General features: G+C 36.8%; 4 protein-coding genes across 5 annotated transcripts; 3 read left to right on the forward strand and 1 right to left on the reverse strand.

The window, feature by feature from the left end:
* Positions 1–12,064: 12,064 nt before the first annotated feature.
* Positions 12,065–47,551, reverse strand: LOC139136765 (uncharacterized). The gene is made up of 26 exons (XM_070704594.1): positions 47,462–47,551; positions 45,353–45,530; positions 44,546–44,648; positions 43,795–43,858; positions 43,060–43,170; positions 42,139–42,252; positions 40,296–40,424; positions 39,119–39,328; positions 38,659–38,748; positions 38,000–38,126; positions 36,730–36,809; positions 36,214–36,272; positions 35,390–35,571; positions 34,619–34,695; positions 34,230–34,279; positions 33,095–33,290; positions 32,596–32,706; positions 28,164–28,263; positions 27,604–27,724; positions 27,118–27,271; positions 26,428–26,547; positions 25,587–25,882; positions 25,161–25,238; positions 22,164–22,327; positions 19,869–19,985; positions 12,065–14,661 (listed from the first exon to the last, which is right to left on the reverse strand). Exons 2-26 carry the CDS (start codon positions 45,480–45,482, stop codon positions 14,372–14,374), a joined length of 3,273 nt encoding a protein of 1,090 aa, XP_070560695.1. The 5' UTR covers positions 45,483–45,530; positions 47,462–47,551; the 3' UTR covers positions 12,065–14,371.
* A 216-nt stretch (positions 47,552–47,767) lies between these two features.
* Positions 47,768–56,518, forward strand: LOC139136775 (immunoglobulin A1 protease autotransporter-like). Of its 2 annotated transcripts, none has more exons than XM_070704614.1 (7): positions 47,768–47,875; positions 49,092–49,314; positions 50,074–50,222; positions 51,332–51,406; positions 52,502–52,907; positions 53,656–53,804; positions 55,486–56,518. In XM_070704614.1, the coding sequence occupies exons 2-7, from the start codon at positions 49,191–49,193 to the stop codon at positions 55,552–55,554; spliced, it is 972 nt and encodes a 323-aa protein (XP_070560715.1). In that variant the 5' UTR covers positions 47,768–47,875; positions 49,092–49,190; the 3' UTR covers positions 55,555–56,518. The 2 variants fall into 2 exon arrangements, with proteins under 2 accessions (XP_070560715.1, XP_070560706.1); XM_070704605.1 differs by having other exon boundaries at positions 49,169–49,314.
* A 2,020-nt stretch (positions 56,519–58,538) lies between these two features.
* LOC139144742 (uncharacterized) lies at positions 58,539–72,333 on the forward strand. The gene is made up of 8 exons (XM_070715473.1): positions 58,539–58,693; positions 59,961–61,650; positions 62,079–62,546; positions 63,822–63,952; positions 64,120–64,168; positions 66,838–67,095; positions 71,131–71,646; positions 72,320–72,333. Exons 1-8 carry the CDS (start codon positions 58,691–58,693, stop codon positions 72,331–72,333), a joined length of 3,129 nt encoding a protein of 1,042 aa, XP_070571574.1. The 5' UTR covers positions 58,539–58,690.
* Positions 72,334–73,383: 1,050 nt separating this feature from the next.
* Positions 73,384–78,656, forward strand: LOC139136786 (E3 ubiquitin-protein ligase TRIM71-like). Its single transcript, XM_070704625.1, has 3 exons — positions 73,384–73,885; positions 74,374–74,811; positions 76,356–78,656. Exons 1-3 carry the CDS (start codon positions 73,621–73,623, stop codon positions 77,174–77,176), a joined length of 1,524 nt encoding a protein of 507 aa, XP_070560726.1. The 5' UTR covers positions 73,384–73,620; the 3' UTR covers positions 77,177–78,656.
* The last annotated feature ends 65,523 nt before the right edge of the window (positions 78,657–144,179 follow it).

Genomic DNA, 144,179 nt, shown 5'->3' on the forward strand with positions numbered 1-144,179 from the left:
CATGTTACTCATCGGGGGCTTGCCCCCTCGTCGGTAATTGCTCTGATTGACACGATTTCGAGTAACTTGCAGTGAAAACCATTGATTGACACATGTCAAATCCCAGTCGTAAGGGCGCGAAGCGCGGTACTAGCCAATACCTTACCACTTTCTTGAATGCAGCTTAGCTGATTATTATTGCCCTCAAAGTATGACTCATCAGCTATGCCTTAATAAGGTAAAATAGGCGTAGATAATCAAGAAAACAAAGGCTAACGACGTGGCGGGAAAATCGCATATGTTGTAAACAAATGCTCATGAATAGTATCACATGACATCTCAAAGCTGCGCCTATTGGTTCAGAGGCTAGACATAATAAGGTCATGCATAATGAGCTGTCGTGTATTACTCACTCGTGCGTGCTCATGCACAAAACTTGCACAATACAGAATAACTCGTCGGCGTATGAGCACATTTTCTGTATTAATGTAATGTAGTAGAGGTTGCTAATTACAACCGCATTCAGAGGTAAACTTGTGGTAGCCCGTATTTGTTGAAAAAATCCCAACAACTAAAATTTCTGTCGATCTCACAACTGGTCTGCGATCGCAGGCAGTGTTGCAAGTGTTCGATCAAAGGGTCATACTGCTGCCCGTCACTGCCCTACAGGCAATTTACCTTCCAATATCTGTAATCAGTCGATATATCTGTACCTGAGCCCATTACACTCTGTAAAACCAAACAAAATAATAGTCCCAGCCGTCGTTTTTCCAGCGAGTGTCAACGATCATCTGTGGTATGTCCATGCAACGATGATCGTATCCGGTATTCACACACTCAGTGACACTGCCCGTCAGGAAATTATGGATGTCAGTTTTGAGACAGGATTCAGTAATTGTGAGTAAAAACAGACGCATATTTTGTAGCTTTCTATAAATGTGGTAGTACTCTTTAGGGGCTGGTACACATCAGCAGGGCTAAACAGCAGCTCTTTGGTGTTTTAGACATCGAATCTTGACAGTACGGCAGTCGACGGGTAGTTGGACCGGTCGGGATGTTCATGTGATCGCTACATTTAGACCTTTCAATGTAGGTTCGTTCCAACAAAGCCATTTTTGTACGGTTTGTACCTATCTTTATTTCTACTCTAGAAACATCATTAGCGTTAAATTTGATCCGTAACTTAAGAACCATGTGAGTTCTTGTTCTAATGTTTTGATGTTGTAGCATCGACAGCGGTCAACTCCTCGTCGAAGTGTCAACCATTTATGCGGAGGGTGGGAAATTTAACTCTCATAGAACACGTGCATACTGAGGTTGTCAACGTCTTCAAATCATCAACGAAATAATTATTTTAATTGAATGTATTACAAACAATATCAAATTATTGTAAAATATCTTCATATGATAACAAATATTAATTGTTATTTATACCTTAGCGATTGAACCCACCATTAAAGAAAATGGTTTCTAACATAATGTCACACATGCCAATCACCCTGCAATACCCAATCAAATCGCTGGTACCGGCCACACCTCAAAAGCCGGGTTATCGTGCAGACTGTTCAAGACGCGGTAAGTATCAGTTTTTGTCAGGTACGTTCAGCTCGGCTAGTGTTGTTATTGGCAAGCCGGTTCAGAAATACCCAGCGGGAGCCCAAGCAGCGGCGAGGTGCGACTGCCTTTGGAAGAATAAGGGACCATCTCAGATTGTCGCATAAGTTCAAAAAGCGAAATTCATTCGTTTAGGGGGGAGGGGGTTTGACCTCCATTCAATTAGTGAACTTCAATTTCGCACTTTTATTTTGTGATCACAAGTTTTCGTGTGTTTATTTTAAATTAAAGAAAAAAATGCACACTCGTGCCAACAACTTTGTAACTGTTTCCATCTCGTTCATTCCCAAACACAATTTACCGATAGTAACATTGTATCCTAAACCTTTCATTCATCAAATTATTCAAAGACAAAAAGTATCATTTTTTAAAATGTGCTATTTATAAGCGTCTGCTCTAAACTAGATGTCTTTATTCTCACTTGTCATGCACCTGGTCATAGTCGTTTTAATATATGATTGAACCACGGTCCCTCCGCAAAATTGAACATGCCTGGGCCCCCATGTCGAAGTTTCTCGCCGGAGTGACTCTAGCTATATGTCTACCTGGTGAGGAAAAACCACCATGCATGTAAACAGACTGATATAACCGAAGCCCAAATTCGCTGTAAGGAATCAAAGGAAGTGTCTGCGACAAAGCAATCAAACAGTCAATGCATACTGGAACAGCCAGAGCTGGACAGGGTTTCTAACAAGTGAGGGATATCCATATATGGGTAAATCGCCTGAACCGTATGACGATTACTTGGATGTTACTGCATTTGGAAGTGCATTATGGCATTGCAGACCAGCCTCGGTTGTCTAATGTTGTAATGTGGCAAGGGGAATACGTCTTTAGTAGCTATAGCAAAATGCAACATTGTACTCTCAGGCAGACATAAACATTTCGCACTTTTGAAGTTTCGTTTAGGGGGAGGGGGGGAGGGGGTTTTGATCTAAACGAAGAAATTTCGTTTCTTGAACTTCTGCGACAATCTGAGACGGTCCCTAAGTGTCAGAGACAGATGTTTAAAAGACTTGTACAGACTTAAAAAGTTTTACTCCGCTGGTACATGCATGGTGTGCTGCCTATATATCTGTGGATTAGTTGTAAAATCTTTCATGTACCGAAAATTTCACCTTTTTTCGTTTTTTGGGGAATAAAATCGGAATTTGAGTTTGCTCTCTATATTTGATCAAATTTTCATGTTTACTCTGTATCAAGAAGAACACTCCAGTAGAGCACATAGCATGATATATGGAGTACAAGGCAACACTACAATGGTGCTTTTTGCAAGGGTCGGGCATTCAATCACGTGACAAAACTCCCATCCCACACCAAGGCTCACGTGTTCGCAAAAAGTGCGTAGTCAGGTTTCTCAGATTTCGCCACACGTGTCCGATATCTGCACATTAATCACCTCATCTAGACATATCACTGCGGATCACTTGTTTTGAGGTTCTGTGGGAAATACATGTAAGCAGGATTCGCCTCGGGGAAAGATGTACTGCTAACAAAATTTCCCTTGTAGGAGAATCTTCTATCGATAAAACAAAAATTCAAAAAACTTCTTTATTTTAAGGAGGGACTGGAGTATAATGCTGATACCTTTTCATTAATGTCGTTATTTCAAGCTTTTGCCACTCTATAATATACATCGTAATATTTTAGATGTTTTCTTTCTTCGCAAGTGTGTCAATTGTTTGGCCGAATGTCCCGATATCAGGAAAAGGCTTAAAGCTGATAAGCTGAGTGTTAAATGTATTTCATATTTGTCGGTCTGTTTTTTGATATGCGGCATGTTTCTTTTTATGTCCTGTCCTGTATTTCACTTTGTTCTATACATTTTTATTGACTGCATTCAGTCATTTGGTGTCACCTGTTGGGTGTATAAATAAACAATCAATCAATAAATCAATATTGGACCCTCAAATTTTTCTCAATATAATTCTGGTCTACCACTTATTGTTTCATAATAGAGTAAACACAGAAATGGCGACCATTTTGAATTTCAAATATCGGTAAAGTTGAAAGTTCAAGTCTTTCAATGCCATTATTACCTGACTCACATAAAACAATTAAGGTAGTATGCGCTTCGAAGGTGAAAGACTTAAACTTTTCCTCAAACTTTCCTCAATGAAACTTTCGAGCATTCTCTTACCAAAGCAAGAATAAAAATCAGGGGTCACCGTGCAAAATTTGATACAAGAGAGACAAATTACCTAAGATTTCCCGATATTTGAAATTCAAAATGGCCGCCATCCCTGTGTTAACTCTATGGGAAAAAATAAAATTTTCGATTTTCGAAAAACTATGACTGTAAACTTTTCTTTCATCAAGAGCTTTAAAATGAACCCCCACAAGTGGTAGATTAGAAGAGAATTGATAAAATTTGAAAGCCCGAATTTCTGTCCCCAAAGCGCATTCTACCTTAAAGAGGCACTCCTACTTGGTAATTACATTTTTAAAACACATTTTTTTTAATGCCAACGGTCGATATTTGACGTGGCGACTGCGCGCGGATCGCGAGATATCGATAAAAACATGTCATTTCCCGAGCGTATTTTTCACATCCCGAAGTTTTACGATCGTTTCTGATTATGACCCGAAATCCCCCGAAGGTTTGTTGTTGTGCTGATTGACGATATTCTAGGGAGTCCATAATAAGTTCGAACGACGCAATTTTACCTCCCACTGTGAAGACTTTATATACAGCATTATGCCTTCACTTCAGGTAAGTTTTTTTTTTAACTTCTCCTTAGTTTTTGTCGTTTTTATTATTCTCAGTCAGTTCTATTATATTTTTAACCAATACCACATAGATATCAGTTTTTACGTGTAAAATATTAGCCGCCTCTGATGACTACATTTTGTCGTCTGCCAAACAGTTACGCGTGGTTCGATACATAGCGGCTGCCGGTGTTATGCGTGCACACCACGCGGCCGCCGCTATATCAATCGCACGTATCTGTGCTAGTCACCTATGCGAATTCTGGTGGAATCAGCAAACGTTGTTTTCCGTTTTTTTCTCAGAGTCAGTAAGACTCGGCTTTCCCCAAAGGTGCATGACCGATCACCGACGCGAGTGTAGTACTGTGGCGTACAGCAGCGTTACTAGACTCGTACTCCATAGCTTAGTTAGCAATGGCCCCAGTGCCGAACGTTCGATGTTCGTAAGCTGAATTTAGGTGGGCCACCGGAATTCAAACTTTTACTTTTTCGAGGACATGTTTTTATCGATATCTCGTGATCCGGCGCAGTCGGCACGTCAAATATCGACCGTTGGCATTAAAAAAATGTGTTTTAAAATGTTACCAAGTGGGAGTGCCTCTTTAAACCATAGAGAGTAGACCCCAAGCACTACTGTCTATGTTTAAATCGTATTTAGGCTGTCAGGGGGATTGCCACTCAATGACACAGCTACCCAACATGATCTACGAAGCAATGCGACTAGTCTAACACAACTACGGATTTTTTCCTTGCAAGTTCTTGAAACCTCAGTCTGCGAAAAGCGATAAGCAAGAAACTGAACAAGAAGAACATATAGATCAACCAGAAACTGATGGCGGCGGAAATGATGTCCTAGTTCTCGCATCGTCTTCGCGAATTCGACGGAAAGTACCAGCGAAGAGAATCAGAATACTATAAAGGGTTTCTCCTCACCCTTCAAAGATAGAAAACTCACTAACGAAATGATAGAATTCACATAGCCCGAAACCACCTTTATTTGGCTAGAACAACATTCTAAACTGTGATATGTACGTAAGATCTTTTCTCGTAATTTCGGAGGCAGAAGATACCCATGGGTATAGATACACGCATTTCAATACGTGATTATTTTGTGTGCTAACTTGTGCGCTACTGTGGGTTACGCTGTTCCCACTCCTGGGAACAGAGTGTTCGCTTCGTGTTTTCCTAATTATGAATCGTAAATTATATTAAGTTATTTTCACAAGTCTTTTGATTAGGACAGTGGGACTTTCAGCAATTTATTCTTTTCAGCAATTTATTCTTTCTACGCTGTCATCAATTGTAAAGAAGCATTGATTTTGCTGGTTTGATATGCAAGACGGGTAAACTTACAATTATGGCTGTTGAATTGCAAAGGATTATGTCAGTCGCAACCTCCTCTTGCACTATTGAGGAATGCAGTACAAAGCAAATCAGTCTTCCATATCACCCATTGTTCGTCAGTCTACCTTAATCGCATAGCAAGACAAACACCATGGGTGTAATATTGCATTTGGAACCCTCCTTTTACCCTGTCCTTTTGAAGAATCGATAATCAGGGCAGACTGATCCTTGGTATGTCTGCAAGCACACAACCACACACACGTAATTTTGTTCCCGTTGGACACCCGCCATCAGCTGCTGTTTGGCCCTATGGAACCATCGTTTACGTTGAGTGTGTAGTACCTTGGTCATCAGGCTTATTTCCATTAAGGCCTTCTATCATCCTGAATGAGTGGAAATTGACAGATTTTTTTAAGTTTTGTTTATTGCTCTGAGTTTAAATACTAAAGTTTTGTTTCCACTAAGTAGAAGTAATACATGCAATCTAGGATAACCAAGGGCCAATACTTATGGTATACGTAATTTATAGCGAAAAAACAAAACACCACACAGACAAACAAAAATAACACAAAAAACACACGTACTAAGTTATTAAGAATATCTCAGAGTGACATGTTATCCTGTGTGGTTGCCGATAGCAACCATTCGACGCTTCGAATAATTATCTGTCCATAAAATTTATTTTTGTATAATGAGAAACTGCCATTTGCGACATATGGAAGTGTTTTTGTACTAAATAGTTAATGATGGATTTACCTGTTAATAACATTCTTCAAACATATCTCTCTCTTCTATGAAGCACTTAATAAGTTAGACATGTGGCCAACACAGTTTTATGTCTACCGTAGTTAATACTAACTTCTAAGGCTGCAATTGTTTGTCACGCCAGAAGAAGCTTTCGGAAGAAAAAGTCCCCTTCCTTGAGGTTCGACTGGTTGTTTCGTAAAAATGTCATAATCATGTTTTTTCCCCCAGAAGTTAACAAAGATCTAGTCTATTGTCCGTCAAGTGAACCTCGCAGGTACTCAAGCGTGTTCGGTCCTTCGTGTCATGTCTGGTGAGGTGAGGTGATATTAGGTGCAAACGGCAAAATACACCTACGGCGACATCCGAGACACCTGACAACGCACTTTTGCGAAAACGTGAACCTTGGTGTGGGGTGTTAAAGTGTTCGGTAATATGTTGTCCTGCGACATTTCACAAGGTCAGACTGCCGACCCTTGCGAAAAGAGCCGATGTAATTCTACCCATTGCATCATCTGTCATGTTCCCTGTTCTTCCAAAGGGCCACCTTGTTCCAGTCAGAGTAAAAAAGAAAATCGTGCAAGGAATGCTAAGGGAGAAAAAATCGAAACAGGCAAGGCTCAACAGCAAGGATGTGAAAAATTGAAGCGATTGCTCGTCAAGATTAATGTCATAGTTCCCCACGTGACTAATCTAGGTTGAGAGCAGGTTCCTCTATCCATTTAACATGCTTCGAATATTTGTGGCATATTCTCAAAGTCAAGTACCTAGAGCATACGAGAATGCTGACAAATTGAGGCGATTGCTCGTTATCTTCACCGTAAAGGTGATGTGAGATTCCCGAACAATTCATGTCGTGGTTTCCGCATCTATTGACTATGCTTCAACTATTTGTTGCAAATCCTCAAAGATGGTATAACAAACAAACCTGCTGATTTTTATTTATCGATCGCTCATGTTGATGTTTATGTGCAGTAATTCTGTTGTTTCTCTGATTCCGAGGTAGGAAGATATTTTGACTCAAACATTTTTACGATACCTTGCGTGTCTGATGTTCACGCGTTGATTCAAGAAATTGAGTAAATAAAATTGTAATCTCTTGCTTTTGGAGATCCGCTTCTCCCTAGAGTTATGACAGGATGAAGTGGGTAATTCTTATTTCAAGTGTCGATAAAGTTTTGGTTGTTTTTTCTCCGATTTTGAATGGTGACCAAATGTTGTCTTGTTTATGAGACAGTACATTTTATGGTCTCCTTGATGAAAGCACTGCAGGCGCTCGAGTCATTTTATTGCTAAGTCCACGGACTTAATGTAACGTACCGTCCAATTTTTTAAGTATTCAACAAAGATGAAAATGGAAATTGTCAAAGTCATTTTAAGGGAGAAATAAAGGAATGGAAGAAGCAGGAACAGCTTTGCTGTGCCGAGTATCCGTATGTTCTGTGACCCAAGTCATGCTCGGCCCCTCTGTTCGCTCACTAACCAATACACACTTACTATAAGCGAGCCGAGCTACTTTAAGCTGTGACTATAGTACACCTGTCATGTATAGCCTACTAGTCCCAGCATAAAGCAATGAGCCGAGCGCCTGTCTTGAACAAAAGTGTAAATCTATCTGTTTCGAGGTGTGTATTACCTTAAGACAAGACCCTCGATTTCGAAGCAATCATATCTGTGCAGACGCCGAGTACAAACTCTGGAATTATTTCATAATTTACCTTGTTAAGAAAGGCAGACACATGCAGCAAAACAGACAGGTTTTAAGAGATTTCACCTAGACTTAGATGTTTGGACGTGTTCATATGCTACTGTGACGTAAGCTTACTTGAAGAAAAAATTAAATTTTGAAAGGAAAATTTAAAAACTGTTTGCAACCGCTTTGCTGCGATGACTTGAAACTTTTCCTTCTCCCACAAAGAAACCAAGCAGGTCCTCTCTCCATAGTCCACACCAAAAGGAACTTTCTAGTGTAACATTTGGCCCACTGCTTTTCCTGTTTTGCTTTTATCATCCCCATTGGCACTCCCCTAGAAAATCCTGACGCAAACTGAACAAGTCATTGTAAATGACACAGTCCCCACCTGGACTGTAGGTGATTTGATTAGATGCAACTGAAGCCAAATAATACACCAACAAGAATGGGTGACTGGTTAGCATAGGTATATATAGTCATAGCCATACTTCACAGCACGTCGTCTTTGTGCCACGTTTATTAAATGAAATTGGTCTTGGCAGGTCTGAGAAGTGGCTCCTGCCATTAAAACAAAATTTAAAACTAAATGGTTGCTACACGGCCATATTGGATCAGATAACATAAATCAGTTGATGTGCACCTGTACTTCATGGTGGTGCACCCTTTTCCCCAGTTTTATTAAAATCAGTTCTGGACAAAATAGTCCCCAGATGGCCATATCAGATCTATCACAATGCAAACTGACAAGCATCTGTATGTCTTGGCAAGAGGGTAGAACGAGAACTGAGACCTTGAATATCATGACACTTCCATCTTTTTATAAAGACATAAAGTGGTGCTTACAACCAACAACTTGTCAGTCAGCTTCCGCAACTGAAAGCATTGCAATCCAGACTGATACCTCAACTCGCATTTCCCCATTGTACAAGCATGGCAAACCACTGAAATCTGTCAAGGCATGTCTTGACACTGGCTTGAGACAACAAAAATTAGTAAAAAATGCCACCAGGCATACTGATTGTATTGAGAAACATACTGACATTATGTCATAGTGCTATGTTCTTGTGCCAAGTTTGAATGAATCGCTCCAGCCAAGTCTGAGTAATGGCTCTGAAAGGCCAAACATTTTTTTTTAAATGAAATGGCTGCCAGGCTGCCAAATTAAATTGTATCATATAGTAAGATAAAGAGATATGCATCAGGATGTCATGGTACTACTGTATCTGTCCTTTTGCCAAGTTTGATTGAAATTGGCCAAGTCATGTCAGAATACTGGCTACAGAGCTACAAAAACCAAAACCAAATGGCCATCAATCACCTATACCAGACCACAAAGTAAAAGGGCTATATAAGTCACAGTGTACTGTCTTTAAGCCAATTTTACACGAAATCCATTGGGGAGTTTGTAAATGATAGCTCTTTCCATAAAATGTTGACCTTGGGGGCATACAAGATCACGGGACATGCATATAATTGCCAAGTTTGAGACAAATTGGTAAAGTTGTATTTGAGAAATGGTCCAGGACGGCTTGACAGACAGAACTCAGTGTATGTCCTTGTTCAAAACTTAGGGACTGGTCAATTTCTTCGGCCTGGGGGGGGGGTGGATTATTTTTTGCCGACGTCAAAAAGTGGCTGACCCCCCCCCTATTCCAAATTTTGAAAACAAGGTGACCCCCCCCTATCCCAAATTTCGAAAACAGGGTGACCCCCCACACGCGACAACTGTAAAACAAAAGGTGGACATAAAATATACATACATATATATATATATATATATATATATATATATATATTATATATATATATATTATATATAATATATATATATTTAATATTAATATATTTTATATTTTACATACATTTATATTTTAACAGTCAACCTGTGTTTTGATGAAATTGTTGACATGTCAGTTGTAAGATAGGAATTTCAAAGTGTCAATCTTGAAGTTTGAATACAGTACATTTTGAATGAGTTGTGAATGTATTTCACATTTTCTATGCTTAACCAGATGTCCTGAACAGAAATGGATGTCAATCATTAATATCAAAGAGGAAAAAGCAGTAAATCAAAAATTTTGATGGGTGTTAAGACTTGCCAGCCATCCAATTAAATCTCCTGAGGAGCCATAGAGAGGCATTTTAGCTAAATCTGATGTGTGCAGTGTCTGAGATGACCTTTTCTTGTAACATTGAAACCATAAAAGCACAGCTAATGACAAAAACTGCCTTTTTAACTGTTATTTTGGTCATAAAAAAGCATTCTACAGAAAACCTGAGACACAAAGGAAAATAGTTGCATCAATGACAATGAAAGATATCTTGTCATTTTTCTATCTCTAAAATAAGTCACTTTATCAAACATATATTGTGAAATATTTGTGCATGTTGCTTTCTCATACTGAATTCTCATACAGAGAACAGAAAAGTATCAGGAATTTGTCATGCTTTTCATATGAAATGCAGATTTCATAACAGTACACTTTCACTTAGCAAACATCAAGATATCTCTGGCATATATCTCTGATTTATTAAAGTATGGCGCCCGAAGGGCGCGGAGAAAAAACATCCTGATACCTCTGATATATATTTCTTGTTTATTAAAGTCATGCACAGGAAGGGCGTGCTGAAAAATGTCTGATATATTAAAGTAATGTGCTCGAAGAGCACGCTGAAAAATATTGAACATACAGATATCTCTGATATATGTATGCCTGATATGTTAAAGTTGGGCGTGCTGAAAATACCGGTATGTCTGATTATTACAGTTACGCGCCCGAAGGGCGCGCCGAAAAATGCAACTGAATGATGAAATTTGTGGCTGACACGATGCATTTTAGGCAATGATGAGCCGGTGTCGAAATTCAAAAACACACTATTGGGCATTTCAAAAACATGGTGACCCCCCCATCACCAAAGTCAAAAACAGGGTGACCCCCCCATGAATCCACCGGCCCCCCCCAGGCCGAAGAAACTGACCAGTCCCTTAGTCTGGCTGGGACTAATAAAACTGCCCCCTTGCTGATGGGAACAAAATGCATGCCTGCCAACTTGAGAAATCACTAAAAGAAATCTCTCTGTTGCTGATGCAAATAAATGTTTAAGACAAATGGGTTACTTTGACTCCTACCCAGCTGTCAGATTTGTGTCCATTTGTGTAAGTAATTGATAGAGAAGATTGTTCTGATGTGCATCTGGTTGAAAATACATGGAGCTAGGTTCTTGGTACGCTTGTTGTTTTCAGTAGAAATGAACTGTGAAATCAACACGACATCATTGTGATGGGGGCGGCCTTTGTTTACTTTGCTATACCTAAACGCCCACACATAAGTTCCTGTGCAATGATCCTTCACTATAACCTGGGGTTAATACTGTTCCACCTTGGATTAAAGGCCATGAACCTTGGGTCAAAGGCCATGGCACGCTGTGACACAACAACATATTTCATTCTACCATGGCACCTGAAGAAGGAGCATGAGTCTAGGTAGTGTGATAGAAGGATTACTGCTAAATTTTTTTGATGACTTTCTGTGAATTCATGTTCAGATGACAAAATATTGCTAATTTACAGGGAACAATTTTTATGAATACAACAGAAATAAGGCCTTGATATCTTGACGATTTTTATGTACCAAATGAAATCAATTTTAATTATTCGATTAAATTTGATATCAGATCTGTTAGTCTTGAAGGAGTTCACATTAAGGAACTCATTCAGGAATAGACAGCCTACACTGTCTGTGGTTCAGGGTACATATGCTTTACCTAGAAATAAATATATTTCCGTAGTGAGGTTGGGAAACTTTAGAGATGTTCAAAAACGATAACTCACTTTCATGACCCCTGAATGACCTCCGCCATATACTTCTGATTGTTGCCGTTTGTATGGGTCAGCCTATCTGTCAATAACTATTTCCACCTATGACATAGATTGAAACATCTTTCTGGGAAGTATGTTAACAGATGAAACAACTCTCATCATCAACTGAAAATAACATCTTTATTTTACAGATTTTCAGTGCAATAAACATTGCTGAAATTGACAAAAAAGTGCTCTACACAAATACAAAGCATCATATATCAAAACTTTGGTAGTTTAAAAATGTTTTCTGTAAATTTTTTCATGGTTTAGACTGTGTAAAATATCACTTGTCTAAAGCAGCATGCTTTCAAACTACAGCTTTGTTTTTACATACATTTTAACAACAAGCAAGATCTACCCTTTGAAGTCTTTTTCCTATGTGACCTTTGACCTGCAGATATTATCCTCTGTAAAGGTTGAAAATAGTCAACAAAATACTGTTTTTCATGCATTCAAAAGAAGCATTATCTTTTGGATACAAATGAACAATCTATCCTTTGAATTCTGACCACTTGATCTTTAATACATGATTTCCTCCTGAACAGGTTGAAAAGGACTGGCAAAATATCATTGTTCATGCATTCAAAATAAAGCTTTGTTTTTCCATACCTTTGAACAGCAAGAAGGTTCTAACCTTTAAACTCTGACCCCTTGATGACCTTTGGCATGTGGGGATTTCCCCTGCACAGCTTGGAAAAGATTAACAGAACGTTGTTGTTCAAAAATGAAGGGATGATAATATCCTTTTATGTCCATAAATGCACTTAAGATGATGCAGATATTTAGCTAGGATGTACATCTTGGCTGAACACTGGTCTTGTACATTTTTTTTATGACTGTGTGGGGAACATCTCATCAGTATGTGGTAAGAATTGACTCATTCAGGATCTTTAAGTTTTAGAAATCTGAAGGATGCAATAAAACAACCATGAGTCTAGCATGACTATGTCAAAACAGGTAAAAGAAATCAGCAATAAGTATATTAATGTAAAAAGTAAATACAACTTGGACGGATGAAATTTCATATTCTCAAAAATAGGCATTTAAGATTGAAAATGTGTACAGGCTCAACATTTAAATAAATTAAATGAAATTACTAAGTTACAAATTTTACATGGCTCAGCTTAGCTTATATTCGCCCCCTTGTTGAATGGTAAACAATCATGTATTACATTTCTACAACAATGTTTCAATTATCATGCATATTCATATTTCTGATAAAAGCAAGGGCCATTGGGCACTAGTCAAGACTTCAGGAATTTCACTTCTGAGAGACAAATCTTGACTTTGCATTTACATTATACAAGCAGTTTTAAGGGCCAAAATAAAATATATGGAAAAAGTATGTATATTTGGTATTGATTTGCAAGGATATAATTGCTAAAGAAAAATGACATTTTCAGTTATATAACTTGGTACCAAGCATTACAAACTGTTATTTCTGTGAAAATTGGGAAGGTTTACAAATAATTCTGTACATATATGATAATACTGTGGCATTTTCAAGCTACAAAGCTCTGCAAGAACTGATAGCTATATCCGATAAAAATCTCATACATAAATTCATCACACTATTCTTCAGGAAATCTGGTGTAAAAACTTCATGCTTTTCCATGGTGTAAGAACAAGGAACATTTTGGTCTATTGTTAGCTACATTTTGGCTTATTATTGCTACATTTTGGCCTTTTGTTTGCAACAATTTGTCCTATTGTTTGCAACATTTTGGCCTATTATTTGCTACATCGTAGTCCATTATTTGCTAAACTATTGAGGAATAAAACAAAGTTTTCCATACATTCAAAGCACAAGCAAGGATCCACAATTACCTTACTTCAACATGTCAATGCAAAGTGATATCTCTGACTGTAGGTCAATATAATAAGCCTCATAGAATGATAAGAGTAAAGTAACAGTCTATTTGGCCCTATTGGTTGTGTGTGCAGTACATATTGTCGCTGTGGAAAGCTATGGAATCAGGGAAGGTTATGGGATCATACATTTCCCTTCACTGCAATCATTCAACAAACACTGCCTATATCATCTAGTGTTTTGTGCATTGATGAATCAAAATTGATGGAGTTTGATTTTGGCGCAGAAAATATATATATGAACAAAACTTTGTCACTTCAAGGGATAAGAGTGTTCACATCTTAAATTGTACAAACACTGTGACAGCAATTGCATATTTCCCATAATTCATTGATGGGGTCAAAGGGCGTGAAGCCCAGAGGCCTTTCCAACAGGGCAGGACGCACAGCACTCTGCCTTTTCCATCTCTCAATATTCAGCCTCAGTACATACGAAATCCTTTGCACGGATGTAGTGGAAGTTTGGATATGGGAAGTGCTAACATACCACATCAGATCACAGCACACATGGAACTGAGATTATGGTTGGTGGAAAACATGATTGGGGTATTAGGGATTCACGTCAGAAATCCGGAAGATCTGAGCGGAGGAAGGAAGAGGCCACTGCTGCCTCTTCCGGGAATATGGGACAATGACGGACTGACCGGCGCTAACATCCTACTCGGACTGTGCAAGGAACTGCGGGACTGCATCAGGTATAGTGTCTGTGGTTGTGGACTTCCCAGCATGGTAGATGGCATGGAGTGTGTTGACTGTTGAAAGTTGATGTTGAATCTTGTCTGTTGGGTGTTCTTGACTTTCTTGGTAATGGCACGGACCAGGTCTCTAGCGTGCTTCAAACTGTACGCTGCAAATACAGACAGAACTTGTAATTTACTGGTCAGTCACTGGCTGGAAACATTTCAACTATTTTGCCACTACATGGTCAAAAATTATTAAACTTAAACTATAAATCCTTCATTGTAATTTTCTTACACTATTGTTACTTTTTCCATAATGTAGGACTAATCATTTTTTTTGTGCTAATCTCACTGCATTGAGTTCTGAAAGAATGATCGAATCTGTCATGTTTGATTAAATATGAAAATATTGAAAATTTTTTAACCGAAGATACAGTTCTTTTTTTACACTGCTAGCTTGCAATCATAGCTTGCAGTTTCAACACTGGGTATTTTTTAAGCTTTATAATTAAAATTGACGTCATTATCAATGACTCCAATCATAGACCCTCGAGAAAAACGGGACAGGCAACTGCTATAGAGAACAAAGGGTCTATGGGATTAGCAGCGTGCGATCCTACTTCGAATAATTAAGAGGTGTTAATGGACCCAATCGACTGCACAACGTCCAGTTCATGGACACGTGCATGCGGGTATACAGTAATAATGTTTTCGGATTACAAGTTATTTCGGATTACCCGCAAGTCCATTTTTAGAAAGAAAAGTGTTACAACATTTTTACAACTTGAAAATGGTTTTAAAGTACATTTTACATATTGGTAGCGAGATTCGATGCAACTAGAAGTCTGCAGGGAGTTAGTATGTTGCTGAAAAGTGACAAAGTTTCGAATAGAAATCCGAAACACATATCGCTGCAGTTCCATACTTGACAGCAGTTGACATCACAGAGTTGTTTACATTCCGCAATTGTCCGTGTATCTCCGAATTTTCCCTCGTTTTTGCAGTTTTTCAACCCTTGGAATATTTTCTGTGCAAGGAGTGCTCCATGATTCGGTAAAGTATGTATGTTAACTACTGAAATATTGTTGTTTGAAAACTGTGAACTGCCAAATTTACGAGGACAGCGTTCAGCTTTGTGTAAATGCATGTCTATCTTATCGCTTCTGACTCCACCATCCGTTGGAGAATCCCGATTTATCGCAAAGTTTCTCCTGATAGCGAAAGTCAGTGTTACAATGTATTTTCTAGTACTTTGCGGATGTAGACATGTGTAGCTTATCCGAACTTTGGTGTTTCTTTAGGCTAAAACAGTACCAAAATGTTAGAGGTTGTGTATTTGAGCTCCGATGGAGTAGTCATTTTTTGTGTACCCTGATTTTCGTCAAATGTTGCGTGACAGATGAAATAAAGGTCAGATTTTTGTTTCGCAGGACTGGGGAAGTGTAGACCTGTCTAACTTGTAAATGTTTGTTGTTATCGGAGATTTTTATGGTAGGGAATGTAAACTTATATTGTCGATACCTAGCAAGAGTTTTCTGTAGCGTCTATGGCTAAATGTACACTGTTTTTATCGTCTGTTTTTTCCCGTTGGCTTCGGCTAGAATCCAAAATGTGATCTTCATCGTTACCAGAACATTCACCATGACTGGTATCAAAAAATAGCGTCAATGATATGACACTGTGCTCCTCAGTGCATTTAGCGGTAGGGATGCAAGGAGAGGGGTGTGGGGAACGTTGCTGAGAAAGATGCAAAGAAAGGGTTGAAATGTGAAACTGTAATAAAACCTATTGTTTTTTTAGCAGTGAGCGTCCAGCTTGGTAAACATGCCATCTTGTACATGAAGGCAAAAAACATAATTTTCACATGTCCACCAAACTTGGAATTTGCATAGATCAACATAGATCATCCAAATTGATTTATCTGCAAGATTTTGTATGTTCCTTGCTACAAAATTCTGACCCAATTGAATTATAACAGGAAAATAAGCACGCATGATTGGACAGTGTGGACTGTGAAATGCATGCACTACTGCATCTGCCGTGATGGTGGATTGCCAGACGACCACACTGCATCAAAGAACTGTAGTTTAAAACGAAAATATAATTCTAAACAAACTTTCTTCGTGTCATTGATAGCATTGATTTTCTTTGGATATTGAATGGACACATTTATTAAAGACGTCACTTTAGCTTGTCATTGATGGTGAAATGATTTTTTGCAGAAACTTGATCGGTCCAGCCAAGTACACATGCTTACTCATAACAGCTAGCTGGACTGCGATGATCACAACATTGTTTTTTGATATTCCGATACAAAATTAAAATAATTTTATTAATCTGTCGCATTGACTATAAAGTTACAAATGTTTCCTTGGGTGTTGAAACATGTTAGCATAGTGTGTTACAAATCAACACACCAAACAGCAATGTTCATGTAAGAACAACCTGCTTGATTTCCATTGACTTTCTGGTAAATTCTTAGTAAAATTTCAAATTCAGTCTCAAAAGTTTTGAGTAAATTTCAAAATTGACTGTATTAAATTGTCAGTTATCAACAAATTCCTTTTGTATGCCAATATAGCTCATCTCAGAACCGGACATACTTATATACACACAAGATTTGGCAACACCCTGACAATTAAATAATCTTCAACAGCACTGATTTACATTTACAAATTATTCTATATGAAGTAATTCTTCAATTGCAGATACTATGATAGAAGAGTTCAGCACTGCCAAGATATGAGTATAGCACACTGAATTTTGAACCAGAGTTATGAAAATGACTGAACTGATGTGTCACAATAAGTTTCTTTTATTAAATCAATCGTTTCATTTTTTCTAAGATTGTAGAGACTAAAGGTTAAGGATATTAGTAACTTTAAACCAGGAAAAAATACCAATAAATGGAAAGGATCAAAAGAAATCAACTTATTTATTTCTTTACATGAACAAAACCAGAAAGTGACACATAATTCTAATTTAAGTGATTTAAGGCTAGTTTTACAAGCTTACTTGTCAATGTTTGATGATGAAAAGAAACAAAAAAACCACGAATAAACCTCAAAAGCAACAAAATTCCAAGCATAACATTACACGATGGTTCAGAATGTTCATTTACAAAGTTCACTCAAAATGTACTTTGAAAACGATAGTATTTTGAGTGTCAAAATTTGACAGCTGTACCGCGGCTACTTACTAAAAGTCTGTTGAAAAAGAGAAGAGTACTAAATATCGTTGTTTTTCAGGTCAACAAGTGATTGAATCAGAAACATGTGTCATGAAACAGTAAAACAACAACTGATAAATAAGTAACTTTTCTCAAGAGTAACTTGCAAACGCCTCGCCTGAAAGAAAATTTCATCCCGTTTCACAGAAACTGACTGCGTATTCGAGCGCCACAGCAATGAACGGTCGGGGATTGTTCACTTTTTAGCTGCATGATTCAGCTTGCCAAAATATTTTTATTTTGTAGATAAATAATTGAATTTCTTACTTTTTTATTTCGTTTGTTAATGAAAAGTCATTTTAATATTTTTAGATGCTTTAAAAATTTCAAAACCCGCTAAAAAGCGACTATTTGGCCAAAATTCAAACGAAAAACAGGAAAACCAAGCTCGAATCATGGGCTATTTCTCTATGAATACTCTCAGTCTCTGTAAGCTTACGCATGTTACTCTCGCCGATGCACGATTTTTGCATCGAAATTTTTCACTCATTTTCGTTGGTATGACTTTGAAACTCAAGGAAGCGATTGAGAAGAAAGGGTTACCTGAATTATTGAGTTTTTTGCTGATAATTTGCCAAATTAAATGAGAAAAAACACTACGCAAATTTCCACACGCCTTTCATGTTCGTGTGGTACAACATGTGATCATGGAGGTAGTAGGAGACTGAGGTTTCTTGCACGGTCGCGCCGATGAAATGGGAAGCTGAAATTTTCGCTCGTAATTTTACAAACGAAATCGTAAATCCACTCAAAACTTCGTATTTTTTTGACATATTTGAAACCCATGAGGAACGTAATTCATTCTCCCCTGCACAGTAAAAAGGAGATCGAAACGACATGCATGTCAGGACCAAACGCACGCATGATGTCCGTCAACATCCATCAATCTCGTAATTTACACTGACAGAACAAAAACAATATGATCGAGCATGGACGTTCTAACGTAAATGCATCATCGTCTATCGCATTTTCATGTAAGCCAATACACTCACACGTACGCTAAAGTTCAATTGTAATGTCAATTCAACACGATCTGGTATTTTCGCTGATAGTGAGCGTGCAACGTGAATGGTATGCCATGGAGGTATGTTCTGGTCGTTAAATAACACTGATCACGTGGTGTGACAAAATAGTTTTACGGAAGTTGTTGACGGAAATGACGTCAATTTTGCCTCTCCCAACTCTATAAGCTTCCTCAGTTACGTAACTTCGTCGCTAAAAACCATACAAATTCTCTGTGTCTTACTCGGAACGTGCCGTCCAAGAGAAAAGTGTACATATTCAGAACGTCAGTTTGATCGTTAATGAGATTCAGTGTTAAGTACGAAGTATTGTTGTCGGGGACCGCTTGGCAAATTAACTTTAATATATTCCACGATAGATCGCACAAAGAAACCTCAGCAGTTGCCTGTCCCGTTTTCTCGAGGGTCTATGCTCCAATCTGTGATATGATGGCCAGACTTAACATTTTGAATTGTGTAATTTTCTGTCAAGTATAAAGTGACCTTTCAATTGCTGATGTCCGAAACATGTTTAATATTTGGCTTCTGGAACAAGTCTTTGATGTTGCCTGCAGATCTGGAGTGTCATTGTCATTATATAATCTGGTGTTTCAGTATGGCTTGCCTCAATCTGATTAAAATCAAATGTAGAGAAGTTGACCTTTTTGCCTTTGCTTTTACTGTGCAGTTCTCATAAGGTCGCCTCACCACACCTGATCCGCTGTCATAAAGAGACCGCAGTCGAATCTAGGTGGCGTTTTAAAATGCAATGCTGCAGTCCATGACAGCTGGCAGATGCAAACTTCTTTCTGACTGATCAGGTGTCCTGGCCGATGAATGAGAGTTGAACACAATCTCTTATGATAGTAGCCATCAGATCTAGTGAGGCAACTATCCGCTAACTATAACAGCAAAGAACAGGCAAAGGTGGAATAATGGCAGGTCACCACATCTGATTTATCAGTTAGGCTAGACTATACCCATCATACTACAAACTGTAGAATCATGTAAACAACTTCAACCTTGAAATAAGAAATACTTAAAGAATTTAGAAAGTGGAGGACATTGTTTGCTTCAAGAAATATTTTGATTACTGCAAGATTTGACAAGACGGTTGTATTGTTCAAACACCACAAGTACATACCTTTGAGCCTTGCTTTCATTTCATCACTGAAGTATGGACACTCGATCCACTCATCAAAATCTAGGATGCAGTCAAATGCCGTCAGACCTTGGATGTTCTTATGTCTTACATTAGATCCTAGTGGTCAGAGAAATGCAACAGTTAGCAATATAAATGGATAGGAAAAGAAAAAAATTTCTCATTCAAAATTATTTTATTTACTTCAAAGGTAAAATATTATTTGTAAAGAAAAGGAAGCACTCACTGGACCTATACACAAACACACATACACACACACAAAACTTTATTCTTGCTACCATAAATAGCTTTTGCCTTGTGGTAGGCAGGCAAACTACATGATATCTAAATACTTTGTGGGTAAAAAGTTGACCTCTTACCACAGCATATCTCATAAATACTTTTAACATAAATGTAATCACTGTTATGGTATAAAAAGTTCTGTTTGTTCATGAAACTAGGTAAACTCATTCATCTTTTCATCTTTTCAGGCGTTTTTGCCATTACATATAAATTCGTGAACAACCTGAAATTCTACTTTAGCTTCTGTAGTCTTGTGTGTTTTACCAGAAGAAATCCAATATATTGAAAATATGGTTGACCCCCTGACATTTTTATGACTCACTTAGGTGGCAAACTCATATTTGAAGAACCCAGAATTGTAGAGTAAGAAGTCAATGAAAATGAACAGTGCTTTCAAGAGTTTTAGGGTAAATTTCATCGTGCAGTTTGGTGTAAAAGAGATAATTTTCCATATAATTCAAATTGCCAACAAAGGGAACTTTTCTGATTTATCTTAGCTAGTTCAACCTTATTTTGCTGTGCAGAGGTCTACAAATAACTGGGAAAAAAGAGGCCTTACCAAAGTTGTGTTGAAAAGATTGATATCATGTAGTCATGCGATTACTTGCATGTTATGAGAATACCTTATTGAACATTTTATTTTCTTTGCATTTTCAGCATTTTTAATGAGATAATTTTAGTCTTCTTTTTACCAAATATCGTTTGAACCAGAAATACACTTATGACCAATGGTGAATTATTTATTACAACATGTCAACACCAATTCCCTGAGACACAGGAATGAAAACACTTCAAACTCCTGTTATGAAGGTACAGCTGATAGAGTACAAGGAAGCAGCCAAGTTTTAAAAATTTCTAGTGTAAAATATCCACTTCCACTGTGGGACAAATAATAAGTCCAAGCAGCAAGACAAAGACCATAAAGTTGTACAAGTACAATTAAAAGAATTTTAGTCTAAAGTTTTTCACATTCTTAGCATTTTCATTCTGTGTTTAACTGCTTAGTTTCTACGCGCAATCTGTAAGGCGTGTTTCAACACTCTGTATTTGAAAGACTGGGGTGCGTGGCTATGTGTCGTATGCATTGTACATTGTTGACAAAAGGGAGTTCAGGTCAGGACATGAATTCAATTGTCCACAACAACAAGGCACGCCGTACATACCACAACCCTAGAGATCATCACAATCCCAGGTATTTCAATACAGAAAAAGGAAGTAGACCCAAAATTTAAAGGTGACATACTGGTTATGTGCAGAAGCTTGCGGAACTTTTTCAAATATTATGGTACACTTTTTGAGGGGGTTTACAAAAATCATGAAATCTCCATAGTTGAACCGTCATTTTATAGAAAAGGGACACACAACGAAAGTCTTATCACACTCCTCATGTGCGTTTTATTACTCTATAAATCACTTTTACTTCTACTGTGCAGTTGGGGTAGATTTATTGATTGCTCACTTGAAATGATGTAAAAGAACCGTGAACAAAGCATGTAAGTGTACCGTAAGCTCCTTTACAGACCAGACACAGCAATAAAAAGAATTCCTTGCATCTACTTGAAATTTTCCGGTAAATGTTAAATCACCGTATGACTGTCCTTGGCCTACAGTGCAGTTCAGTTGGGCTTGACTTCAGCCACACAACAAATTGATATTAATTTGCTCACCCCTATTCTCTAGTAAACAGGTCCACTCTCACCATTGATAACAATGGGTTTGGGCCAAACCATGGTGGTGAAAGGGTTCACAAGATTAATGTCATGGTTATATTTACGATATGTAATTTTTTATAACATACAATCATTTGAGGTTAGTCTTGCCAACGTAACATAATTCAGATTAACAAATTGAAACTCACATTGTCAAAACATTGTACAGCAATAAAGAGCATCATTCTTAAAACAAAAGCCATTAGTTGATTGAGCTGCCTATTATTTGCCATCACACAAAACACACCAAAACTCACTGTAATTTTTGGCAGTTTCACAGCCTTACCGTTATCAATGAGCACACTGGCCGAGTACATATTATTGGCTTGCATGGCAAAGAACAACGGTGTACACTGGTCGTCATTGAGTGCATCCACATCAGCTCCATAAGCCAGCAATATCTCTAGGATGTCTGTAGGACCAGTCATGCCGGCTGAGTAGTGTAAGGGCCTGTGTGAAAAAAAGTTAATGGATCAAAAGTGAAAAAATTCTAAACTTATCAATATCAATGGAAGTGCAGTTTAAACTTAGAATGTGGCTCAGGGACCAATATTCCCACTCTCAAATGTGTTTCTGATCTCGTGCCACTTGCTGGGGACTCATTTTAAAGTTCTTGAAGAGACACAAATTGTCACTGTGTTAGTTTTTCAAAAATTGAAAATTTTATTTTTCCCCGTAGATTTCACACAGGGCTGGCAGCCATTTTGAATTTCAAATATTGGTAAATGTTAGTAGATTATTTCTCTACTAACAAACTTTGCACAGTGACCCCTGATTTTGGTTCTCAATCTGATGCGAGATCAGTTAAAAGTTTCACTGAGGGAAGTTTGAGCAAAAGCTTAAGTCTTTCACTTTTTGAGGTGCGTACTTCCTTAAAGATGAGCCACAATAGGGCATAGACCTCACTGGTTAAAATAGCCTAGAGTGATGAATTGTAACTGTATGAATGTACGCTCTGTGTACACATTGTGAAACTACCCTAATTTTTTTATGTGGTTGCTTTTCACTATACAGAATACCATGAATCCATACAGCAGCCTTAAGTTTCTGGAAGTCCCCCTACACCCCCACCCAATAGTCAACATTTCATGCCTTTTTGAATTTCCAACGTCCCATTGTTCAGGAACACAAATACACAGCATGGAATCAGAAAACAAATTCTAAATAAATACTTTGTAAGAACTGGTGCTTCGATGAATCATGAATTGACTAACTCCTGATACTTATTTGTTCATTCATTTTCTATCTTCATGCCTACATGTTTATTTAGTTCCTCCTATATATATTGACGGAAAATTAATGATTTGAATTCCCACGACTGAAAATTCAGTCTTGAAAAGAATGTCATCATCTAGAGACACACCGTAGTATAGTTGCTAAAAAATCATTGCTATTTTGAGTTAGATGTCTCAGCAAGGCCTATTATCTTTGTTGCTTGTCCCCATGCTGAAAACACTTTCACAATGGGGAGGGGGACTTTGTGAAAATAAGAGGGGAATCCCCATCACAGTACTTGCCAGCCTGTCTGCTTGACACTAATTCTAACACCTGGGAATACCTGGGGAAGAAAACAATACATGCATTGATTTTTGGCACACCCTGATGTGATAGTGAAAGAGACTGACCTTTGACCCCAAACATAAATGCTGGGATCACCATTTTTTGTACTGCCAAAATAGACCACGATATGGACTAGGAGAAAATGTGGAGGATTGGAAAGTCTGCTTTTGTACTTTTTCAAGTGCCTTGATCAGGTTAAGAATGGCGATGTCATGCAAAAGTACAGCTTTTGTATGTATGACTCATTTATATTGATTTATATATTTCGTCTGGGGGACTGTTCATGGCACAGCTGGTACAAAGGCATGCGTATGCACAGATCCATCCCCATGTATCAATAATGGTCTAGTCTCCGCAGTGGTAAACAATTAGACCAGACCAAATTTTTGAATAAAAAGGGGATTAGGAACACACTGACAGATGGGTAACAGGAAATGAAAATTTAGGAGGCAATGAGGAAACAGGAGGAAGTTATTGATCCTAACACAGGTTCTTTTGTTTTGAAACTTTAGAAATAACATGCTGACATTTAAAATCATTCACAGCAATATGGCATTGTCAAACAAATATGGCGAGATTTTGAACCATATTCAGAATACAGCTAGTGCATGTACCAGTATGTGTACTCTGTGACGACAGGTAATTTGAAAATCTCCATGTAGGACGTACAGTCCATTCACTCACTGGTCTATTTTGACATGGGTCTCTCTCAAATTGAGAGAACTGATGTCAGATTTCTTCAGAAATGTGCACGGCTCACAAATTATGGGGTAAACAAGGGAAAGAAAGGGGGTGGTTGAGAGAGACAAACAAATGAATCGCAGATATACCCCAATATCTACAGTGCACAGTGACTGCTATTTAAGTAAAGCATTGCCAAATACTGTTCCAGGTCACTGCATTTCCATTAACGGCTTGCTTAGTGTTTGCAACCATTGTTCATATGATGGATGAACATCGACTGCGGTGAATGGAAAAACCATTCACCTGGTATAATGGCAAGCTATTAAAAGAAAATGAATTCCAGGAAAAGAAAACCTGTAAGGGGAAAGTGGTCACAGGAGGGAAAATTGGATAGCTGACATGGAGAAAATGCTTGCATTGATTGTGTGTGGAATGAGGAACAAAATTCCACAAAAATGGCTCAATCACTTTGTTTGGCTGAAAATCTGGCAAACACATGTTAGATGCCACGTGAGGCCACTGATCAGCACTCTGACTTTTAACGATGGCAGCATTGAAAAAGAGAGACATTGCAACACTTGGGTTTTCCCATACGTATTTCACTTGTTATGCCAGCAATTAAAGTTGTAAGCTTGTTTTGTCCAGAGCTCTGACACAACAATCACACTCATTTTCAGTCTAAGTACTGGTGTATGAATAAGAAAAAACCCATATTATCTGAGGCAAAATGTATGAAGTTTCCTTTTGATATGTAATGAACAATTTTCTGAACATTCACTTTCCCTTGAGATATAAGGCAAAACTTGCAGACTTTCGCTTGCTATAAAAGCAAAACTTGTGACCTTTCACTCACTGGCAGAAGCAAAATTTTATGAACACTTACTTTCTCTTGCAATGTTAAGTAAAATTTTAAAACTTTCAATTGGTATCTAAAGCAAAAGTTAAGCATTTTCAAGTGGCAAATTTCAAAGAACTTTCACTTGACATTTAAGGCAAAATGTTGAGAACTTTCAGTTTGCAGCTGTATGTCATAACTTACGTGTTTCCACCAGCATATCTCTGATTCATGTCAGCTCCATTGTCCAACAGAAACTTCAGAACGTCCACTCTCTTCTTGCTAATATCAGAGAGAAATGGAAAAGAAAGAGATGAATTCAACATTCTGAGAACATACAATCCTATCAAAGTAAAATCATTGAGAACCTATGTCCTGCACCAGTTGATAGTAACAAGTCCAGTGACCTGGGAATGGTAGAAGGGGTCATTTTGATACCCTTAATAGAAAAAAGTGTGATCTTTCTTAAATTGTGTTTTGAAAATCAACAATTTCTTTTCCAGCACTAACTTCTTTCCAAGAATTTCAAAATATATTGATAAAATATAACGTGCTGACTGTGTGTGAACCCTTACTACTCTCAACATTACCAGAACAACATTAGATTTCAAGAATTTAAAGAGCCCTTACACTTTAATTTGTTCAGTTAGAACCCTGTGCATCAAGACATCTTGTTCATTTAGTTTGAAACCGTATCCCTGCTCAACCAGCCATGTGGCACAGTCCAGGAAGTCGTTGGCAATGGCCAGATGGGGCAGACTGGGAGGTGAACGCACGTCTTCTTTGTCCAGGGCGTCGGGAATTTCACTGTTGACGTCGTGGTTCAGCAGCAAGGCGAGGGCGTCGATCCTTCCCTGCATGGCGCAGCAGTGGATGGCTAGCAACTCCTTGCAGTTACGGTGAGTCAGGGAAATGTTGCTTTCAAGCTGGATAGCAGGTGAAAATAAAATAAAAAGCATTAGACACAATATCTTACAATAATTTTATGGGAATAAAATACAATCTCTATAAAACTTGAAATGAAAAAAATGTTGTCATGCAATGTACCGGTATTTCAGTTGACCGCACTTTACTTTTCATTGTGAAATATGACAACAGATATGATAGGATTTTACATTCTGAACAAATGACTTGATATTCTTATCAAATGATTCAGTAAATATGATTTCATCAATTTGCTGGCAATGCACAGCATAGCTTTTGATCATATTTTATGTTGAATCTTTTTTTTTTAATCCGCCCAGTTTTTAGGGGCAAGTTGAACTTAGTAAGTACTGTATAGCATAATTCAAGAGGTAAATGAAAGGCTACATCCCTCATGAAGGGCGCCCCCATAGTCAAATAAAGGAGGGCACCTGTGTGAATAAAACTATTTTTGTTCAAGTTGAAATAATTGAGAAAAGCAAGAGAAATAGTCATGTAAACATGAATAAGGACATAATAGGTGTGTGAAAGAATAATAGCAACTTACAAGCAACTGAATGCATTCTGTCTGGGTTGGTTTACCAGATTCACCGTAGCATTTCACGTGCAATGCAGTGTTCCCTTCACTGTCCTCAGCATTGATGTATCCACCATTGTCAAGCAACACCTTAGAATGAGAAAATAGACAAAGATTTCAATTATATTCCCATATTTTTATGGATAAAACACATACAGTATTTACATAATAAAATGTACTTTCACAGAAAATCACCAAACAACATACCCCATCACCCTATCTGTATATTGTGTATAGTGACTGTGAAACAACAGATTGCATTTTCTGCTACACATGTCTAGTTCACCAGTCTAGCCACCAATTTTAGAAGGTATATGCCTTGAAGAAAAATTTCAAATTTTGACACGATGGAGAAGATAAACTTTTGACTTTCACAAAATCAAGAATGAAAAAAATACCATCTGTGTGTTTTGTTTAGACTTGAAAAGACTAGAAAAGTATTGTAAAATTTGGAAGTCTCAAAAAATCTGTCCCTGCGGCGCATTCTTTCAAACAATGAATTTGTTTGCTAGCTTTGTGGAGTATGTGTGACACTCGTGTTAAAGAATTGAGAAAGCATGACGCTGTTTCCAGAAGCACACAGTACGCCATACAACAGATCGAAAAGCGCTTACAGTGTACAACAATACACACAGAACCAACTTATGTCAAATGACTGACCTGTATGGTGGCGGCGTCTTTGGCTCTGTGTAACGCAGTAGCACCTTTGTAATCAACAAGATTAACATCAACTCTTTCCTTGAGAAGTTCTTTTATCACTGATATGCAGCCAAAATAAGCAGCGGTGTGGATCAAAGTACTACCATTTATACACCTACAAAAAATCACAAAACGGGAAAATTATCAGAAGTTGCAAATTCCTGTTTTTCCAGTAAGTACATTTCCTCTGTGTACAGTTTTGCCATTACAGCCATCCAAATGTATCTTAATTTTGATACTGCAATTTTATCTCCAAAAAAAGTGAGTGGTTTTGCAAAAAGTGTTTGTCAAATGTGTCCCACTGATTGTGTTTACAGTTATTCTGCAGTATAAGGATTCTGTCGCAAAATGAGAAGCACAACTTGTACCTACAACATGAATCTGCTACTTTCAGTAAAACATTCATAATTTATTTCGACAAACAATAAACATTGTTTTAGTGCTTACCTGCTTCTCAGACTAGCAAAAGTCTGTATTCCCAACACATGATCATCAACTAATTGTTTCAGTAAATACGTGTCACCATCCATTAACTTTGGTATCGATGCTGTCAAGTGCTCATAATACTCTGCAATAAAAGTAACAGAAAATGAGTAAATGAATGAATGAATGAGGAAATGAATAAATAAATAAATAAATAACTGAATGACTGAATGACTGGATGAATAAATAAATAAATAAATAAATAAATAAATAAATAAACAGTAAACTACTAATATTTCCTAATGTCAGTCAGGTTTTATTGACTTCATGAACTTTTACTTCTACAAAAAGTGGATATGGAATCAAGTAAGGCTTCTAATCATCTGATGATCACGGCTTATCATTGGCTGTTACCAAGTAGCAGTTGCTTTTTCTGTATACAATGAACATTGTGATTGGCCGAAAACCTGGTTTAAATAACATATATCTACGGGTAGATTTCAACATACAGGAGGGTACTAATACTCTGTGACCAACTAGATTGATATAATGCTACTTTTGCAATCAGAAGGAGCGTTACCCACCAGTGAGGAATGTTTTGAGTTCATCGTTCCTGACAAGATCAAACGCTGTCCTGCTTTGGTTGTTCTTCATGTGAACATTGGCACCCCACTCAACAAGGAGCTGATTAAAATGGAGAGATGGCAAGAAGTCAGGATGGAAACAGTAGGTAACTTGGTGCAATTGGAGAACACTGGATCCAATATTTCTTACGGAAACAATAAGAGTTTACTTGGAGGGGCTTTCCATGGAGAACAATACTAAGACCTTTCAGGATGATTTGATTTTGTAAAATTGTCCAATGTGGGTCCACTGTTCTCCAGTCTTGCATATTCTTTACATGGAGAACTATTCTACTCACAAAACATGTCATTCGTATGTAAAGATTTTGAGAAGCATTACATATTGAAGAAACTGTGGCTATCTTGCAGCAAATTGTCATAAAAATTTTTCAGTGACATAAAAAAAATTCAACCAGGGTATAGTCGCTACTAATACAAGTTACAGACTTTTGATTTGTTGATACGCTGACACTATTATACTATTTGACTGTGTCAAATATTGCAAGCTACACAGATTTTCAAAATGTAACATGACAAATATGGTCTCAATGGCGAGTATATCAAATTCGACATGTCACCACGATGATTTCAAGATTTCAGAAATTTGGCAGAGTTGCTTATAATACCACCATATTGAGCAGGCATCTTCAAATGCAAATTGTTATTAATTTAAGAACACTCTGATGTACGTTGTATCTGACTGTTCTGACAAATCTGCTAAAAAGTATGCAATATTAAGAAGCAAAATCCACATCTTTGGAAAAAAATATAAAATACAAGTCAACCTACATCAGTGATTAGGTAATGTACCAATGTATTTCACTGTAAACTTTATGCTGAAATTTTTTAAGGTAGTATGCGCCTCAACATTTTGTTCAAACTTTCTGCAAGGAAACTTTAAGGCATTCCCCATCAGAATATGGCTGCTGTCCCAGTATTAACTTGAAGAAAGATTACATTTTCAGTTTTAACAAAAATAAGCTGGTGAAAAGTTTAATTACTCCACAAGCTTCCAAATAAACCCCTACAAGTGGCTGACCAAAAAGGAATGCAAAAAGTTTGAGAGTCTGAATATCTATCCCAGAGGCGCATTCTATCCTAAAAAACTTTTTATAGTTTGAGCCGTGTACAGATGGAATTAGTTATACTGATCCATACTCTTGTACAGTTTGATATTTATGAAAATTATGAAGAAAAAAACATATGTGAACGTAAAGTCAATACTGATTGAAAACTAGAAATACAAATATGCTACAATGTGATGCTCTGTGTGTTTGCAAAGTAGTAGTTTTAATGAACTGGAAGGCAAAAAAGTGACATCAGTGATACTAAATAAGGTAAATTCTGGTTGATCATATAATGAAATCATTTCCAATGAGTCACAAGTATTTGCAAAGTAGTAATTTTAATGAACTGGAAGGCAAAAAAGTGACATCAGTGATACTAAATAAGGTAAATTCTGGTTGATCTTAAAATGAAATGATTTCTAATGAGTCACAAGTAGAAATGAAAAGCTATTATATTGTGTTGTACAGGATGGGTGAAACAACACTGAGGAGCTGAGGTGCTGACTTCTGAAAATGTAAAGATGTGATAGAAAGATTTCAACAAAGAAATATCGGTTGACAAGATTACAGCTGCCATATGAGTATCACTGTAAAAGAAAGATGGAGCTCTTCTCTGACCTTGACCTTACAGACTGTGACCTGATGGGAATTGTTGTGCAAATTTTATGGACTTCAGCCAGTGTTGGTGAAGTCTCAATCTTTTGTCTCATTCCACCACAGATCCTTGAGAAAAATTTCTCGAGGGTCTATAGATATAGTTTGGCAGGCTTGGGCTGTAAACAGGTTAACTGTGTGTAAGACATTACATGAGTGTTTTAATACTACTAGGGTAAGAGACTTGCTTCAACTCTGAAAAAGAACTGAGTGGGAGATGACAGCCCATCATCAGAGAAACAATAAATGATCAAGCTAGCATAACCAGACATTGTGATCATGTTTTAAAACATGTACAGAATTTCTACAGAAACGCTGAGATGGTTTACCTGTGCCACTGTATCATGTGAATACTGCATGATGGGAATAAATGCCATGCGTTATTATGCTGTTTTTAGATCACTAAATATTTAAAACTAGATCAACTACACACCCAGATTATTCTGTTAGTATGCTTTAGTCACATCATGAATTTACACTCAGAGACTAATGTAGTGATGTGATTTAGTAACTGAGGATGGGTGAGTGAAAAAGCAGAGAGTGCAATGTATTATCAGGTTAGTAAGAGTTAATGTTATTGTAAACGTTACACACCAGTTTAGTTTGACAATTTTATCTGATTGTGTAATTATATCTCTCCTTTACAGATGTCATCTAATGCTCTAATGTCTGATGAAACAACAGTGAAAGGTTTTTAAACAGAAATGATGATTATGGAAGAATACAAATGTCTTCAGGTCTAATTTTTATCACGAGTCATTTTCATTTCAATTTCATTTTTAATTTGTATTGTACCAGTCGTCGGAAAGACCTTGATTGGTTTTCATTGCCTTCATATCAACTTACAGATGGAGAAGATAATAAAAATTTTATAACGTATGAAATCTGATAGAAAAATATGCAAATAAGGTACCAATTGCTAGGTTTTGTACACTATTATGTATGGTGCAGGGAGTTCTCTATTGAACATTCACAACATTTAACATCTACATTACCGGTATTATGCAAAATATAAATGTACCGGTATGTGTGTTTTTTAGGTAAGCAAACCTACCCTATTTAAACTCTGATCAAAACTGTCAGTTTTTTTTGCAATTAAATTTTTAAAAATCATGAAAAATTCTGCCAACATTTTCCTTTTTTTGGTTACACCCCATTAAAAATTAAAACTTCCAAAATAAAACATTCCCAGCCGACCATTCTATTTCCTGATGGCAAGTATAATGGTACATATATTGTGTGGCCTTATTTGAGCTCATCATCAAATTTGAGAAGTCATATCATGATGCTCACAGCCATTAAACACCAAGGAAAAGCCTCCTTGTGAGGGTTTGCTTCCCGGTAATAAATCATTTTCATGACTAGATCTTTCCATTCTTTGCCGAGTGTTTACGGAATATGTGCATGCATCAAAGCCTGACTGGGGTTCTCTTTGTCCATCAAACACAGTAGTTCAGTCACTATTACAATTTACAGAACACTACATTTTGTATCAGTATCGGACATCATGGGGAAAATTAAACAATCTTGAGCTTTGTTCTCCACACAATTCAGTGGTTTTTGCTAAGAGTGGTACGTAAGTAAACTTCAGACAGTTCCCCAGTCATGTTAGTCAACAGGGTTCCCTCAGAATTTACTAATTTACTAATTTTGTAATGCAATCCTACTGCGGGGAAAACAGAAATGGTACTAAGTTTTCCAAAACACTTATGGTACATGCATGTACCTGTGTTTTCTAACTTTTGCAAAAAACGTGTTGACATGGTGATGGCAATTTTAGAATAGATGGGTCACAGGATCCATGACGGATGTAAATGTATTTAAACGGTTGAGGATATCCACTGTCAAGCTATACACTACTTAAGTCACATATGTATACCACACTTTAAAAGAAATAGGGATTGAATGTTGAGAGCAAAGATATTAAAAATGAAAGAAAGAAAGTTACAAAGATACACACGAAAGAAGTGATTAAATAAAACTAATCTCATTATACCACTTTATGATGAGAGGAAAATGTGTTTCCTTGTCCCATGGCTAATCTAAACATCTATGTTTGCATGCAAGGAGGAGAAATAAAAACACAAAAATAAACTTTTTACGAACACATAATATCACTGTTGTTGTTGTGAAACACTTTTAATGACATGAAATAAAACACTGGCATCACAAAGGGACATCAATCAAATTCATTTCCTTCTTTCGTGGTATCTTAAGTACTTTAAGTGCAAACTTTTCCCTGTGGTAAAAGTCACATCAAGGGTGGAGGTACAGGAAATGGCCCGCATACAGTGATTCTTGATGAGGGTTTGAATAATAAACCATGTCTTAAGGAGGGACCTTTGATCACGGGAACTGATACTGTGAACTGTACGTCCTCACGGTTTCCTTCAAGAAAGTACTGGTACAGGTATGTATTCTTGCAATAAATAAGGCAATACGTTGTTTGCATTGGGAAAACACTTGAATGCGACCTTTTCCCATTTCCTGCATATTGATCCACCAATCCATCCAACCATAGAGATGGTGGATGGATCAGTTTCAGAACAAAGGTCTGCGTGATGTTCAAACATATGACAAATTTCCTGTTATTTGTTGGGTGCGATATCGTCAATGATGCATTGTGGGATTGATGATGTCATGTGACAAGTATGATGTCACGGCTAGCTTACCTGACTTATTCCCTTGGAGAGCCCTTCAACAGCGCAGAAGAAAGGTGTGCCTCCATTTGTGTTCTTAGAGTCAATGTACGCACCACTCTCAAGTAGATACAGGACAAGTCTCTGTTTGGACACAAAACAATACAAGAATATAGGTACACAAGACAGTGCCTCTGGGGGATGAGATTTACATAGTAATAGCAACAACAAAAATACAGACCAGTGTCACTTACATGTAAATGACAGAATGGAATGAAGTATATGTATATACACTGTACATATATCATAATAGTAATTTCACTGGTAAAATTATATCCTCATTAATAAACTCTTGTGACCAGAAGAATTCGACAAATTTTTTTGACAGAAATTAATCTTGTATTTTTTATGCTTTTTACAGTGTACCGTAGTACTACTTGTTATATTTTAATTAATGCCTTGTAGTATTTTTTGCAGACCATGTTGAAATTTTGTTGGGTTTCACCAATTGTTATTGTTTACAGAAACTTACATAGTGTCCATTTCTAGCGGCCCAGTGTAATGCTGTATTCCCTGTACGTTTCTCTTTGGCATTGATGAAGGACGGCCTCTTCTTCCTGAAGAAGACCACCAGTTTCTGCACAGTGTCAAGTTCACCCATCTTGGCCGCCTTGAAGTAGAGAAGTTCCCACTGCAGCGTGTTGCCGGGGAAAACTTGATACATGAAACTGAAACCATAGCAACAAGATTGTCAACATCATGACTCAGTGTGATGGGGTACTTGCCACAAGATGGCGCTCTTGCAATATACTGGCTTGACATGCAATGTATGTACCGCTGTTACCCAAAATGCAGTGGGTTTCAATCAGTGCTACAACTCTGTATGTGAGACAGTTTGAGCTTCAGCAAACATCTTCTAACTTCAGCTGTAATTGTTACTAAAAACAGCTACATTGTTGATCAAGTGCAATCAACTGTTCAGCTATCAGTCCAGACAGATTTGCCCCATGCTGGTTTAGTGTAACTGAACAATGAGTCAGTGACTTTGAAATGTGTGGTGATACCCAAGCTAATCGTTTACATTATACGTACAATGTGTCTGTGTTATCTACAGAGTTGTAGCACTGAATTGAAACCCACTGTATTCTATAAGCAGCCTGAACAATGTCTTTACAGAGTGTGCACAGCTTTTCAGTCAAAACTTCATAAACGCTGCAAAGTTCAACCCCTCAACTACCTTGTATGTTGGAAATTTCTGCTGCCATGTTGAATTACTATGCACCTTGAGAGCTGGAAAATTCTTGTAGGAACCTACATGTGTTTACATTATCATTGATAATGAGGATAATATTGGCAATGGATGTCAAGGGGTTAATAAGTGAAAGAAACATTAATAAGTTTGCAATTTGCTCTTCACAGACTACCAAAAGAGAGGTTTGTCTCTGTACACAAAACATGATCAGCTGTGCTATCCATGATTCACGCTTTCCTGTCTGAAGGGACAACCATCCTGTCTAAAAAAAGAGGAGGGTGATTCAAGATTTAGGGGAGAGGGTCCAAAAAATACATGTACACAACTCTTCTAGTAAGTAGCATGCAGAAATCAGTCTGTCGGGGAGAAATACACCTTGACAGGGTTGCATACAGAATGGTATTTGAATACTCACATGCTACCAGCTTTCAATGTTTTATTCCGAGACTGGCTTTCAAAGTACATCTGTCAAAAGAAACAAAATACTGCACAGTTAGATTTCTGGCGACTCAATCCCAAGTGAACTGGCAAAATAACAAGTGCATTCTGAAAGCAGTAACACGGGTATGGTAATTAGGATGTGTAGACTGATGTACAGGTCTCAAAGAAAACATTTCTACTAAAGCCTCTATCTCATCCAACTAATCTGAAGTCTTCCACATCACTCTAAAATTACAACTTTTTCATCATGAAGTAATGTTCAATAAACTTCAATGTCACAAACACCTTAGTATTTCTGGAAGGTTAAAATCTCATAAGACCGACGTGACCATGATACAGAGGTTTTTACAATCAGTAACTTACCTCATACTGAGGATAATCTGATGGATTAATATCAATCACTTCACTTCTTGGCAATCCTAGAATCTTCCTGATAGAAACTAGTGGAGAAACGGAAAATCATGATTGAGTCACTGTATACGTATAGGAACCTTCCCACTACATGCTACCAGAAACACTGAGTTGTGTGGTTATTAGGAACACCTTTGATTTTGAGTGATATCACCGTAGTGTTATTAGTTGACGCAAAAAATATTTGAATATTTAACATTTTATAAACAGTGAGCTACAGCTGCTGATATTTTAGTCCAAGGAAGTGTAACTTTTGACATCTTCTTCGTCAGGTGTTTGTTACATGTGTCAGCAATATTGTCAAGTTAACCTCCTTCCCTCTGGGTGTTGAAATACCCAGTACTCAGCCTGCTGACATTGACTGCGTATCTGTGTCCTACATTGTTAGTGCTGATGATCAAATTCAGGTCAAGACTTGAATTCCATCTTCAACAATAACAGTGCGTATCACTCACTGACAAGCTGTATCATTGAGCAAAAGACAGGATATTTCAAAATGCCTTGGGAAGTAGACCAAAAAACTATAGTTAGTATACCGTACGGAAGAAAAGTACAGAAAAATATTGTCAAAATTTAGTAACTGAGCCTTTAATAAATAAAAAAAAGCAGAATTTCAATGACAAAATTCTATGCTCCCGAGCAATATGGAAATACATATCCCTACTGAATTAAAGTTCAAATCCAATGAAATGTTTATTAAGAGGATAAAGAGACATTTCTTACTTTTCTTTTGGCCTTTGGCTTGCGTAAAGTCATCAATATATTCCCCACTCTCTAAATGTTTCAAAACTATTCTCCTGTCTGGTGTAAATGTTTCTTTGAACTTGGCAAGGTAAAACCCTGACCCGCCAGTCAAGCTGAGGTTGATGACCATGGAGAGACACAGATCATTGATGGTAATATTCCTGAAAATCAACAGTATTATCATGGATTAAGGTACTATTCCTGAAAATCAACGGTAATCATGGATTACGGTACTATTTCTGAAAATCAATGGTAATCATGGATGAAGGTACTGTCACAAGAATTCTATGGCAGAATCTGTATTGGGAATATTGTCAGATTATAACCAGCTTACATATCCTGGCTAGTCTGCATGTTGCGTGAACTCATTTTCAAAACTTGTTGAAGAAATCTACTTTTATGATATTGATTTTGTGAAAATCCAGAAATTGATTTTCGCTACAGATTTAATAAACAATAATAATGGCAGTTTTGAATTTCACTTATTGATAATTTGAAGTGATTTATTTGTGTTGTTGTTCAAAAATTTGTGTAGTGACTTCAAACTTGTTCTTGCTTATGAAAGAGAATATGTTTTGTGTCACTGAGCAATGCATGAGCAAAAGTTGAAACTTGTATTATCACAGAATTACCTGAAATGATATCTACACTTTATAAGTTTGTCTTAAGGAGATATCTTATTTACTGACTGCGCAAATACTTTTTCCCAGCAATTTGATGTCCAAAGATAGTTCAACAAATTGAAAAGGTGACGAAAAATCTTTCATTTTAAAAAAATTGAAATAGAAGAACAAAGAACTTACCTAGGCACTGTCATGGTATCAAACCTCTGCTTCATTTTCTCAGCTACAACAGCTCTTGTCTGAAAGTTAAAATATTTGAAATACAGTCATAATTTATGAAAAGTAACACATTCAAGAGAATTAGAAGTTTTATAAAATTTCTATTCAGTCAGTGATCTTAATTTCCTATCTCTGATATTTTGACATAGAGTGTGATCAATAGCAGAAATCTGTCACCTTGCCAGCCTCCGAAAAGAAAGAACGTTATCAACAGAATTTTTCAAAGAAAATCTATGAGAAAAGTTGTAAATTTGCCAGAGTTTTTAGACACTAACTATCGCAGTCACTCCACACGAGTGACTGTATAACTATCATAGAAGACTGTCTTGATATTCATGGTTGTAGGGAATACCTGTAGGGATGTATGGATTCAACCTTTTTCAGCCGTACTTTGCAATTATTAGTGCTCAACTTTGGGAAAAAGGAATCAATTTAAACCAAAGTTGGTTGTAAAGAGGAAAAGTATGAACACATTACCTCTGCCTGGATTTCATCAACATGTCTCCACCATTTGTTACACTCATCCAAGTCATAGATATTGGTTAGTCTTTTATACTCTGTGAAAAAAAAGACAACTGTTGTGTTTAAAAATGTGTAATCTTAAATGTTTCATTGCTACACAAGAGCACTAGCAGAGAATGCATTAAGGTAATGACCGTTTGGTGAGTGAGAGACTTGTCAAGAAATACTGCGCAGAACAAAACTTTAATGAGAACAGCATATATTTGTTTTCAGTGATATTTTGGGTCAATATACAAAACTTATCAGTAACTTATCAAGTTATCAGTATATACACCATTATTATACACCTACTGCCGTAACCTATGGGAGTTTGACCGTCCAATAACTTTCCGTATTTTGTATAGTACGCGGAGTCCCGAATACGAGAGACGCGCGACGCGCAATTTTCAGGGCTTTGTAACAATTTTATTTCAACAATTGCGCGTGTTCCACTCATATTGTGCGTGCCGCATCCTTCAAAATTTACCATAGAATTAGTTTATACGAACGATTAATGGAGGGAGGTGTATAATAATAGGGTTATACACAAAATACGGCTCTGTATGGACGAGGGCTCAGTGAGTGACATATTGGACTAGCCTTCGGCTCGTCCAATACGTCACTCACTGAGCCCTCGTCCATACAGGGCCATATTTTGTGAATAACCCTATAATACATGTACATCTCTGTATGATCACCGCCTTAACTCTGCTCAGTACAATGTTGTGTACTTGAACTCAGCAGATGATGATTCACAAATAGAAAGGAAGAATATGTCTTGGGGACTGATTTTCAGGCTTTCATTTTTTTCAGTACTTTCCTGGTCTACCACTTGAGGGGACTCATTTTAAAGCTCTTGGTGTAAAAAACATTTTTTCCATCTCAGTTTTGGGAAATCAAAAAATCAATTTTTTCTCAAGACTTAACACAGAATTGGCAGCCATAATAAATTTCAAATATTGTTAAAATTTCCATAATATTTTTCTCTTTAAGTTTAAGGTTAAGCTTAAGTCATTTTCAAGGCATGTCACCTTTAAAAAGGGCTTGAAATCGCATCTCTTTGAGAGAGCTTTCTGATTTTTAAGTCTTGTTCAGCGCCTTAGAACATTACAGTAATGGATTTTGGCGCTATATAAATGCTTTTGATTGATTGATTGATTGAAGGCATAAACTACCTTAAATATCAATAAATATCAAAATTTCAAGCTAGAGTGTTTTTCTGTGTTTTGAGGTGACATCCACTCACCACTCTCATAAGACTCAAGATTGCTTTTGAGTTCTTTCTTTCTTTTCAACTCTGCCATGGTGTTGATTATCGCTGGGAAATTCTCCAACTCATGGTTGGCTTCACGGATCAGCTGGGTCAGCTCACTCTGTCATTGACAAAAATGATGAAAGAGTTCGAATATCTTCAAAAGTAGTTGCTGGTCCACCCAAAATTTAAACACTTCATGATGATAGTAATGCAGAGAATCAAGAACATGCACCAAGACAACCATGTAAGATGTTAAATGAAATTTGAAAGTTCCCTACATAAACAATACATGTAGCTGTATGTTTTAACTATTCAAGTTTATGAGATTATTACAATGTCCATATAAATAAAAAAAATCAGAAAAGAGGAATGAACCAATACATTGCTTTACGATACTTAACATACATGATCCTGACAGTTCCTACTCTGAAACTCCATTCAAAATGTCCATGGGAAGGCATTAGACTGGTATCTGCAATTTTCCATTTCTATATTATCTTTCACAGTATAAGTGTACAGTATACCATAGCGCTAATGCATATACCAACTTTCATGATGTGTATTATTTTGAAAAATAAAATATGGTCACCGGGGAAGAGTTGGTTAGTTGATTTATTGATTGATTGAAAAGCAAAAAACGCACGACCTACCAGTCTATTGATGACAGCTTTGGCTTGCTTCAGTTTGTAACCACACATGAAATACACACACATGTATGATGACATAGCCATTGGATCAGCCTGAAACACAAACAATGACACAGTATATCAAGCAAACTGCTACACTTAGAAACGACCGATTTGAAAAGTTTTCATAAAATGTCAAACTGCAGCATTTGGTTTCTGAAGCAGAGAGATTTTTTGTGTGAGAAAAACTGACAGCAAATCTTGGAGTGAGTTGAACATAACCGGTGTGATTACCAAAACAATGTTTGACTTAAAAAGTGCATAGTTACACATGTGGGTAAACAAAGTGTAAACAGCAAAATAAATTTTGTGTGTGGCACATTAAACACAGAGTCAATGCACATTCTCCTCTGATTACAAGTTACTGTAATGACAATTTCTTTGACATTGTTAAAATTACAGATAGCCTTCAAATGTGACATACCTCCACCAGGTCTTCAGAATCAACAGGTGTCTTCAAACGGATAATTTTCTCAAACACTTTCAGCGCCAGATTAATTGTCCACCTGTCGTTTAACATGACTTCAGTTGTGAACGTCCCAGGTGCGAATGAATTGACCAATGCGCACAGGACACGACTATCGACCAAATCATCCATGTTTGTGACAACCAATCGTCTTCCTTCGCGTACAGTCTGTAACAGAAACAAATTTCAATTTAGTTTATTTTGTTACAGCGTGCACCTAATTTCATCAAGGCTCAAGCATTTTTGTTATCATCGGCTGCTTTTTCTAAATTATACTTTATTAACATCTTTCACAAGATTTCACTGTGTCAACACATATTTTAAGAAAAATGGGTACAGTAACATGCCTTTTTAGGCACAGATTTTCTATACACCGTGTTTCCAACACATACATAAAGAACCTGACTGTGGCACCATGTAGGATCTTTCAAAAGCACTCAAGAGCAAACAATCAAGTACTGTATTTATACAAATTGAGATAATCAATATATACCGGTACACATACATACAATAAAATCAAAATATTACATGTATCACATATAACATGGTACAATGGTGATATAGAGCATATCTTCTCATTGTTCAAAACTTGTTTTGAGAGAAGAAAATAATGTCTGATTGCATCTCAAAATTTCATGAAGATTTCATGTGAAAAGTTTCATGTGAATGATTGCATCAAGACAAGTAAGCAACAAGCATGTTGCTTGCACAAATATGAGACTTAAAGGCTTAGCCACAACCAATCTCAAAAGAGATGTAAAGCAGCATACACATACACAACATGTAGACACAACTTTTCATAGTGACACAATGTGGCAATCTTCATGAACTTTTGCCAACAATTGTTTGCGTCATCATTCCAAAATCTGGGTCATTGACCAACAAATGTGTACTCATACCAGTATACAAACACACAGATATACAAACAATGTATAAATATTATCATGGAGGTACATGTACATTAGTAATTGCAGTAGTAATACAAAAACAGAATAATGTGCAAATATAGACTACAGACTTTTTTCATTACAATTTCCATCAAATCAATAATGAAGGTGGAATCATGCGGTACATGATTAGAAATGACAGGCACCATAGAATTTACTTTGCATCCCATAGTCTTTCAACTGCCTACCTGTAATTGTGCATTTATCATTTCTATGATGCAATCATCAGCATCCGGTGGCTGCCAGTTTTTCCGCTGTGGTTTATATTTGTTCACAATTTCATAGCCAGGAAATTTGTCATATTCTGGCATCGGCTCCTGTTGAGTGTAATAGAAAGAAAATATAAATATCTTTGAACAAGAATACATACAAAAATACACATAATTAAAGCTGCAAGCAGCGTTGGCGGGGCCCAAGCGGATAACATGGTTGAAAGATCTTGTACTAATGATATTATGTGCAAAATTCGATCTTGCAAAAGTATGATTTTGAACATCATCTCATCATAGTTACTGTACGTGTCAGTGGGAATTGCATGTTTTATGTAAAATCCAGTATGGCGGCCAAATATGAAGGGTGAAGCACTTGTGGTTGTGAATATTGACATATACTCATATTTAAGGGCAAAGGTCATCGAGGTCACGTGATATTTTGTCAAAAAAATTGTAATGCTAAGTTATCCCTATATACCAAAAATCAGACCTCTAGCTCTATTGGCTGGCTCAGAATTAGATATGCGCATAACTAATGAGGTACAGGATGTGGTGTCATAAGGTCTCCCATCATACCAAATATGAAGGGTGTAGCACTTGTGGTTACTGAGTTATGGACATATACGTATATTCAAGGTCAAAGGTCATGAAGGTCATGTGACATTTTGTCAAAAAAATTGTATTGCTAAGTTATCCCTATATACCAAAAATCAGACCTTTAGCTCTATTGACTGGCTGAGAATTAGATATGCACATAATTAATGAGGTACAGGATGTGGTGTCATAAGGTCTCCCATCATACTAAATATGAAGGGTGTAGCACTTGTGGTTACTGAGTTATGGACATATACTCATATTTAAGGTCAAAGGTCATTGAGGTCACATGACATTTTGTCAAAAAAATTGTATTGCTAAGTTATCCCTATATACCAAAAATCAGACCTCTAGCTCTATTAGCTGGCTCAGAATTAGATATGCGCATAATTAATGAGGTACAAGATGTAGTGTCATAAGGTCTCCCATCATACCAAATATGAAGGCTGTAGCACTTGTGGTTACTTAGTTATGGACATATATGTATGTTTGAGGTCAAAGGTCATGGAAGTCATGTGACATTTTATTTAAAAAATTGTTTTCCGTGGTTATCCCTATATACCAAAAATCAGACCTCTGGCTCTATTGGATTGCCCAGAATTAGATATGACTCTTACATAGGCCAGAATAAGCCATTGATATAGCTTAGCTGCAGAAGTATAGGGGAGGTCAAAGGTCATTGAAAAATCAGAAAAATAATACTTTAAAAATCTTCTTCTCAAAAACCGCCAGGTCAATTTCCTTGAAATTTCATATATAGCATCTAGGTAGTATTGCCTATAAAGTTTGCGAAAAGATTTTGGATCGGTCAAATTTTATGGAAATGGGACAGTAAAAAACATTTTCATTTCAAAATTGTAGCCAGGTCACATGACTAATTAAAAATTCAAGGGTCAGGTGCACGAGTACTACCCATCACCTGTTACCCCTGCAAGTTTGAGAAGTTTTCGTTCAGCCGTTCGAGAGATCTAGGTGAGCAAAGAAATGGCAGAAGAAGAAGAAGAGGAAGTCAGTAGAACTTGAGCAATAACAATAGGGTCCCAGCCGGTCGGCTTGGGCCCCTAAATATATCAACATATATTTAGAATCACTGTTTTCGTTTGTAAATCTCTTTTTTCCTTTCCACATTAAGTGAAACTCCTGAATTCTGTTTCACATTTGGCAAGATAAAACAAAGTAAAATTTCAAATGACATAGAGGGCGCACTCCAACATGATCCACTTACTGGTGTTGTAGGCAGGGACTCGGTGATCACAGAAGCAGATCCAAATCCAGACAACAGGGATGTAGATTTCTTTATTTTCTTCTTCTTCTTTGCTGGCGGTGGTTCAGGTGACCACTGTGTGTATAAAAATTGAAATTCAAAATGGGCTCACATGTTCAAGTTTTAATACACAGGTAAAAATCGGAATCACATAATACCTTTTGTTGTTAATCTTTAAAGGGTTTTGAAAAAATTGACCAGTTAAAATGCAATATTGGATCTACACAGAATAGCCTTCTGTTTAACTGTGCCCCCACCTGCCATCCCCTCTATTCCCTAACAAAGTAGTAACCTTTTTTAAGGTACTGTAGTATGCACCTTGAAAGTTGAACTTTGAATTGTAAAAGTTTGAGAGTCCAAATATGAGTCAATGAGGTGCATTCTAGCTTGCGGACATTGGCAATCTGTTTTTGACCTAATTTGTACCCATAACTGTGTACCAGTATAGTGGTCACGATTTCTGACATTGAAGTGAACAGATAAGCGGTATTTTTTATTTTACTGGTTTCATACATTTCGACATCAACACTGTTTTGACAATGACATAATCCTAATCTTTAGAAGATTCATGATAACTAGGTATGTTTCAACACACTGGTCTTATCAAAAATATTCACTATTTAGTTCACAACCTGAAAAGAAAAGTAAGGCCATGCACCTCCAAATTGCAGGTCATTGTTTTGAACCTTCGGAAGACCACTTAGTACAGATGACAGCCATACGTACATGTATCATTCATTGTGATAGTGATTAAACAAAGATGAATTCTTGTCCCAGTGAAAACAGGGATGGGGTTGAAATTGGTAGAGGTATTTGTAATCATGACAATTTTCATTATACTTTTTTTTATTTGTGTGCAGAAAGATGCAATCTTGACTCTACCTTGAATGGCACCTCTGCAATAATACTGTCTTCAGTTTGTAGCATGAACTCCATTCTCTCCCATGTAAACCAAATATCATGTTCTATCAGCTTCCACAGCAAATCAAACACCTGTGAAAATAGAAGAGTCAATGGGTCTTCCTTCCAAAGTAATGCACAGGTAAGATGTTTATGTTATTTCAGTCATTGTAAGAAAAGATGAATGATGACGTTCAGAATGAACAGAGGACTACCAGACAAGCCAACAGGACCACTGGATTACCATTATGGTAGTGGTCCTCTGGATGACCAAATCCTACTCACTACAGGAGAAGCAATTAGAAATAGAATATCAGCAAAACCACTTCTTTTGAAAGCATTACAATGGAAGGTGAGAAGGCTTGCTATACATGTACACTGCTTTCTGTACTGTAGACTACAGCAAAAACCTGAATTAGCACACTTTGGGAATGTGCATGTCAGTTAAATAAGTTATTGTTTGATGATTTTTAAAGAGCACTGGCATCATGCATTTCAAAGAGTTTATGGGTTTCTCTAGTACATGTATGTAGGTCACAACTATGTATTTTAATGGGTACTTCGGTACTGTACTTATTATGCCCTCTGAAACCTGGTTTTCTTGACGTAAACAAATCATGCAAGACACACGGCAAAATGATTTCGTATCATTATGGCTTGAATTAGAGAGATTGAAACTGTAGCACTGAGATAGCAAAATGTGCAGCTATTACTTACATGTTCAGCATGTCTCATTGCAAACAGTCTGCAGTCTACATAGACATCCTCTGGAAGGATTTCCCTGCGTGGAAAAATTGGAAAATCATTAAAATTTCACATCAAGTATCGGATAATGCCATGGTCTTACAATGATCAGAATGATTTTGCTGTCCCATGATCAACAAGTCTTTGCTGGTGTTCTATTGTTAATACAACTTAACCTGTTCACCTCTATTTCCAGTATACTGACCCACACTTACTATTTATGGCAATGTGATTGGGTAAAAACACAGAGGTGGAGAGGTTAAGCTTATTTTTAACAAAACCCGAAAGCTTGAAAGAGAATAACCTCCTTATGTATCCAGAGTCAGACATTTGACAAGTTGTTTATTCAATGAACAGTTCCTGATGAAGGACACACACATAATATGATATAGATACATGTCTATGATTATCAGTAACAAATACAGATATCAATGATGTAATACACATGTAAGGTAGAATAAGACTTGAGGACAGATATTTGAACTTTCAGTTTTTTCAATATATTGCTGTGTTGCTGCTCTTGTCTGTGGAAGCTCGAGGAGTTACTGGAATTTGAAAGAATGGTTCAGAGTTTCCTACAGGAAAGTTTGTGATAAAGGAGCATGGTGCCTTCATTGTGAAAATACACAACAAATTACTGTTATAAAAGCATAACAGCTTGCATTTGAAAGGATATTTGCCAAAATTTGTAACACTTTTTGAAAAGAATGACAACAACACTCACGATTCTCTTAGTTCTTTTACAATCCATTCCATTCTTGTAACTTTCTGTTGTTGGGTTAGATCATCAAAACTTTGAATTCTCTTGTTTTCGATGCCTGTGAGACCTATTGTAGAGAAACCATGTACGGTTACCTAAAATAATTATTTGGTTTTGTGTTAGAGGAAACAATACAAGTTAAAGTCATTGTGGCGAATAACAGTGACTACAACTCAAAAATTTGGTGACACTCAGGTGGATTACTGTACACAGACTTGTAAATTTAACAATCAATATACATACATAGATACATAGATACACATACATAGATACATAGATACATATGTACCAGTACATACATACATACTAACATATAGATAGATACACTGTATATAGATAGATACATACATAGATACACTGTACATAGATAGATACGTAGATACATACATACATACATACATATGGTCTCACAATGATACCTTTAATAACTGGGAATTTGCTCTTATAGGAACTCAGTGTCAGGCTCCCAAGAGTTTTGATTTTACAAATTTTTGCAAGTATTCTATAATTTAATTGTTCGAGCCAAGGTTGAGTAATGCATGTAGGCTATTACAAGAAAGTGTCTATATGTCACATGGATCTTTCAAACAGTTTATAACATACCGGTATGTCATCCATAGTATCATAGTTGTTGCAAACAAAACGCCACAGATCATCAACACACATGACCACACAAATGCAAATGAAAAGTACACTTTTACTTGACCTTAAGAAGGTCACTTCATCTGAATGTCAGATTTCCCTTGATATAATGTTATCTAGATTGCTTACTTTCTATGAGCATCTTCATATTTGTCCCTTTCAATAGGTCCATTAAAACATTGCTCATCAGTAAATTGTACGGCATGAGTCGTAAGTTGACCCATGCTGTAAAACCGTTGATCTTGGTCCGCATCGACATCTTGGACTGTCCTCTAAAATCCTCTTCTCTGGTCTAGTGCGCTACATTCTGTGAAAACAAGAAATAGTTTAGGAATATCACAAGATGCTAAAATTGTCTAAAATAGTGCCGATTGCCATCAGTTATTAATGGCTGGTTACTAGATACAGTGTACGGCAATAATTGCAGTCTGTCTAGTCAAAATAACAAAAGACTTTGTGGTATATTATTTTGTATGGTATGTTTTGGGTCCAAACCAAAATAAGTAGATTTAGTTGCATTATGGTCCTTCTGGAGGGACTGGTTGCATGTGGCAACACATACGTAGCTTAATCTATACCCTTTTATCAAAATGGTTCAATCCTTAACAGAAACAATAAATATTTAAAATTTCTTCAATTATTATTGTAAGAAAACTACCTTTTTCTATCAACTGAAGATGGTGTTTATTAATCATCAAACACTCAAATAATAACAAATGATACATGTAGCAAGGGCAGTGTCAGGATTTGTTGCTTGCCCAAGGCATGGTGCTCTTGACAGTAACATTGATGATGCCCAAGCGTATAGTGAGGATATCATCAATATTATCATCATGAGTAAAAGCCTGTGATCTTACCTGTGCAAGCATAATTCACAACGCCAGATCTGTTGACTGTTTTAAACGTCTTTTAAAAACTCATCTTTTTAATCAGTGCTATTTGTGATTGAGTTTTTAAGATCATCTTCTGTATGGTTTTTAACTGGGACTTGTTTTTTTTTTAACTGGGACTTTTTAATTTATTCTGCTGCTTTCATAATGTTTTTTTAACACAGTCTTTTGTTTCATTTTATTTTTATCAATTAATTTTTTTAAAATTTTTTTTATCACGGTCTTTTGTTTATTGTACGAGAATGGTACCGTTGCTGGTTTTTAGTATTTGTCTGTTTCTTTTTTAAAATATGTAAATCGCACTGAGACGTATTTGTAGTGCATGTAAGAAATAAATATTAAAATATTAGATTGGTCATATGGGTCCTCTATGACCTTTGAGTGCAGCTTCGATGACTGTATCCCGTCGAGGTAGAATGCGCCTTAGGACAAATATTATATTTGGACTCAAATTTTTACCATTCTTTTCTGATCTACAACTTGTGGGGGCTCATTGAAAAGTTCTTAGAGAAAAAGTTTCACTGTGTTAGTTTTAAGAAAATCATAAAAATTTTATTTTTCCTCCAAAGAGTTACACAGGGATATGGCAAGGGATGGGGAGAAGTACGGAAGGTCTGAACCACGTAGAGTGGTTGGAGGGTTGATACATTGTAAACCTAGCTTGCAAGTTACAACCCTGAGTGCAGGTATCGGTGGTTGGGGTGAGCAGAGGTTAAAGAAGTCTGGAAAAGTCGGTTTATGTTGAGATGGGACATCCAAAGTATGAACTTCTCTTGCTTTAAAATTGATACTTCCGCTACAAATGTTCATCAACTCATAAAAGTATTAAAAACTGAAGATCACACGGGAGAAATCATTGAGGCGCTAGCCATAGTACTGTAGCTCGAGGTTTTTCCTGCATATGTGGGTCGGACGCTTTTCGACCAAAGAGATAATGCCAAGGCAAACCTCATGCTACAGTACTGCAACTAGGAAGCAGCAATCTGGGATCTCAGCAATCTTTGTGCTCCTCTGGTGAGCTCCCTCAGCTCAGTGTTCCCGCGAAAATGAAAGGTCAGTCGAGTATGACAACGATACACACTGGCGGAACGGTGCCGAAACTAATGACAGTAAGGTCAACCGTTATGCCCTTTCGTCACTCGCTAAGTCCCGTATTTTAGTGTATTTTTACACAACAGTAAACAATGCAAAATGGCATTATGACAACCCGTGCTGAATCGAAATCCATGGACGCTATTCGGTATCCAAGGCTCGATTGAAGAATTAAACTGGACGTTTATTGTCGACTTCATAAAAAATTATGTTTAAATTACATCAGGATCACATTTTGAGAAATGAGAGTGCTTACCTGAACAGCAAAAGGTTGGAATATTTAAGGTTTAATCAGTGCTTGCCTACAGCACACACGGTAAACAAAACCTGAAAACTAATATGGACGACCACCACCTTTCGTCCTCGTTCGCTAATGATTATAATATAACTTGATATTGCATCAGAGATTTATTGCATAAATTAATCTAGCATTTCATGATATATTTTGTTATTGTTTGATATACAAAGAAACAACAAATCACTCGAGACACCGCGGTATTATTGCTTTTTACTCGATTATTTTTTGTATTAATGATAACTCAGTAGTGAACGAGGCATAAGAGTTTCCGGTCGAGCGTTGTCAGCCGAAGAAACGTGCAGTGGTACGCGAGGGACTGAGTTTTCAATGTTATTTTTTCAGTGGCACATATTTTATTGCAACAACAGTCCTGTAAGTATAGCTTTACGGTATTTCAGATGTTGAAGTGGGGGTGCTTTCATTTCCGAGACACTGATCATTTCCGCTGACGCTGTATTGGTACCACACTAATACGCTCAGCGAGTGTGAAGACTGCTTGCTGTTTTTATGTGTAGGTGCGACTGAGCATGTCGAGAGCAATCGGGTAATTCCCAATTTTACAATTACTGTACATTACTCTTTGAACCCGTTGTGAATAGGTACTGTAATATTTAAATTTATGACTGACGAAAAATACATCGATACCATCGGGCGATATTAGTGTTTCCCCTAGAAAGCAACTGTAATAAAGAAAAAACGATACCGTCTTGGTTTTATCTTCTCAAATGAATATATGTTTACAAATAACACACTGATTTGCTGAACCTAGTGCTCGCACTGAGATTTCACAGTGTCCCTAATTAGATGCATCGTCAGGATGGCGTTTGCAACTGTAGGATGATTTTCTGGGTGAAGTTATAAATATGTTCAATGGTGCCGTTCACAGGTATCTACCTTAACCCTGTATAAGTCCCTGGTGCGGTTTGACGGCTGTCATACTGCCCAGGACTAGCTCGGCATGACTCTCTGCCTCCTTACTGAGGGTTAGAGTCATGCTGACATTACTGAAAGTCAACATCAGATGTTCAGCGGCATAATTCAGCTACCATCAATGATATCGGACATTTACACACATATGTTAGTCTGCATTAGTGACTGTTTGGCGTAAACCATTTCGAGTAAAAAAACCCCGAAAACAATTGTGTTTACAAACGGAACAAAAATAAACCCAAAAAATCAGCATTAGGCAAAACAAATTGATTTGTTTCTGGTCACCACTTGCATCACTTCAAAGTGTGCACGTCAACTCTTTTTTTTCCTGTTTTTCATTTTAGCTGTTCATGGTTTGAAAGAGTTGGCAACTTCACAAACATTGAGTTTACTGAAGTCATTTCTTTTCTGACATGATATTGTGAATCATTCACGGATGTTTCTGTTGTAGCTGTTTTTGTTTTGAGGGGGGGGACTATAATTATTTTTTGCACCCACCGAAATATGGGGAAAGATACACAAAGGCACAGGTTTCTAAGTGATGTGAGTGATGACTAGAAACAATATTACCAAATAATGCCTGCTGTAGAACAAACATCTAAAAAACAAACTATTTTCCCATTTTTGTAAAGTACCATTTCTGAATGTTCTGTATCAGAAGAAACTGCTCAAAACTGAGCTACCAGTAACTGGTACACATACTCATGTCAGAATCATCTGTACATTTGTCTGCAGAATGTGTGAAGATTTTTGAAGAATGAATGGAAACCATAGTGACAAGGAAGAAGATTTCAGGATACCAGATGCATTGGATGCATTATTCAGGAATACTGAACAAACTTATGAAGAATTCCTGAACTCATTCACAACACTGACTGCAGGTGAGGACAGACCAGACAGCTGCGGCATAATATTCACTGCAAATTGCAATCTTCATAGAATGTGCCCAAGATATCTTGTGCTGCAAGTTTTCCACCGGTATCTTGTACACATACTGGCAGCACAAGTACATGTATCAGTACATGTACATGTATATGATACCAGTACATTTATTATGTTTTTGTCACTGACTCCATCATCCAAAAGGTGAACGCCCATTGAAAGGATGGGGTAGCCATCACCTGGCCAATTTAGCAATGGGGCTAGACTTGCCCCAGGTCTGCGGGCTATTAAATGTCAAAAGAGTAAACTGAAAGAATAAATTGAACTTCCAACAGTACACTGCTGCGTTGATGGCTAAGTGGTCACAAAATTGAAGTGCTATACAAATGGCAGCTGTGTTTAACTTTACGGTCAAGTGGTCAAAAAACTGAAGCAATGTACTTACAGTATCAGACTGCTGTGTAGATTGTTGGGTGAATTCAATGGCAACACCAGGACTGCAAACTCACCACCTTTTTATCCAGTCAAATCACCTACCCACTAGTGCATCGTGCAGCCTGTTTTTTAGTTTATCAACATTTTTCATTTCTTTCTTGACTGTTCAATACTCATGTGATCTAGAAGCTGTGCAAGATCCAAAGCCTTCCAAAAAAAGTAACTACATGTACACATTTGTTTTTCATTCTGTAGAAAATTATCAATCTGAATTTATAAATATACTGTCATTGAGTAGAATATTTTGGCTTTTTGTTTCACAGAGGATGTTGCAGGATTTCATCTCCGCAATGCTGAGAGACTCAATAGTGCAACTGCACAAACACAGGATACAGGGACATCAACTGCAGTGAATCTGACAGATGATGATAAAATACAGACTTTGCAGTCAAGTGACGATTTGCAGGAGGAGGTGAGAGAATCCATTGTTTTAGTAAAAATATATTATTACAAATTTTGGTGCAACCAAATTTGTCAACTCCTGAACAGAAAGGACACACGTTGTGCTATAGACAAACTACCATTATGCCAAAAAGATCAAATGATGGCATTAAAATAAGCCAACATGTATAAATGGTATAAAAAACATGAAATTCTCTATGCATATTTGTGTACATGGGTTTATTTGTAGTAAATTGTACCATAATCCATTCAAATTCTGTGTTTTACCCATTGTATTTGAACTTTTCTGTCATAAAGTTGGTGCTCATTGTGGGGAAGTTTGGTTCACACAATAAAAAGAACAAAACAACAGTTCAATTGCAGGGTCACACGACTTCCAAAGATATATTTTGGCCCAAGGTATCATATGCAAAACTCAATATATTTTATCAAGCGTGATGCAAAAGACTTGTTATCTCCTGGATTACCTGTAATTTTTGACTAAATTGTTAATGAGATGCAAAATATTATGTATTTTTTGCCAGCTTGCTTACTGAGCTTACAGCGCTTTGTTTTTACATCAACGTCCACCTTTTCCCCCAGTGTTTGCACAATAACCAGGTTATAGTTTAACAGTAATACATTCCAAGTCATCCTTTCTATCATCACATGCATATCTAAACCATATTGCCTTATTTGGGTCTTTTCTGTGTTTTACTATTTTTTCACCACAAAGTTCAATTGCAGGGTCACAGGTACATGTAGTTAAGCTTCATACATATCCAAGCTTCTTTCTGTCTTTGACCTTCATACTGGTACAGCATGTTTTCTGTAAATTTATTTAACTTTTCAACAAAAGACATGAAAAGTGTAAAATATTTTCCAGCCAACGGATGAAAAGCAGGATCATTGAGGTAAATATTCAGACAATATGCTGTATTATTTTAAACATGCATTTTCACCAATACATTGGTTTTATACCGTAATCCAACTGTACTGGGGTGCATGTATCTTGAACATGTATAATAATGCAGCGTGCACCCAGGTACATGTATCTTGAACCATGGTCACTCTCAGAATATTTTTTACCAAAAAATACCAACCATGTACTTTTTGTTTGATAAATTGTCTTTTATGCAGGTGTTAGAAGAAGGGACTAGAGCACCAACATTCCTGATGAGGACACCAGACACAACTGGAGGAACGTTACTGAAGGTAGAAAATTGTGATTACAAATTACAATATTGCAGATTGTTCCTTACATGTGTCACTGTACATTGCATCTAAAGCAAGAACTCCTGCAGCAGGTATACATGACGTTTGGGCACAATGGTGGTACACTCTATGACATATATCATCTCAGCTGCCTGATGAGTGCAATACGAAGCTGTATCTGTACCAAAATTTAGTATTTAGAGTACCAGATTGCAAAGGGGCTTACATGTGTTGCTGTCATATCAACATTTGTGTTCATGGTGTTAAAAGTCTTTTCCCTTGTTGTTTTAGCATGAAAAAAATGGAGAAAACAGAATCATATACTGAGTAATCATGGTCGAACAGAAATTTAGCGCCCATTATAGAGCATTGTTAACATGAAGGATACAGTACTGTACCGTGATAGCACTCATACTGTGCCATAGCAGCGGAGGAGAGACAGATGATAAACAAGTGATGGCGCTGATTGGTGAAGCAAAAGCAAAATGCTCTAAAAGGCAGTTCAAAAAACATATTCTTAATGTTTACACTGCCACCCGTAACAGTCACCATGTATTGAATTGTCTAACAACTACGGTACTTTGGCTCTAAAGCTGATGTTCCAACCATCTAAGCACTCTGTCTCTGCATTAAGGTTCTATTTCTTACAGCTTGGCTGTGTAGATTTCTGTATCTTTGTAACAACCAGATGTTCCTGTAGGAAGAAAAATGTTTGTAAACGTACATGTTGACACAAAAGTCATGTACGTTTTGCAATTCAATATTTTACCCATAATTCTACTAGCTGATATACAAAGGCCTGAGAATAGATCATTTTACAGCGCCCCACATGCTTAAATACTTATACTCATCAGCAATACTGATGCACATTAAACAAATGTAAATAACCACTTTTGACAAGTTACACATGAGTATAGTACAGATAAAATGATATTGTTGGGGAGTATTGAACAGAACTCACCGTTGACGTGCTGAAAAAATGCACAGAGAATGTTCTATTATCATATAAGTTGTTCCGTTATACATGTACTGATTGTACTGATCTGTAGCAGAGGGCAACAGCTGCTAAATATATCCCTGTTGTTTGATTGACAGGTGGACAATTTTGTGGAAGATGAGGGCGCTGTCAGCAGCAGTGAAGACAGTGATGAGTTGAACAGCGACACAGACATTCCATATCAACCTTCATGTCTTGGTGAGGGAAAACAAACAAGGACAGACGCTGAAAAAGTGCATGGTAAAACTTTGAACGATAATGAATCAAAGACTTCTGACAGCTCTGCACAGGAAGGTGAACCGATAAACCCAGTAACTGGACAAAGAATGTCCAATCAGGATAACACAAGAGTACTAAACATATCAGAAATGAAAACTTCTGAAACTTCAGTAGACACTGAAGCAGTGTTTGGTGAAGAGACAGTGGATACTGAGAAAAGTATTGATGAAAGGAAATTAGAGTTGTCAAACTTGGAAAATGTCACGCAGGTTGACAGTGATACAGGTATGTGCTTCAAAACCTTTGTTATGAATTTGGGTCTGATGTATCTACCAGTACTCGTACACTACCGTAGTTACAATAGAGATTTTTTCAGCATTAAAACTAACCCTGACATTACCTACCGGTACATGTACATGTCTGTACTATTGTAAAATTTTCACATAGTGACTGTCTCATGATATTGCCATTCATATTGAGTGTGTCCCATCTTTTGAATGGTTTTAATTTGATCCAAATACAAGAGTATGAGAGTGACAATGTTTGACATGATATGCTGCACTGCCAACAAAAGAAGTGAATACCCATGTTGTAGGACAGTCTCCCGAGATATCATGCACATGTTAGTTATCCTGAACACAAATTCATTTGAAAGATCTGGTCATGTAAAAATTCATGTCTCATCATTTGCATCAAGGGGTACATGTACATGTACAAATGTATGTACCTTGAAAATTTTAAATGTTTGCTTATACTTTACATCAGATAATTTTCCACTATTCTTTTCCATTCAAGAATATAAATCATGCTCACTTTACAAAGTTTTGGAATGGAGAAAGTTACTGCAATCTGTTGAGAAAGAGCAAAATTTTGATGATCACATAAACAAGACTGTACATCATTCAGTCATTCCATTCAAAGTTTCAAAATGCGTCAATGAAAGCAGCTGATCAGATAGGTTTTGCACCAATGTGCATTTTACCTAATTACTACTTTTTATCTCATTCTCTTTATAATTTCCCTACACACACAGAAAGCCATGAAGTCAGACCTCTACCAGGAGAGGCAGAGGACATTCCACCAAGCCCCACACAATGCCAAATGACGAAGCAAACTTTGTTGGAAATGGCAAGTACTTCACTCAGAGAAACATCAGGGCAACATGCAGCCATCACTGAAGAGGTAAGTTGAAGACAAGTTACCATACTGTCAGGACACACACCACCTGTCAACTTAAAGGCCTGTGCTTGGTATTACAATGGTAATTATCCTCATATATCATTCAGATTGTCATAGGGTTTACTTCACCAACAGAGTCCAAATTACAATATACTGTTCCTTGGCAAGATCATACAAATACCCCAATAGTGTTTAATAGTTCAACTAAAACTATCTCTGTGATCGATACTTATGTAGGCCATTGTTCAATTCATATGACATTGTTCTTTTTTGGGAAATAATGCATGTGTAAGTCTAGAGAAAAATGGCCTCTTTTTGTATTCAAAATTTGGTATTAGTAATTAGACATTCCAGAGACCAGCTCTGGAACTGTTAGTTTTTGCTCACTTTCCTTCTTTCTTTCTTTCTTTCTTTCTCTATTTCCGGTATTACTATCATAGAACGTGCTATACACAAATTTTACCTTAATTACCCAGAATGCATTGCGACACGCTTATGACGTCATCGCTCAGCTCGGACGGGTTTTACGGGCATTTCTTGTGTGTTTATTTATTTATTTTTTATTCTGCATTGCTCGACTATCATATTGCGTTCAGCTATTAATAATTCTAGCTTTCTTTCGCTTTGTTTTTTGTTGCTTTTTGATTTTATTTTTCTCTAAATACTCGCCGTACGTGGCGCTATACTGTTTCGCCCGAATGCTCATGAGATAACAATGGCGGCGGGTTTCGCTCGCATAGAGAGAGAAAAATTGGCTTTTTGTAAGTTTACAAGCACGGCTGGGCACATCGTGTACCTAGGCGAGGTGGGTGTGCTCGAAAACGAAGATCAATGCAAAATTTGGATTCAAAATCGGCTGTTTTGGCGGAGAAACTGCCCGCTGTATTTCTGAGGAGCCACCAGCGGTTTTTCCTATATCAGTCCGGTAACACACAGCCCTGTCACCGCAAGGGCATGCGTTGGCTGCACATTAAAGCAGCTCAACTTTCCAAGATCAAACGGTCAGTATCTTGTGAAAACAGCGACATTGCAATGAAAATTGTTTTAGTCTGTGCTTTTAATCAAATGACAATGCATGTGGCCTCGGTTTTCAATTTCAACGGCCTAGGTCCGATCATGGATGTAAAAAATAGATCCATGGTCCGATGTTTCCTCTCGTCTGATCATCGTCGTAAACCACGCGCCTCTTTACGGCAACAACTCAGCGCTACCCGTCAAGCGATTGATTTGTTTGCGTAGGTCAGCGGAGCGAAAATTATTGCTCTGGCTCGCGAGAATGTCGTCTGATATACATTTCCGTGCGTTGTCGCCCCCGTATGTATCTGTTGCGTTTTTACCGTACATGTAGGCATTTGTAATCTGTGGACTGCCTTGCTTTTAGTTGTATTATGGTGTTTTACTGCTAGCAGCCCTAACTATAGGTATGTGCTTGAATATTAAAATCCAAAGCACTCTTTCATTCTGCACCTATCTTTGTCACACATTCTCTTGTTTCTTCCGCTGCTCTGGTCTCTGGAACTTCGCTTTTGCTTGCAAATGCTTTCTAGTTTGACATAACAAATAGAGACACCATACCTTGACTTACCTTTTCAATACTTTCAATTAAACAACTATGCACTAGAAATTGTGACTTGTGTTGGTCATGGAAAATGACTCAACTCTTTGTTTATTTCAATTTTCTCAGGTCTCAAATGATGATGTACAGCCATTTTCACTACATGAAGATTTTGATTATGATAATGTAACTTGTTGACTCCTAAATGGAGGCCAGATGACCATCCTCCAGGCTGGAGAGATGGACTTTAGCACCAGATGACCATCAAAGAGGGACTCTTCAGACCAGAGGACCATCCAGCAGTACAGAGAGCATAACATTAGGACCAGACAGTCATTCTCCAGGACAGTGACAAGGACATCTGACCCAAATGACCATTCTTCAGGAGAAGGAAGGTGCATGAGGAATACTGTTTTACTGTGGCAGAAACAGTTGGCTGGAAACTATTGAAAGAAACATTTGTTTCACTTTCAAACAAAATTCCAGGATAACTTTGTGATCAGATAAATGAACATGTACTGTACCTAAATTAATCACCAATCTTGGTTTGATACTTTGTTTACGAATACACCAGAGTTGCTGCAAATATTGCCTGGGAGCTTGACAATAAACATTCCTTATCTGTCAGTCACTGAGACAATTCACCCCAGTACTTAGGTAGGGTGGCATGACCTTGGTTGGCATTTACTAAAAAGAAGAGAAGTACGACATTTACACAAAGACATGTGATCATTTAGTTTACATACATTTGTTGATGTGATATAGTATTCCATGTTTGTTTCTTTCAGAACCTTTTGCTGGTAGGCAAGATTTGAGGCAGTTTCAGTACATTTAGGAATAAAGTACATCACCTATCTAGATTAGTAATTAGGTAAGATTATTAGCATGTCTTACTCTCAAATGCATGCTGAAATTAGACATAATATTTGAATTTGTTTGAAATCTGATGAAATCAGAAGTACAGTAAATCCATGGTCCCAGTTCCAGGAGGTGCAGTTTTCTGGATCGACAATGTTGCTACAGTATGTTGACTTCTTAAGGAGACAGTAACTGTAACTTTCAATCTCTCTTTAATTGAGTTTTGAAATTGTAAAAATAGGTACATGCATGTGTTTTTATGGTTTCCATAAATTATGTTGACATGCAAAGTTTCAGTTCTGCTGACACAATTTATTGTACACAGTGAGTAAATCATTGCAGACTGGAATTCAGTTGCCAACATAACAGTAGACATAACAGACATATATTTTGATTATTTTGATATGATTCTCAGTGAATATAAAGTTGTACAGGTTACTTACCAACAACTTGTTGGAAATGGATCAGAAGCTACACATAATACAACTTTTAATTGGAATTGAACAACAGAGAATGAACACAGGGCCACAAGACCACATTGTAGGACCATGGCAATTGTAGGAAAGGTCCAGATTGTATTGTGTTTGTTGTACTCACGAGTGTTTAAAGTCACAACAAATAATAAATTTGGCATGAAGGTCATTCAAGAAAAATTTCAAACTTATCTTTAGGTCTTTAAGGTGAGGGGAATATCCATGGTATGACAGTTAATAACGTACCGGTAGAGTTTATTTTCATACCGAAGCAAGTGTACTTGGTTTATTAATAATGTACTGATTGTGTAGCTAGTTACACAAGGACTTTGGTCTAGTGCTCAAAATAGATTTTCTCATTTGTATATGCTTTATTTAAAGTAGTAAAATCTTTGCTTTCTTTTACATGTTGGTGATCAGTTTTTATTTCTCTAGCTTTTCCAATCTTGTGATGATCAACCATAAATTACAGAACTTTTAGGATCTGTGGAGAAAATAAGGCATAAGCAATCAAACATGGAAGCTTGACCAGTGTTGCTAGGGATTCGAAGTACACTCATGCAAGCAAATTGCTGTGGCTCATACCAATGTTGTGGAGCACAAGTCATGGATTATATATTGTGGTAATCAAGGTGTGCACTGACCTTTCCTCTTTGACATCTGTGGTACACTATCAGTCATTCTTGTTGTGTGTTAATTGTTACAGATGAGGTGCCTGGATCACCTAATCAGCCAATTACCAAACTATATATCCAGCAATATGTTGAAATCACCTTGTAATTAGTAGGGCACTTTGCCAACATGACAATGATATTTTTCTTTTGAATCAACAGATAAAACTAAAGAAAAGACTTTTCTTTGGTAAAGTAAGGGATGATGCATAAAGGTATGATGACGTGGGATTGGGATGCCAGGCAAAGAGCTGGGAAATAATATCCTATCAATATTCAAATAAGGTGATGGGGTTTTTAAATTTCTATAGGATATTCATTTTGCACAGAGTTGAAATTACACACAATTTACAAGATTTGTAACACTGTGAATAATTGCTTTAGGAGTTTGCTTTGACACAGGCACATTTACATCATAAACACAGGCTGTCTTAAAATAAAGCAGAATTTCTCAAGAAAGGATGAGTCATGTTATTGTTAGTGTTAAGTAATATTCAAAATTCTACTGTGTTTGGCTTGCATTGTCCAACGTGTCACTTTCTTAGCTTATAAACAGGTGAAAGGACGTAAATATCATTTAGGCTTGTGAATGCATACCTTGCACTGAATTTGGAGGATAATTGTCACCTAAATAGTGAATTGTGTCAGCTCATTTTGTCAAGATTGTGATTTATGATCAAACTAAAAAGCCTATTTGGAAAGAATTATACAGCCCTAGGTGTTTTGAGCACTGTGTATTTACGAAGGGCAAATTCCAACTTTTCCAGGAAGGTATTTAAAATTCTGGTTGTACGATTTTCTAAAGCATAGGTACCATAAACACCAACATTGTGGGCATACCACGTTATCAATAACACTGAACAATCAAGATTGAGATGCCAGGCGGTGATAAAATGCAAATACTGTAACCACCCACCTACATGGCTTGGGTGTTCAATGATCATACATACAAACTGCATTGTACCAATTCAGTAAAAGTGAACTTTGACCGCATCACTTTGTCTCCGCCTGATAAGTGCTGGATTCAAATACTACCACCCACCTACATGGCTTGGGTGTTCAATGATCATACATACAAGCTGCATTGTAAATAACCTACCAATTCAGTAAAAATGAACTTTGACCCCATCACTTCATCTCCGCCTTTTAAGTGCTGGATTCGTTCCAAATCACATGATGCACATTGCTGTGTTGCTACATGATAACCCAAAACTCTGGAAGTGGTACTTCTTCCTTCTAGTGAATTTCCCAGGGTATTTTCAGCTCACAATACACCATTTTTGGGACATCTGGATACACAGAGGTGTGAAGTAACCAGTGGTTAACACAGCCATGGTATGTTTAAATTCTTATCCCAATTTGCGGCTTTAGTAGATAGCGTCTAGTTCCTCTAAATGTAGTTATGCAGACTTATGTGGAGTAAGAATATTGTGTTATTCATAACAGCGGTTCATAATGACTTGTAATACTGAATTATAGATTTCCTTCAACTTTTGCATCTTCATGCAGTACAAAGATGTTATTGACATTTACCTGAGACTTGTAAACTTTAACAAAATACAAATGACCTCACAAGACCTTTCAACTGGAATGACCTCTGTTAAAAAATGGCGACAGAGAAAGACCATTGGTGATACAACTACAGTGCAGCATTTGGATGCATTCGTATTTATCATGTTGTTAATAACATCACCTTGATATGCAGAAATTTCAGCAATCAAAAATTATATAAAATTGTTACTGAAGCAATCTGCAGCACTTACCGGTACTTGTCCTACTAACGAATTTCTATGCAATATATTTGAAATTACAGCATCACAAAATAATAGGAAAACATATTGAGCCTTGTTCATGATTGTCCTGTGTAATTGTCATCTCTTCTCTAATTTTACTATTTTCATGATAAATGATTATTATGATAATGGAATCTAGTAGTGATTATATAAAATAATATAAATAGCTGATAATGTTTAGCAAACTTTGTAGGAACCTAGGAAATTTTTCCGGCTATCTGCTAACTTGATTAAGAAAACAAAAATATCAGAAATTATCAAAACCTATCCAACTATATGCTGACTAGATCATACATCTCCAATAGCTATGGCTATGTACTATCAAAGTCATTTGATGGCCATACAGATGTTGGCAATTGAATTGTTTGTAAATAGGCATAAAATATATTGTGCATTTCTTTTAACATGCCCTCAGGAAATGGGGTAGGTACATGTAGGTAAGGGACTACTTTTATTTGGCTGTGACCCATCAAAATACAGTCAAATTTGGTAAAATCATGTATGACTTTTAAAAATGCGAGAAAAGTCAGTTGAAGGGTTTGAAATAGATTATTTGAAACACATTTGTTTTAAATTTGGCCAAAGATCAAATCTAAAATTGGGTATTTCGAGGAATTCAATTGTATATCAAAGCCATTGAACAAGTTTTAAGTAGGATTTTTGAAATGTCCAAAATGTAGACAAAAGCTGCAGGCAGCTACACAACAATTGGACCGTCATCTGTTTAATAAAGCATTGTGCTGTTGACAGCTGATCTCATGTCACTACAGGTAGGTGCAGAAAACCATGATATTTACAATTTATTCTAGGCAAGCATGAACCAAACTGAGGGAGTGCTGTGTATCTCAACAAAATGGGATGAAACAACCCAGCAGGTGATTGGTAATTTCCGTCAGACAATACCAAAACAGACACCTGATGAACCTTCCAATGTTTATTGCACTGTCCTTGATGTTGAACTGAGTCAAGAACAAAAGGAAGATGCAGCAAGACATGGAGTAACTTTGATTCCAGCTACCAGACCGAAATGGTCTGATGCCGCTGAAGATCCACCTGCAATCTCCTGGCTTTTCAGTCATGTCAACTACTATCCCAATCTGCAGACATTAGAACATATTACACACGTGGTTGCATTGTCAGCAAAAACTAAGACTGTCGCATCAGCAATCCATGACAATCTCTTCCCTCAGGCCAAACTTGATCTGGTGAATTCCAAACCTGCAGCATTATTTGTGGGCAATTCCTGGAATAAAGATGAGTTGGGTCTGACAGGATTTCACAGAACTCTTATAAAAGATTTCTGTAAAAGAAAGGCCGAGGTAGGAGAAGATCTGAAAGCCTACTCCACTGTACTTGATGTCAAAATCAGTGATGACCAGAAGAAAGATGCCGAGAGCTGTGGGGTTACCTTGATTGAAGCACAAAGGAGGGAGGGGATTAAACCACAACATGACCCCCCAAGACCTGATTGGCTGTTGCTCCCTGAAAGTTATTACCCTAACCTTGGAGAGATAGAAAATGTTCACTATGTGGTTGGGTATGCTCCAAAGACAGGACTTGCAGCAGCCTACATCCGAGAAAAACTTTTCCCTGGTGCAAAGCTAGTTCTCATCAACCATGCTTGTCCTGAATCAAACTGCCTGCAAGTTGAAGAATATAGAGAATATAAATTTGAAGAGAAGATGCTACAGATGGCCAGGAAGGCAGACCTTCTGTTTTCCATAGGACCAGGGATATACGAGTACTTCCTGACTGCATATAAGGGTCACATTTATGGTAATGGTAAAGAACTGTCAGAAATACCACATGAGGAGATTCTCCCATTGCCAAGCCGCTGTTCTTTAGGGAAAGAACCTGGAGAAGGGGAGATAAGACAGCACCAGATACTAACATGTGGTCAGATGGATACTAAACAAGCAGTAGACCGATGCAACATCATGGCAGCTTCAATAGGCAATGCAGCTAATAGGTGGAAAGCAACTCACACAACTGCCCCTAAATGGAAGATACAGGGAGTATCGAAACAAGCAGGTGAGATTGAAGTGAAGTTCCTAATTGGTAAGATGAAATGTCCTCATATACAGCCCATACTATATCCAGGGCATTCAGCAAAATCCCTGCTAACATCACTACAGCAGTCTCACCTGTGCCTGCCTTCATCATGCTACACGGATTACAGTTTTTATGGATTAGAAGCAATGGTATCTGGTTTACCAACAGCAGTGGATGAATCTTCCCATCTAGGTTGCTTCATCAACAAATATTTGAAGGAGCATGCTGTCAAGTGTGTACTACCAGCACAAGCTAGAAAGAAAGACTTGTCTGCTGCAATATTAAAATATCTAAACAATACAGATGTTGCTTTCAAGCATGCAAAGGACCTTGCAACAGACTTGTTCAACAGTGAAGCTATGGCAAAACGATATGCCATCTTTACAACCCTATTAACTTCAACTGTCATGCAACAAACTGGAGATGAAGTAGGAAGGGATATGACAGGTACAAAAAACATGTATTGAGCTTTTATTTTGTAATTTCTAAACATGTACATTTTGTCAAACAGGTTGAAATTGTGCGCACATATACAAGTTGTTGAAAAGGTCGAAATTATGCAAAATCCATTATGATTAATATATTGCCAGTATTATGTAGCTTATCAATAGCATCAAATTTACATGAAAACATATTAAATAGAAAGCAATGCATTTTAGGCCAACTACTGTATACACATGGTAGCAGGCCGTAAAGAACAATTCTTGGTTTTAGAAACTCAGTGTTCTGTACACTACAACATCACTTTGTAGTGGATAGATCATGAAGCTACAGTGCATTTACATTAGTTCATTTGGTGAAGAGAACTAAAAGTTTCTGTACAAAGCCATATAACATGAATCTTATTTTCTACATTTCTATATGTACTTCCTCAGACACTGACCTATCTGTACAAATAGAATTGGATGCCATTGATAGTCATCACCAACATCTCAGAGAAACAGAAGAAGATGTTACAGCCCTTCTAGGAAAAGGAAGCAAAGAGCCTGAGCAGAAAGTGGTGAATCAACTGAAGGCCAAACTGACACATAGAGTAGAAGAAGTGGTGGCTGATGAAGACCGCCGTGAAGAGGTAATGAAAATTTGCAACAGGATACTTGAAGATATGGTGCCAGAACTACTGACAGTAAGATCCTTGGCAATCTTGCTGAGGTTCCTTACTCTTTATAATCTCTACAAGTTGAAGCAGACTTGTAGATCTGGAAGTTTGGCCAGAGCATTTGAACCACTTCTGATAACAGATGAAATGAGAAAGATCGCTGCAGAAGCTGGGATCAAACTGCAGTTGAAAGCTACTTATGACACGAAAAAGTTTGAAGAAGTTGAAGTTTTCTTTATAAATCGTAAGTTGATGTTAAACCCTTTTGTAACAATGAATTGTGAATAGCCATAAAAGTATAATGCAGCCTCATGCAGTTCAACAGATATATCACACATTGCCTTTACAACCAGTTGCTGCTTTGACAATGAAGCAGAAGTTATAGTAATGTTGAAAAAGTGTTGTTTGTGTATGAAAATACTCATGATGGGACAAAACTTGGAGTGTTAGTCTCACAAATCTTCAAACCTGCAAATAAGGACTTGAGGTTTTTGATTCCATATTGTGTATAACTTATGGGATTGACAAATATATAAATAACTACGGTAATGAATAGTTTATTTTTTATTTATTCATTTAATTATTTATTTGTTCACTCATATTTATACTGGTTTCAGCTCCCTTACTCATAAGGGCTGATTTCTAAGGAGGACAAGTAGAGAATGAAAAAGTAAAAAACAATAATGTAAAATCTTAAAGATATACCAAAAGTGAACAAGTATATCAACACAACAAAATTGAAATTACAACTTGATATGAACAAATGAAAGAATTGCAAACGTATTAAAGTTACTGACAAGTGTACAACAGTGAATGATGTACATAATGAGACAAAACTAAGTTTTGTGTAAAGTCAAATTGGGTGAAATACTGGCCTCTATGCAGGTAAAGTATTAAGCTAGCAGGTTGAACAATATGAACAGAAATTACAGACTTAAGGTTATTTGTATGGAAGCAAAGTAAAGATATGGACATTTCTTATGAAATACCGGTGAGTTGATTTGTAACAGTGAGGAACAAGATCCCCTTTGCATGATTTCAAACAAGACATCGATCAGGAGCAACAACAGTTAGGTGCATATTTGACCAATTGTTGATGTACACTTTGTGAAAACTTAATTTGAAAAGATATGAGCAGCCCTAAAATGAAGCTATTAATCTGTATCATTATACATTATTTTGGCCCATCCAGAATAACATCACACTGGTCAAATGGGCTGAACTAAAGTGGTATACATGTGTACACAATACTTGTTCTGGTGTTGATCATTGATTTGATATCGCTTCACATTCCAAGGCGACAAGAACAATTATCGTGTAACCATATTATGTGATCGTTACAAGTTAAAAATAAACTCCTTGGTATTAAAGGAAACGATCATTTCAGTAACCTAAATAAAAATGTTGACATCAGGTTGCAATCGAGTATACTTAAGAGAATAAAATTAAGTTCCATCCAGAATAGCTGTGGGTATCGATGTTTTCCACCCTTTTCCACTGCACCTTGTTTTTCTTCCAGGTGATGGTGGAGGAATTCAACCAGTGAAATTCTATGACAATATCATCGAAGAAGAAAATGATGAGAACCTAACTTTCGATAGACATGATACTGTTGTAACAGAAGATGGCAAGTTACAGCTAAAATCAAATGTGAGTAGAAAAAAGTAGCTGTCAAATTAGAATTCAAATACTTTCAAAATATTGTGGTCCAAAGGTGGACTTAGTTCAAGAAAGAGAAGTGTGAAGCAAGTGTTTTGGTAAAAATAGGTAGACTGGTGAATGTGGTTAATATTTCAAGGTTTTACTTTTCCTTCAAGGTAACAGAATCTGGTCAAACAGACAGTCATCAGAAGGACCAAGGAAAAAGTAAGTACAAATTTAATATGTATATTAAGTAATTTGACCATGCAAGTAGCTTTTCTGTTACACTCAGTCATATGGATTGTAAAATATCCTTTTGCAGAATAAGGGATGTCTGGATCGCAATTCACATTTCCTTGGTAGGACCAATTTAAGGTATAATAATCTTTACAGCCCTGATACGGGTTTTGCGGCTCGAGGTCGTACGGCGGAAGGGCCTGAGCGTGCGAGGGCCCATACGCCGTACGACCAAGGGCCACAAAAGCCGTATCAGGGCCGTAAAGGTTTTATCATATACATTATGGAATGATAAATAATAGTGTACATAATATTCAACATTGTTTAGGAGATAAAAATGCATGCGATATCAAAAATTCATCGCCATTTGTGTCAGTTTTTCATAAATACGATGGCCGCTTCCTGTCGCGGATCGACATACATAATGACATCATTTGTTTACCAGCAGAATTCTAGAACACGCAAAGCAACATCTGTACTATTAGGTGACCAACAGAGATCAAGGCTGAAATTGAGGTGTAAGAAGGACAAATCGCGATGTCAGTTTCTTGTAAGATATACTGTACAGGCACGCACTTAGTATACACAGGATTTCACTAGAATTTTAATAGAAATAAAAGCGGATGTCACCTGCACAGCTCCACTGTCGCCACGCGCAACTATGATCTAAGCGAGCAGACGTTTTCCTAATCTAGCGCTGGCTTTGTGTGCGAACGGAACGTTTGCAGATAGCAACGTGTGTAGTAACCAGAATTGAGATAGTTCAGAAATGCACATGATTGCCCATATTTGGGCACTGGGCGGGGCGTGATAAGTAAAAAAAATGCACAGATCTGAGGGTGCTTTCTCCCATAGCTTTACACAGGCACGTGTATTTAGAATATGATAATACTGGGTAGGGCTTAATATTCAATATCATCTGTTCCTTTTGTCTTATCAGTATTCCTGTCATTTGCCACATCAGACACTAAAGCTATTGTCATGTCTGATGGAGAGCGAATGTAAATCACCCAGAGATGACAAAAGAACAGCTATATTGGCCGTAGCATACACTCATAGAAGGAATCTGCTCTAATTCGCCAAAGGCATGAAATATGTGTCAATATTTTACGTAAACATGCCTGGAAAAACCCAGTAAAACTGCCACAGCAATATGTAAAACATCTCGTAACTACTATACATGTGATTGAACTCCAGGAGTATAAATGATCTTGCTGTTAATTGCCTTCAGTAATAAAAATTATAAAAACATCAAATAATTACTCAATGTCAAGGCAATTTTAGAACCAGCAGAATAGTTATAGTGAGAAGCTAATCTCAGTCTTGACCCATTAATTCATGTTTAAATTGATTTCACACACTACAGCCCACATGGCTCAGTGACATGCACCGGTATATATCATTCGTTACAAGTGAGTTTCCTTTCAAAAGCTTTTTTTTAATGTTATGGACTAAAATAAAGTGGTGTGCCTACGGTGAACAAAGACCGAAGTATTTATGATCTTACTGGTAGTGGTAATACTCATTCAGTCAAAAGATCCCCTCGCTGAGGCTATGCTTCAAAACCCTGCTAATCAGTTTAATCTCCAGATCATCATGGTATGGTGGAATGTCGATGCAATGTAGTTTTCATTAAGAGCCGCGACATGAAATAGTGATGTATGTGTCCACAATTTAACATTATCTCACAGCACATTCAACATGTAGACTGTGCTGTGTGAGGAATTTTAGATATTTGCAAGGAACCTACTGATAGTTTACCTCACTTCCCCTTGGTACCAACATAACAGCACCGTATGCATGTAAATCATATCCTACCGATATAGTATACAGCCCTTTGCTCTGAGCATGCATGCACTGTCTCCAAGGGCAGTGATTGACTTAATTAGCTTTAAATGATCTACAAAGGGCTGCCTATGTTTGCTTTACATCATTTCAATCATACTTTGTGGACAAGGCACTTATTTTTACAGTGTAAGATCAGTGCTTACAGTGTAATGATCATCACACTAAATCAACTATATATCAATTTGGCTACTGTCAGAGAAGTTGATATTTTATGTTTGATACTACAGTGTAAAGCCAAATCCATATGCTATCAGCAGGCCCGCTGATATAGATGTCTTCTTTTCTTGAGTCTTAAAACAGACATATTGTCATTTGAAATTACACATAGCCATGCAAACTTCGTCTATTGGTAAGGTGCCCTAATCTCAACCCAAAATATGCTTATATGGTCCACTCCAATAATAGTCACAAATGCATCAAAACTAAATACATCTTACAATTCATAAATGACCATAAAGCAACACAGGTAGGTGTTAACCCTTTTCCTGCCAGACAGTATCACTTCCCCATCAGCCAAGTCAGTAAAAAGTGGTATTGAGCCAAAAAATGACGTATTTTCACCCACTTGGCTTGGTCTGTTATAGCATCTTTAGTCCCAAAAAATCAAGTTTACAGTATCTCTGTTTTCAACAGCCTTCAAATGTACAGTATTATTTTAAAATACATCATATGGAATATGTTGTGTTTCATTAATTTTAACCATCTTGACCTGGTGGTGAAATATGGACTTGGCAGGAAAAGGGTTAATGGATGCATATCTCTGAGTTACTGATATGACTGTTGACAATCATGTGACTACCTTTTTGCAGGAAAGGATCCATCAAAGTTGCTGCTACTTGAACTTGATGCTGAACGCGAAATCAAATCATCCACTGAGACCAATGTATGTTCACTGTTCAAAGCTGAGAAGTGTATCAGATGGACAGGGAGGCAGTTTGATATGCTCCAAGCAGTGATGACAATGACAGACAGGGTTGAACATATCCTATCCTCTAGACAGGAAATCTTAGCACTACTGGGTGTTACAAGGTATCTCTTGGCTGATTCAGAAGGTCTGTCATTCCTTGGTGAGTATTCTCAACCATTAATCACACCAATGTATGGCATGTACCGGTATATGAATACTTTTTAGGACATATCAGCTCTCAACAGATCTCAATGAAACATGTAAATAGCATCACAAAATCTTCCATGAGAGTGACAGGATTTTTATCAGCTTTATCTTTGAGCAAATTGACTAACTGTGCACAAGTTTTAAAGGAGAACAAAGCACGTACAAAACAGTCAATGTGAACAACCACTAATGTTGGAACAAGGGATTGCCTTTAAAAGATCTGATTATTTCATATACAATATCAGCATATCATCTGGTCATGAAAGTAAACATGCAGTACTTGAGAGATCTAAAATTTCCCATGTATTAACTGCAGACTTATTGCAACACTATTTAAATTTTCAATAGAAAATCTTGCCATGTCATAGTATGCTTTCCTACCAAATTGTTTTGGAAAGCTGTATTTACGTAGATGCAACTACAGTGTTGCTGTACAGAACTGTATGAAAACAAATAAAATCTGATTAGGAAATGTTGAGGCTACACTCAGTCTGAACAAATAGTGCCGATATAAGGGATGGACCATTTGATTTCTGGGGATGGGGCTGGAGAACTTTCGAAGAAAATTTGGTTGCCAGCCATTTCTAGGGAAAAAATTGTCTACCCAGGGGACATGGAAAAAACAATTTCTTCAAGGCTGTACAAAAAACTGTTTCCAGTTACCCTGAGACAGTAGACTGTGTCTTCAGTAGTCTGAGGAGCTGCCACCTATGGTGTTTAATCATGGCGAAGATTTCATAGATTAGTTGATAATTCAGCTGCGAATTAATCTTCTGCATATGATTTGTGGCATGAAAGAGCAGAAACCTGAGTATGCATCGATGTACTGTAGTATTCTGTTTTCTTCCAAGTTGTTTACAAATGCATTCCTGCTAACTTTCTTAAACCAAAAAAGCTAATTGTACTTCAGGAAAAGGTAAAAAGGGGACTGTGTCCCTTCAAAAACTTCCATTTAAAGGGACAGTCTCGAATCCATGGTTCTCACATAAGTTGTTGTTGGCATTGACTGTTTACATGTATGTGATTTTAGTCCTTTGTTAATTTGTGCACAGTTAGTCATTTTTGCCTAGAGATAAAGTAGATAAAAACCTGCAACATTAACAATTTTCTACAAAGGTTTTATAAAATAGCAAATTTCTTGGAATGCTTGAAGGCGGAGCCTCCCTTTAAAAGGCTGCAAAAACGCAGACAGACTGCAAAGCGGTCAGCGCGAAGCTGCTGCTGATCAAACTCTGTGGTTATATTCAAATTCTGACATGACGGAAGACGATTTTTTAGGAAATTCGTGCGGTTGGTGGTCGGGAATCAATGCCCGTTGGCAATTTGAACCGACCGTCAATCAAACACTTGCATGCCTTGGTCCACACAGTTATAAAATGGTAATCAACTCCATAAGAAACAAAAAGGAACATGTCACTAATTACAGTGACGGCACCAATGATTTTGACGATGAGATACAGCTGGATATTGATACACTACCGAATTAGGTTTGTCAGTTTGCTCTCAAATTTACCCTTTTAGTGGTCAACTTTTACAACTTTGCGCCAACATCAGACAGACTAAAACAGCAGGTGACGCAGCAAGATGTCTGTAAACTAATTTACTATGTAGTATGTTTATATCTTTACAGCAGCTATCAGTTTCAATGGTGACACACACAGAGACTGGTTGCCAAGTTTTACAAGCAGTTCAAATTCACAGAGAGGTGGTAAAAGAACGACGTTACTGCAAATTTAGACTCAGAGGACAGTGTTCTTTGTAGTTGAATATCAATAAAGTTCATGACTTCAAAAATAATAGAGTGATGTGTAAAATGAACAAACTTTACTTTGGTTATCAACAAATGAATGACACCACATTTCTCAATGAGCTGACATTGGGGCCTACTTCAGTACGAAGTGAACTTGGGGGTTTCAGGCTATTTCGTGAACGTCATTTGTTTTCTATATTGACAAGATTGTAGCGACAAGCGATAAAAACATTGCAACATTGTAAGAGTGTTTATCATTTCTAGTTGATCCGACGTTTTTATTAAACACAAAAAAATCTAAAACTAACAACCCAAGGTCTTTGTGTCAGCAACTTTCTAGCCTAAAATAACTCAGACAACAGTTTTCTATATTGACAAGATTGTATTGTATTGATATTCAACTACAAAGAACACTGTCCTCTTAGTCTAAATTTGCAGTAAGGGGTGGACCATTTGATATCCTGGGGGGGGGGCTTGGAAGATTTGGGGGAAAAAAAAAGATGCCAGGTGGAGTTGCTCGAAAAAAAAAATCTGGCTTTAGGTGGCTGATGGAAAAAAAATTATGGACCATTGCGACTCGGAAAAAAAAATCTTGGCAATTGTTCGATGCACACTGCAGCATCAATAAAAATCAAGCAGTAGCTCTAGAGTTTTATAAAGCATAAACCATCAAGCTTGAGGAACAATAACTGAATATGAACAATTGTACAGTATACATGACCTTCTGATTAGAGGAAGTATGCTGAAATTGAAATTGCTCACCAGTGTTTTCCAGAAATGTGTAAATCTGAATGTAAGGATTTTGTCAAAATACCACAAGAAGAGAGACAGCCTGCAAACATTTTACTATTATCGTTTGCGCATAGAAAACTCATAACAATGAAAAAATGCGTAGAGACTCAATCCAATGCGTAATATTATTACGCATTGGATCGACTCTCTACACATTTTTTCATTGTTATGAGTTTTCTATAAACGCATGTTTTATTCGTAAATGCGAACACTGTTATAGTGAATTATCTTACCAATGTTTTTCTTAACAAAAGCGAATGTGTTTTGATTAGAATTGAATGAGTTTGATGGTTTTGGGGAAACTACTATGTGGTAATGAAGAATGGGAAATGGGCAATGAAATGAGCAGACAGCAGGTGATTTAAGATTAAATGTTACATCTTCACTGCAAATAAAACCATAAGTGTGTCATAAATAATACAAACAAAACAAAATCATGTTTGTTTGTTTTGTTGTATGTGAGCCACGTCTAAGACACACAACAAAAGTAGTGTTTCAGTCAGTAAATGTCACCTCAGATGCCACCAGAGAAAACCATTTCCACTCCAAAATTTCATTTTTCGCCTTTTGAGAGGGCGGACACCCCCTCTCGTGCTCCCCTCCTCGTTGGCTACGCTCACTCGCCGCTCAGTCGCTTCGCTCCCTCGCAGTCCACCCGTCTACTTTCTTAAATTACCCGGCTACTTTCAATGTAAGGACAACAATAACAAGTAAATGCCATAAATGTACATGATTTTACAAATATGTTTTAGTAAAGTGAATCAAAAATGTACATGTATTTACATAATTTCATTTAGTTTCTTGAATATAGTCTGCGTGGGACAGAACAGCATCTTTTTACTGGGTGTGAAAAACCAAGCAAAACAAATATTGCACTGAAATTTGGTAAAAAAAAAATATATCTCAAAGAAGGAAAGTGAAAAAAAAAAGTTGCCAGCATATGCCCTGTAGAAAAAAAATAATCATGGTGAAGCACGTGGGAAAAAAAAAATAATGGCTCTCCACCAATCTTCCAAGCCCCCCCCCAGGATATCAAATGGTCCACCCTAACCTCGTTCTTTTACCACCTCTCAGTGAATTTGAACTGCTTGTAAAACTTGGCAACCAGTCTCTGTGTGTGTCACCATTGAAACTGATAGCTGCTGTAAAGATGTAAACATACTACATAGTAAATTAGTTTACAGACATCTTGCTGCGTCACCTGCTGTTTTAGTCTGTCTGATGTTGGCGCAAAGTTGTAAAAGTTGACCACTAAAAGGGTAAATTTGAGAGCAAACTGACAAACCTAATTCGGTAGTGTATCAATATCCAGCTGTATCTCATCGTCAAAATCATTGGTGCCGTCACTGTAACAATTAAGCAAAATAACCCTTAGACTACCAATACAGCTGAACTCGTTCTCAATAGACAAAAGTTGTCATACAGTTGTCTTCTGTTTTATTACAGAATTGGAGGAACAACTCATTCAACATGGTGAACCAACTCAGCCAATCACAGCAGTCTATGAGACACTAAGTTTACAGGCTAGAAGTTTACTTCTACACAAACCCAGCAAAAAAAAACTAACAGATTCTGAAATCAGATACTTGGAATTGGCACAGTCTAAAGTTCATTCTTTACAAAGTCAACTTGACAAAGCTTTCACAGAAAAGAAACTTCTGGAAACCCAACTGGCTGAAGCAGTACAGGAAAAATCGCAGCAGGAAAGGCAGTATCAGAAGTACATGTACCGCTGCCATACTGCTGAAAAAGTAGTTTCTACCCAATTAAGTGATGTGCATAAATTTAAAGATAGAGTGGAAAAGTTAGAAATTAAGCTCAAAAAAAAAGACACAATAATAACAGAACTTAGGACAAGGCTATCACAATTATCTGATGCACAATATGATATTGAACTGCAGAAAAAAATTGCAAAGAGCCTTCAACTCGGTGGACATGTTAGCACAGAAATGAAAGAGAAGGGTGAGTCAACTAATAATATTGTATTCATGTGCGTAAGTGCTCATGCTTGGGCAAGCGGAACCCGTCCTCAACTTTCAATGAAAGTTTCCAATCAAGGTAATGTTCCGGCAAGAGCCCATCCCAATTTTTTCAATTTTATGATTGTTTGTTTTTTATTTTTTATTTTTTTATTTTTTTTTTTTTTTTTTTTTATTTTTTTTTTTATTTATGGGAGGGGGGAGGATTGTGAAACTAATAATTTAATAGAAGTCATTATGTTTGAGTCTCATTAGCTCAACATTCTTTTGGTTACATCATGCAGATAAATTCTGATGGCCCTGCCTGAAAAGACCCATCGCTATGCAGCTGGAATGAAGCAAATTTTACAATATATTTTGAACAATGAAACAAGTAGTATTTGAACATGTTGGGTCGAGTCTGAGGAAGTGCACTTGCCCAGTTTTTTAATAAAAATATATGCTCCATATCCCGGGTGTTTACGCAGATAAATATGGTATTTGTAGTGAATGCAATACATACAACTTTAGTGACAATGCAGGGGGATTTTCATAATGTGCAAATGAATACAGCGACAAAGATAGCATTATGATAAGTAAATTTTCAGACTTCTGTAATCTTTTAGTCAATTTAGGATTTTTTTGAAATTTTCTTGAGTCTTTAGTCATTCTTACAGGTGCCGCCAACTAAGCTGTTCGTGCAAAAAGGTGTTCGTGCGACGTTTTTCAGCGGGCGGGCAAATTTCAAAACTAATCAGCGGGCGGGGAGAAAAAATCTATATTTACTGTGGGCGGGGAAGAATTTTCACTATTTTCAGTGGGCGGGGAGAAAATTTTTGACAGTGGGCACCGGAAGATACGTAGAGGGAGGGGAAAGCGGCGTGGTTGACAGAACTTGAGGGGAGATTTAGCACCTAACTTAGAGGGGAGCAATGTTCCAAAGCTATACTGCCAGCTGCTCCTACGGTTTGCGTTGATCTGGGTTGCCTAGTAGACATCTAGTTGGCAATGGGAAATTTCAGTAGTGGGGAGAGGGCAGAGGGGAGCCTAAAATGTTGTGGGGAGTGGGGAGCGGGCAGACTATAGATACTGGAGGGCAGCGGGCATCAAAATTCAGTGGGAGGGCATATTTTCCGTGTATGCCAGTGGAGGGCAGTTACGAACAGCTCTACTTTCCCCTCCAAATTTTGGGTCAAGGTCAAAAATACGAAAAATCGGTATATCAGCCTTCAAAACATGTTTTGTGATGATTTTGCGAAATTCATGAAATTTACCAGTTGGCGGCACCTGTTCTTATACAGAGAACCCTCAGATGATCAACTTTAGAAACCCCTTTGTCTATACATACATATTAGACTATTATGGCTGTATTGAGAGATATCAACAGACGGTAAAGTTGACTATCCCAGGTTGCCTAAATTAATTGAGGCTACAGTCACAGTATGTCAAATGATGATGTAAACACACAACTTGTTAAGCGGATGGATGCTCCTAAGGCATAATACATATACTGACACATAATGCTCTGTTCTATATTAAAGAAACAAAAGCATTGCTTCAGTTTTTAAAAACTACGCTTGAATAAAGACAAAGACAATAAAATTTGCTCAGTAGTGACTTTCTTCCTTATAAACTCTTATTTCATTTTGCCCATTATGAGCACCTGAGGATTTGGTAAATTATGTCTTAACCCTTTAAGCGCTGGCATTTTCTCCCGCCAAAATTTTACCAATTTTTTATGGATTTTTTTGTAATTTTTGACCAAATGGACATCACATTGATTTGCTACTGTTTTTCCTCAAAATTTTGGGAAAATTTTAGAAAAATTAACTAGGGTATATTTTATAAAGGGGAAAAATAGACTTTGGCGCTCAAAGGGTTAATATTCTTTCTGAATGTAATGAAATTATAGTAATTTCTGTTATTCATAATAGAGGTGACTGATACTACAGTGGATAACGTACATGCCAAGACAGAAATGATGCAGACTGAGAAAGAGAAACCACAAAAACTCGAGATGACTGTAAAAAAGGGAAATGAGATGGAGACTGCCACATCAATACATCAACGTGAGAAGACTGCCAGGGATGGAAGTGAGATTGAGATAACCACACCAAGAAAACGCCAAAAGACTGGCAAGGATAGAAGTGAGATTGATTCAGCCACACCAACTCTACCTGATAGCAGGGAGGGATGTCAGATGGAGACAATCACAGTCAGCACAGCACAAGAACATCATAAAGGTCAGTAGGTTTTCTGTTCATTCAGATGATGTACATGAAGTATTAATATTCCATTAATACTGAAGTGCATAGCTATGGCCATGAATATTTAATTCATGAGATGAATATTGTTTGGAGCATTCAATAGAAATCAGTGCCATTATTTTATGGTATAACATGATTTCTTAGTTACTTTCAACAAGGTGGATTTAGTCAAGAGCTGATAGTTGAAGAATAGATTAGAATAGAGTAGATTGTTCCATTATTACATTGGAAGTAGCAGGGATGACCTTAATGTAAGCTTTATTAAAAAACTGATTAATTTCATGGGCCTGCATGCAAAATGTTAATCTTGTGAGAGCAAATATTATATCCCAGTCTTTACTCATATGTGACAATCAAAGGCAGAGAAGGTAACTTGCTTACTGCTCAGTTGAAAAAGATTTCTTACTTATCACAGAGAAGGATTCAACATATTTTCAGCAACATCTTCAAACGTCTTACTGCAGGTAAAACCAGATCTGATGGCAGTATGGTGACTCCTGGTAGTACTGCTACACAGGAACAAACAAATTTTTGTGCAGCTCACGGTGAAGTGTTGCCTATTGGTTCAGTGCCCTCTGAGATGTCTGGTGGTATGGTGAAACTTTCTAGTGCAGCGGAGCAAAGGGTTGAAGATAGTGACAATAGTGAAGAGATGACTGGATCAGTGCACTCTGAGATGATACCTGGTGGTGAAGAGGAGCAAAGAGTTGCAGATAGTGAAGACAGTGAAGAGATGACTGGGTCAGTGTCCTCTGAGATGTCTGGTGATATGATGATACCTGGTAGTGAAGAGGAGCAAAGCTTTTCAGATAGTGATGACAGTGAAGAGATGATGAGTAGTTCAGAGTCCTCTGAGGAGATATCTGATAGCACAACAACAGCTAAAAGTTCAAGTGTTTCTGGTTAGTATTAACTCTATTAAATTAAAGTAAATTGGCTTTAAAAGCAACATCTGATTTACACATTGCAATTGTTTTATCAACAAGTAATTTTTTCAGTATACACTAGCTTTAAGAAACATCAATCTTATTCCATTTTTTTTCCTTTTTCTTCATTAACATCTTACGGCTGGGTACATAAGTTGATCATGAAAGTTTCTCTCATACTGAACATAGTATTGCCAAAGCAAGCGTATAGATCTACCAGAGCGTGTTGTTTTGGTATGACTAATTATGGGGAATGATAAAGTAATGAATGATATTGTGTGTATGCATGCAGTACCAATATTTTGCCCCTTGAATGACTAGGCAGCCATAGTAGAGATTCTTTCGATACAACCTGTATACGATATTGGCAGTTGGCAGCCATGGAATCAGGAAGGGAGTTGTATTCCGCACATAGCAAATCACCCATATTTAAACTTGTATTACTTTCTAAGATCCTGTGCTATGAGACAATATAATACAAATGTTAACTGTTATTGAGGGCAAAAGCATATGTCTGTACCCCGATGGAATGTGAGTCACAACCCCTCCACCTCCCAACAGGCTGTTTTAGCTGGGGGTGACTCAAAGGCCCAAAGGGATAAAGACATGCTGTTGCCCTCATGGCCAGTCAATATGTGTTCTATAACACACCTCACCCGCATCATACATAATAATGTGGCAACCACAAATCTTTTACATTCAGTTCTCGACCATATTGTTCCACTAGGCCATAGACGACATTTTTGTTTACATTCCAGTTTGCACATGTGCAAATGTTGCTTTTAAAGGCAACGGGCATCATCTTTTGGAACACATGCCTGGCAGGCAAGAATTCCAACAAATGATGCTTAATGATGTCGTTTACATGGATCAGCACAAAAAGAATACATTCTGCGCCCAAATACGAATTAGAACATAGACTGGAGGTGAGGTGTGTTACAATAAAACATAGTACCATTCAGTTGATCATTGTTCACCAAAGATGTTTCATAGTTGAAAATGTATGTGGCACTCATTGAAACTGAAAGCATGACTCAGAAACTTTATGAGCTCAAAAATGTACCACAGTATATTTAGGACCATGTCATGATCTGATTTCACATCAGCAAATTAAATGATGGAAATACTAAAATCATAACTGATGTAAAATGTTCTTGAAGGGTCGTTTTCACTCCACATATGATTTTTTAGAGCCTAAGAGTGCAGAAAAGAAGCACATTATGGGAGCACAGATAGGGGTGCAGACTATCAATTTTTGACCGCTCAAAAAGCTCATATATCAGCTTTATAGTTCTGTTGTACAAATAATGGTTTGTCTCAGAGAAAGTCTTCATATGAATGGAATTTCCCGTTCAGGCAATGTGGACCAAAATTTACTGTACAGCTGTTTGCCATCTATTCACAAGGTTTAGCTGAATCAGTTTCTCTCAGTTGCCAAATAAATTGTGTATTATCCTCAGATGCCCGGAATATGAACTACATTTCAGCTTTCGTAAGTTTGTGTGACTTTGATCTTACAGGGAATTGGTCAAAGAAGATCCTCTATGGAAATGAAAGCCAATGGCCTGGAAAGCGGTTCAATTATGCAACAGGCTTGACCTTCCACAATGATAAACTTTTGGTGTGCGACACAGGCAACAATATTGTAAGAATACTGAATCAAGATTACACATGTCACAAGGTGTTGGGCAGTTTCAAAGGCCAATTTGCCTACCCATTTAAGCCTCAGTCCATAGCAGTCTCTCAGAACAGCCTCTACTTCATCCTTGATGACATCAATGTCCAAGTTGTTGTTTGTGATCAAAATAATAAAGTTGTCAAGTTGATTAATCTACCTAAAGACTCACATCCTACTTGCATAGCTCTTGTTAAGACATTTCTCATAGTTACAGAGGTCAGCAATAACCGCATCCTCAAGTACAGCCAGGATGGAGATTACATAGCAGAGATTGGTGGTGATACTGACAGCAAACAACAATTCTGGCATCCAAGCTCTGTTGCTGTCAACAGTAAGGATGTCATCTTGGTGTCTGACTGTAACAATGACTGCATCAAGTGTTTTGATTTAGAGTTAAATGGTCTGTTCCAATACGGAGAGGCTGGTGAAGGCAATGGTCAGACGCACCTCGTCTATGGCATTGCAGTGGATGGCAATGATAATGTGTATGTTTGTGACTGGCGTAATGATAGGATTGTTAAATGGAGTAGTGATGGAAAATGGATATGTAATCTTTTTCAACGTGAACGGATTTACCCAGAATACATTGCTGTGACCACCGCTGGTGATGTAATTTCTGTTGTTGAATCTAACAGTGGTACAATTGTAATATTTTCTAGGTAGACAATAAACCAACATGTTATGAATGTCTTTATTTCATCAAAATACTGAAATTTGTTCAAAATTTTTGGTACACATATTTTAATCATCACTTAATTGTAATAAGCTAATGAATCACACTGTTGATATATACATCAACTTCCAAAGCAACAGTTAGTTATGTTTTCACATTTCATGATCTCATTTGGTAAATCACATAATCAGCCAGGATGTTTTTTCTGTTCAACACCTTTTGAAGTTTTGGTTTCAGCATTCAGTAAAACCAAAATACAAAGGCCGTACGAATTTCTCACTTCATCCTGGAACAGCTCTTGGCAAAAACGAATGTACTGGCTCTGTTTGAAAAATGACATGTAGATCTAAGAAACTAAAAATGTTCTGGGGGAAGTGAATAAATCAGCATTCACATCCAAAGTGGAAAATTTCAGTAGCCTGACATAGTTGCAGCTCTCTGGCATCTATTGATAACCACCCAAAACACAATATCTTCAGTTGTTTTCATGTATCCTTAAATTGTGATAAAGTGTCTTTTCTGGACTACAGCATGATTATCCTAAGTCTGTTTAGATAAGAATATTGAGAAAGGAAAAGGGTACATGAACATCTTGAAGAAAGGGCCTTCATAATTTGATGAGAAAGGTGGAGAAAAATTTATAGGCAGGTGATATGACAAAAATCAACACAATTATTGCCTACACACCTGGGAGATCATTTATCTCTATGCTTCAGCAAATGTAATTATCAACATTTGGAGTCCCTCCACCACTTTAATATCCCTTATATTTGGAACGTTTTAGCATAATTTTTGTCATATTCTCTACAAAATGTTATGTTTTCTATTAAAGTGTATATGTCTCCTGCGTATTCTATTAAACTGGTAAAAGCAATGGGAAGCTTAATTTGGAAGATAACGCAAACAATATCTCAGTAGGCAACTCGGTGTTTAGCCACCGATTAATATACTGCTTTATGTAAAGGTTTGATATGAGCCTACTATGTGTAATTAAGTAAAACCTAGCTGGAAATCTAACTATTCCATATTCAGTGACTATTACTGCAATAAATTTTATGTTTTAGGTATTAATATATTTTAAGCACAATAGTTTTGGCAGTGTGTACATTTTAATGGCAATACGAGTTTTCAATTTGTTCAGTGTTGTCATACGTGTTCAACTTCATTGAGGAGTAGAAATACCAATGCTTACAAAGCGTATATTGTTTAATAGATCTATTATATAATATTATAATATTATATAAGAGCCTGAAAGAATAAAATCGGATGACATTTTTTAAAGAACATTTCATGTAGAAGATTTCCAAATTTTAGATAGAAAAAATATAATTGTTTTTGCAGTTTTAAGAGTTAAATTCTTTTGAATAACTTCATTGTGAATTTAGGGCTTGTCGGTATTAGATTTCCATGTTAGATGCTTGTTACATGTTACATGTGTCACTTTATTGTATTCAAATTAAATAATTATATGTGTATAGTACAACAGTCTGGACGCAGCTTATATTGATAAGATTGTACATGTACATAGGAATGAAAATTTTACTACTGCAGCAGACTTAATCAAGTGAATGAGATATTGTTCTGACATTTGCTGATAAAGTTGATACAGTGGGAGAAATTGTTAATGTAAGCACTCATTTTACAGTTACACAAAAAAGCATGGACTTCACAAGCATTGTACTTCTTGAGAAGACTCTTATTTTTGTGCTAAATGTAGTAAGTTATTTTGGAAGAGGAAAACAATCAGAAAGATGACACACAGACACAGACACAGACACAGACACACATAATATATAGAGAGATCACAAACACACACACACACACACACACACACACACATACCGGTACACACACATACATATATATATATAATATATATATATATATATATATATATATATATATATATATATATATATATATATATATATATATATATATATATATATATATATATATATATATATATATATATATATATATGAAAATGGTTTGCTTGTCAATACAGGCAAAGTATAGTGCTCAATGCATTTCTGCAGGGCGGTAATACTGAGAATCTAGGAACTTGTAGTTGTCACTCTACAGGCTGTTTCATGCGCTAAGCAATCATCAGGTTTGCTTTCATGATTGCTTAGCGCATTAAACAGCCTGTAGAGTGACAACTACAAGTTCCTAGAGTATATATATATATATATATATATATATATATATATATATATATATATATATATATATATATATATATATATATATATATATATATATATATATATATATAACTACAAGTTCCTAAAGTTATATATATATATATATATATATATATATATATATATATATATATATATATATATATATATATATATATATATATATATAAATACATACACATACATGCATGCACATGGGTGTTTCTTTGGCTACAAATGCCATCCAATTATCCTCAAGCATCCTTTCTATTTCTCAGATTAAGTCATATTACCTGTGTGAGGCATCCAATTCATGTCTAGGCAACTGCTGGTGTTGGTGGATTTCTAGATCACCAATAGTGTTTGCATAAACCACTGGAGTTAGTGTCCACGAATAGCAGACCCTCTATCACAGTTTATAAACTATCTACTGTTGATTGGCCAATCAGAGTGCTCATTCAGGGTGTTTTATTTACTCGTAAAGCCTTGGTCACCAAATTCCAGAAACGAATGACACGCCGTAGTAAAGTACTGTCCAATCAAAACTGAACATGTCATATTCTGTAGACATCTGGTACGTTTTAATATTCAAATTTGGTAACACAGCGGAAACCAGCGGCAACACAAAACTAATCTTAAATTCTAGCAATTATTTACCTAGACATTATACAAAAGGCAATGCTTTGTATCAAATTGTTTTATTTGATACAGGTACATGTTAGTAACTTGAAATAAACATTTAACACAAAAATATCTGGTTGCTGTAGCTGTAACAGTCATATTTTGAATGGTACTGCAAAATCACAGTATTGCCAACTCGCATACATTTTCGTTAAACCTGTCTTCTTGTAAGTCGCCTACTGAGCTTATTTTTTAACATAACGTGGCAAGTTGGGCATCATTAGAAAGTTAATTTACTCTTCTTTAAAATAATATATTGCAATATGCAATATCTTTTACAGTTTTCATGAAATAGGACCCCAACTTACCCCACACCCCAAAGTTTTATGTTCCAAATTACAGTCAAAACTAATCTCAAATTCTGCCAACTATTTACCGGGACATAATACAAAGGGCAATGATTTGTATTAAATTTAGTTTATTTGCTACAGGTTCATGTTAGAAACTTGAAAAGAACTTTTAACAGAAAAAATATTGTGATGCTGTAGCTGTAACAGTAATATTTTGAAGGGTACCACAAAATCATGGTATTGCCAACTTGCATACCGTACGTTTTTGTTTAACCTGTCTTAATATTGTAAGTCATCTGCTGAGCTTATTTTTTAACATAAGTTGGCAATTGGGGTATCATTAAAAAGGTTTTTTTTTTATTTGATATAACATATTGTAATATACAATATCTTCTTTAGTGTTCAGGAAATAAGACCAAAACTTACCCCATACCCCTAAGTTTATATTGCAAATTACTGTCACTACTGATTTCAAATTCTACCAAACTTTTACCTAGACATATTACAAAAGACAATGATTTGTATGAAATCTGTTTTATTTGCTACAGAGACATGTCACAAATATGAGATAGACTTTTAACAGACAAAATACTGGGATTGAATGGTTGCTGCTGTCATGTTTTGAAGGGTACCGTAAAGTCACAGTCTTGCCCACTCGTATGTGTTTTTGTTAAATGTGTCATCTTGTAAGTCATCTGCTGAGCTTACTTTTTACTCTAACCTATCTTATGGGCTATCATTGGAAAGACAATTTTTGCCAAAAAGCGACCAACATATTGTAATATGCAATATCTTCAATAGTTTTCATGCAATAGGACCAAAACTTACCCCATATCCCAAATTCTCAAACTAGAACAGATGTAGAACAGATGTAGTTTGCAAATCAAACTAAGGGCTGGGGTGATGAGGTTTTTGCTATTTCATTACAACTTAAGATGATAATGCACTTTATGATATGCTAAAAATAAGAGTGATAAAATCTTTGTAATGATACCCTACAATCTGGGTTATGGACAAAATAAAGGTTGGCAGATAAATTTCATGGAAACCTGTTTAATAAAATTTCAAGGGTTTCAGCAACATATCCTGCTATCCTTCAAACCATGATGCTAACAGCTATTAAATCGCAATAATTATCTTGTTAATGGTATCTTTCATAGTTGGAAATGTCTCTGTAACAAATAAAATAGGTTTATTACAAAGTTTGTCTTTTTTATAGAATTTTTCAAAATTAAATGCTAGTTTTGACAGTAATTTACGACATAAAACTTTGGGGTATGGGGTAAGATTTGGTCCTATTTCATGAAAACTATAGAAGATATTGTATATTACAATATGTCATTTTAAAGCCAAATAAATTGTCTTTCTAATGGCAGCCCATAAGCTAGGTTATGGTAAAAAGTAAGCTCAGCAGATGACTTACAAGACGACACATTTAACAAAAACATATGCGAGTCGGTAATACTCTAACTTCACGGTACCCTTCAAAACATGCAAGTAACAGTCATTCAATCCCAATATTTTGTCTGTTAAAAGTCTAATTCATATTTTTGACATGTCCCTGTACCAAATAAAATATATTTTATACAAAGCATTGCCTTTTGTAAAGTGTCTAGGAAAATAATTGGTAGAATTTGACATTAGTTTTGACTGTAACTTGCGATATAAAATTTTGGGGTATGGGGTAAGTTTTGGTCTCACTTCATGAAAACTATAGAAGGTATTGCATATTGCAATATATCATTTTAAAGAAAAGTAAATTAACTTTCAAATGATACCGCATATGTCTCTTATGTTCAAAATAGGCTCAGCAGAAGACTTACAAGAAGACAGGTTTAACAAAAATGAATGTGATTCAGTAATACTGTGATTTTGCGAAACCATCAAAATATGACTGTTACAGCTATAGGATCCAAATATTTTTTCTGTCAAAAGTTTATTTCAGGTTTCTAACATGTACCTGTAGCAAGTAACACAAAGTTAATACACAGCATTGGCTTTTGTATTATGTCTAGGTAAATAATTGGTAGAATTTAGATTAGTTTTGACAGTAATTTGCGACATAAACTTTGGGGTATGGGGTAAATTATGGCCCTATTTCATAAAAACTATAGAAGATATTGCATTTTGCTATATACCATTTTCAAGAAGAATAAATCACCTTTCTAATGATACCCCATAAGCAAGGTCATGTTAAACAGTAAGCTCAGCAGAAGACGTACATGAAGACAGGTTGACAAAAATCCATGTGGGTCACAAAATCGTGATTTTGCGGTACCCTTCAAAACAGACCGTAACAGCTATTGAGTCCGTATATTTTGTCTGTTAAAATCCTATTTCTTATTCTAGGGATCTCAAGGCTTCTGAAAATACAGGTTTGTTATCCTGTGCGGGGGGGGGGGGGTGGGGAGGTGCACGTAGACGCCCCCTCTAGCCCACGGCCTAATAGATTATAGTGATGCTTGCTGTATAAGTAAGGCAAGGAGGCATAGACAATTTTCCAAATACGTCTTATCAAAATTATTTTACAGAAAAATATTTAAAGGGTAAATTATAAAAATAGACAGTCATCAACAATCTATTTACTTTAAGGAGAAAATAGCAATATGACTATGTGGGTGCGTTTTGAAGTCTTCTTTTTAAATCTGTGCATTAGTTCATTGCATACCAATAAAATGCCCATTCACGATATACCAATGTAGCAAAACTTGCAATTTTAGTGAGTAGAGACAATAATGCATTGTAAATACCCAATTTTGACATTTATTTTCTTCTTCAGTACATTGCAATAGTAAATAACATCCATAAATCTGTTTGATTTGCTTCATTGGGAGGAAACAATAGTTATCGTATTTTCTTCCGGTTAAAATTGCTGAATTACCAGAAAAAATCGATTTAAAGTTATCCAATTCTATGACGTCATATTTTTTTACTAAAACCTTATGCATTTTGATAGACCGGTATCTCAGCTTTCTAAAACTATAAGGTATATGGCATTTCAAGCCAGTTTACTTCATCAAGGAAAGAATGTTGTACCCCTACCCCTAGCTTTTGCACATCCCATACAGATACACGCAATTCAAAATTGACTCCAGAGAAGTAGTGTAGAGTTAAATATCTGATGTTAACACTTTTTTCTTGTTTAATATGTCGGAATAAATAATTTAAACACAAAAAGTTGTGAAAATTTTGCTTAATAAAAAGTAAATCACAATTGTTACATGGTATTTTGGGTAAAAAATTTCAAAATTGTCAAAAAAATTCATTTAAAGTCATCCTATTCTATGTACACAAATCAATTTTGCTAAAGTTGGTATTCCTCGGAAAAAGCAGTATCTGTGCTTTCCAAAAATGTAAAGTTTGTGCTATTTCATGCTGGTTTACTCAATTTAGGGGAGGATATAGTACCCCCTACCCCTACCCATTTTTCGCCATTTTTTGCGGTACATACAAATCAAAAACTAGTGCAGACAGGTAGTGCATCCCAAAATATCCAATGTTAACATCTTTTTTCTAGTTCAGCAGATCCCAAAGAACAAAAAAATACCCATGTAGTAGGTTTATGGGGGGGGGGGTGCACGGTGGGCCCCTCCAGCCCACGGACTACTTGTGATAGCACACCAGGCGTCAACTTCAAAAGTTAGTCGTTAAGTTTTCGATCATGATCTTTATTGATTTTGGAAAAACATTACAGGGCAGTTTCATTCCTTTGCCCTTAACACATAATGTACACACAGCGCACATAAGTGATGGCACTTACGGTCTCATGATCGTTTTTCTTGGTTGTAAGTGTGAAAAGATGTTTTTATCATTTACCTACATTCACGTGCCTGTGTAAAGCTATGGGAGAAAGCGCCCTCAGATCCGTGCCTTTTTTTTGCGTATCACGCCCCGCCCGGTGCCCAAATATGGGCAATCGCGTGCATTTCTGAACTATTTCGATTCTGGTTACTACGCGCGTTGCTATCTGCAAACGTTCCATTCGTACACAAAGCCAGCGCGAGATTAGGAAAACGTCTGCTCACTCAGATCGTAGTTGCGCGTGGCGACAGTGGGGCCGTGCAGGTGACATCGGCTTTTATTTCTAAATTCTAGTGAAATCCTGTGTATACTAAGTGCGTGCCTGTTCAGTAAAAATTACCAGAAACTGACAACACGCTTTTGTCCTCCATACACCTCGATTTCAGCCTTGATCTCTGTTGGTCACGTCAGTACAGATGTTGCTTTGCGCGTTCTAGAATTCTGCAGGTAAACAAACGACGTCATTATGTATGTCAATCCGCGACGGGAAGCGGTCATCGTATTTCTGAAAACTTACACAAACGGCGATGAATCTTTGATATCGCACGCATTTTTATCTCCTAAACAATGTTGAATATTATGCAAACTACATATTTACCATTTCATAAGGTATGTGATAAAACCTTTATGGCCCTGATACGGCTTTTGCGGCCCTTGGTCGTACGGCGTACGGGCGTTCGCACGCTCGGGCCCTTCCGCCGTACGACCTCGGGCCGCAAAAGCCGTATCAGGGCCGTAAAGATTATTATGAAACACACTGCTCCCTTTAACACACAAGTACAGTAACTGGTTGATATACATAATTTAGTAAGTGCAAAATATCTTTGTTTCACGCACTAAAATCATTAAAGATATTTCAAATGCAGACTTAGTCATGTGCCATTTAAGTCCCATGGGTTACAAATCTTTGTCATATATTGGCATTAAAATATCATGCCATTTTCTCATTATTATTTTTCAACTCTGGGCATTCTGTCTGGAAGAGTCAATTATTCTGTTTTCGGAAAGGTTTATCAAATTTAACGGTTTCTATTCATTGTAAAAGATCGACCTATCTATACTGTTCCGTCCCTCATCACTTAGTCACATGGTAGACCGTTGTACATTAGGCAATTCGTAGCAACTAGTAACTTAGGGTAAACTGCCAACGTCCGAGTCTGCACGTGTAGATAGCCTCAACGAAAACTTTCGCAAGAACCAGAGACAGACAACCAAGGTGTCGGTATCAAAGAATCCGGAATCTTCTAACCCTTGACAATTCTAAGTTTTATACTTCTCTCTTAGGTGTACAATCACATCACCTTTTCTTAAATTAAAAACGCTGACAAGTAAAATGCTGATGCTGTGAAGTAAAATGTTGACGTGGAAAACATTACGAAATGCTGACGTGTAAAGCATTACGGAGTGACCAAAATTAGAAAGTAAACATCATAGAATGTATGTTCGTATCACTTGTTACAAGTGGACATATATGCGTTATTTGTTTTATCGTGATTCATCATTCCATCATTCGATGTAAGGAATTTTAGACTGTGACAATACATCGGATCATGTTGTGCAGTACCCGACATGCAAAAAATGCACATTTTACAAGTAAATTGATTTCAGTCATTTCTTTCTCGGTCAGAAATAATTATCATTTGTTTGCATGCAGTTCATAATTGCATTCTAAATAATAAAGTAATATCGTTTCTCCGTTTACAACACCCTATATCATTTTTAGGGAACACAATAGGAGACCAAAGCACGCTACGGTGTATTTAGGGGTAACTTTGATACTTTGAATTTGGTCGATATGGCGTCATATTCAACGGACGTGTCCATACTTTGACGTGTTGTGCAAGAAGGAGTCAAAATATGGACACATCACAAGAATTTGGTGAGAACAGTTTTCCTTTTCCTTGCGACGCTCCGAAATTAACGGCGAAATCGCTAGAAATCCACCTTGCTCCTGGATGTATTCGTAGAAGATTAGTAAGGAATGCTAGCAACCGTATCACTTAATGATATATTAAAATTGTAATATCATGTTTCTTAAACTCTTTACTCCTAGATAATTATTCGAACTATTAAGTACTCTACTGACCCTTACAAAGACGGCAAACCCTTGTAACAGTTTTCTTTCCACTTTTAAGCATTCGATGTAATGGCTTGTATGTCACAATTTGCTTATTCATACTAAAACGATTTCATTATGCTGATCACGTACGCACACCCACTACTAGTTGTAGTGGCATTGTCCTCACGCCAAACACCTACAGCCATAAGTAACCAGATTACATGCGATGCCGAGATACTCAGAGAAATCCCGTTCGCTTTCTTCCACTTTGTGAACTTTAAGCCTCCGCTCAATTAGGCAAAAAAAAAAAACTGTGTGTTTCCTGTAACATACTCTTCAGAAATAGGGTAGGTAGGTAGGAAAAAAAAAATTTTTGGTAATTTTTTTTTCTCTGCAAAAAAGAAAATGAGAAAATTTTAATACCCTTCGACAAGGGTCGAGGCATCGTCATTGTCAACACAAAAGATTACATACACGAATGCGAAAGACAATTATGCAACACTCAGTATTATACACAACTAGACAGTGACGACACAGAACAAAGAGTAAACAAAGTACACGAACTATTAAACAAAATGTACGAGAACAAACACATCGACCATGATACTTATAAGTATCTCGATCCAAAAAACATAAAAATCCGTATCCCGCAGTGGTACTTATTGCCTAAAATTCACAAACCGCTGCCTGAAAACTCAATGTTTGCAGGGAGACCAATAATTAGTGGCTGCTCGAGTCCCACTAACAGAATTTCAGAATTCCTGGATTACTTCATAAAACCACTGGTCCAGCAACAACCGTCATATATAAAAGACACAACAAACTTCATACAAGAAATAGAAAAAACAAATGTCCCCCAACATGCATTTCTTGTAACACTCGACATGGTGTCGATGTACACAAACACAATTCACGACGAAGCGATTCGGCTAGTCAGTGAAACATTAAACTCACAAACCTCGCTTCAAACAAATTACGGCATCAAAAAACCACCCACGGAAGACTTAATAGAAATGCTTTCACTAATTCTAAAACACAACAGTTTTGAATTTAACAAGCAATATTTCCGCCAAACCCGCGGCTGCAGCATGGGATCGAATGCCTCACCAGAGATTGCAGACATTGCTTTTCATGAACTTGAAAAGAAAATAATCGTAAACAACCACAACAACATTCACTTCTGGAAAAGATTCAGAGATGATGTCTTTGTAATCTTTCTGGGAACACAAAACCAAACTCACTAACTTCATTCAAAAAATCAACACAGTGCACCCAACGTTTAAGTTTTCATACGAAAACTCAACACAAGAAATTACATTCTTGATGTAGTAGTTTTCAAAGGTGCAAGATACCACAAAGAAAATATCGTCGACATCAAAACATACTAAACCAACAGACACATTCCAATTTCTACATAGAGAATCGTGTCACCCGACAGCAACATTTAATGGCTTTAAAAAGGTGAAATCCTTAGATACGCCCGCACTTGTAACAACAATGACGACTTTACTAAAAAAGCCGCTTTCTTTAGAAACAAACTACTCGACAGATAATACAAAAATCAATGAAATCACGAATATAACAGAAAAAATAAACCACAGTATTCGTAATACACTAACAAACTGTACAAGTACACGTTAAGAAGCAACAAACAAACTCATCTTTAGTACAACATACATCCCTTACATAAAAACAAAAGATCTTAAGGGAAGTCTTTTGAAACATTGGGCTGAACTGGAGAAGGACTCAACACTAAGGAATCTATTCCCAGAATCACCAATCATTGCTTACAAGAGAAACAAAAACCTAAAAGACACACTACGATACACACAAACGATACATTACCGTACACACTAATCCAAACTTCCGTACAAATATCCGAGGCGAAACAAACATTTTCATTAACACAAACAATCGGATAAGAATGTAGGATCTAGGAACACATTTTTGAAACGAATCAAACACAAACTCGACACAATAACCTTTTGGATAGTTAGGTGGGGAGCCTCTTTCACACTTTTTACAATCGCCATAAGCTTTCCCCATACAAACAAAACATTACCGTACACACTAATCCAAACTTCCCTACAAATATCCGAGGCGAAACAAACATTTTCATTGACACAAACAATCGGATAAGAATGTAGGACCACATTTTTGAAACGAATCAAACACAAACTCGACACAATAACCTTTTGGATAGTTAGGTTGGGAGCCTCTTTCACACTTTTTACATTTTTTCTTGAACGTGATCGCATTCTTCACATGTTACGGAAAACACGCTTGCAAAAGCAGTCGCCATCGTTGTTTAATGACGTCATGAAATCACGCGTGATTTAAAACTTTTCCCAGCCAATCTCGCGGGATTTGTTTTCGAGATCCAAAAAAAAGTTTAGGGTCGGGGGGTTGAACTAGGGTAGGTCGGGTTACCGGAAACACACAATTTTATTTTGGCCTTATCAGATTTATCTCATATAAATGGTATTTAATTGATAAAATATTCATGGAAAACAAAAGAATGACAAACTGTTAATGGGCTATTGGCACATTTGCTAATGCGAGAACCTGGGATTGAGAAGGGCGCAATGTTCCATCAAAGGTCATCGGTCCCCTTCATGAGACTCGACCTGTAAGTTTTACTAATATTTATGCGCATACGATTCGCCGTCATCCAATTTTGATAGTGATATTCGTCCGATCTCAAATTATTATGGCTTCATAAACATCGCCAACACATTTACCCATTGAAAACAGTGTTTGATGGCCGCCGAACACGTGTACGGAAGAGGAATCGACAAATAACGGAAGATCATTAATAATAAAGGTCCCAAAATAGAACCTTGCGGGACTCCTGCAGTTACATGACGCATAAACTGGCTGACAGACATAGCGGATAAACTACCCATATATTCAACAATTTGATAACGATAACAAACGATCAACTAGTTCATTACTCCATCTGATAAGAAATGTACTGATAATTTTGCTAACAAAATATCATAATCAATAAGATCAACGTCTTAGAAAGATAAAGCTTAGTACACTGTTCAAATAACTATTCTTTACATGTTGTAATATTTCATCTGTCAAACGGAAAGCTGTTTGCTATGCCTTTCAAGGATTTTTGAGAGAGCATGAAGTATGGAAATCAGTCGAAAATTTGACATATCAAAAACATCACCAGGACCTTTGTAGATGGAAACTACTATAGTACCACTTCAAAACATTAGAGCAGATAAAATTGTTAAGATGATATTGAACATATGGGTGAGTGTATCTATGATAACAGGAGACGCAATTCTTAAGAGTAGAGTTTACAATTCACATTATCAACTCCTGTAGATTTTGCTTGAATTGTAACAAAGACTTCCGTACAAAATCGTTCTCAGACGCAAACAAAAAGTATTACTCAAGCAAGTATTTAAAAACTTTCTTAATCCCAAAAAAATCCACTTTACCACCAGAATTACCAGAGTTTTTTAAAGATTGCTAAGACATGTCTATCTACAAAATCTGAATAATTCCTTAAATAAGTCCGATTAGAACATATACACAATGAAGTAAACACAGGATCTTACCATTGACCACGCCCGTAGCTGTGGCGTTTGTCTTTTGATCATTTTGAGTGTTCCTCAGAAAACTGCCTTTTCGCCTCCATAGTAAGTTGCACAACTTTGTTACGAAGGGTTTTATAAGAGTTCCATAGATTGGGAGAAGAGCAGGACCTGGCATTTCTGAGTGACAAATCACGTTTCTTCTTAGAATCTAATATCTCATTTGTAAACCATTCAGGCTGCCTATAACGTTTAAGCCGACGTTGAATGATTGTACAGTTCAAATCAAAAATTATTTGAATATTTTACATGTAACACATGTATCAAATAAAACATTACACCATCAAGTTCATTAAGTAAATGCTAAGGAACATGCACAGATCATCTGGAAACTTTACTTCACTAAAACGTTTGAAAGACCGATATTTGACACTTATATGACCACTTAAAGCTTTGATATGTGAGTTCAAGTTACAAGTAATACAACAGAATAGTGATCTGAAAGACCCATCTCGATCACATTTGTATTCGTGTATTTGTTTTCTTAATTTGAGACATAAATATGGTCAAGACTTGACTGAAAAATTGGAAGGGTAACATCCTTCACTTACTGTACCTTATTCAAAGATAACATAGACTGAAACACATAATGATTTGTAGAAGACACTGATAAAAGATCAATATTGAAGTCACCACAGATGACCATTTCTTTACACATGAAGGAACCTTGTTCGATATTCTGAAGTCTTGCTTAGTCGGTTCCATGACAAAAGGCAGGTTGGCGGTAGGCAATGGCAATAAGAACATACACTTCTTCTTCCGTGGAGTGTTATTTCAAGCCACATTACTTCCAAGTCCATTGATTCTAAGTCAATGCGCCTATTTTATAAAATGTGCGATTTAAAGTAAGCGACAATGCCTCCGAGGAATCTGTTCAACCTATCTTTGTGCTCTAAATTATAGCCATTGATAGCATATTCACAATCGGAGTGATTAAACGTTAGGAAACTTTCCACAATACACATGATATCAACAGAAAAAGTAAAACGTTACCTGCCGACCAGTAATTATGAATTTATAATTTCAATAATGCAATCAGCAGCACCAGGTGATTACCAGCTTTTTTTCTCCACAATATCATAGCTAGGAAATTTATCATATTTGGCCATTGGAGCATTGCCTCTGTTGAGTATAATAATAATAAAAAATGAATGTGGTTACACTTGAAAAAAACACATGAAATACACATTCACATATCAACCTACATATTAAACATTAAAATAAAAAACAAAGGTGAATGCATTTTTTACATATTTACAGTCCTTGATTTCTCTACACGGCAGAAATATATCATTCAGCAACATTTTGAAAGCCATTAGCTCAGGTTTGTAGGGCTTACCGTTCATGAAAACCACATGAAGTGAAGCATTAACTTTTGCTCAAGGTTTAAAGATATCTCTGTACAGAGTTGCTCAGATATTACTGCAACAATTTTCATAAATTGAACTGTACAAAAAGCCATTTGATTTCAATTTTGGTGTGATTTTTTTGTCTTTGAAACATAAACATACTGGTAGGTCACTGTCCTTCGATGAACTGATTTTGTTTAAACGTGATATGGCTGCATTCTTGTGCACATTAATTTGTTTCATTATATGATCCGAAATGGCTGATTACAACAACATACCCGATCCCATACCATTTCTAAAATTCCTCCAAAACATGTGTATAGTATTTGCCATCATGACACTAGAGGCAGTAAGGGCATCCTTATGTGTGATGTAATCAAAAGTTCCTTCAATGGTCATTACCGGCAGAGATGGGTCAATTTTATTGAACGTTCCTCAGATTACTTTATTATGCAAGTCACAGGCCTGATGCACCCGTTGCATCAATGTCATTCCACAGCTACCTAGACCACAGCTACCTAGACACCAAAGATTATAACAAAATGGACAAGCGGGGACTGTGTCATCAACGATGATTTGTTTTTAAATAGGTTGGTATATTCAAATTTGATGAACAAAAACAGATGAGGTATTGTAAACCGGAATATGTTTGCGGCAGGTTATTTTCGCGTTTTATTTCCTGACAAACTATTTGCAGTGCAAAATATTCACATTTGTTGAAACTGCAAATGGGAGCCGCCTTGTCAGTGTCATTGTGCATCTACTATTCGGGAGGTCAAAGTGTCAAAGTTTCTCAACTTGTCTACCGTACATTCGCTAAGCACATATCAACTTGTAGAGTGTCAATGGTATCTATTGTTTACTTTCAGAGGGGAGGTGTTGCAACATTGTCTTTGATCATGCACTTCTCATGCACTTTTCGCCTCGTACTACTACTCTTTTTCTGTTTCGTGCTGCGTTATGGACATGGTTTTTATGATCTAACGTGAACATTTGACATTAATTTAGGGTACACTGTAGCTGTATCATGTGTATATCAACAACAGCAATGCAACTCGTCTTGTTTGTTTTTTACCTTCTATTTATACTAGTATAGATTTGTATTTCTTAATATTTATTTTTATTAACAGTAATAAAAGAAATAAAGCTCAAGATTGTGTCTGTAAATTTATTTTTGAGTGCAAGTCAAAACAATTGAATGGTTGTTCCGTGTGAATGTGTGTAGTGCACGATTGAGTGACAGTGCAATCAATTGAAAGTTGGAAAGGAGTCATTGGATTCAAATTAAAATTAGGAAAAATTAAATACTTCACTTGACAAATCAAATTAGACCTTCTATTAAATATATCAACTTTATCTATCTAAGTCTACATATACATAGAGCCAAAGTTTTCGCCATATTATGTTATATATTCAGCAGCAGCCATCTTTGATGATGTCATGAATATTAAAATAAGCTGGTAAGAGAGCGCGAGTGGGAAATGCTCACATTTTATTTGTGGTCACAAAAGTCGCAAATACTGGTATATCCTGCACGCAAATATATTCCTGTTTACAGTAAATAATGTCATTGTGCTCACACTAATCATTTGCTAAATAATTATATTGGTCTGTCTGAGAATTGACTGACATTACAGAGGTGTGTATGCAAAGACAGAAATTACGAAAATAGAGGAATCACGGATGTCTGTCAGTGATGGAAGTGAGATGAAAACCAAAATGACTGTCAGGGTGGGAAGTGAGATTGAGACAGCTACACCAACACAACCTGAGATGATTGGAAAGGAGAGAAGTGAGATGGAGACAGCCACACCAACACAACCTGAGATGATTGGAAAGGAGGGAAGTGAGATGGAGACAGCCACACAAGCACAACCTGAGATGACTGTCAGGGTGGGAAGTGAGATGGAGACAGCAACACCAACACAACCTGAGATGCCAGGTAGCAGGGATGAAAGTGAGATGGAGACAACCACACAAGCTCAACCTGACATGACTGTCAGGGAAGGAAGTGAGATGGAGACAGCCACACCAACACAACCTGAGATGATTGGAAAGGAGGAAGTGAGATGGAGACAGCCACATCAACACAACCTGAGATGACAGGCAGCAGGGAAGGAAGTGAGATGGAGACAGCCACACCAACTCAACCTGAGATGACTGTCAGGATGGGAAGTGAGATGGAGACAGCAAAACCAACACCACCTGAGATGACAGGTAGCAGGGAGGAAAGTGAGATGGAGACAACCACACAAACTCAACCTGAGATGACTGTCAGGGAAGGAAGTGAGATGGAGACAGCCACACCAACTCAACCTGAGATGACTGTCAGGGAGGAAAGTGAGATGGAGACAGCCACACCAACACAACCTGAGATGAATTTCAGGGAGGGAAGTGAGATGGAGACAGCCACACCAACTCAACCTGAGATGACAGGTAGCAGGGATGAAAGTGAGATGGAGACAACCACACAAACTCAACCTGAGATGACTGTCAGGGACAGAAGTGAGATGGAGACAGCCACGCCAACTCAACCTGAGATGACTGTCAGGGACAGAAGTGAGATGGAGACAGCCACACCAACACAACCTGAGGTGACTGTCAGGGAGGGAAGTGACGACGGAGACAGCCACACCAACACAACCTGAGATGACTGGTAGCAGGCTGGGACATCAGATTGAGGCAGCTAAAGTCATCATAGCACAAGAGCATCCGAAAGGTAATTAGGTTTTGCTTGTAATGTACGTGAAGTAGTAAATTACCAATGATAAACAAAAATTACTGAAGAAGAGAGTTATGGATATCAATATGCAAACCAATGAGTAAATACGTGTTTGGGGCACTAGATAGAAGTAAATACTACATGTACCAGTGTTTCTGTTAAACGCAAAATCCTGCATATTTCACACAAAATTGTTCTGAAAGAACAATTTAGAGAAATGCCGCATCATGACACAGACGTACTTGGCTCGCACTACATTGCCTGAACGTGGTTAAATGCAGGACAAAAATAGAAAATATGCACCTGCTTGCAAGTGAATTTATTGTGATAATGCAACATTTTAGACTTTAGCGGACTGCAACTCTTTATGCGACACTGTATTTCATCATCACAAAGCATCAGGTCAATCAATTCTGTACAGACAATCACACTACAGATGCAAAAAATTTGATAATCGATCGAGTCTACGTTGTTGGTAACACAATATAGTGTCATTACGTCGCATGTTATCTTGAAAGTGTTTATGAGTGACAATTTAGACTCTGTCGGGTTGCATTTTTGAGAGGTCCCGCTGGACTTTGACTAGCATCTTTTGTTGGCCCTTTGAAAAACTAATTTCGTTGTCAGAAAGTATTTTCTTTGAACATGAAGTCATTATATAGGGGGCCGTGGATAAATAAAACACGCACACGGTAAACAAAACTGAGTGCGTTTGGCCTCAATCCCCCTCCCCCTCCCCTAAACGAAAGTTTGGAAGTGCAAAAATTCAATCTTGCCTCATTCTGTATCTGCATACCAACAATCGTAATTATGTTGCTGTGAAATCACGTATACCACCCCACCCCCCGCATAACCCCTCTAAAATCAATCTCTGTTCAGTGACTTTGATTGCAAATTCATCGATTTTGTAATGAAACAATGCATGCACTGATCATTGTCAAAATAAATTGGAAAGAATTTTAACTCGGGCTTTACTTATACAAGAGTTAAATGCAAATGATAATTTTAAAATTAAAATCTACAATAGAGTTGCTATGGCAACATAATATTTGCTAATTACTTAATTCATTGTATAAGGTACAACGTTTAGGCTACAATAACATTATTATAAAAAAGTAAACACAAAAAGCAGTAATGTTAATGAAAAGTGGAAATGAACATCTGTACAAAAGATGCATTTATTGTGTTGCCATGGTGAATAGACAATCAAATGGATGTAGCAATGATAATAAATAAATGAAAAGTTTGGTCACATGATTTTCTTTCTGATGCAAAACGAGTTATATCAATATCTTTTGTTACTTTCAAAGTACATGGGATGCTTTGTGCAGCTTTCATGCATGTTTTTTCTTGCAATCACAATATGACCTTTGACCTTTCAGAGCACTGGTCAAAGAAGATCCTCTACGGCCATGAAAGTCCAAAACCTGAACAACAGTTCAAAGGTGTAAGAGGTGTGGCATTTCACAATGATAAGCTATTGGTGTGTGACAGTGGTAACAACATTGTACGGATATTGAACCAAGACTACACATGTCAACAGGTGTTGGGCAATTTCAGCGGTCAGTTTGCCAAGCCATTCAAGCCATGGTCCATAGCTGTCTCTAAGGACAACATCTACTTCATCCTTGATAAGAGTAATGTGCAAATAGTTGTTTGTGATCAAAATAATAAAGTTATCAGAATAATTAGCCTACCTACAGACTCAGATCCCTGGTGCATAGCTCTTGTGGAGGGATTCGTTATTCTTACAGAGGTCAAAGATCACCGCGTCCTGAAATACAGCCAGGGTGGACTCTATATTGGAGAGATTGGTAGTCATGGCAGTGATGGCAGCACATTCAACCAACCCTACTTTGTTGCTGTCAACAGTAGGAATGTCATCATGGTGTCTGACTGTGGCAATCACTGCATCAAGTGTTTTGATTCTAAGTTCAATTACATTTACCAATACGGTCACCACAGTAATGCCAACAGTCAGCTGTACTTCCCATACAGCATTGCCGTTGATGGCACTGACAATGCTTATGTTTGTGATCACTACAATGCTAGGATTTCGATGTGGAGTAGAGATGGAACATGGAGATTCATCTATTCCAACATCAAGAGAGATACCTGTGTACATGGCAGTGACCGCTGACTGTGATAGAATTGCCGTTGTTAGTGGATTGTACCAGTCCTGCAATGAAATCGTAGTATATATATTTCTGGGTAGACAGAAACACCAAGATGATGTGTAATGTCTAAATTTTATCAAAGTATTAAATTTGTTCAATAGTTTTGACGTGCTAATTTTAATTGTTACTCACAAGCATGACGAAACGATCGGACTGTACTGTTTACATCACCATTCAAACTAATAATTGGTTATTTCTTGCATTTAAAACCAGTATTTTGGGGCAAAATATTCAAAGTTGTTGTCACTACATTTTTCGAGTCTGAATATAAGGAAACTTAATATTTAATAATTTCAGACACATTTTAATTGACAAAATCGAGGAAATTTGACAAAAAGTGTATGAAAATCGACGGTGATTTGTCAACATCACAACACATGAGTCATGTCATAAAATCAATATGGGGTTATTTTTAGTCCCCATGGACACCGTCCGGGGGGCTTATAGGTTTGGTCATGTCCGTGCGTGCGTCCGTGCGTGCGTCCTTCTGTCCATCCATCAGTCCGTCTGTCCGTTCACGCAGATATCTCAGACATGCCCAGGTCAATTTCTTTCAAGCTTTGCACAAGGATAGTACCCTAGCCCATACAGATGCACGTCGATTTGTTTCACAATGCGATCAAATTTGGCCGTGTTAGAGGACTTTTTAGTTTTCACCTCCATAGACTCCCATGTATAAGGCAGTCTCCATAGACTCCCATGTATAAGGCAGTCCATAGACTCCCATGTATAAGGCAGTCCATAGACTCCCATGTATAAGGCCAAGAAAAATAAAAATTTAGTTTCTCATCGTATTCATATTGCAAAAAGGATGCAGTGACACAGTTTTTAGTCCCCACGGATGAAGTCCAGGGGGCTTATAGATTGGGTCATGTCCGTCCATGAGTCCATCCGTGAGTCCATCCGTTCACGCAGATATCTCAGATATTTTGACAAAATGTCACGTGACCTTGGTGACCTTTGACGTCAAATATATATATAGTCCATAATTCGGTAACCACAAGAGCTACACCCTTCATATATGGTATGATGGGACAGCTCACGACGCCACATATTGTACCCCATTAATTATCGCATATCTAATTTTGAGCGAGCCAATAGAGCTAGAGGTCTGATTTTTGGTATATAGGGATAACTTAGCAATACATTTTTTTGACAAAATGTCACATGACCTCGGTGACCTTTGACCTCAAATATACATATTTGTCCATAACTCAGTAACCACAAGTGGTACACCTTCATATATGGTATGATGGGAGATCTTATGATGCTTCTCATACTGTACCTCATTAATTATGCATATATCTAATTCTGAGCAAACCATAGAGCTGGATGTCTGTCATACATATGCACATAGATTTGTTCTGTGATACGATCCAATAAGGCCGCCATGTGGCCAATTTATTACGATTTTTTCATGTCCTGAACTACAGCTCAGATTTGTATCAAGGGAATTTATTCAAAATAATTTTTATCAAAGACCTAATGAAGAGGACTCTATCCTCTCTGAGGACCTGTAATCAAAGTACCCATTAACAAGTGGGGACTGTGTCATCAACGATGACTTGTTTGTTTTATTTTACAAACAAAATTTTTAACTAAATATTTAGCATAGTGTTTTCACTTCATGACTGGGATACAAATATGCTAAAAGTGAGGGGTTTTTTGAGAATTTGTACCGAAATATTGTGGTCAATTTGTCAAGAGGTGTGTTCTGCAATGCAACCTTGCAAGCTTACTGATTACAGAACTGATCCCATCACATAACAACTCGTAGAGAATGGCAAATCAACAGTTAACATGATTGGAACTAATTTGGGATAATTAGATTGTCATATTTTTCAAATTTCTCAAAAATGTTAAGTGCCCTATAGTTGAATGTTGTAATATTACAAATTACTCATAAAACAAGTGTGTGACTTAAAAGGAAAACCAGATAAGCTTACATTTGCAGATCAAATAGACATTATTTCACCATCCAATTATCCCAAATTAGTTCCAATCGTGTTAGTTATGTGTGCACAATAGTTTTTAAAAAATACCTGAATATTCAATGTTGTCAAGTACAGCCGCAAGATTTCCACATGATGTACTAAAATTAAATCTATATGTCAATTATAATGTCCATGATCGTACGAACATGATGTTGGCGTGGGGCCATTCTGATTCACTGACGTAAGTTGACTGAGTTCGTATAGAGGGCACTATACAAAAAAATTGGCAAACTGTAAGGAGCAATGAATAAAAGGAACAGCTACTTTAAATGTAAATTGCTTTTTCTGGTTAGTTTAGTTCATTATAACACTTCAGTAAATCGTTTTGTCAAGCAAAGATTTTTCCTTCCAGAAAAGTTCATCGCTTCAATGGTGTTCACGATGAACTGTTTAGCGATAAAACACAACAAAGCCCTCGAAGTTCCAACTTTAACTTTAAGTGACAACAAGCAGAAATAGTTCTTTTCCTCCTCGGCAAAGTCAAAGTTTGATGTTTTAGAGTCTTGTCGGATGCTATCATGAGGTCAAAGAAACAAAGTACAGACAAACTAGATGAATCAACGTCAACATAGAAGTCTTGTTGATGTCAGTAACTAGTACGACATGAATAACAGGTCTGCGATACTGAAGTTAGACTTGGTTTCGGATTCAGTTTCGGATTCGGTTTCGGATACGAGTGACCGAAAGAAATTTTGTATTTTCAGCCGATTTTGTCATATTGTGGAATACTTTTTTTCACTCTGAATTTATTTTCGTTACTTTCGCTGGAGCTTTTTTCAATTGAAAAAAATCCAATCAGACTAGACGAAGTGAAAAAAGATCACAGTGAAACAATGAAAATCTGTTTTCATCTAATGTAAATTCAAGTGAAAATAAAGTAGTCCACAGTACTTTCGTATGCAAAGATAAATACTTGTCATCAAAAACAAGTTTTTATACCAGATTACCTTCGACTCAATCTAATTGAAATCAGATGAAGAGTGCTGCAACATCGAAATTGAAAGAATGTCGAGTAAGGAAGACAACATTTACAAAAACATTTATAATTTAATTTGTTATATGTCACAACGCGTGTCACATGGTGTAATGCCAATGTGTTGTATTGCTCTGATGTTTGGATTTCATTTGAATGTACCATACTAAACTCCTGGACTAAACTAAAAGTTTAAATATTGTGTAATAAATATTGCGTCGAATGCATTTCTTTGTATTGTGCATAGTACTGTTAGCTTGGATAGTCCGAACTGCATAGACACATAATTTAGATGGACAGCTCATAAGTTGTAACTTTTGACTAATTTTTCAGCAGTTTTGTCTGTTGTAGTCATGCACTATTATTTCTTGCTCTACTGCCTTAAGTGAATGTTTTTTTTGTATAAATATTATTATGTGCGAAACATCGATGTCATGAAATGTATGTTACATATGCGGTAAGGGATCTAGTTAAAATATCTCGTCGTATCAGTAGTTATCATATCCTTCGAAAAAATAAAGACATAAGCTGGAAATATAAAACTCTTCTCAGTTATTCGAACCCTAAACCGAATCCGAAACTGAGTCCAACTTCAGCATCTGTGACAGGTCTAAGGTCTCGGGTGAACATCGCCACCAACGGGCAATACCTCCAACTGCTTTCGTTTATTAATAAACTTGAATAACATGATTATTCTGAGTCACAGGATGATTTGTTAACTCAGTTTAGGTTATAATACCGAGACAGTAGGACTGTTGTTCATGTAGGGTGAGGAGCAACATAAATGTGAAGTTATGATAAAAATTTAACAAAATTATCGTCTTCAGAAATTGGGAGATCAGTTAACTATATGCTTCTGTAATTTTCCAGCATACAGTCTTATTTCAGAGTCCAGCCATATCCTGACATTTCCATGTTTCATGCTTTATATCACGTTTTTTTTCACTGAAGGTAGGTCTGTTAATTTGATATACAACTTCACCCATATATGGAAAGGTGTGGCACATTCATCATAAATTAAAGTGGTATATTCCCGAATCCAATTAAACAGAAAATTTAAACAAAGTGTTGGGTATTAGCAAACCTGTTTGAGTTGGTGAATGTCATTCAGAATTTTTTGTCATGTTTTTATTCATTGGCAAAACAGCTGCAATCATACTCTATTAAGATTTCATCTATAACAGTTACCCTGTATGAATATCAATGCCTGATACATATCGTACTTTTGTTTTGTTCAATAATGCTGTTTAGACGTCTATCATTGATTCAAGAAAAAGATTTCCAGAAAGACAAAAGTCTCTAATTATTTTTCGTTCTGTTTTTACTTCTGTGATTGGCAAAAGTTGGTGTCAATTGCATTTACTATAATCATTTTCAACGGAACTCTGGCTATGGTTTGAAGTGCAGCACTGCAAAGTCCGAATTCAACTTGATATTTACCACCTCGGATCGCTGTTTTGATTTCGAAAACCTTGGGTTGCTTTGAGAATCAAACGAAAATTAGAGAAATGTCTACACTGGGTAGAACAGCATGACAATGAGAACTACATGATACGTTGTACGGAACAAAGGCATGGTTGCTGGTTTCTTTTTGTTTGGCGGAGAGGATTTGCTAAAGTCGGGTCAAATTTTGCTTCTGTGGATCGCTACAATCAGCTGGAAAACTTTGCACCGCTCAATTCTCTAGTGATTTCACGTTTTCGTTTACAGAAGTTCTTCAGTTGTCGTTTCATCTGCTACCAAGGTCTGATATGTAACAAACTGATCGATGTTCACTTTCCAGTGTATGCATTCTGCAGTGGTGGTCACAGATAAGAAGGGTACTATACAATGCGACGCGTACGTTCAGCTGCATGTGTATTCCATGCAATGCTATTGGGTGTGGAGTGGAATGGAATGGCATATAATCTTTTCACTTTCCGATCATGGTACTTACTTCGATTCTGATCACATATATTAGTACATTTAAAGTGAGACAGTCATACTTTATATTCAGAATAAATGAGTCAGGTTATAAGCTGCATATGAGTGTGTTTCCACTTTATTTTCTGAATAATTAATATCATATTATCTGACACTGAGAACAATACAAAAGTCACTTTTAGCAGAACTGAGCAGCAGATCCACATCATCGTCCGAGTCTGACTCTTATGCAACTGTGTGTGCACGGACTTTATTACCAGCACGCAGTCCTTCCTCCACGGTACATGATTTTGGTATAAACTGGTGTAGAATTTAGTATTTTGTATTTTTCTTTAAATTGTTAATTATCGTCGTCCATCGAAAGTGAATGAAATCGAGGAAAAGAACAATATTCCCGGACTGATTCATAATCGGTAGGTACTGATCACCTAGACTTGAAGATCCGTCGCTCGAGGGCGCTCTATATACTCCTTGGCGCGTAGGGAGCGTCCTCGAGCGACGGATCTTTCAGTCTGGTACTGTCCGGCCAGTGTACATAAACGCTTTGTAGTGAAGGTTTGTTATAATTGAGGAGACTCATTACCTATTTGATCCTGCAGGGTCTACACTTATCAGTTGTCGCCATGAGATAATTCCTATACATAGCAAAAACCTTTTAATGTTATATCATGTTTTGCCTTCAGCCTTGACCAGCCAGAATCTGCCGACAGTGTTTCTCATGAGAGTTGAACTTTAAAACCCTAGTTATGTCGACATAACAATAAAGATAGTGAACCACGGTAAAGAAATTCAGGGGATGAACGTAAAATGTGTGACCATACTGACGGTGGGATTGAACAAAGAAGGAGTTGGTTATATTTCGATCATACAAACAGAACATCTAGGCAACTCTCACCTTTCATGAATATTTTGCAAGGCGGAATCCTTAAGGAAAACTAGTTATATTTTGCAAAGAGTAACGAATTCTTCGCTTGTGCATGTGAAAGGTATATTATTCCCTGTTTTTTTCTGGTTCAGCTTCGAGAATACTCATGACGTAATTACCTTGTCACCAAGGGTTGAGTATTTAAGTGTTATTGGCTAAGGTATTTTCCTCTTTAATTATATCACATGAAATGTTATTGTTTTGTTTTGTTTTATTTCGTTTTGACACTGCAAATTACCATGAGTGTTTCAATGGATCGGTAATTGTTTGAAACAGATACTATTTTAATAGAAAATATATATGAGAGACTTAAAGTCTCAGTAATTGAGTGGCAGTATATCATAATCAGATATGAACCCTATCATTACATGGTGCATCTATGTACATGACGACCAGCCTTGAGATCCCTATACCGATGCCACATTTGACTGGAAGTCCACGTCATCCACCTAGATCGGATTGCAAAAATGAGACTTGTTTTCAATGTCACTTACAAATTTTCACCCATGCATTCATAACTTTACCAAAATCGGACTCACTACACACCCTTCTACCCTATACGAAATTTCAAAATTATAGGACAAGCTGTCATTGAGGTTTTCGCCCTTGATGAAAAACATTACTAAGAATGATAATTTTAACAATTTTCTATAAGAATCTTGCCTACCATATCACGTTAGGAGGTGAACATAAAATAGCGACCCCAAGTGGTTTTGGATAAGAAAGTTTAGCTCACGAGCATGTATTTTCGTGCTCCGTAGCACATTTCCCTCACTGAAATGAAAAGGAAAATATATGAAAAATCCATCGTCCATTTTGCGAAACGGCTGTAAGTCAATCATATAACCTTGGTTTGACCTATGTACTTTCGCATTCAATTTTTCTGTCAATAGCAAACTTTACCAGAGAAACGTCTATTCTTTGATCCGTCATACATTAGTTAATATCATGTTTCGACAACAGGTTGTTTTACAGCCGTACCCTTTCTTTTGAAGTACAGTGTTCCAAAATCACGATCCATGTTCTTGTCGTGACATTTGGCAAATACAATGGTAACCCATTTAGGAAAGTCCCAACTTGTGACGTAGATCACCGTCATTGTTAATAAACACATGTGTGACGACACATGCCCAGCTTGCAAAATGATTACAGGTATCACCAATCCTGTAAGTTTTCTGATATGTAACAAAAGGGGATAGTATTCAATGGGATCAAAACCACTCCCTAAGGCGATATGTCTCGCTAATTTTAGACTATATTTTGATTCCCATAATTGGTATTTGTATGCTCTTTTGTAAAGAATGTTCGAAATCGTAGAGAAAATTCTGTAGCCATGAGAATTTATACCGAGGAAAACCCAAAAGGTAGTCACCGCCAAAACCTACCATCTCCTCACTAATGCGGTCATAAACGGTTGGTTCATCCGAGATCCCTGTCGTCGGATCTTCCTTGAACTACCTCGGGATGCCTCTCTCCTCCCAAACTGGGATCGAGATGCACACTGACGCATTTGTGGGGTCCTAATGAAACAAAATTAGATCGTTGAGTGTTCCCACATACTACCAGAGAATTATAGCAAATTGTCTCCTTATTTAAGAGGTGTCGTCTATTAGTATTTCGTTAGGTAAGCATATTTTCTGTCGAATGTATGTCATATGTTCCTTCGTCGGTCAAAGAAAACATGGCAGGCAAGAAAGTGCGTAAATCTGATATTGTCGAGTCACAATTATTTTCCACAAAGGCATCGATGAAAAGAGTTAAGTTTGCTGTTTTACATTTCATTCACACGCAATCGACATGGTTGAAGCAGTTGAAGGTTCTACACTAAAATGTTTTTAATAGCATGTTGATATTGAAGTTGAAAAAAGGAGGCCCCTGGAACGATGGTCTAAGCATATTATGGTCACACTGACCTAATAATTAGGGGCGACCGTACGGTCTGCACGGTGTACGAAACATTTTTACGGTGATTTTCGTGTGTAATTTTATTACATTGGATTTTATTGCCAAATTTGTTACCTCTTTTTCATGAAAAGGAACAATAAGCTCGTTCATTAATGGCATAGGCCCAATAGTGAATGGGCCAGTGTGTTCACCAGCTTTTTCTAACAACAAACAGACGAACTTGATAAACATTTCAACGTAAACCTGATGATAAAAAAACTCAATGTCGATAAGATGGATTTAGGACAAGATTTCTTGACTATTAATGGTACTTTAATTAAAGTTGTTTTTTGATGACTACCACGCAATATTGAAGTATCATCAGTGTGGTACCCAACCTGCAAACGAAATACACATTCTACCAGTGAATTGCTTTGAGTCAAATCATTCATGTTTTCACTCGAATGCAGTGTACGTGTTTAATAAGTTTGTAATACATTCAGATATGAGTTCCAGTATCAGCATGCGCAATGACCTCAATGACACAGCATTGTCGGTTAATGCGAGGAAAGCCCCTATCGATGCCCCGACGTAACTGTTAGTTATGTATGCAAATCTTATGTGAAGGTATTAGGTAGAAAATGCCACGCGTACACTGATCTTTGTGACTTTCGCGACATACTGCTCATATTATACCATGTGCTGTCTTTAATTGTTTTAAATCACTGCTTGCAGTGATAAGTCTATCAAATTCTATGTAGTCTTTTGGTCCATAATTCGTGATGGCTGAGTATAATTATATATTCTGGAATTGGTTCCGTATAAACCTTAACTAGATTTTTGTTGTCGATGGTTTATATGTAAAATTATGCCCCGTATTGTATCAGAACGGCGAAAATCGCTCCCCTCTGCTTTGGGTTGTCTCTCCGCCTACAGCGCTAGGCTGAGAGCTAACTCGACGTAAGTGTGGGGAACACTCCCATCTAAAGTAAAATATAGAATTCAAACAAAACAGAAATATATACTGTATCGTGTACATCTATGCTGAAAAATTCATCTTAAACAGATGAATTTCATAAATGATGTTATCTGGATAGTTTGTGTTTTTCATATTTGAAGTAACGACACCAGATGTAGGAAGTACACTTAAGATGTGAAACGGTTCAGACAGCCGTTTTTAACGTCTTTTAGTTTGGGAGAGGGGAACTGAGGGAGGAAGAAAATAAATTTATCTCAGTACATGCATATTTGTACCTACTTTTATTCAGTGACAGAATAAGTGCTCTCTCTCTCTCTCTCTCTCTCTCTCTCATAATTTGCGACATCGGCAAAAGATTGCGTCGTGTTACTTTGGGCGCTTTACTCAGATGAATAAAAACTATGTGTTATTTGTTACAGCATGTGTGTCATTACGATCAATATCTAACAGATTGTTTGCTTTACACAGTGACAGTCACTGCAGTCAGCCTTGTTGTGACAGTTGATGAGGGTGTGGATTTAAACTTAAAAAAGTATCTCCAGTGAGATTCTACTGAACATGTTGTCCCGAAAAGAAAACAATGCTTTTGATCATGAAAATATTACCAGAAAAAAAGGTGGCGCCATTTCTTTAGCGTTCTTGTTTGAAGTCGTATTTTACCTTGACTTGCCCAGAGCACGACACGTTGATCATAGTTCTTTCTCAGTGAGTAATAATTGTATTTTGCCTACAATCATCCAGTCCATAGTTGAATTTGTATATTTTGATGGTTTGAAATCACAGAATGGATACATTGTTATATATTGTTTTCCGTTGAGCACTCCCTATTACTTGTATCATTTTAGGGAACACGATATAACAGATGCACGTTTTGTTTAGGGGTAACGTTATTACGCGAAGTTTGGTCGATATTGCGTCTTATGCGATCGATGTGTCCATATTTTGACGTTTTGCTCAACAACGAGTAATGATATGGAAACTTCCCGAGAATTTGTTAATGACAGTTTTTCTTGGGACGCAACGAAATTAGCGGAGAAATCGATACAAGTCACCGGGACCGTGCTTGCTCCTAAATGTATTTATAGAAGATTGGTTGCTAGGGAATGATGATAACTGTATCACTTCATGATATTATTCCGCAGTAGGGCCATTTCACCGGAGGGGTTGTCTATGACTTTCCGAACGAACAATTTAAATGTTATTATGCTAACATGTTTTCATAATTTGAATGAGGTTTACATTTAAATTGAGCACGACAGCAGAATTAAACCATAGGCCGATGTGTGTAAAAATGGGTGTTTTCGTGTCGTGAGAAATATCATTAGCCGCTAACGAAAATTATGAGGTCCGTCAAAAATTGGGTCAAACTCGAACTTGCAGCATGCGAGACAGTGCTTGACAACGGCGTCGCGGAGTAACCATATCTAAACCATCTAACTATGAGGGATATTAAAGCAGACGTTCTTGTCAGCATATCTCCAGGAATATACATGTTCTTAGACATTTAAGTATACTCATAGTAATTTTTCGCGCCGTATACTAAGATGTAAAATATAATTAGTGCACGTTCAGTGAATTAATCAATCCATGCTGAGCAGAAAAGAAGTTCAGCCCTGTTGCAATATGAAAACGATTTATTGATAATGTTGATGTTTCATTATATTTGATAATAATGATAATTATACGATAGTATCACAATTTTTAGACTGTTTATTCCTAGTTCACCTGTGTCAGAACACTCCACTACAGACCCCTTCACAGTTCACGTGTGCTCGTACACCACATACACCAAACCCTTGTAACATTTTCTTTCTGCTCATAACAATTCATTATAATGATTCGTATCTTACGAATGGCCGATTCATGGCAAAACGATTTTATTATGCTGATCATGTACGCACACCCTCTGCTAGCAGTAGTGACTTTGTCCACCATGACAGGCGGAAGGTCTATAGATTTAAGCAACCAGAGCATATGCGCAGTCAGAGATGTTAAGAAATTCCGTAACTACCGCAGTGTGAACTTAAAAAAGATCGTTTGAAATCTTGACATGGAAGCTTGACGAAATATCGGTCAATACTGTTAGTTACAGCACATTTTCCTGAAATCTACCATAATAAACACAAAGTGAAACTGTTCTTACAATACCTTTGTTTACATAGAGAAATCTCTATACTTTTGTTTCTTTCTCTCTAGCTTCACTTCGCTGTTGACATTTAAATGTACTTATTGAAGAAAGGGCAAACTATATTACTTTAATTTCTATGATTTGTACGAATCTAGGGCCAGGGACGTATTTAGTTCCACTAGAACTTTTCTCTGCTCCCCACCAATAATATAATCATACACATTCTTTCTGGTGAAATAAATTATTATTATCATGTCTGTTCGTCCCTTCGCCGATATTCAAATTTTACGTGATGGTAGTCAGTGGTCATAGCATTGATGCGCTTTAATCAGACGTATTTCGCACATTTTCTAAATCTATTACCATTAACCTTGAAGCTTTATGACGCTTGAATGACTGCTTGCCTGTTGAGTGATAGAGTGACTCACAACGTGCTTGAAAATGGAACTTAAACAGATTGGGGGGGGGGGTTCAGTTTAGATACAAAACCGTAGTATAAGTGTTTCACATCGTGTATACATATCAATCTCTCACCATTTTATGGTGAACCCAGTAGGAAGGCAGCTGCGGGGATTTATCTCAGAATAGACACTTGCAGGAAAGCCTAGGTTCCCCTCGTCGTATTTAGGACGAGATGTATAAGCAAAGAAAGAGCATCATGGTTCAGTGTTTTCAATACAGTGATATTTAGGGATTGCCAACAACGTATTGGCATCCTTCTATCATGTCAGCGAATTTTTTTTTACACTTCTTGAAATGAGCTGGCAAAAATAAAATTTCTATCCCACTGTAGACGCTCTCTGTACTGAGTAAATTTTGTTTGTCAATTTAATTTTGTAGTTCACATTGTCCATTGATGGGATTGTTGGCCACAGCTCATCTGGGACGAGGGTCAACTTAAAATACGAAGAGACGCGTAAAATAATTTGTGATTGATAGTATTTTTCAAATAATAAACCTTTACTTTATGTGTAATAACTCTACATATAGTAAACCACAGCGATTTAAGGACACGTTACTGGGAAGGCGATTGTATCAACCACATAAAGTGCTTCATGTATCAAATATTCTAATTTTGCTGTTGAGGGAAAATATCTGCGGAATTATTCATTTGTGTCAAGAGCTTACGGCAGCATAATGATGAGAACGAGTGTGTTGCGTATCAAATGTGTATGTACTTGCAGTCCTGAGCATTGTTGCTGCCACATAGAATTTCACAATCAAATTATGAAATTCTGTCATGAAGTGAAATTCTCACGCAATAACTAGACGCTCCAAAGTGAAGGTAAACTTCCCGGCATTGTAACTGTTGGACAAGGGCGAGAAAACGCTATACCAGCCATCCGATGAATGAATTGTTATAATACCGTTTTGATAAAAGTCCCATTCCACAGAAACTTGACAAACAGCCTTTATTACCTCCCGCTCTTCTAGGTATTGAGGCCTAAATCTATGTTTTACGTTACCGTTCTTTAGTTGATTTTTTTAAATATTTACAAATCGCTTCAAGTTGAAATTTTACACGTTAAGACAGGCTCAATGAGCCAACAATGACGGTACACCATTATGAGAAATATCATTTACTGTGATTATATACCTGCGAAGAATACATATTTCATGTCTTGTGCGGGTTACAAAAAATGTAGTTGAACCAGTGAAGTCTAAAGTCATAAAGACCAAACCTATGTAACTCCATTGCATTGGATTTTATTGCCAAATTTGCTGCCATTTTCTGATGAGAAAGGACAATAATTATGTCGCTCATTAAATTACTACAAATGTTCACCAGCTTTGTCTATTGGCAAACCGACGGACTTGATAAAAATTTCAATCGTTAACAAGACTATAAAAAAACTCAATGTCGACAAGAAATATTGCTAGAAAAACGAATTTAGGACCAGTTAATTTTCAGACTACATATATAAATATTTATATAACTATATATAGAACTATATATAAATAGTTATATTATATATATATATAATATATATATATATATATATATATATATATATATATATATGTATATATATCATATGTGAAAATATTGAACAGAAAATGCCACGGGTAAAGGATATTTCCGACTTTCACGGGATATCGCTCACATTAGGACCGTTATTATACGTTTATTAATTAACTGACCAATTAATTATAGGCGATTGTACCGTCTGCACGGTATACGAAACGTTCTTTACGGTGCTTTTCGTGTGTAATTTTATTACATTTGATTTTATTGCCAAATGTAACCACTTTTTCATGAGAAAAGAGACGATAAGCTCGTTCATTAATGGGCACAATAACGAATGGGCCAATTTGTTCACCAGCTTTGTCTAGCAGCAAACAGACGAACTTGATAAAAATTTCAACTTAAACATGACGATAAAAAACTCAATGTCTATAAGAACTATTTGCTAGAAGCACGGATTTAGGACAAGAATTTTAGACTATTAATGGTACTTTAATTAAAGTTGCTATCTGTGGTTTGATGACTACCACGCAGTATTGAAGTATCATCAGTGTGGCACCCAAACTGCAAACAAAATACACATTTTACCAGTGAATTGCTTTTAGTCAGATCCTTCACGTTTTCACTCGAATGCAGTGTACGTGTTTAATAAAATAAGTCAGTGATACATTCAGATATGAGTTCCAGTATCAGCATGCGCAATGACCTTAATGACACAGCTTGTCGGTTAATGCGGGGAAATCCCCTATCGATGCCCCGACGTAGCTGTTAGTTATGTATGCAAACCTTATGTGAAGGTATTCGGTAGGAAATGCCACGCGTACACTGATCTTTGTGACTTTCGAGACATATTGCTCATATTATACCATGTGCTGTCTTTAATTGTTTTAAATCACTGCTGGCAGTGATAAGTCTCTCAAATTCTATGTAGTCTTTTGGTCCATAATTCGTGATGGCTGAGCATAATTATATATTCTGGAATTGGTTCCATATAAACCTTAACTAGATTTTTGTTGTCGATGGTTTATATGTAAAATTATGTCCCATATTGTTTCAGAACGGCGAAAATCGCTCCCCTCTGCTTCGGGTTGTCTCTCCGCCTACAGCGCTATGCTGAGAGCTAACTCGACGTGAGTGTGGGGGAAAATTCCCATCTAAAGTAAAATATAGAACTCAAACAAAACAGAAAAATATGTTGTATCGTGTACATGTATTCTGAAAAATTCATTTTAAACAGATGAATTTCATAAATGATGTTATCTGGATAGTTTCTTTTTTTCATACTTGAAGAACGACACCAAATGTAAGTACACTTAAGATGTGAAACGGTTCAGCCGTTTTTAACGTCTTTTAGTATATTTAGTTTGGGAGAGGGGGACTGAGGGAGGAAGAAAATAAATTTCAGTACATGCATATTTGTACCTACTTTTATTCAGTGACAGAATAAGTGCTCTCTCTCTCTCTCTCTCTCTCTCTCTCTCTCTCTCACATAATTTGCAACACTGGCAAAACATTGCGTCGTGTTACTTTGGGGGCTTTACTCAGTTGAATAAAACCTTAAATTATTAGCTCTAGCATGTTTGTCATTACGATCAATATTTAACAGATTGTTTGCTTTAGACAGTGACAGTCAACCTTGTTGTGACAGTTGATGAGGGTGTGGATATCAGTCTCGAATAAACTCAAAAAAGTGTCTCCGGCGGGATTCTACTGAACGTGTTGTCCCGGAAAGAAAACAATGCTTTTGATCAAGAAAATGTTACAAGAAAAAAAGGTGGCGCCATTTCTTTAGCGTTCTTCTTTGGAGTCTTATTTTACCTCGACTTGCCCTAAGCAAGACATGTTGATCATAGTTCTTTCTCAGTGACTTATAATTGTATTTTGCTTACATTCAGTCCATAGTTGAATTTGTACATTTTGATGGTCTGAAATCACAGAATGGATACATTGTTATATATTGTTTTCCGACTAGCACTTCCTATCCCTTGTATCATTTTAGGGAACACGATATAACCGATGCAAGTTTTGTTTCGGGGTAACGTTATTAAGCGAAAGTGTGGTCGATATTACGTCTTATACGATCAACGGGTCCATATTTTTACGTTTTGATCAACAAAGAGTAATGATATGGACACATCCCGAGAATGTGGTAATGACAGTTGTCTTGTGACGCAACGAAATTAGCGGAGAAATTGGTTGCTAAGGAATGGTGGTAACTGTATCACGTCATGACATTATTCCGCAGTACGGCCATACCACTTCATCGGAGGGATGTCTAAGACTTTCAGAACGAACATTTTAAATGTTAAGATGCTAACATATGTTTCATAATTGTAATGTCGTTTGCATTTAAGTTGAGTACGACAGAAGAAGTAGAACATGGACCGGTGTGTGTAAAATGGGTGTTTTTCGTGTCATGAAAAATAACATTAGCCAATAACGAAAATTATGAGGTCCGTCAAAAATTGTATCAAAATCGAACTGGCAGCATGCGAGACAGTGCTTGACAGTGGTGTCGCGGAGTAACCATATCTGAACCACATACCAATAAGGGATACAGCAACCGTTCTAGTGAGCATATCTCCAAGAATATGCATGTTCTCAGACATTTAAGTATACTTATAGTAATGTTTTGCGCCGTATACGTATACTAAGATGTAAAATGTAATTCGTGCACGTTCAATAATTTTTATCAATTAATGCTGAGCAGAAAAGAAGTTCAACCCTGTTGCAATATGAAAACGATTTATTGATAATATTGATGTTTTATTATATTTGATAATAATGATAATAATACGATGGTATCATAATTCTTAGACTATTTATTCCAAGTTCACCTGTGTCTGAACACTCTACTACAGACCACTACACATGTCTATGTGTGCTCGTACACCACATACACCAAACCCTTGTAACAGTTTTTTTTTTCCTGCTTAAAACAATTCATTGTAATGATTCGTATCTTACGCATTGCCAATGTATGGCAAAACGATGTTATTATGCTGATCACGTACGCACACCCTCTGCTAGCAGTAGTGACTTTGTCCGTAGGCGGAAGGTCTATAGCCATAAGCAACCAGAGCATATGCGCAGCCAGAGATGTTGAGAAATTCCCCAACTACCGTTCTGTAAACTTAAAAACAGATCGTTGGAAATCTTGACATGGAAGCTTGACGAAGTATCGATCATTACCGTTAGTTACAGCACATTTTCCTGAAATCTGCCATAATGAACACAAAGTAAACCGTTCTTATAATGCCCTTGTTTGCATAGTGGAATCTCTATACTTTTGTTTCTTTCTCTCCAGCTTCACTTCGCTATTGAAATTTAAATGTACTTATTGAAAAAAAAGGCAAACTATATTACTTTAATTTCTATGCTTTGTATAAATCTAGGGCCAGGCACTTATTTACCACTAGAACTTTTCTCTGCTCCCCACCAGTAATATTATACACATTCTTTCTGGTGAAATAAATTATTATTATCATGTCTGTTCGTCCCTTCGATATTCAAATTTTACGTGATGGTAGTCAGTGGTCATAGCATTGATGCGCTTTAATCAGACGTATTTTGCAAATTTTCTAAATCTATTACCATTAACCTTGAAGCTTTATGACGCTTGAATGACTGCTTGCCTGTTGAGTGATAGAGTGACTCACAACGTGCTTGAAAATGGAACTTAAACAGATTGGGGGGGGGGGGGTTTCAGTTTAGATACAAAACCGTAGTATAAGTGTTTCACATCGTGTATACATATCAATGATTCACCATTTTATGATGAACCTAGTGGAAAGGCAGCTGCGAGGATCTATTGATCTCCGAATAGACACTTGCGGGAAAGCCTAGGTTCCCCCTCGTCCTATTTAGGACGAGATATATAAGCAAAACGAAAGAACATGATGGTTCAGTGTTTTCAACACATTAATATTTCAGAGATTGCCAACAACGTATTGGCAATCCTTCTATCATGTCAGCGAATTTTTTTTTACACTTCTTGAAATGAGCTGGCAAAAATAAAATTTCTATCCCACTGTAGACGCTCTCTGTACTGAGTAAATTTTGTTTGTCAATTTAATTTTGTAGTTCACATTGTCCATTGATGGGATTGTTGGCCACAGCTCATCTGGGACGAGGGTCAACTTAAAATACGAAGAGACGCGTAAAATAATTTGTGATTGATAGTATTTTTCAAATAATAAACCTTTACTTTATGTGTAATAACTCTACATATAGTAAACCACAGCGATTTAAGGACACGTTACTGGGAAGGCGATTGTATCAACCACATAAAGTGCTTCATGTATCAAATATTCTAATTTTGCTGTTGAGGGAAAATATCTGCGGAATTATTCATTTGTGTCAAGAGCTTACGGCAGCATAATGATGAGAACGAGTGTGTTGCGTATCAAATGTGTATGTACTTGCAGTCCTGAGCATTGTTGCTGCCACATAGAATTTCACAATCAAATTATGAAATTCTGTCATGAGAGTGAAATTCTCACGCAATAACTAGACGCTCGAAAGTGAAGGTCTTCCCGGCATTGTAACTGTTGGACAAGGGCGAGAAAACGCTATACCAGCCATCCAATGAATGACTGTTGATAAAAGTCCCATTCCACAGAAACTTGACAAACAGCCTTTATTACCTCCCGCTCTTCTAGGTATTGAGGCCTAAATCTATGTTTTACGTTACCGTTCTTTAGTTGATTTTTTTAAATATTTACAAATCGCTTCAAGTTGAAATTTTACACGTTAAGACAGGCTCAATGAGCCAACAATGACGGTACACCATTATGAGAAATATCATTTACTGTGATTATATACCTGCGAAGAATACATATTTCATGTCTTGTGCGGGTTACAAAAAATGTAGTTGAACCAGTGAAGTCTAAAGTCATAAAGACCAAACCTATGTAACTCCATTGCATTGGATTTTATTGCCAAATTTGCTGCCATTTTCTGATGAGAAAGGACAATAATTATGTCGCTCATTAAATTACTACAAATGTTCACCAGCTTTGTCTATTGGCAAACCGACGGACTTGATAAAAATTTCAATCATTAACAAGACTATAAAAAAACGCAATGTCGACAAGAAATATTGCTAGAAAAACGAATTTAGGACAAGTTAAATTTTCAGACTACATATATAGATATTTATATAACTATATATAGAACTATATATAAATAGTTATATATATATATATATATATATATATATATATATATATATATATATATATATATATATATATATATATATATATATCATATGTGAAAATATTGAACAGAAAATGCCACGGGTACAATGATATTTCCGACTTTCACGGGATATCGCTCACATTAGAACGTTTATTATAAAAATAATGTTACCTGGATAGTATATTTTTTCGAAGTAAACTTCAGATGTGAAAACGACTCAGACAGCCGAAACTCTTAGACTAATTTTTCTAGCGTCCTCTGGTATTTTTAGTTTGAGAGAGAGAGGGGGAGGGAGGGAGGGAGGGGAAGCGCGAGAGAAATGGTGCAGTGTAATTGTGGGGCTAGTTCACCACTTTCATGTCGTTATATCAACCTTCACGCGTTTAAAAGTTTTGCGATATGAATTACTTGTTCTTTGAATATAGGAATCCATTCTCTTCCCAACAACACAACTGAATTTGAAGATTTTGATGATGGAAATGGATACCTTGTACTACGAATTACGTCAAAATTAAGTTGTGGTGTCATTTCTTGAAACTTTGCACAAATATTCTTGGAAGTTGTGCAAGTGCAAAAAGGAAATAAAAAATGGGGGTCACCACGCTTGTTTCCATGGAAACGGACGTTAAAATGGCGTCGTTAGAAATAAATAAAAATGATATAATTCACTTAAACTAAAGAAAGCAATTATAAAACGCTTAGAAAATGAGTCAATTTTAATAAATACCAAGAACTTAAGATCCATATCTATCGAATGTATAGTTTTTCATGATGTTTGTGAAGAAATTTTAACATAGGTATCGATTACAAAATGACGATATCAAAATTATATCACTACATAATTTTCGAACTTCTCTCCTGTCGCTTTGAATGGTGTCATTTTGACCAAACTTGGCGAATAAACTCCTGAACATAATACCATTTAGTTTACACTTTTAATAAAAGGGTGTCACCACGCTACTTTTTACAATATCTTCAGGTGAATGGGTAATTTGCGCCATATAAATGGGAGAGAAATGTTAATTTTTCGCTCATACTGAAAAAAAACCAGCTTCCTAGGGGGTCAAAATATGACAAGGTCATAGGTCACATGTATTTCTAAGACACTGGGTCAAAAAATTAGGTAAAAGCGCAATTTCACAATGACAGGTGATGTTAAATACATGCTACAAAATAATCCATTTGCTGCAGGCTGGAGTTAAATCTGCGCAGAAACGTCTAAAGCGTGTGCGCGTCCGAATTCGTCGCCCTTTACCTTAAATTGTTTTTGTTGTTTGTGTCCGTTGTGCACACCCTTTCTTTGTATCATTTTCTTCCAAGAGAGTAGACTGATGCACACTATATAAAGAAATAACGTTATTAAACGAAATCCGTGGGATATCACCTAAATATATATAGTTATATAAATAGTTATATATATATATATATATATATATATATATATATATATATATATATATATATATATATATATATATATATATATCATGAGAATTCTGTGATGACAGTTTTCCTGGGCACCCTCTGAAGTTAGCGGTGAAATCGATAAAGTCAATCTTGCTTGCTCCTAGATTTATTCGTAGAAGATCTGTTACTTAAGAATGATGACAACCGTATGTCACTTCATGATATCATAATATCATGTTTCTTAGATTATTTACTCCTAGTCCGCCTGTGTCACGGCTTGTATCTTATGATTTGATGATTCATAGTAAAACAAATTTGCGTTCGCACACCGACTACTACTAAAAGTACTGATATTGTCCACACGCCGAACACCTACAGCCATAAATAAGTAACCAGAGAACATGCGCAGCAAGAGATACTGGGAAATTCCCGTTCTACCGCTCTGTGAACTTATGAAATAATCGTTGGAAATCTAAATATAAATGGTTGACGAAATCTCCGTCAATACGCTGCAGCTACAGCACATCTCCGTAGAAAGCAGTCGCAGTGAAGAGAAAGTCGTACTGTTCTTATAATAAATTTACATTAATAAATCGTGGCGATTTTTAAAAACTGTGCAAGCTCTGAACAGGTTCCACTCTAATTTTAAGCATTGTCGGCAAGCCCTCTGAAACTGAAGAAAGATTTTCTGTCCAGTTTTGGATACGGTGGCATATTATGTTTGCCATCGTCCCTTTTCGCTGGTACCTGGTGTGGTCTACGGACTGCTAGGGACTGGCTTGGCCAAGCTCGGCGTGGCTCTCTTCCTTCACAATGAAGTTTGGAGTCACGCTGACATCACGCAAATCAAAGATTATATTCTCGCCCATATTAACACATTAGTACTATTTCAGTACTCGCTATTCTATGTCAGGAGCTCTAACACAACGCTATTATAGTAATGAACACTGTCCCAATACTCATTCACTGTGAATTGTATATCTGCTGCAGATAAAACTATTATGTCCTCTACACATACTTTGCGTGCGCTCAGTGAAAACACGCTCTTTTAGTCGCTCCGCTACTGATCTTCTCTTTCCGTGATTTATCCGTCACTATCACGGTAATGTTGCGATGTCAAGATTGTGGAACTTGCCAGAATGTCAATGTTTGCGAGGGTGACTTGGATTTGAGCCCAAATTGCAAGAAAATGCGGTTTCCTGTACCTGACTATGACCATGACCGTGGCGAGTCGCCTTTATCTTGCGACAATGGCGGCACTGGTGTATAGTCTGACCCTTCACCATCTGGTACTTCTGGAAGCGGGACTGCTGGTCATCAGAAAGTGCGAAGCTCCAGCTTACATCTCAACCCTCATCAGAAGTCACATTTTCCTGGTAATTTCATCGTTAACGAACTTTTGTGTTTTGTTGTTAATAAGATGGACGTGCTGCCAGTTGATGATATTGTGAAACTGTGTGTATCTGCGTACGATGATCACGCAATTGAACAAGCCAAGGTGATTCTATATGATGTATGCGGTGAGTTTACCTCTCGACGCCTAAAGAAACCCTATGACCATAGACAGTAGAGGGGTCTTCCCCCCTCTACTGTCTATGCGATGACCAAGCTCATAATTCAAAACCTGGTAGTAAGCTTGTGTCTTCCGGATCCTCAGCTGAGTCTACACTTGCAGCATCAACAGGACATCGTAAGTATAGTTGGCAGTAAGAAGCATTCAGGTCTTCCAGTTGTTACTCAAAGCAAGTCACTGTTTGTCAGCAGACTGCAACCAGACCCGAAACACGTCCATGTTGTGAGAAATATTGCTAATACAGCTCAACTTGAGTGATGAACTGTGAAGAGTTAGCAACGAAATATTGATCGTACGCGTCTTTTCGTGTAACTGTTAATGCGCCAATGTCTGACCAGAAGGAGTACTGATTCGCAAATTCTACCAACCAAGAAACTAACTAATGAATTCTACGAATGACATCATATAATTGTCGCTCTGTCGAGAACTCGTTGAATGCAGTTCGCGATCTGTGTGACAGTCACGACATTTGCTTATTACAGGAGCACTGGTTGACGAGTGATAACATATCCTTTCTACAAAAGATTCACCAAGGTTTTGATTACTTTGGTGAATCTGATGTTGGTACTAGTGAGAGTATATTAATATATAGACCGTATGGCGCCCTTGCGTTTTTATGGCGCAAATCGATAAGTCTTGCTGTACAAGTCCGATCCTTTAATAACATAATTTTAGGCTTTGAGCTAAATATTGCCAATTGTAAAATGCTTATTATTAATGTGTACATGCCGACATGTAATAGTGAAATCATGACGAATTTATAGAGCGATTGGCTAGGGCTCACGTCATTGTTCAATCTAGTAAATGTGATGATCGGTGATTGGAATGCCGATACGGATTCACTATTTGGTGCAACTCTGCAAAGTTTCTGTGATGAGTATGACTATCTTATCTCTGATAAGCTTTTACTGAGAGATAATCCATTTACTTGTAATGTAATATCTTCTGATCATTTTCCACTCAGCATAGTTCTCAAAACTGGTACATTGCCGTCATGTGAAAATCTCAATAACAACAATAAGCAGTATTCTGGGAAATCTGTAAATTAGTCTCAGATAAACTGTAATCAACGTAATGAATATCGTAATATCTCTGACATGCTTCTTGCTGACAAGTGATAGTCTTTGCTGTAGGGATGTATATTGCCGCAACACAAATCATGCTCAGTCTATTTCTCAGTTTTATGATGATATTATTGATAGCTTGTATTCAGCAGGTCTTCAGATTTCACCATGCATTCGTGATAATGTCGATCATTGTACTGTGACAGGGTGGAATGATTACCTCAAAGACATCCATTCTGTTGCTCGGGATGCATTTAAACTGTGGCGTGAAAGTGGAAAACCCAGAAATGGCCCCTATTTGAATTCAAGCGTCGTGCACATGCGCAATTTAAATATGCTTTAAGAAGTTGTAGACGCAATGAGGAGCAAATCAAAGCTGATGCAGCTGCGAATAGTTTGTTTGCTGGTAATTGTAATGCATTTTGGCAGTCCATCAACAGAATTAATGCAAAAACTCCGCCTAGACCCAATACTGTAGATGGCTGCAGTGGTGATGTCAATATCTCTGAAATGTGGCGGAACCATTTTATTGATCTCTTAAGTGTGGTTCACTAGTTAGAGACAAAGAATCCGTGTTAGATATGGTTGACGATAGCAACCTTGATCATGTGGATTTAGTATCACCTAGTGATGTTCGTAACGCCATTGACAAGTTACAACACGGGAAACAGATTCTCTCTCATCTGAACATTTTTATATGCTAGTAATAAGTTGATTGTACTTTTGAGCATGTGTCTCACTTCAATGCTTATTTATAACGTATGTCCTCTTAGATTATCTGAAGTTTTGTTAGTGCCCTTTTTTAAGGATAAGAACGAAAACGTAAGCGATAAGAACACTTATCGCCCGATTGCTCTGTCTTCTATTACTTCGAAAGTCTTTGAATTAGTCATTTTGAATAAGATTGAGTTGTTTCTTGGATCTTCACCTTACCAATTTGGTTTTAAAACTTTTCATTCTACTGATATGTGTATGTTTGTCCTGAAAGAGGTCATTAGCTATTATAGAAGTCATGGTAGCAATGTTATCATTGCTTCTAAAGTTTTCGATAGTGTGAATCACTGGTCATTATTCAAGAGGCTGATCAACCGTAATGTTCCTATTTGTTATGTGAGATACCTTTTAACCTGGTATAGAACGCAGAAAATCTCTGTTCGATGGGGCTCACTGTATTTCAACACATTTTATTGTTAAAAACGGTGTAAAGCAGGGTGATGTCTTGTCCCAAACACTTTTCAATGCGTATATGGACCATCTAAGCCATAGATTGATTAATTCAAAGGTTGGTTGCAACATCGGTGGTATTTTTTGTTAACCATGTGATGTATGCAGATGATATATGTCTGATAAGCCCGTCAGTGAAAGGAATTCAGCTACTTTCAAATATTTGTAGCAATTATGGCAATATTTATGATATTGTTTTCAATACAGAGAAAACTGTATGTATGTGTATTTTCAAGCGATGTATGATTGAGCATATTCGGCTGTTTATCTCAAGGGAGTTAAACTGCGATTTGTTGAAAAGAAAAAAGCACCTCGGCTATCTGTTGACAAATACCTTCAGTGACAATTCTCATATAGAGCGTCAGAGGAGATCTTTTTATATCTCTGCTAAAATGTTTTTGACAATATTTTCTCTGTGTTCTCAAAGTGTTAAGTGTAAACTATTTAAAGCATATTGTTATCAATTGTATGGTGGTAACTTATGGGTCAGCTATAATAAAAGCGCCCAGAAACAATTAAAAGTTGCTTACAATAATGCTGGTCGCATATTTCTGCCATATGACAGACGCAGCCGCGCTTGTACTATGTTTGTATATAGGATCGACACTTTTGATGCTTTGCTTGGAAAGCAAATCAACAGTTTGATGCAAAGGATTTCTGTGAGTGAAAAAATTAATTATACGTAAGGTATATGATGTTGTGTACTTCACTTCTGATTTAAGGAGAAGATGGACAAATTCAGTCTTCTAATCTGAGTTTCTTTGTACAGAAATATATCTTCATGGTCCAACCAATAAACGAATTTTTCTTGATGTCGCCACTTTATCATGTTTTTAGCTCACGTGTTCACACGACGTGGGCTAATGTCATAGCGATGTCTGTCTGTCTGTCCGTGTGTGTGTGTGTGTATGTGTGTGTTAGTGTGTTAGTGTGTCTGGCTGTCTGTTTACAGATACCATATGCTACTTGCAAGAACTGATTAGATTTTGGTTAGTGTGGCTTCCATATTAATGAAGTTATGCAATGTCATTTTTTTCCGTACAATGGTTTCGCTATGAAGACGGTAATGACAGTGTAGACATATATCAAGAAATACTGCACAAAATTTCATAAAACTTTTCACAGATGACAATCTCAGAACATTATGATGATACCGTGAGTGTCATGTCAATTATCTGCTCATTTGCATATTTAATGAACCTTTGTTATTAGTGAAATAATCGCAATTATACCAATCCATAATCCAATAACACTGGGTCAGAATTTGTAAGTGTTGTAAACATAGACACGAAACAGCACAGAACAGACAGTAAATCAGGTAGAGATAACAGTGACATAACTCTAAAATTCCTTCACCAAACTTGATGATACGTGCAACAAATATTGATCAGATATATATCTAATCAAACTAAGAAACACTGGCCAGTGTCAAGTAAGTAAATAGCTCATTTGCATATTTTTTGAAGTTTTATAATTAGTCATATTACTCCGGTATAACTGCATCAAATTTGATGAATTCTGCTGCAGATACTGATCTGACTGATATCTAACTGTGGTGTAAAGCACTTAGTCCAGTCAATCTAAGCCAAAAAAGGGGTCAACCTAGGACTAATTGCAACAGAAATTATTTCTTCACCATGCATTTTGGAAAGGTCCTAGAAATAACATACTAAAAGTATAATAAAATCTAAGGGATGCAACAGTGCCTAATTTGCATAAATGTAAAGGGGCTCATGGGTATACAATCGTAGCTGATAGATGGTTTCCACTTAAAATATGTGGCTAAACATAATTTTGATACAGTTTTTTTCGCTTGTTTGCCTCGTTTTTGGATTAGGCAATGTTGATGGACATATTTGTCGTCATAGAAATATTCCTCATTTGCATAAATCCAATATGGCCGCCACAACACTTCACTTTTCTTTGTTTTTCTCTAATAAATAAACTATGTTTAAACAGGAACTTCCCCTATAAATGCCGGATTACAGTAAATCTATGCAAATGTAAAAAAGCCACGCTACTGATCGGACGTGCCGTATGTGGTCCAAGAATCGTGTAATTTTTCCATGTTCAAGCTCTTTAATGTCACCGAATGTCGCATATATTGCCTATGAACATACAGCGAATGCAGTCTGGTCAAAAATAAACTTTGAAAATGTCGTAATTTTTGTCAGAGCCGGCATATGTTTCAAAAGCGTGTTCCGTGAAATAGCATTTGACCCCCATTTGCAAATGTCACGACACTGTCAATCATGATTATTCAAATTTATCACATGGTCAGAGCGATGTTTACCCCTCTGGTCGAGACAAATATAACGCACCGACTAATCAGAGCAATGCAATTAGATAAAGATTACGTTTCAATCTGCCTGTCTCTGTACTTTACTTGGGCGTTGATCAATAGGACAAAGCTCCCATCCCGATCGAGCAAAGAAAGCGCGGGTTGCTTCCTTTTGATCTTCGGATAGGAAAACAGTGTATGGGATAGACATAGCCACAGTTGTTACCGTTGCAAACAACCAACAAGTAATGACGCTGAAACTAAGTCCCAACGGACTAGCTAGTCATCAATTTTCATGAGAAAGACGACGCACAATAAATCACACTAAAGGTGCTAACAGCTTGGTCATGTCTACAGACAAATAGGAAGCACTTTCTGCTCTGTCCACCTGCCCAATCGCTTTTTTTCTTTTCTTATTTCGCTGATATCTGTGAACAAAAATGAGGTGTTGGCGTATAGATAACCCGACACTAAAATCACAGACCCTAAAAACACCCATGAGTTTATGTCATGCGAACAATACGTAAAATTTTCGCCTTTAGACGACGGCCCCATGGACCCCAGAATGTCGTCCGGTTTTTTTTTCACACTAACGGACAGCAAAGGGAGATACATGTACTGCGCAACTTTTCATTGCTTCTTCCTGTGCCAAGACGTTTGGGTGCTAAAAGGCACACAAAATTACACCTGTGTACCCTAATCAAGACACAGATAAACATGTGAGCTGTGGATACCCTAATCGTGACACAGGACATGTTCCAGAAACGATTCACATATTCAACTTGCGTCTATAGATTGCCAACTTCTTTGTGCCGTTTATCAAACTTGATACAATGGTCATTTCAAGACTTACATTATCTTCACCCACGGTGTCAGCAAACTTTTGTACTAACACAACGAATTAAAATGAATATAGGCCTAATATAATGAAATGGAGACAGGTTTCTCTGAACCTTTGGGATAAAAACCATACCGATGAGAGCATGTCAGTTTTTTTACTTTGGTAGTGACCGCACGATGCATGTCACACTATTACATCAAACTAGTAAATCAATTGAGAAAAATACAAAATAATTATTATGTGCAGGGCTGTGGTGGGAGGCCGTATATACGGTAGAACTCCGGGAACACACAGCATCGTACGAAGGGCTATACCATGGTAGCTCCATGGCTATACTCATGCCTTCACAGAAAGATCATTTTCCGCAAGTCAGTGATCGTATCACCAATCGCGTCTTCGATACTGCTCTAGAAAATCCATTTGACATCAGTCTATTTTGAATTTTGTTTTAATGTAGTATTTCCTTAACCCAAAAGTAAATGATAAATAGGTTTCTGTTACGGTAACCGTATATTTGAGACCACAAGCAATATTGTTACTATTGGCACATCGTTGAAATCCAGTAAGCTTACATTAGGCCTACTGCTTTTCTAGTCATTTGCGTCTGTCACAGTCGATCCGTGACAAATGTAACAAGTGATTGACGAAAAGCGGGCAATACGCATCTGTCTTTTCATTTACAACTACAGCGCTTCGAACTTTGCGTCACCAGATAAGCGAAAATGCAAAAACTGCATAAAAAGACAAACGTCATTCGCGAGTATGACGGCGATGTATCAGAACAAGCTTAGGCCCCTACTTGCGATCGCGGCGAACTACGCCACGGCGTGGTAAAATATCAACGCTCGGATTTGTCATACCTGTACAGTATATTCCAATAGTCTCAGTTTCAATATATGTCAATAGAAAATTTTAAGTTCTGTTTGTTACAAAATTAATGCATTGTTCAAATTCCTGTAGGCCTATATCGTATAGTCAAAGTTTACGTTACCTCAACGTACATTTCACCTCAATTACGTCACCCCGGGGTCAAAATCCTGACAGTCACGCGTCACTTCGTTACGGTCGGCATTGCGTGCTCATGGCATTGCTTGCGAATTTGCGGCAGTTGTCGGACGCTGCCAGCGCTGTTTATGTTGTCAAATAGAAGGCGAAAATGTTGTCTTTGATTCATTCCTTATAACAACTAAACTAGTTATACATAAGACTGTCATCGTGCTGTAGTAATACAACGAAGTTTTAGTTTTAGTCGACGTTCACACTGACTGCAGTTAGGCAGACATTGGATATCACTACGGCCATAAAATGATCGCGTTCAGTGTATTTTACTCGTGGACACAAATCTCTTGTTCAGGTTTCCATTACATCTAGACGGAAGGGGATAATTGAATGCTCTAAATCCCTCTTAATCGGTAACAGATATTGTTTACCCCTCAATAACCATCGTCCACACGTGACTTCGAAAAGTCCCGCCCAGTGTATGTAAATTGTGAGCGTCATGAATAATCGTTTTATTGTGCGCCCACGGTCCTGTAAGTTCCTGTTTAAGCTACTACTGACAGCATAGAATATTTTTTTCACTTTGTATTTTGGAAAAGTCCTGGAATAACATATTAAAAGCGTAGGACAATCTAGAATTGTAAACAATGCCTAATTTGCATAGATGTAAAAAGATTATGGTTACAAACTTGGTGCTGATAGAATGTTTCTGCTAAAAATATTTGGCTAAACATGATATGTTATGCAGGTTTTTGGCTTATTTGCTTTGTTTTTGGTTAAGGTAATGTTGATGGAAATATTTTGTCGTCATAGAAATATTCCTCATTTGCATAAATCCAATATGGCCGCCACAACCTTCACTTTTCTTTGTATTTTCCCAATTAATAACTATTTTTAAGCTACTTCTGACAGCAATAGAATAATTTATTCACTGTGTATTTCAGAGAAGTCCTACAATGACATACTAAAAGCCTAGTGCAATCTAGAAATGTAAACAATGCATGCAATGTTTCTACTAAAAACATTTTGTAGAATCATGATATATACAGGTTTTCGGCTTATTTGCCTTGTTTTAGATTTAGGTAATGTTGATGGAAATATTTTGTCATCATAGAAATATTCCTCATTTGCATAAATTCAATATGGCCGCCACAACACTTCTTTTCCTTTGAATATTCCTAATTAATAACTATTTTAAGCTACTTCTGACAGCAATAGAATTATTTTTTTCTCTGTGTATTTTAGAGAGGTCCTAGAATGACATACTAAAAGTCCAATACAATCTAAGCGGTATAAAATACCTAATTTGTATAGGTGTAAACGGATAATGGGTGCACTACATTCACTGATAAAAGAAATATGCATATTGAATTGAGAAAAATGCGACATTATGTTCAAGTAATGTATGCATTTATCTTATTTTTTGTCCAGGCAATATTTTTGAATATATTTTATCGCCCGAGAAATATTCCTAGTTTGCGTAAATCAAGTATGGCTGCCACTGTGTTTCACTTTTCACTGCATTTCACTTAAAAATTATATTTAATCTACACAAAAAGTAGTTTACGTTTCCACTCTGTATTTCGGAAGGGTCCCAGAACGACAAACAAAACGACTAGTAAACTCTAAGAGGAAGAGGTGAGACAGTGCATAATTTGAATAAATGTAAAACTCAGAAATGGGAACAAAATCGTTGCTGTTAATAGATTTCTTAAAATATATTGAACAAATTGACATTTTATTCAAGCAACTTGATAATTTATTTTTTTTTTTGTGTGTATAGGCAATGCATCATATCATTTAAGATTCCTCATTTTACATAACTGCAATGTGCCCCTCCTACCACTTTACTTTTCCCTTTCTTTGACCTATAAATGACTATATATAATGTTAAAAAACAATAGAGATCATTAGAACTATTTCTTCATTGTAAATTTTAGTAGGTTCATGGAAATTACATACCGTAAGTTTAATGAAGTTGTGCATAAGACAGCTAATTTACCAAAAGGCTAAACGGGTCATAGATCTATACAACCCGGTGCTGATAATCTTTTTACGAAAGTCATTTAGGAGATAAGCTGACATTGTAATGACTATGACGATCATTTTTGTGTTATCAATGTTTTCAAATATATCTTACAGCAATAATAGTTCTTATTTGCATTCATTCAATACGTCAACCATGTCACTTCCTTTTTCTGATTGGAACATGAATTATTTCTTCACCTTAAATATTTAAGAGGTCCAAGAAAAGGTATACTCAAAGTCTAATACAATCTATATTGTGCAACAGGGCTAATTGTAAAAGATTTTATAGGAAATGCCTACATTCTATTAAATGTAATACTTGAAACTTGAAATGTTATACAATATCGTAAAGAGAGAGATTGGAATTTTTACTAACATTGCTAAATATATTTTACCTATTTTTGAACGATTCCTCATGTGCATAAATCCTATATGATGATCATTAAAATAAGTTTCTTTAATTTTTCAAATTGACGTCAACTTATTTTAATTAATTATATTAAATGAGAAAATGAGAAGTTACATTAAGAGAAAATACTACTTTAAGTTCTTTCTATCGAAAGTGGATCATTTTATGACTTGAATGAACATTTTGCCCAGTACAAAGAAATTGACATGATTATTTATTTTCTGTGCATTTTAACTCATTTAATGATTATATACTAATAGGGCGTGCATAATGAAAAGCCCTGTGAAACTAAACGATGATTGATTCTTATAGTTCGTATCAATTATCTAGAGAATTTCCATAATTTCAAGACATTTTAATCCCTATACCTGCCAATAAAATTTGAACTTTCTGGCGGATTTGGATTATCTTAATGCATACCAAAAAGCTTGGCCAAATAACCAACTCTTTTGTACTAAGGGAGGCTGAAGAAAATTTGTTTCAGCTCTAATGGTTTCTTCTATTTTCACCCTTACAGTATTACCAATATAGATTATAAAAGTGTTGGTAAAATGTAATTAAAGACCAGGTTATGTGGTCAATCCTAAATTAGATATACTTTTGACTGTGTGCAACTTGCCTGTTAATGCCACGCACAGAAATTTATGATAATAATGATATAGAAATGTAATTATAATGATCATGATGATATAGAGGTACAATTATTATGCTATACTGCCGATTATCATGAAATATGTGATGAGCAAAGCTGTTCCTTAAGCTGCTGACAGACATTACGATAATCAAAGGACACTGCATTTCTCAAAATATTGAAAGTTCTTGAAGACAACAATTGAAAATTAATATAAAATTATATAGTGGACTGAAGAGAGAGATTTTTCTGTAAAAAATCTGTTGAATGAATCATGATAATCTAAATCACTGGTAAAAACAAATCTAGATTTTTCATAATATTACATGGTCTAGCTGCTCTTTCTAATTTTTATAACCGTGAAACAAGAAAACCAAAATGTGAATAGATCTGTATCACAAAAGCGCTGTTAACGAGTTTATCAATTAAGATATCACATTTTTGACATCAAATTATCATTTAAGGGGGAGAACAACATTCGCAGACACTTATCTTTAACCTTATTTTTGACCATTAAAATGAATCTTTAACCCGACATGTAGTATATGTTTGGGTAGCTTGACAATTGAAGATTATAAAAATTGTAAGATATTTCAAAATCTGTTTTGCGTGTGTTTGTTTTGCTCAAAAATGTGGGTTTTGGAGTTTTTTCACTTAAAAAAGTGTAAGTACGAGAGAGTGATGGCCATTGGTGAGCCGTTTACTGCAATCGATAGCAGGGTAAGGTGTGTAAAAAACCGTGTCTTGGATTTTTGATACTCAGCTTTGTTTTTGCACATTAGCCTTGAAAGTGAGAAGTGGTGGATTCTGAATAAATTAACGGCTTTTGTCCACGTTTGTCACGATATCTTTTGTTTTTGGAACATTATCGGAATTCTGAGTCACAGTTCTGTAGAAGCAGTCACTAACTACAACCTGTGCAAAGATGAGGCTAATCCGTCAATGTGGCGCCAAGTTACACTCTCCAGAAGTTGCGATACATTGCCAAAAACGGAACGGAGTAAATCGCAGAAATGTGTATGCGACCCTTGGAGTCGCACAAAGTCAGCTAAAATTCCGGTTCGCTCACATTTTCGGTGGAAATTCCCAGCCCATAATGAAGTACAGGACTTTTTACACAATTCTCAGAATTTGTGGTATGAATGAAATGATACATGACGTGAAAATTGGAAGAAAATAAACACTGAAACGGCCAGTTCGCGGCGTAAGCGTTAGGCTTTATACAACTGTCATTCCGAGCTAAATCTGGGGATAATCTTCTTGCTAAATGCAAACTAGCGTATTAACTGTGCACTGTAGTGTACCAGTTTAATTTGATTATCAAGCGAAGAAATGGCTGGCTGCGTATATACTTCGTAAAATTATGTGATTTTGCATGCCAAGTCCGATGACATGTGTTTTCCTCTCTTTTGGTTGCGCAGTCGTCACGCGTTTCAGCTTCCTGCCTGGAGAGAGACACGTGACAATGAATTTACAATGTGGTACATACCGACAAAGACGAAGTTCATTCAGACGCCGTGTTGCGTACGTTAGCTTTTACGTTCCGTACTGCATGTTGAAGTACGACCACAGTCCGCCTTGAACATGGCATGGAGCTAAAAACGTACAGCTACACGAACCCATCGTTAGCTAAACTAAATATACCACCTGACAATATCTGGTAAACACGATTGGAACTAATTTGGGAAAATTGGATGAGAGTAATTATTAGGAAAATGTAACGAAATCGAAATTTTTACAGCTGAAATTTTACAAAATGATAGAATAGTGTAAATTTTGAAATATTGTTCTCATCGGACAAAACAACGAAAACACAACGATTATTGCATACCTCTTTCATCGGATTCATTTTTATGAAAATAAGTTCATTTTTGTGTAAATGTACTGAAGAAACGAGACAAAATGCTTACAATTTCTCTAATTGACGAATTTTGAGTCAGGGCACTTTTGAAATGCCCCTGACTTTTTCATGAATTTAAGGCTTCATAAACACAAAATTGAGTCAGGGCACATTTTAAAAGACCCTGACTGACTTAACTGTAAATCAATCGAAAAGCTTCATTTTGGTCGAGGAAAAATGACAAACTGACATTATTACTAGTGTTTCAGTAATGAAGAAACTACAGACAAACTCTCATATTTTCATTCAAATATGAATATTGTTCATATGTTTTGAACAATATTGCATTAGATACTATCATGCACTGATTCTTTCTCATAACATTTCAACAACATCGTAAATTGTGTATAAAATTTTAAAGATGGTAAGCAAATATGGTGTAAAATTAGAGAAATTTGTAAAATTCTTGAGAAATTCTGCCAATCCAATTATCCCAATTTAGTTCCAATCGTGTTGGTATCTAAAACGATTTCCTAATAGCAAGATAAAAAGTTTGGCGAAGAACTGAAATAAATCGATTCTGACACGAAACTTGAACAATTCTAAAAGCGACTTGTTTTGGCTTCGCGAATACCATGGAGGCGAGTACCTAAAACAGATGTGAATCTGTGACCACGCTGATATTAAATTGAATGCGTCATTCTAAAATCGCGACGGTCGAATTTCGTACAAGTAATGAAATGCGTGAAACTTCAGTCAAACAGTTGAATATCGCGTTGGCTGATATGTGGAAACGAGCATTCGTCGTTCTCCGGTGGCGACTGTACGTTGAACTACTATAATAACGACGATAGACAGACCAGCAGCACGCTGTTTTTCAGCGTGATTGAGTTTATTCACAGGAAAAAGTAGTTGCTGATTCGAACAAAGCACGTTCTCATGGTTGTTTAATTTGTTCAAGTTCATGGTTCATGGAAATTATTCTATCATTTTCAATTTTGGTTTCTTTAAATTTACCGCACAAGTATTACCTAATAACAATTCAATCGCCATGATTTTAAAGCTATACTGACATGAATTTGTGCTGAGAAATATCGCATACTTTTCAATCGAGATAGATTTCGACCCTGGACTTCGACTCACTGCATGAGCAGTCCGCCAAATAAAAGTTCAGTTGATCGAAACAAATTATGTCTGCTGTATGATTAGCTCCTGTACAAATTAAAAAAACAAATGCTAGGTCAACATTCTGTTAACATTGTAAATCACGGCATCATTCTAATGTAATATAGAAAAACTGTACGTGCGTTATCCGCACCACGTTCCCTCTGTGCCCGCATAGAATTTACAAAACAATAGGCTTACGTTTCAAAACCGTGCAGACCAGACACCAGCGCGATTTTCTCGTTATAAAATTTCGAACTATTGCCATATTTCTAATTTCTACTGAGAGGAATGTTACTCGCCCAACTGTCGAGACAAAAAGACGTCGCAACCATTTTCACAAAAAAATGTAGCAAACTTGTGGTGACGTACAGGAACGCAATCTTCATTGCATGCTTTATGTGTAAACCGTAACGTAAGCGAGGCCGGTAACAGTTTTGGTTGCCGGATTTCACTGGGCATTTGCAGACGTAAAAAAATCATCTGACATTTTTATCATCAGTCGCAATTAGTTCGGAGCGGGATCAATTTTGAATGTCGGACTTCATTAGGTGCAGACAAACATGTAAACTGTTATCAGAAAAAGACGTAATTTTTGGATTTTCGGAGTAGCCTAGTTTGATTTGGGCGGGGTCAGTTTTGAATGTCAGACTATACTTTGCATTGAGTCCACGTCATTTGTTAGTGGACACAAATGTACGTTTTGGTTTTCGGCGGCGATTAATTTTGACTAGTGCTGGACTTTATTTGGCAAACATGTATAGACAGGGACCTACTGTTTGGATTTTCGGCCGTTATTTGTTTTATACGGGAACAGTTTTATTAAATACGTGTCATAGGAAAACGAGGTAAAATAACGTAACTACAACGAGCAGCCTCTCTGTTGTGCGCAAGATGTATCACAAGTTTTTATTCGAAGCTCAGTTTAGTCATAGACCCTCTAGAAAAACGGGACAGGCAACTTGTTGAATGAGTAAGCGTTTTGCGTTACATGCAGTCCTCGCTTGCGACCATTTCCAGTTTACACCTTTTCAACGCATCGGAAACTGGAGTTTTAAGCCTGACTGTAACTCTGACAATTTTAACTGTTCTCTCATTCCCGGCCATATGCTTGATATTTCGCTTTTGTGGATCATGCTTTTGCAATCGACGGCTACCTTCAGCATGTTCAGTAGCCGCGACATATACTTCCTGCCGGCAGCTGGGAAGAAGACTGACGCATGCGTACTCCTCCGGACGAAATTAACGTAATATACTTACGCCTTGACTAATCTGGAAACCGTTAAGACATAAGAAAAACACGGCACGCGAACTGGCCTACAATGTTCATTTTTGTTAAAATCTAACTCATTTCCGAGTATGTTAGGGTTTCAAAGTTATCATCCACTCAAAGGCCATATTAGACAGATTCAAATTTACCATAAAGCAAAAAATGACAAAATCACTCAAGGAAGAAGGGTCTACCCCTTAATTGGTCATCCTGTATTTTGAATATTATGGAAGTCTCACCTCAGATTGGCCAGACTGTCAATTCCTTGAATGATCGATCTTATTGGTAATGATACAAAAGTCTAATAATCTGCAAATAGAAAGGCCATTACATAAACAGTCCCATGAGTGATACTTGCATATCTAAGATCTGATGTGATATGCGGTACAATTATATCATCCCTTGCTTCACAACTTTCATCGAGTTACCCTTCCAAATTCTTATGGGTTCTACGATGAACTGCAGCAGGCTCAATAATCCCGGCAGAAAGCAAAATCTAGACTTTCTGTTGTCAACGAAAGGATTCTGGCTGTAAACAAATGAACCTCCGAGAGGAAGATGTGTATAGGAAGAAAGAGGAAGAAATTTATGATATGATAACAATTATCATAACAATTTCCATCGTCATTGAAAATAGTAACGAAAAGCATAACAAATTCCTTAAAGAATTTTACTGCAATCGAACATATTGTAAGAGAAAATGACTGAACTATTGACAATAGATGTCAAAAAACTGAAGACGTCCAATGATTTTTCATGAATAACCTTAACGTCGTAAAAGAAAAAAGAATATCAAAAGAAAATATTCTGATTCCCTTTATTTAGACAGTAATGCTCTGAAATTCTACTTCTTATTCACTGCATTTCTGAATAACCAGAAAATGTCAATGGAAGCTATTGCAGCCGTATTGTATTCAGAAGACAGTTTGTGTCAATTACGCAAATTAGACCTTTTGTATTTTAAAATAATAAGCATGCAAATTAGGTCAACCTCATATTTTTGGGGGATGGATTTTGATAATTCTTGCAAAACCTTAATTTCATAGAGAAAAAAATGTTTATATATGAACCTAAACATTTATTTTGTCTGAAATGATGGAAAAACTGCGAATATATGCAAATTAGTTAATTTGCATGATATGTATTGTTCAAGACATTTAGAAAATAACTTGTTGAACCTTACTAAATTGTGTTGCAATGAAAAATGAAAAAAAGTCACTTGAATTCAGTTTACATGCCCAATATGTGAGTATAGCAGTCATTTAAAGGCTATTTATAGCTTATTTGAATATATGCAAATTAAACAAATTTGCACCCCTTATATTTTCCTATACTTTTAATATGTCATTTGTAAGACCTTTCCAAAGGTCATGGTGAAGAAAATAATTTCTGTTGCAATTAGTCCTAGGTTAAACCCTAAATTGACTGGACTGGGTGCCGAAACCCTGATTTTTGGTCGAACCCAAAAATTTCGGCCCCACAATGGTTCTCGGTGGTTTCTGTATCTTCAAAGCCTACTGAATCAGGATCTGCATGATGCCACCCTGGCACCCTTGGGCATTTTAATATATATAAGATGGACGCCAAGATGGCTGCCAAAACATGTAAATGGTAATTTCTCAGCTCTATGAAATGTTATCAAAGTGATTTTGGTGTCATTTGCCAAGTAAACAGGGCCAAGAAATTTATTTCTTTCATTGCCGAACATGTCCAACTCTTAATTTGCATATAAATCCAAGATGGCTGCCAAAATGACCTCCGAAACAGGTAAAATACCATATCTCAGCTGCATGAGAGGTTGTTGGAGTCATTGTGGTACCCTTTGCCAAGTAAATGGAGTTACAGAACTCATATCTCTCATTACCTGACATGTATAACCCTTAATTTGCATAATAATCCAAGATGGCTGCCAAATCGATCTCTAAAACAGAGAAAATGTCATATCTCAGCTCAATGAGAAGCTGTTGGAGTCATTTTGTTATCCTTTGCCAGGTATATTGGGTCAGGCAATTCATATCTTTCATAAGTTGACATTTGCAACCCTTAATTTGCATAAAATATGCATAAAAATTTAAATACCTGTTTCAGTTTGTAACAAGTCATATCTCATAACACTATGTCACTGATTTTGGAGTCCTTCGGCATGTTTTACAGGTCAAAGAATCGGTATCTATTGTTATATTTATTGTAAAATCAACCATGAAAATCTGAAATTGATACTTACAATCCAAGATGGCTGGTAAGCTGATTTCCACAACAAATATCAAGGTATATCTTAACTGAAATGGCATCCTAGACTAATACATTTATGGTTCAAGGCTGAAGGATAGATTCTTTCATTATATAAAATGTAAAATATTTCATTGAAAGCCACAATTACCACCCAATATCAACTATAGCCACACAAATGGATGCCACAAATACTTGAGTCGTATCTTAACCAACCTATTTTGTTGTGTTTGGTCAGGTTTTATTGGTCGCAGGGTTTTCATTACTTGTTTTCTGAGCTGGAAAAATCTTACTTCTAATACAGGGATTTTATCCCGCATAGCTGCTATAATGGTTGCCTAAAACATTACACCATATCTTAATTTATCCAGAATCTTCGATGCAAGGTTGTATGTGTTTGGGTCCGTTTGAGAGGTCATTGAATTTGAATTCGCATTTCCGTTCATATAAATTGTCAAGCCATCCTTTACATGAATTATATTATTCTTTTTTGACAAGAAAGATACTTGTCTTTTGCTACTTTTGACGACAAGAATACATAGTATCCCTCTGAAATTGTACCCTAAGCTTTGCAACCGTTATGCTGCAAACAATTTTATTGCTTCTGCGATAGAGTCGTCCATAGGGGCATCAAGAAAATGGATATTCTGCCCTTGACACCCATCCAAACCACTTCGAACAGTTTCATTGCAGTACAATTACCCGATATTTAATTGAATTGTTGTTGTTTTTATAAATACACATATAGACACCTTGCTCCTCCGAAACCAATCATTATCATTGGTTCTAATCCACTACCTGACATCAAAAGGGTTATACTGATGATACTTATGATCATGTGCATTTTTCCCTGTGTCTCGGAATGAAACCAAAAGTACATAACAGTGCTGATGTGTTTCCTATCACATCACTTTTCCAATAGATGGCTTCCAGACTAAACTGTGCTGTTTTGATCGCTTGTACAAGCTTTCATTGGACTATGATAAGAAACATACCAAAAACCAAAAATGTATGCAGACAAGAGCCACAACTGCTAGGTGCCCATGCTGTGTCTTGTTATGGAGCAGTGGCCTAGATGCTAGCCATTGGAGCTGCAACACACTAAAACTGCTTCCAAAAATAACGGGCATAGCAACTGGCACACACACATATATATAAATTTAGACAAGAAAAAATGGAAAAAAGGAAAATATTGATGAACATGTAATATCCGCATATATAGATATTCATATTTTTCTCTTATTTAATACTCTTTTGTTGTTGATTTTGCAAAACCTTTATTGTACTTTATGATCAAGATCCCAATTGGGATACGACTTCAATAAAGGCTTACTTTACTTCACTTAACTTTATATATATGAATAAGGAACGGTATAGTGAACAACGATCCAAGGTCTCAAACGGATTTCTGTGACTTCGGTTGGCTGAAAGATGAATCAGTCAAATCACTTTGCACTTTAACTTTTAGTCAAGGCTAACCAGCTCCTTCAGAAGTGCATAAATTCATTCCTAATGGATGTGCAGGTGGCCCTCCATATTTCACAGGAAGTTAAAGGTGCTCTTTAACTAAACTGGCTGTGACATCTGTATTTTCTGCGAGTATAGTATAACAAGCAACTGCCAATATAAATGGCCATGCTAATAACAAAAGCGATGAAGATGATGTTGTGCAAGAATCTTACCGAATCTTACAGTTCTGGTCGAAAAATTGTAAATGAGTATTTTGGTACATTGTTACAGAGAAGTATAACAAAACATGTCATTAAATGCCACCAAAATCAGTTTCATTAAATACTCAGTCAGCTGAAGTATTACACATTAAATGATATGGCAGCTATTCCAGAGATCATATTTTCATTTAATTTATAAATGGTACATAAACAGTTCATGTAATGGGAAAAGTGAGTTCCTCGATACCTAAAATGCGGCCAAAGATTAAGAATCAATCTCAAACATGATCAATGATAATATAAGTTAAGACTACATGCCTGTTTTGCAACTCTCTTAAGGGCATGGATGATGTTTTGACTTCACTTTTGATATATATGTTGGATTGTACAGTTTATATACAATTGACCCTTCAAATGTATCAAAAGACGCAAAAATCAGTAGATAGAGACATGATGTAATGTTTAAGACACCATTATTAGCATTATAAGATAAACTCCCTTTTTTGCAACGTTCTTGGAATTGTTTTTTACGTCAGACAACTAGAGATTCAAATTCTAATAAATTATGACCATACTCATCAAAATAGGTCTTAAGAATGCTTGATTGGCAAAGATGCAGCTCACACCTCATTAAATCTAACATTGGTGTTTATAATGCAATTAAACTGCTCAAAGTGCTCTGAATTGGTGCCAAATGCAAGAGGTTGGTATTCCTGCTGCCTATGAATGACATATGGATTCGTTTGCAGCATGACGGTTGCAAAGCGTAGGGTACAACGTCTGAAGGATGATATAAAACCTGGTCGTCAAAAGTGGCAAAAGACAAGTATCTCCATTGTCAAATCACAAAACCATGCCCGCAATGATAAAGGTATTCATAGAAGGCCTCTGCCACACCCACTTGCGGTCATATATTTAAAGGGCAGCAATATTAAAGGTCCTCTAAAAATGATCTGAGTGACTAAGTTGGTGCAAAGATAAACAAGACAGATGACTTAGGTTGGCTCAAAGATGACCGAACAAGTCAGTTTTATGCAAGTGCAAATGCATGCTCAGCAAAGTCGCCTCGAATAACTGAAACTCATTTATTGTGGTTGATTGGCAAATGATAAAATGACCCTTCATGTCGTATGGGAAGATACAGTTCATTACATTTTAATTTAAATGGATGGTTCGACAATTTATATGAACGAAAATGCGAATTAAATGACCTCTAAAACGGACCCAAACACATACAACCTTGTGTCGAAGATGCTGGATAAATTAAGATATGGTGTAATGTTTTAGGCAACCATTATAGCAGCAATGCGGGATAAAATCCCTCCATAAGAAGTAAGATTTTTCCAGCTCAGAAAACAAGTAATAAAAACCCTGCGACCAATAAAACCTGACCAAACACAACAAAATAGGTCTCAAGAATGCTTGGTTGGTTAAGATACGACTCAATGTTTTTGTGGCATCCATTTGTGTGGCTATAGTTGATATTGGGTGGTCATTTTGGCTTTCAATGAAATATTTTACATTTTATATAACGAAAGAAACTTATCCTTCAGCCTTGAACCATAAATGTATTAGTCTCTAGGATGCCATTTCAGCTAAGATATACCTTGATATTTGTTGTGGAAATCAGCTTAGCAACCATCTTGGATTGTAAGTATCAATTTCAGATTTTCATGGTTGATTTTACAACAAATATAACAATAGATACCAATTCTTTGACCCGTAAAACATGCCGAAAGACACCAAAATCAGTGGCATAGTGTATTGAGATATGACTTGTTACACACTGAAACAGGTATTTGAATTTTTATGCAAATAGTATGCAAATCAAGGGTTGCAAATGTCAGCTAATGAAAGATATGAATAGCTTGACCCAATATACCTGGCAAAGTATACCAAAATGACTCCAACAGCTTCTCATTGAGCTGCGTTATGACGTTTCACTGTTTTGGAGCTCGTTTTGGCAGCCATCTTGGATTTTTATGCAAAATAAGGGTTATACATGCCAGGCAATGAGAGATATGAGTTCTTTAACCCCATTTACTTGGCAAAGGACACCACAATGACTCCAACAACCTCTCATGCAGCTGAGGTATAGTATTTTACCTGTTTTGGAGGTCATTTTGGCAGCCATCTTGGTTTATATGCAAATTAAGAGTTGAACATGTTCGACAATGAAAGAAATGAATTCCTTGGCCCTGTTTACCTGGCAAATGACACCAAAATCACTTCGATAACATTTCATAGAGCTTAGATATTACCATTTACATGTTTTGGCAGCCATCTTGGCGGCCATCTTGAATATATTAAAATGCCCAAGGGTGCCAGGTGGCATCATGCAGATCCTGATTCAGTAGGCTTTGAAAATGCAGAAACCAGCAAGAACCATTGTGGAGCCGAAATTTTATGGTCCATGAGAAGCTGTTGGAGTCATTGTGGTCTCCTTTGCCAGGTAAATGGGGTTAAGGAACTCATATCTTTCATTGCCTTATATGTACAATCCTTAATTTGCATAAAAAGCCAAGATGGCTCCCAAAACAAAATCCAAAAACGGTAAAATATCATGTCTCAGCTCAATAAGAAGCTGTTGGAGTCATTTTGGTCTCCTTTGCCAGGTACATTGGATCAAGTAATTCATATCTTTCATTGGCTGACTTGTACAAACCTTAATTTGCATAAAAGATTTGCATAAAAATCCAAATACCTGTTTCAGTGTGTAAGGAGCCATATCTCATTACATTATGCCACTGATTTTGGTGTTTTTCGGCATGTTTTACGGGTCTTTTGTTATATTTGCTATAAAATCAACCATGAAAATCTGAAATTGATGCTTACAACCAAGATAGTTGCTAAGCTTGTTTCCACCACATATATCAAGGTATATCTAGCTGAGATTGCATACTAGAGACTAATACAGTAAGGATTCAAGGACTAATACAGTAAGGATTCAAGGCTGAAGGATAAGTTTCTTTCTTTCGTTATTATATGTGAAATATTTCATTGAAAGCAAAATGACCACCCAATATCAACTATAGGCACACAAATGGGTGCCACAAAAACATTGAGTCGTATCTTAAACCACCAAGCATTCTTGAGATCTGTTTTGTTGTGTTTGGTCAGGTTTTATTGGTCGCAGGGTTTTCATTACTGGTTTTCTGAAGCGGAAAAAATCTTACTTATTATGGAAGGATTTTATCCCACATTGCCGCTATTATGGTTTTGTAAAACATTACACCGTATCTTAATTTATCCAGCATGGTTGACACAAAGTTGTGTGTGATTTGGTCTGTTTGAGAGGTCATGGAATTCGCATTTCCATCCACATAAATTGTCAAACCTCCATTTAAATTAAATGATAATTAACTGTATCTTTCCATACAACATCAATGGTCATTTTATCATTTGCCAATCAACCACAATAAATGAGCTTCAATTATTCGAGGCGAATTTGCTGAGAATGCATTCTCATATGCATAAAAGTGACTTGTTTGGTCATCTTTGAGCCAACCTGAGTCATCTGTCTCGTTTACCTTTGCACCAACTTAGTCACTCAGATGACCGCAAGTGGGTGTAGCAGAGGCCTTCTATGAATACCTTTATGATTGCAGGCATAGTTGTCCAATTTGACAATGAAGATACTTGTCTTTTGCCACTTTTGACAACCAGTTTTAATGTCATCCGTCAGACGTTGTACCTTAAGCTTTACAACCGTCATGCTGCAAACAAGTCTCTAGTTCTGCTACAGTGTCATTCATAGGCAGCAGAAATACCAACTTTTTGCGTTTGACACAATGCAGAGCACTTTGAGCAGTTTAATTGCATTACAAACACCAATATTAGTAAGGTGTGAGTTGCATCTTTACCAATCAAGCATTCTTAAGACCTATTTTGATGAGTATGGTCATGTTTTATCCAGTTGCAGAATTCGAATCTCCAGTTACCTGACCTGAAAAAAACTTCCAAGAACATTATAAAAAGAGGGAGTTTATCTTATAATTCTTATAATGGTGTCAAAATATTACATCATGTGTCTATTTACTGAGTAGCTCACAAGACCAACTTTTGTATCTTTTGATACATTTGAAGGGTCAATTGCATATAAACTTACAATCCAACATATATCAAAAGTGAAGTCAAAACATCATCGATGCCCTAAAAAGAGTCGTAAAAACAGGCATGTAGCCTTGACTTATATTATCATTGATCATTTTTGAGATTGATTCTTAATCTTTGGCCACATTTTAGGTATCGAGGAAAACACTTTTCTCATTACATGAACTGTTTACGTACCATTTATCATTTGGTGGCACGTTTTATAATACTTATCTGTAACATTGTACCAAAATACTCATTTACAAGTTTTCGACCATAACTGTAAGATTCGGTAAGATTCTGGCACAACATCATCTTCAACGCTTTTGTTATTAGCAGAGCCATTTATATTTGGCAGTTGCTTGCTATACTGTACTGCCAGAAAATACAAATGTCACAGCCAGTTGAGTTAAAGAGCGCCTGTAACTTCCTGTGGAATATGGAGGGTCACCTGTACATCCATTAGGAATGAATTTATGCATATCTGAAGGAGCTGGTTAGCCTTGACTAAAAGTTAAAGTGAAAAGCGATTTGACTGATTGATTTTTCAGCCAACCAAAGTCACGAAATCCGTTTGACACCTTGGATCTTTGTGAAGTAAAGTAAGCCTGTATTGAAGTCGTATCCCAATTTGGATCTTGATCACAAAGTACAATAAAGGTTTTGCAAAATCAAAAACAAACGATTATTAAAAAAGAGATATATATGTATAAATCTGAATATCTATATGCGTATATTACGTGTTCATCAATATTTTCTTGTCTAAGTTATATATGTGTGTGTGCCAGTTGTTATGCTCGTTATTTTTAGAAGCTGTTTTAGTGTGTTGCGGCTCAAATGGCTAGCATGTAGCCCACTGCAACATAACAAGACAAAACATGGGAACCTAGCAGTTCTTAGCATGACCTAGCAGTCATGCTCTTTGTCTGCATACATTTTTGGTTGTTGGTATGTTTCTTTTCATAGTCCAATAAAAGCTTGTACAGATAGATAGATAGATAATATTTTATTATAGTGACACGGTTTCATATTCAACACAAGATTCTTATTTTGAAAAAGTACAAGAAATTTGTTTGAAACCCCAGCCGAGTTGTCAGCTTATGAGTCACTGGTTCCTATAAATTAAACTAACCACAATGTGCGTCTAGATAACATATTTCACAGTATAACATAATTCATAAAGAAAGTATATTAAGTGTTTGAAATTACATTTCTCCTTCTGATATACATTTGGTGAATACACTTAGCAAAGTTTCTGACATAACTGTGTGAGAAAAGTTGAACAAGTTTTTCATTTGATGGCAAATCATGAAGAACATCTGTAATCGAGGTGCGAATATCGTCGTACTGTTCGCAATCAAATATAAAATGAAATTCGTCCTCAACAATATTACAGTTACAGAGTAAACATATTCTCTGATCAATTTGCAAGTTAGAATACCGACCAGTTTCAATCCTCAAGGTAATGTCCCGTTACGTAATCTTGCCATAACTGAGCGGTATTTATACGGGATATTAAGTAATACATAAGGTTCAACATTGTAATTGTGTTTGAATGTACAATACGTTCTCAATTTCGGTTTCATTAAACAGTTAATTCTCCAGTTTACAGATTCATTTACTTTTAACTTCTGTTTGCTTTGTCAAGAATAACATTAGTACTAATATTTTGTTCATTTCTAGACTCAAAATATGTAACAGTCCAGCCTCTTTAAATGCAGACTTCGCTCGTTTAGTCCACAATTGGTCGCTTAAAAATACACGTTTGGTCAGTCTAGTGATGGGTAATCTCTGTAGTCTAGACCACACGCCTTATGACCTCAACTTTACGCCTATATTCACTAGACATCCATCCCATATCACCGTATACTGAAGCGGTAGGAATTGAAGCTCCTACTCCGAGATATGATCGCATTGCACGGTGTTGGATCTTGTCAATACAAGTGATTGAATTTCTATGCCACACTGCCGAAGCGTAGTCAAGAATTGGAGCTACTAGCGAATCAAAAAGCTTTGTGTACATCTGATAAGACATTCCACCATACATTTTACATTTGGCAATAATAATGCCAGTAGCTCTTGAGGCAGATTCAGCAAGGCTCTGTGTCATAACATTCACATCAAGATGTTCACTAAAATATACTCCCAAATATTTGTATTTTTCTGTAACATCAATTGACATAGGCCCACAGTGAAATTGAGCTTGTGTACGTGGAAAAGAGTGATTTTTGAAGTGTACCACCAAAGTTTTGTCTTGGCTCAATCTCAGTCTCCACTTTTTACAGTACATGTGTACTATATCAAGCAAGCTTTGTAAATTTTCTTCGGAATCGGCCAGCAAAACAATATCATCAGCGTATAATAGTATGCTAATGGTATCTTCCGCAACTTTAACACCTATACCGGACTGTTTTATTTCTGTTGCCAGGTCATTAATATATAGTGCAAATAGAGTAGGAGAAAGGCTGTCGCCTTGTTTGACACCAATATCAACAGGAAAACTTTCAGTCGTAAACTGATTTACTTGGACCTTGCACATTACGTTAGTGTACAAGGAACGCAGCACATTGAGAAATTTGCCATTTACTCCACTTTCATATAATTTGTACCATAGACAATTCCTCTCAACACGATCAAATGCCTTTCGCATGTCAACAAAGCAAGCAAATGTAGGCTGGTTCTTACTAATTCTGTTTTCAATAATAGAATACAGAACAAATATATGGTCTAAACAAGAACGAAGTTTTCTGAAACCATTCTGCTCGTCAACTAGCTTGCCGTATTTCTCTAACCAATTAAGCAGACGGTTATTGAGAATCGATGTGAAAACTTTACATATACACGATATCAGAGTAATACCTCTGTAATTCAACGGAACACGTCTATCTTTGTTTCCACTCTTCGGTATTGGGCAGATAAGACCTTGACGCCAACTTGTCGGTACTAAACCAGTATCAAAACACGTCACAAGTAGACGATGCATCAATTCGATGGAAACTTTGTTCTTCAGAATTTCATAATGTATTTTATCCAACCCACACGCCTTGCCAGATTTAGTTTTCATAATGGCTTTTTCAGTCTCAGTAACCGTGATTGGTTGATTTAACTCTGTCTGGTCTAGTGTAGGCATGTCTGGAGGAGATAACTGATCAACTTCAGCATCGAATTCTTTCAATTTGTTCATAATCGTGTGCAGATGGCTCTCGTCAAAACGAAATTCCTCGGCATTATCAGCAGATACAGGGTCAGTAGTACTAAAAAGACTTGCAAAGTCTTTTCTCCCACCTGTTTAATACAATGTCCAATTCATCAAAACAGTACAGGTAAGTCTGCAATGTACTTTTGGTTTCATTCCGAGACACAAGGAAAAATGCACATGCTCATCGGTATAGAACTTTTATGTTAGGTGGTGGATTAGAACTAGTGAAAAAGATTGCTCTTGGAGGAGCAAGGTGTATATATGTTTAATAATTGTACTGTTATGAAACTGTTCAAAGTGCTTTGGACGGGTGTCAAGCGCAAACATCGGTATTCGTGATGCCTCTACGGATGACCGTATTGCAGAAACTATAAAATTGTTTGCAGCATGACGGTTGCGAAGCTAAGGGTAGAACTTCAGAGGGATAACATGAAAGTATCTTTACTGTCAAAAAAGAATAATATAATTCATGTAAATGGATGGTTTGACAATTTATATGAGTGGAAATGTGAAATCCATGACCTCTCAGACGGACCCAAACACATACAACCTTGTGTCAAAGATGCTGGATAAATTAAGATACGGTGTGATGTTTTAGGAAACCATTATAGCTACAATGCGGGATAAAATCCCTCCATTAGAAGTAAGATTTTTCCAGTGCAGAAAACAAGCAATGAAAACCCTGCGACCAATAAAACCTGACCAAACACAACAAAATAGGTCTCAAGAATGCTTGGTGGGTTAAGATACGACTCAATATTTTTGTTACATCCATTTGTGTGGCCATAGTTGATATTGGGTGGTCATTTTGGCTTTCAATGAAATATTTTACATTTAATATAACGAAAGAAACTTATCCTTCAGCCTTGAACCCTTAATGTATTAGTCTCTAGGATGCAATTTCAGCTAAGATATACCTTGATATATGTTGTGGAAACAAGCTTAGCAGCCATCTTGGATTGTAAGCATCAATTTCAGATTTTCATGGTTGATTTTATAGCAAATATAACAAAAGATACCAATTTTTGACCCGTAAAACATGCCGAAAGACACCAAAATCAGTAGCATAGTGTATTGAGATATGACTCCTTACACACTGAAACAGGTATTTGGATTTTTATGCAAATTTTATGCAAATTAAGGGTTGTACATGTCAGCCAATGAAAGATATGAATTGCTTGACCCAATTAACTGCAAAGGAGACCAAAATGACTCCAACAGCTTCTCATTGAGCTGAGATATGATATTTTACCGTTTTTAGATGTTGTTTGGGAACCATCTTGGCTTTTTATGTAAATTAAGGTTGTACATATAAGGCAATGAAAGATATGAGTTCCTTAACCCCATTTACCTGGCAAAGGAGACCACAATGACTCCAACAGCTTCTCATGGAGCTGAGATATGGCATTTTACCTGTTTTGGAGGTGATTTTGGCAGCCATCTTGGATTTTTATGCAAATTAAGAGTTGCACATGTTGGGCAATGAAAGAAATGAATTCCTTGGCCCTGTTTACCTGGCAAATAACACCAAAATCACTTTGATAACATTTCATAGAGCTGAGATATTACCATTTACATGTTTTGGCGGCCATCTTGGCGGCCATCTTGAATATATTAAAATGCCCAAGGATGCCAGGGTGGCATTATGCAGATCCTGATTCAGCAGGCTTTGAATATACAGAAACCACCGAGAACCATTGTGGGGCCGAAATTTTTGGGTTCGAACAAAAATAAGGGTTTCGGCACCAGACTAAAAGTATATATGAAAAATCCATCGTCCATTTTGCGAAACTGCAAGTCAGTCATATAATCTTCGTTTGACCTGTGTACTTTCGCATTCAATTTTTCTGTCAGTAGCAAACTTTTTACCAGAGAAACTTCTATTCTTTGATCCGTCATACATAAGTTAATATAAGGTGTACGACAACAGGTTGTTTTACATCAGTACGTTTTCTTTTGAAACAGTGTCCCAATATCACGATTCATGTTCTTGTCGTGACATTCGTCAAATACAATCATGGTAACCCATTTGGAACACGATTGGAACTAATTTGGGATAATTGGATGGTGAACTTATGTCTTTAAAATCTGCAAATGTAAGTTCATCTGCTTTCCTTTTTACGTTACACTCTTGTTTTTATGAGTAATTTGTAATATCGCAACATTTAGCAATAGGGTACCTACCATTTTGAGAAATTTGAAAAATAACGAGATCCAAT

The sequence above is a fragment of the Ptychodera flava genome, chromosome 1 (genome assembly GCF_041260155.1).
Source record: "Ptychodera flava strain L36383 chromosome 1, AS_Pfla_20210202, whole genome shotgun sequence".
In the NCBI taxonomy this organism is placed as follows: domain Eukaryota; kingdom Metazoa; phylum Hemichordata; class Enteropneusta; family Ptychoderidae; genus Ptychodera; species Ptychodera flava.

Excerpts from the sequence above, each read along its gene's own strand:
- LOC139136765 (XM_070704594.1), bottom strand. The coding sequence starts at position 45,482 with ATGTCGATGCGGACCAAGATCAACGGTTTTACAGCATGGGTCAACTTA. Across the intron at positions 39,329-40,295 it reads TGATAAATGCACAATTACAG|ACTGTACGCGAAGGAAGACG; the intron begins GTAGGCAGTTGA and ends TTTCTGTTACAG. Across the intron at positions 32,707-33,094 it reads CCGCTAGAAATGGACACTAT|AGACTTGTCCTGTATCTACT; the intron begins GTAAGTTTCTGT and ends GTGTCCAAACAG.
- LOC139136775 (XM_070704614.1), top strand. The coding sequence starts at position 49,191 with ATGAATGGAAACCATAGTGACAAGGAAGAAGATTTCAGGATACCAGAT. Across the intron at positions 52,908-53,655 it reads GCAGGTTGACAGTGATACAG|AAAGCCATGAAGTCAGACCT; the intron begins GTATGTGCTTCA and ends CTACACACACAG. Across the intron at positions 53,805-55,485 it reads ATGCAGCCATCACTGAAGAG|GTCTCAAATGATGATGTACA; the intron begins GTAAGTTGAAGA and ends CAATTTTCTCAG.
- LOC139144742 (XM_070715473.1), top strand. Across the intron at positions 62,547-63,821 it reads TGAAGTTTTCTTTATAAATC|GTGATGGTGGAGGAATTCAA; the intron begins GTAAGTTGATGT and ends TTTTTCTTCCAG. Across the intron at positions 63,953-64,119 it reads AGTTACAGCTAAAATCAAAT|GTAACAGAATCTGGTCAAAC; the intron begins GTGAGTAGAAAA and ends TTTTCCTTCAAG.
- LOC139136786 (XM_070704625.1), top strand. The coding sequence starts at position 73,621 with ATGATGCAGACTGAGAAAGAGAAACCACAAAAACTCGAGATGACTGTA. Across the intron at positions 73,886-74,373 it reads AGCACAAGAACATCATAAAG|GTAAAACCAGATCTGATGGC; the intron begins GTCAGTAGGTTT and ends GTCTTACTGCAG. Across the intron at positions 74,812-76,355 it reads TAAAAGTTCAAGTGTTTCTG|GGAATTGGTCAAAGAAGATC; the intron begins GTTAGTATTAAC and ends TTGATCTTACAG.